We start from the raw sequence: 144,179 nt of genomic DNA, 5'->3' as shown, positions 1-144,179 counted from the left end.
ATAAAATTGCACTATTTGCAAGCGTTGTTCAGGCGTGAGTCTATTCATGATGAATTGCCAAACCAAACTGAGAATAAATCACTTGACAGCTGTTAAAGCGGTCGCCATCTTGAACAGTAATGCCAACTCAAAGTTATATACCTCGAAAAAAAAACACCCGTTAGCTTCAAAGACTGCATTATATATAATACTTTATGGAAAATTGATTCAGTACCACAATAACGAATATCCGATCCAAAATTGAACAAAATCTATCGAACAATTTCATATTATATTTTCTGATTTGCTTCGGACCGAATTTTCCACATTAAAATATTCGCGCTGACTATTTTAGAGGTGATAAGATAACTTCGTGTGCATTATAGTATCACTTTTGGTACATTTTTGACAAATTTCGTGCGTTATTACTTTTCAAACGATAATGTAAATTCGTGAATATAATTCACCACAAACTATAAGTATATTCCTCAAAAACGTACATATTTCGGACCCTCATTATACCTATATTTATAATCAAATAAAAAAAATCATTCAATTCATCTAGTACCTACCACATCTATGCGACAACCACTCATATATCATTCCCCTAATCGTGACAGACTGCAGGTATGAATACAAACCGTCAAATTACAACTAATGAACACAACAATATCGAATCAATTGTATAAAAAAAAATCGGACTAGGCGCCCGGATATCTGCTTTTATGGGAAAAAATCTGGAGATGCGGGAAGCGAACGCAATTCTAGCGTCCTGTAGTCACATCTGTGACGGTTGACATTCGTTAATAGAGGCACAAAAAGTCACGTCGATTGGAAATGTCGAATATTAAAACAAATTCCGAAAGAAATTTCTTTTGTCGTCAACGTTACATTGATTCCGGGCCTATTGTCCGCTTTTATTCTACCAATTAAGAACAAATGGCATTGCAGGAGAAGAATTCTGTCCCCAGAGATATGAGATATTTTGAATCTGGACTTTACTCTATAAAATGAAAAAAAAATACTAAAATAAAGGCATTCCGCACTTGTTCAACTCCATATTTTGTAATTTATCAAAACCTTCAAACAGTTATTTCAGAACCGGGTTGTTACGGGTGTTTTTTTTAGAGGTATATAACTTTAAGTTGGCATTACTGTTCGAGATGGCGTGGCGACAGATTTAACAGCTGTCAAGTGATTTATTCTCCGTTTGGTTTGGCAATTCATCATGAATAGACTCACGCCTGAACAACGCTTGCAAATAGTGCAATTTTATTTCGAAAATAATGGTTCTTTGCGGAATATGTATCGCGCACTACGTCCATTTTATTTTGTTTAGCGATGAAGCGCACTTCTGGTTGAATGGCTACGTCAACAAACAAAACTGCCGCATTTGGAGTGAAGCTAATCCTCCAGCGTATGTCGAAACACCGTTACATCCAGAAAAACTGACTGTTTGGTGCGCTTTATGGGCTGGTGGAATCATTGGTCCGTACTTCTTCAAAAACGATGATGGCCAGAACGTTACAGTCAATGTTGATCGGTATAGAGCCATGATTACTAACTTTGAACAATCATGATGTCCAGGAGCTGTGGTTTCAACAAGACGGCGCAACATGTCACACAGCTCGTGCCACAATCGATTTATTGAAAGACACGTTTGGTGACCGCCTAATTTCACGTTTTGGACCTGTGAATTGGCCTCAAAAATCTTGTGATTTAACACCGCTGGACTACTTTCTGTGGGGCTATGTAAAGTCATTGGTCTATGCGGATAAGTCACAAACCCTTGACCATTTGGAAGACAACATTCGCCGTGTTATTGCCGATATACGGCCACAAATGTTGGTAAGAGTCATCGAAAATTGGACGTCCAGATTGGACTACATCCGAGCCAGCCGTGGCGGTCATATGCCAGAAATCATATTCAAAATGTAATGCCACAAGATTATCTTGCGGATCAATAAAATTCATGTCAATCGAATAATCCATCGTTGTTTTATTGCAATTTAAAGTTCTATAGTTCTAAAAAAACACCCTTTTTTATATTTTCTATGTTGTCTACCCCACAGAATCGAGTTCTGTGTTTTTTCAAATTTCATCGACTAAATCCATGCAGAATGCGATTCTAAAGGGTTCTCCAACAAGAGATTTCACCTTGATGTTGAAGAAGAACGAGCACATTTTGAGAGGAATCAATAGATGTTTATTTCATTGTTAAGAGAAAGGTAAAGCATTAACGATGGAAAATATATTAGCCAAAATGACCGCAACGGTTACACTTGGAGCATCATATCCTCTTCATAAAATTTTCCATGACCAAATGCATATTTGCAGCTGTTTTCCCCCGATAACACTACGAATTCCATCTTTAAGGTCTTGAATCGATTGTGGAACATTGGCATAGATGTCATCATTCACATGATCCTAAAGAAAAAAGTCTAAATGTATTAAATCACACGATCTAGGTGGCCAATTGTGTTCCACTACGACCCAAAAGTACTTTAGTTATGCGAACTGTGACGACATTTTTCTAGTGAGATTTGACAATACCAATGAGTTGTAGAAGCGTGCACCGTTCCATTTTACGTAATGGTGGACTTTCAACTTGTCAAATGTCAAAATTGACAATTGTCCAGATAGCGGGCTATTCAAAATGAATCATCTTATTGGAAAATCCGGTATAATATTGTGAGGTTCACTTGTAGCAAAAATTGCTTCAATTCAAGATGAACATTGACTCTTCAGCAGAACCAGTCCGAACCTGAGGAACTCAACGGTTAATTCCAGAGTAGCAAACCAGAGCATCCGATATCTCGTCTTGCCGTTATCCAGGACATGTGGGAAAATTGAAAATAGACCAGCTCGTGTATGTCGAGTCCTTTTGATATGCTACTGCGAGCAGTAACTGGAAAATGGATTGATGTCTGTCTGCACGAATAAAGGGAAATGTCTACCTGTAATGTGGCGACATTTCAACATTGCCATAATATTGAAGCTTTTCTATTAGCTCTCCAGTTGAGTGCACAGGTTCGAAGGAGAGGATGCATTAGGCTAATTAGAAAGAAGGATTGTCAGGATTGCGTCCTGGGATTTTAGTCGGCAGATATTGCGAGCTCGTCAGACGCTGGGAAAGTAAAATTTGGAATTTTTCAATTAGTTGGCGAGGCACTCGAGAAAAGGAGACGTTCGGATTTTGCAGTTCTCCTACGGAATTGGGCTATGTTGAACGTTGTGGAAATGAACGTGGGAGGGAGACGTCTTCTAATCGATTCTTTCAGGGAGTTAATATTCAAAAATAAGATTCAATGTTCAGTGAAGTTAACGTTATGGAAGGTGATTCAATTAGTAATTTTCAAGTGAAGTAAAACATAAGGATACGATGTATTCTTGGGCTTTACGTCTTTATTACGTTCGTGATTCCAGTGAGCCCCCTTCAAAATAAAGATTTCACACATTTAAGGCAGACACATACTACAGTCGATGCGACCAAACGCTGGTTAGAACAGATCAACGCGTCGATTGGCCTTGTGTGCATATTTGTAATGCCTCACTCGACGCGTCAATTCACTTTTGGTACCATAAGAGTAATTGTGTGACCAATCTGAAAGAGTCGATTTTGAATTTGTTTTTCATTTTTGAGCTTTTAGTTGTTGGGACATATTAGCAGTGTGAAGAATCAAAACCGAAACTGCTCAAGAACAACTGAGAATATTGCTGATGCACCCCATAATGTAGACGAAAACCCAGGTTTGTCGATTGCTTGTCGATCTTTAGAATTAGGCATTACAAAAACGATATTGAGGCTGTTGAAGTTCGATAGACAAAATAACTCAAGCCAGTTGATCACCAGTTACATCGTATCTTCGCTGATTGTGTATACCCGAAATTAGGGATTCATCACGCCAAGTAGCTTGACATTCTAAGCAACTACTTGACTTGAAAATCGAGCTCGTGAAAAATTACATACTTAAGCTTGACTTGATTTGATTTCAGATATTTATTGGTGGACTTGATATTACTTGAGCTTGATATGCACGCGTCGCACGGCATATATTTCTGCAATCTCGTGCGCGCTTAGACTAAATAAGGAGATTCCTCGAGCGCCGAGAGAGTGAAGCATTCGCCAGTGTGACTTTATTAGAAGTTTTCTCACCTTTCTATGAAATTCATTGTTAGATTTTGGTAGTTCCAGAAATATCTTTCCAAACTGGGCCAAAATGGCCAAGGATTTTTTATCAACGCCAGCATCTTCAGCCCCTGTTGAAAGACAATTTTCCAGAGATGCTCTTACAGTTACAAATACCCGCAATAAGTTATGCGACAAATCTAGAGGATGACTTATGTGTCTTAGATCCTGGATGGAAAATTATGAAATCAACAAAGTCTGGAGATTTCTCAATATTAGGAAACTTTATTTTTGTATTATTTCTTATTCTGTTATGATTTATAGTGATTCAATTTATGTTTCTATTTCAAAAAAGTTGATATTTTCAGTTCTTTTATACAACAAGTAGGTGTAATAAATAAAAGTGTTCTTTGCAAGGTTCTTTCTCATTTCATCATTTTTGTTATTGATGTGACACTACACAATAAAACTGCTAAAAATCAATTTGAAATTGAAAAACTAGTACTTGACTTGAGCTTGACTTGAAATCAAGTCAAGACTACGATAATAAGCAGAATTGGGGCTCAGAAAATGCAGGATGGATTGTTGAAAAGCCTCTCCAACACTGTCCAGTGTGGTTTCAGGACTGGTAGTGTGATTGAACCGTTCGATTCCAAAATGAGGCTGATGCAAATGTTGAGATGAATGGATTGTGCTGCCGAGCTTTGATTAAAGATTTTCATAGCCGGAATTGGTATGGATAGGTATTGATGTGAACGACGTTTATTTTCAACAAGACGGCGCTGTGTGATACTCAAGCAACTAAAAAATCGCAATTTTTCAACCAAGGTTTCTGGGCCGTGATAGAACAAATAATCACAATTGGCCAACGAGATCTTGTGATTTAACACCTTTAGCCTTTTTTCTTTGAGGCCACGTGTAATATCAGTCTATGCGAATGCTCCACAATCGATTCAAGACCTTAAAGACAAAATTCGTTATCGAGAACATACAGCCGCAAAGGTGCTAATTGGTCTTGGAAAATTTCATGAGTTTATGGTCCTGCAAACATAGCCATCGCGGTCATTTGGCTGATACTGTTTTTCATCCCTTTTCCTTTGATTTCCCTCAAAACATATCCCTTTTTTTAGATCCTTCATGGAAAATTTTTTGAATTAGGAATATTTTCTAGAAGCATAAACCTTCATTTAAATGTAAAAATATTAATATTAATGAGAACTGTATTCCATTGTATTCCTCGACTTTACTATATCCTACCTGTTCTAAATTTCAGAAGGAGAAAATATCAAGAAAACAAGAAATTTTCCTCCATTTCTTGGACTAATAACTTAAAAATTCGACATAATAAGTTCCGGTCAACATAATCCTGATCCCTTCCACGAAATAATGAGCGAAGCATCCTTCCTGAATCAATTTCCCGGAAAATCATAAATCACGAAATATAAAAAATCTCCAAGCATCAAGATAAAAATATCGTTTCACTGTTATTGCGCCTTTGTTTGCTGATCGAATAAAGTAGCTATCAGCAAGCACGACACTTATTATTGTAGACCGGGTCTCCACTATCCAATTGAAAGTTCCCAGTCGAAAGGCAATAATATAATGTCCAAACATATTAGGTCTTTTGTGATCCTATTGTGGGAGCTCCTACGAACGGCTGTTGTCAATGGACAATAATTATTATACCAGATATGCTATAAATAATGACCGATAACAAGATACGAGGATGGATCCAGATAGAGGAACGTTAATTTGTATGGACTGGAAATGTATGTAGGTACGGTGTTTAGTTAGACAATACCTAGTTAAGGTATGATGGGCAACGGTCGTTGTGGAAAACAAATTAGAGGTAATGTAGACAGTGATTTATAAGAGGTATAAAAAACTTGGGCGATTCAGTTTGAAGTTTTCATTTCATTTAAGAATCATTTTGATATTTCCATATTTTTTTGCATGATTTTTCTTCGGTTTCAGTTCATCATCATTATGCAGCTCTGAAATCGCAATAGATAAATCTATTACAATTATAACAATAACATTTAGTTTAAATAAGAAGCTTTTAGGCTATTAGTAAACTAGTTGTTAAAATTTTAAACCTATAAAAAAAATTTTAAATCTCTAAGTGCATACAGATAGCTATTCAAATAATTGATGAAAAACACTGTTTTTTTCAATATTTCTGAAGAAATGGAAAATTAAAGTGTTAAACAAACTCGACCTATTTGACAGTCACATGATAGCAGTTTCAGAGAATTATCCTATTGAAAAAAAATAATTTTTGTGCTCTCCTTTGTGGATGTTATTTTTATTTACGCGAACAATATCTGCAGGGTTTGTTGGTTAATGATGTGTATATCAGGAATAACTTTATATTTAGTTTCAATAACGCTTGCTTTACTCTATATAAGGTAATTATTTCCATTTAAAATATATTTCGAAATCTTGAGTATTGATAATCGATTTCGAATTTTGTCACAGAGTCGAATAACTCTAATTTCTGCAATTTTCTATTCAAAAATTAACATATTTGGCCAAACCTACTGTAGCATCAAGTATACTGTACATTTTAACTCATTTTGGATGAAATACGAATACACTTCAGTTCAGTAACTCAAGTTGTTAAATGAAAAAATTATTAGTTGTTGTTCAAATTACAGGGTAAGAACCATTGGACCAATTTTAACTAAGTCAACGTTTCGTCTATATATGTAGACTTCAACAAGGCTACAAAGAAAATAAAACAAAAAGGGTATAAGTTGAAGTAATAAATAGAGAAAGAATACAGTAAGCTTTGAAAACTATACGAATTCTACTGAATATTCATTCAGTTTTCAAGACAATACGAGAGTCAATGTTGGTATCAAAGTCGGTATCTGTCATTTGATCTATGGTCCAAGGCTTTTTCTACATTATATCATCAACCTGCTTTGCAAAACGGTCATTTTATATTTGGTAGGGATTCATAGAATCAGAAGTTACCAAAAATTTGGTTTTTGGTTTTAATAATGCCTATATGAAGTATTAATCACTTGAAAAACTGAAGAGATTCACAGGGTGTTTTTAAATTGGGGATACAAAGGAAAATGAGATATTCCTTGGATATTTCTAAGAAAAGAGTCGCCGATATAGGGTGTTTCTTGTAAGCCTAAATTATTGTAATGATTAAACCAGTTTATCGAATCTTTATTAATCTTCGCTACAAATTGGACAAATGAGTAGCGATAAAACTACAGAAAACCAAAGAGTGTAGTACTGGATCCATAGAGTAATAAACATAGATAGAGGATGTATATACGCAATTTTTACATGTCCCCAACATGGTTAGATTACGTTGCTGGATTGTGATATATGTATTTTGAAATCCATAATTTTACTATATCATTATAAATATTGAATGAAATATACTTATTTGAGTGATTCCCGATTAAATATGCAAATTCGAATATTTGGAATCAGATATTTTTCCTTATTGTCGAATTTATAATAAGCAGAATATTTATTATTTTCTGTATCTTCCTGCTGAAATCCAAGGTTTGGCTACTTTTGCTCTCCTAGTGTCATCGGTTGTTTCAAGTCGATTGGCGCGTTTGAAGTTAGTTGTCCGAATTTCTGATATATCAGGTATTTATTTCAATATATTTTGAGTTAATATGAAACGTTGATTCACTATGGGACATAAGAAGTGGGTTCTTTATGGGGAAACTCGCGAATTGAGTGAAATATCCTATCAATGATATGTTTTCATTTTCGCGCGCTTCATGTCTAATTTGATAGTTCATGTTAGGGGCAAAATTCGCTTACTGAAAATGACATATGCTCCCTGTATCTATGTTTATTACTTTGAGTCTGGACCTAAGTTTGTTTTCTTCTATTTTTCTAAACTACCAGTGGTAGTGTTTTGGAGGAAAGAAGCGGACACTTTTCTAAAAAATATCTATCTGTAGATTTGCATTGAAAATTAAAATATCACATGATATAAACTTCAAATTGAAATATCTATGCCAAATTTACGTTGAATATATTGTTGGGAGAAGGTGCTGTGCGAAAAAACATCCTGTTGCTCGGAAACAAAACGTTTGTAGGCGCATGTTTATAGGAATTTTTTTTCATAAAATTATCCAGGAAGCTCTCATGTTTATTTGAACTCCAAGTTAGGAACACCCTTTATTTTTTTCAAATTAGTGTGTGATCTAAACAAATAAATATCAAAGTTGATATCAATAGTTTGGAGTTCAACAAAGATAATGAAATATTTGAAATAGTCATTTTGCAATTCGTAGCTCGAGCCACAATTCCTGTGAATTTACCGCGTAACATCCCAATCTCCCATCTTCGCGAAGCGCGCTCTTCCTACCGGCATGCCCATTGTTTCAGACGACGCCGGGCGTCGTTGTCGAAATGGGAACTATCGATCTCGAATCTCGCGACTACATACACTATTTATCTGCAACCAGTTGAACGCCGCCATGAGGCCTTTGTTCGAATTATTAGTTTCGCGAGGGAAAGTGTGCCGTGCAGAATTTCCTGAATTTCCTCCATTTAGATCGCTTTATCTTATGCGAGGCGCTCGACGCCACTTCCTGGCAAGTACCGGCGCTTTTTGCCGAAGGGAACGGCGTCGATAATGCCATCTGAGAAACGCCAATAATGGAGGAGAAGCTGCCTACTACCGGCCTATTATGTCTGCACACTACAACTTTTCACGTGATTTCAGAATGAATTTCGTTTGCGTTTGTTTGTCTTTCCATTTGAGGAGGCGTTTTGGAGGTCAGGGGCTGCCGGTTACGTCAACAAAAATCAGCATTGAATAACGATTGTTTAGATTATTATTTCGCTAATTTTGGGGCAATTCGGTTCTTTCTGCCATACTTTGTAGAATTAAATCTTGCGGGAATAACTTAGATTCACAATGATTTCATGGTTTCATAATATAGTGCCCAGGTTTGTCGATTATGGAAATTAATATGAATTGATATTGATGTGGACGAAGCTTATTTCTAATAAGACGGTAGGTACTACGTTCCGCAAAAGCAACGAAACGATCGCAATTTTGCAAGAGAAATTAACTGGCCGTGTTATTTTTCGAAGTTGGCCATCGATATGATGTGATTTATCATCTTTGGATTCTTTTTTTCTATGCTGATGCATCACAATCAAGTTCTTAGTGGAAAGGATTGTAGCACTGCAACCTCAACCATAGCGGGCATTTGGCTATTACCGTTTTCCATCGTTTTTACCTTCCTCTATAGAATGAAATAAACATCGATTGATTCCTTTGATTGATTTACTTTTTTTCAATATCGCAATTAGTCTCCATTTAACTTATTGGAAACCTCTTTACTTCACACTATAAAAACAGAAATTTGCCGAAATATTGAAAATAATTATTATTCTTAAAATTGTTTTTTTTCTGTGAGTCTTCATTGAGATTTGCAATCTACTTTTTACAGTATTGAGTAAATGTTATGTATGCATAGGCTAGGTACGTGTAGCTATTAAACATTAATACTTCATCACTATGATATCAAATTCTTTCACTTGGCCAGGTCCGTTTTAACTTAAAACTTCCTTAGTTTAATGGATCACTTGGTTGGCATGTCTTTTTATCTTCTGCTGGTATTTTCTCGAGTAGTTTTCTATTTCATATGGGACTCTTAAATCATCATGGATGGTGAGTTTGGAGACGTAACAAGGTGCATTAACCAATGAGAGTAATATTTCAGATTGAAGTCTTAGTATGATTTAAATTTCTGATACTTTGGCTCAACCCAGAATTGGATGACCCCATTGGCTTGATAATCGTTTTGTAAATTAGTTACTCATTTTGAAGGTTAAATTTAAAATTCCTGCCTATGAGCAAAGGCTACTTCACCTTCAAAAGATTCTATGGTGGTGTTCTCATTTTTCGGTATGTCTGAAGTGTAGTTGACATATAGAACTATAGAAGTGGTCCCAATATACTTCCTTGTGGGAATCCGAATTTAACTTTGCAAGGCGTTTATATTTCTTCTCCATATTTCACGGCAAAATAACGTGAACCATGTAATATGGTTGTAGCAGGAGTTGCTTAAGTTTGTATTGTAGTTCGTTGTGCTAAACCTTGTCGAATGTTCAGGATGAGTCCAGAAATACTGCTGAGCAGATTTGTTTTTCTTCGACTCTTGTTGAGATGGTGTTTACGGTCCGGTGGATTTGATGTGCTGTCGAGTGTTCCTCACGGAAACCTAGTTGATGGTCCGGTACTAGTTGGTGCATTTCCATGTCTTCTTTCAGCCGTTTTAGAAGCAGTTCTTCAAATAATTCACCCAGGATTGGTAACAGACTTAGAGGCTTATATGATTCAACTTGGAATAGACTCCCCGGTGACGTCGTGAATGCACCTTCCGTAAATACCTTCAAGAACAGACTTGATGCCTGGTTTGAAAATGGGTTTCGCATCTGAACAATCTGTTTATGCTCTTAATTTTGTGTTTGCTACTGGTTCTTGGTTCTATTACTGTTGTCTGTATATATAGTATGTTCAACTGTTCAACTATTTTTTCACCTTTCTTTGAGTTCATAGGCTTTTGCCTCTACTCTGTAATTTCTTTAATAATAATAATAATAACTTTGTATTCAGGTTTACCTGATCTAGATATAATTGTAGCCTCAGCATACTTCCATATGATGGAGAAATATGATATGCTCATCATTCTATTAAAAACTGTTGGTAGAAAAACGGAGAGCAAGATGGAAATGGCAGAGATCACGGAATCCACTAGACAAGACCATATTCAATCAGCTCAGCAGTTAACAACGTGAAACCTTTCTGCATTTTACAAATTCCCGAATCCAAAGGTATTTTGAGAATATAAATAAACAAAAATGAACACAGCCTCTGGCAGACTAAAAAGAGATTAAAAAACCATCTTTGAGAAAATCTCCAATTAAAATGGCCACTAGAGACAGAGAGTGGCTTGTCTCTGACGAGGAAAAATACATTTGCCGCATATCTGGCACATGTCTTCACTCTGAACAACCCCTATCCTGGCATCAGCGATGCGGAAGTTGAATCTTATCTTGATGCTCCATGTCAGATATCTCCTAAAATTGTTCCATTTTTTTAATGAAGAACAAAAAGAAATGATTGAATTTTGATGAAACAAGCAAACAAACCATATGTCAGGAAATAGAAACCTAAATGTATATCAACTGAAAAAATTTTGCCATGTTTTTTACTGCTTATCTATTTTCCAAGTTCCTGAAAAATGTTTCGGGAATAACAATAATTTCTACGATACTCCATAAAGAGTACTTCAGACCTAACTCTCCTCCATCCCAAAACCCAAACCTCAATCAAGAATTCCGAAGACAGAACCCAGCAGCAGCACATTCAATCACGGAAACATGCGGCGCATATTTTACCCCGTCGCCGACCGTGAATAAAAAATAAAAGATCGATTTTCACCCCTCATAAACCCCGCGTAGGGTAAACAACGAACGAAAAATCGTTTGTTCGCCAGCCCGTTCCTGGACTACGTCCCCAAGGACCACGGTATTCGGCTCGCACATAGAGCAGCGCGCGACGTGTTTACAGTCGCATAGAATATTTATATGATCGTCAGTTGATGAACGTACGTAGCAATATGGTTGGGCTATTTGGCAGGGCCGGCAAACCCACGCCATGTTTACCAGCGTCTCGGGACCTATACGCGGAAGCACAGCCAGCGTATTGATTTAATTAGGATTAATATTTGCGAGGGTAATCTTGCGAGTAATTTGAAACGCAAATTTGATCAGGAACAAACCTTGTCGCGGGCAAATGTTTTCCTATGCCGATTGGTTTAGTGGAAATGGAGGTTGTGAGAATGACAATCCTATTGGCGTTTTATATTTCCATCATTGCGAATGTCACTTCGAGATAGAAGCTGCTTATGACAGACGGATAAAAAGGTTTTATGTTTGTTTTCTATGAGAAGTGTATACGCAACGCGATTTGCGTAATGTTGGCAATAAGCACGTGGCTGTATTGATTCGCTGAGAGGGGTTTCTTGGTATCCAGGTATACTACTGGATATTCCTTGAATTTTGTTTGTTTCTAGAAGGTGAAATATCCAGATTGCAAAAAAAACTTTCAGCTATGCCAGAAACAAATGGTTGATTCTTCTTCTCATAGTGCTTTCTCTTCTAATGACTGGTAGATCTTTTTTTTGCTGCTCATATTAGATCCTCAACATTCAGTCCACTCCAATTTCCTAAGATTAAAAGATTCCTTTTGCAAATTGAACACCTGTTACTTTTCATTTTTAGAATTTCTAATGATAATCGAGTTGCTTCATGTATTTGTTTTATTGTACAAACCGATACACTAGCTGTCTACAATTTCTTTCGGTAGTTTCTTAAAAGGAACCTCAAAGTGGCGCATATCTATCGATAATACTTAGGATAGCCAGGCCAAGCTGAGGTGCCTGAAATCATATAGCCAGTGGTCTCTGCTCACGTGAGAATATAGTGATGCCATAAAGCAACTAGCCAGATGCAATAAAGTAAATCTACTATGGTAGTCAGGGGTCTCTGCTTACATGGGAATATATACCATAAAACAACTGGCCAGAGACAATAAAGTAACCTTACTAAGGGTACCGAAGCTTTGTGGTATTGAAGGTAATGAAATATCTGATGAACTTGTGAAAAGAGCATCAAGGTTAACGTCTGTTGACCCTGAGCCTCTATGTGGACCTGGAAAAGACCAATATAAGGCAGTGGTCCAACAATGAGAGTTGAACGGTAGGATCAAGCCTCTGGAGAGCATTCCTGGTTTTGCTAGGGCAAGGAAATTTATGGTTATTTCACTGACCTATACCAGGAATCTCTTGAAGCTGCAACTTGCAGAGTATCAGATGATGATGAGACTGCTGACAAGTGACAAGACACTGTCGGTGCGAATAAGATATTTGTCAGCAAAGTCAGCGAATGAGATTTGTAGGATCTGTAGAACGAAGGTAGCAACAGAAGAGCACATGGTGTGCAAATGTCCGGGGTTGACTGGACTAAGAAACGCTCATATTAACATCCAAGTAACATCCAAGAATCCTAAGGATGTTTTCGAAGGCCTACTTGGATTTGTATGAATGGGTAGACTCAAATGAAAATAATAAAAGATATCTGTTACATCTTGTGGCCTTAAATTGCAGTACAAATTCATAGCAAATAGGGATGGATATGTCTTTACGAAACTTCTACTCAAATTTATTACAATACGTCACTGTCCTACAAAATATAGAGAAAGAGGTAATCACAAATTTTCAAATGCATTCCGAAGTACATTTTTCATTCCTGTTGAGTGAAACCTCTAAGCAGAGTACCAAGACAAATGATGTAAGGAAATTTATTCTTAATATATCAGCAATCTCATCTAAATCTATTGATAGTTGAATATTAATACTGAAAAAACTTAAATCGTAAGGAAGTAAGAATAACGTGCTCAAAAAGTAGGATTTTTTCGAATTTGCGCTGGCAATTTTAGTGCATGCTATTTCATATCTCTTGCACCAGACCGAGAAAATATTCTGATTCGAGAAATCCTCCAAGGAGTCGCTGTTGGTTAGACGATAGGACAAAATAAAGGGAAAGTAACTGGGTACAAGCTTTAGGCTAATAGAGGTTTTGGAGATTCAGGATGAAAATATCAAACATCCAATCAGTATAGTTGATATATTATCAGCGGATCATGAAAAAAAAAGAACTAAATATTTTTTCCACCGGTAAGGAGATGAATTTTTTGCTCCACATTTTAGTCTGACGAATATTTAAATTATCGAACTCCAAGTAAGAAATAAAAATTGTTATGCTTCCTCTAAAAGAGTGTAATCATTTTATAATTTTTAAAAGTTAGAAATTACGGACCTTCTCCCTTAGACTCTCTGAACTAATATGATAGAACATTCGAAATGTGAAAAGACACCAAAGAAATCCGAATTACTTCTTTCTTACATCCAATCCAGGAGAGCGGAATAACTGTTGATTCAATTTTAATAGCAAACTGACAGACCAATTTCGGAGGTTATTTCCACACAGTCAGAAAACTCTTAATCACTCTCACTTGATCCCTCCCAGATGGAATTTATATTGAATTTTCAAAAGTGTCAAAACCACCACAATGGTATGACCCAACCCTGGTGTCAAACCAACCCCAAATATCTCAGTGTGCGCTAGGAACGCGCAATCCTGCCTACACGAGGGGTCGTATATAGTCGATTGCGAAAACTCCCCCACTCACACCATTTGATTCCGGGGAGATTTGAGGTCACTACTGTCGAATCACATCAGCGAGTCACTCGTCGTGATTCTCGCATTTAATTCTCGACTATTAAGTCTGCATTTATTAAGGGCTGATGACGAAGAATCGCAGAGGGTCTTCGGTTAGGGGTTGAATTGTGAACTTTAGTGACGCCAATTACCATGATTTCATTTCTGTTCTCCTCCGAGGCTTGTTTCGGGCTGTGAAACTATCGATTTGTAGGAAGTGGGTTGAAGATGTCGTTTCCACCTCTTTTCTGAAGTGAAAATATGAATAACCAATGTTTATTTTAAAGATCTTCGGAGTTTACTAGATTTACTAGTAGTAGTCTAAGAGCTCATGGACATCAGAGTTACCTCTCAATTACTCCCCAATGGAACCAGGAGGAATAGCCACTAAAAAATTTGAATCATCGTTATTTTGGCAGGCGATGAAAGTGCATAAGATGATCCAAATACATCATAAGTATAAAAGCTGAAATTAATATGTGTCAGATGTTTTCCCAAATAACAGACAATTGGCATAGTGGAAACCCTCGGCCAGACAGTCCCAAACTTGGCAGATTTTAGGGCCAATTCACATCGTAAATATAATAAATAAAATTGACATATGCTATTTGGGCAACTATCAAAAGATGTTTTCTCAATTGACACATACTCATAGTGCTCCAAGAAAGACATCTTCCAAAAATTTTCTGGCCTACTTACATCATAAGTATTGAAGCAGAATAGTTATTTATAATAAAAGTGCAGAAGGCATTGATATTCTTCCACGAGTTCAAAATTCAAAAACGAGCCACGAAGTGGCGAGTTTTGGAATGAACGAGTGGTAGAATGAGCCTTCTGTACGAGTATTATACATTATTTTCTCTAATTCATTGCATTTTCATTGAAATTAATGAAATATTTCCATAAATATATTTTAGTGATTTTTGCATTGAAAAATGTTGGTTGGCAGAACTGATTTCTTTAAGGAAAATTGATGAATTGACAGATAAAGCCGTGGCGGAAAGTTCGGAGTACCAACATAGAATAATAAAATATAACCATGAAAACTGTGCGTTTCTGATATATTCTCGCACGATTTTGTTCTACAAGATGTGGAAGAATGACCGGAATAACCACAGAATTAGAGAAATTCATTTATTACAACTATTCATCTTGTCAGTTTCAGTTCATTTCTGCTTATTATACAGGGTGGCCACTTTTTCAATGGGATTGTATTGGTAACTTTTAAACCATAAGAGTTAGAAGGTCGGTCAAATGAAGAAAAAGTTACATGCATAGAAGCATTATCAATCAGTACAAACAAATCGAGATTATCAGGGCCGGATTTCGAGATATCATAAGAAAAGTAAATTATGTCATTTTGATTTTTCTTTTTTTCCCACTTTATTTCAAATATTATCAAAAAATGTTACAGGAACTTTTTATTCGACAGTAAATTATCCTTAATTTGACGTAATCAGATTTCGTATCCAACGTTTCGTACTCTCTGGGCCACCCTCAACCTCATTTTTTTCAATACGGACCTGCATATTTTATGACATTTTTCGAAATAACTTTTAACGTTGAATTCAACGATATATCATACAATGTCATTCAAAGTAGATTTTCAGGTGATTTTGACCCTTATCCAATTTTCTTCGGGTCGGATCTGTATTACCTTAATTTAGTTTAATTAATAATATGCAATATGCAATAAATTTCGATCAGAAAATCAACTTACCCATCTTGAACTAAATGGAACATATTAGAATCAAAGCAAGAAACCAGTATACTGGTTTCTTGGTTCTTCTTTTATAATAATCATTTGAATATTTCAATTCATAATAATTAAACGAAAGTATCATTTAATGAAAGAAAAATCAAATAATTATTCGAAAGTAAATGAAAATTAATGAAGTAAGTGTTCGAAAAGTCCACCATTTTGTAAAATGCACTTTACGGTTCTGGAACCCATACTTCTTATACATTTGCTTGTTTGGTCTCCTTGAATACCTTCCAAAACATTCTCAATTTTCTCGCGAGGTATCACTATTGTTGTATTTGTCATTTGAATCGTTGAAACAAATTACAAATTCGAACTTTATTTTGAGATCATTACGATATAATTTTTGCAAGGCTTGGTATTAAAATTTAAAATCATTGTATTCGCGTCTCTTGACTATTTTATTACCAGCAGTTTTTGAAAAATTCCACTGGCCACAGTTCTCGATTTTTTTCTGGGTTCGATTGAATTTGGGTAGAACATTGATATCGTTAATAGACTTGTTTTTTCTTACATAAACACCATTAAATTTGGATGAGGGTCAAAATCACCTGAAAATCAACTTTGAATGACATTGTATGATATATCGTTGAATTCAACGTTAAAAGTTATTTCGAAAAATGTCATAAAATATGCAGGTCCGTATTGAAAAAAATGAGGTTGAGGGTGGCCCAGAGAGTACGAAACGTTGGATACGAAATCTGATTACGTCAAATTGAGGATAATTTACTGTCGAATAAAAAGTTCCTGTAACATTTTTTGATAATATTCGAAATAAAGTGGGAAAAAAAGAAAAATCAAAATGACATAATTTACTTTTCTTATGATATCTCGAAATCCGGCCCTGATAATCTCGATTTGTTTGAACTGCTTGATAATACTTCTATGCATGCAACTTTTTCTCCATTTGACCGACCTTCTAACTCTTATGATTTAAAAGTTACCAATACAATCCCATTGAAAAAGTGGCCACCCTGTATAACGTAAATGGCACACTTGGTTGATCTTGCAGTACAGAGCATTGTCTTCAAATATAGAAAAGTTGGACATGAAGACATACATGTTGAATCTTCTATCACGTGATCATGAAGGAGATGCTAATCTTGTTAACCTGCCAAAACCAAAATGATCCAAATTTTTGTGTGGCCATTGTGTGTGTAAACATTAAATCCATATGATTTTTAGTTAGTACCAACCTTCAAACGATACGTGTCAAAATTTGACAGCAGTCCGACCATTAGTTTGTGAGATATTGCGTTGTGAGTGTAGCTACTTTTATTATTTGAAAAAGTTGAAAAAAAAGAATTTCATGTGCTGATAACATACTGATTTTTGAAGGGAACTAATACAGTTGAAGCAAAATCTAGGCTTGATGAAGAGCCGGGGTTTGCACCAAAAAAATCAACCGTTATTGATTGGTATGCTGAGTTTAAACGTGGTGAAATGAACACCGAAAACGGCGAAAGTAGTGGACGTCCAAAAGACGCTGTTACCGACGAAAAAATCAAAAAAGTTCACAAAATAATGTTGAATGACCGTAAAGTGAAGTTGATCGAGATAGTAGACATTGCGAAGATATCATCTGAACGTATCATCATATCATTCACGAATATTTGTACATGAGAAAGCACTGTGCAAAATGGGTGCCGCGCCAGCTCACAATCGATCAAAAGCAACAACGTTTTAATGATTCTGAGCAGTGTTTTAAGCTGTTTAAGTGCAATAAACCGAATTTTTGCATCGATATGTGACAATGGAGAAACATGGCTCCATCATTTCACTCCGAAGTCCACCACAGTCAGCTGAGTGGACTGCACACGATGAACCGAATCCAAAGCGAGGAACAACACAACAGTCAGCTGGCAAAAATTAGGCATCAGTATTCTGGGATGCGCAAGGTATAATACTCATTGACCACCTCTAAAAATGCCAGATCATCAACAGCGATTAATATACGTTAGCGTTATTGGATCGTTTAAAGGATGAAATCGTTAAAAAACGGCCCCATTAGAAGAAAAAAAGGGCTGTTTCATCAAGATAATGCGTCGTGTGATAAATCAATGAAAACAATGGCAAAATTGCATGAATTGAGTTTCGAATTGCTTCTATATCCACCGTATTCGCCAAATCTGGCACCCAGCGACTTTTTCCTGTTCTCAGACCTCAAAAGAATGCTCGCTGGAAAGAAATTTAGCCCCAATGAAAAAGTAATCAGCGAAACTGAGGCCTATTTTGAAGCGTAAGATAAATCGTACAACGAAAATGGCATCGAAAAGTTGTAAGATTGCAATAATCGTTGTATCGCCCTCGGAGGCAACTATGTTGAATAATACCATGATTGTACATTTTTGAAGTTTGTGTTTTCATACATTCGAATCTTGATAAACTCTTAGCAAATAATCAAGTTCACAGTGTCAATACAAGACAGAATAGAAACCTCCATGTACCCTTTTCTAAGGGTAACACACTTTACAACTCACTTCCATAGTTGGACAAAGAATGTACAATAAGCTGCCTCATTCAATTAAAAGTTGTGAAAAAATGAGTTCGTTCAAGTCGGCCCTAAATAATTTCTTGTTAGCTCAAAGATTTTATTCGGTACAGGAATATTTAATGAGTTGAAATATCCGGTATTTTTTTGTTGATTTTGCTTTATATTTAATTTTAAAATAAGTTTTGTATTTTTTGTGTATTGACAAATTTTAAACATAATTTTGTTTGTCTTAGAGGAAATAAAATAAAACAAATAAAATCTCTCTCAACCGTGTTAAAAGAGTCGAATTTAAACTTGTACTCACCTTGAGGACGAATATCCATAAATGCCTTTCTCCGCCGAACGATTCCAGCAACTATGCTCAAACCTGAAATCAAACGAACCCATCAATTAAACTGAATTTACGACAACCAGCAACTTATCGAACAACCCTATACCAGTATATCCATGAAAATAACCGGACGGCGTAAACTCATCAATCTAGCTCGATGGAAATACCGTCGAAAATCATTTTGTTTGCACACATTTTTAATTTATTAGGGTGCCAAGACCCGCTCTACTACATCACTCAACGACATTATATATCGGCCAATTCATAATCGTCCGTAAAACGCGAAGGGTTAGTCGACCCGACAATAATTTTGTGTGACCATGACGATGACAATGAAATGGATTAATTAACCCTTCTTTTACCCTCCCCCCAGCCTACGCCGATGCGTTGCAGCGGCTACAACGGTTATTATAAGTTACACGCAAATGAATATGATTCATTGAGGTTTGGTGGAGTGTTCCATATTATGAATTTCATAACTGTTTCCAAGAGGGTCGAGAGCCATGGGGGAGGCTGTTGATGAGTTTTCGAGTTTGATGTCGCTTGACAGTCGATAAGAGGATATTGCTGCCCCTATGGAGTTTGTTCTTTGCATTAAAAGGTTTGAAATATTGGATGAAAATTATTATGAATTGTAATTGACTCCACCAATGGACTAGTTTTCATTTTTTTGTTAAGGATTATTCAAAAAATTTAAGTGAAATGAAACAAAAATGTGGAAGAATCATTGAAATATCTCTAGAAATGAAAAAGTTATGGGACTTCGAAGTTGCGCTTGGAAGAATAATTTCATAGTACGCAGCGTCTAGTGTGTGACGTCACGCCACTTACACGAGGCGACTGGTATTCGCAGAGTGCTTACGAATTCATTGGTGTACAATCACTTGTGCCGTTCGTGTCGTGTTTTGTTCGTTACACGATGGCTGAAATAAAAAAAAATCCTACAAATATTGTATTGTGCCTATGTGTGCAAGCACGACAATTAAAAACCCCAATAAATTGTTTTTTCATGTACCAAATGACATGAGTCAAAGGAAGAAGTGGTGCAAATTAATGAGGCGTGACTTAATTGGACCTAAAACTACTTCATATGTGTGTATACGGGCAGTAAACATTACTTTTTTCTCTTTTTACTTTTTACTCCTCACATAAATATGTTTTGCCATTGATAATGGATAGACTTCAACAACCAGTACTCAACTACAAACCGTTTATGAAACGTTTTTTAATAAATCATCGTTATAAGTTGAACCATGATGAGGCAAACTCAAAAGTATAACTCCTTTTATTTCAGCACTGACATAAGATGGATTTGAAGAAAAAAACTCCATCATTGCGAATATATCTATTTTAGGCAAATTGTCACTTTGTCCTTTCACGAAGCCTTCTTCCATTATGGTGACATAAAAACAAAACTCGAGTAAAACTACACTGTACAACTACAAACGGCGCGAGAGCCTTGGCGCGGCTAAGTATTTAAACGTAATTTATGGTGTAGCGATCACAGGCAAGTGGCGTGACGTCACAGACGAGTCGGAGACCAAAGACGTTCCCCGCTAAAATATGTAAATTTAAATAATCTATTTCTCAGTCATTTATTGATGGATTTTCAAAATTTTCTCACTGATTTATCAGTTTTGCTCTATATTTTAATTCTATCGTGTCGAATATAGTATTATCAACATCACTTAACTAGTCCATTGAAGTAACAATATACTTTCTCATAGCAAAGAAAAAGAATATTGGACATGCCCTCAGGAGAAGCGCTAACCGTAGACATGAGTTTCGGGCTTTCGGCCCTCATCAGTACGGTGAAAAAATGTTAGGTGAGCAACACTTGAAGAAAAACAACAAACAAACGGAGTCCACAACAGAAGCCAGCCGTCCATTTGTGGTTTCCGCAGGAAGACCCAATGGGTTTTCGGGTAACAACCAACATCACCACGTGGAAAGCAATAGCTACCTGCGTGAAAACCTAGTCCTGGTAAAGATATGTGGAGTAAGACCAGAAGGTTTTACTATCGTCCATTTCCCATTTTTGAACCGCTGCCACTCATCGGTTTTCTCCAATACCCCCAGAAAGGCTCAGGGTCAACAGATGCCTTTTTCCAAGTTCATCAACCTCTTCAATACCACAAAGCCTCTGTATCGGTAGTAGAGTTACTGTATAACCTCTGGCCAGTTGCTTTATGGTATTAGGGCACTCCAATATCAGCAGAGAACCCTGGCGCATGAGTAAGTCACCGACCATATGTCCAAAAGATTTCAGATTTCCTTGAAACCAGTTACTAGTCGAAAAAAATCAGCACCAGTTTCATTAATATTAGTCAAGTAAAACGGGAGGTATACAGGGTGTTTCATTGGGAAACGGAAATACTTCACAGGTGCATAGGTGGCACCAAGGCGGTTCTGGAGATTTATTGGGTCTTACTGTCTTCGTAGCCAAGATACAGGGTGTTTTATGAATTTTGCCCGTTTCTTTCTGAGGCCATGTCAAACGAACCACCCGGTATATTTCCTTCATATTTAGCAAATATGTTCTTAATTGAGAGCCCAAACGTATCATGCAATAACCGCCTTGAAAATCCAGGTTCGGGTTAACAAAAAATTATGAATCGTTTGAATCCTCGTAACAACACCCTGTACATCGGAATTTTGAAAATCTGTTTCAATATTCGGAAACACCACTGAAAACTAAACAGAGACGTATACTTCAAATTTTCGCGCAGACAGTTTTACTGCACAAATTTTAAGGTAAAAGTGAAGTTTTTAAGAACTTGAATACCTGAAAGCGGTTTGAAGTGACTTTTAACAATGAATTATCAAAAATATTGTATCCATAATTATTCAAGATTACTTTGTAATTCATTTTTACATTGGTTTACCCTTTTATAGCTGTATACTACTTAAGTTCGTGTCTCACATGGTACCATACGAATTTCAAGTAGGCACCCATTCATTTTTCGACAAGTTTGCAAAATAATTATTCAATTTTGCAACCATAGAATTTTTTCCGATAATTACTTCAATGAAAAACAAACAATACCTTCATAAAAAGGGAAAATAAGAATTTATATTAGATGTGAATTTCTAGCCCTGCTTCCTCAACATCTCCAAGTACAAGCGAGAACAGTCATCTCGCAATATTCTCCTAGAGATAAAGAGCAGAGGTCATATAATAAAAGAAATCGGGGCACGGCGAGAGATAAGAAATTACCCGAAAAAAGTGGGGGTGAAACGACGGGGCGACATAAAAATATAAAATTGCAGGAATAAAATTTTAAGTGGCAGATCGTAAAAGTAAAATTGCAACCGTGAAAAAGTCTTATATCACATCCTGGCCCTCGTGTTGTACAATATTTCCCCCCTGGCTTCCCCCAGGAAAGCCGTAATGAAAATATCGTTGTGTTTTGCTGAGAATGAAACCATGGGCGGATCTCACATTGGGTAAAAGGTTTTTGAGATATTGCGCAAGGATCATAAAAATATGATGAGAAGTATGTTGTAAACAATATCCCTAGCTTGATTGAAGTAAATTTTAATAAATTAGATATCAAATCTATTGTGAACTATTAAATGAGTTGTAACAAAGCATTTCAGAAATTGAAGGTATTTTTGCGTATTTGGCAATAGAAAAATCCTTGCAGAAGAATTTGTCACACGTTTTCACCTATCGGTATTTTACGAATTACATCTGTAATATTGTTTTTTCCAAATCATAAAGAGTTTCATTGTAATTAAGAACACTTTACAAAAGGAATCAACTCAGACAGGAGAATTTGTAGGTGTATCCTTGAAGTGGCATTCAAAAACGCTACGCTTTCTTTGGTAATATGACACGGAGCACAATCATGTTTGCAACCTAATATTTTAATGTTTATTAGTTCATATATCTACCGATACCCCTAGTACTCTATGAGGCCTCAGAAGTTTAGAGCTTGTTTGTGTTAGGAGAACTGGAAGCATTATGTATAGCCCACTTCAGACACAAATAATTGTTTAAAACTGTCTGTTTACGCTTTTTATTAACTTATATAGGGTCCAAATTCTAACTAAAGCCGTAAACGCAAAAATGAGCTTCATGAACATGGAAGGAGTCAAGTATTACAATATTCTTTCATCATTAATATCAGTGCAAACTTTCATTTCTGTGATAAATCATTTTATGACATACATGTCATAATCCTTCAGAGCCTAACTTGCGTTTACATTGCGAAACTCCCTCGCGAAAGTCACACAAAATGTTATTAGCGAAACACTTTGACTCATGGATAAAATCGACTGAACTCCGACTCGAAGCGAGAGCATACTCGCCGCAATTACTAAGGCTCAAGGCAGCGTGTACACTAGGCGCAATTATCTCGCGAAATAATTTCGCGAGGGAATTGAGCTGAGGCTGCTCAACATTCAGATTTGTATTTCTGCAGTTATAAAAAACACATAGGTCATAGGTCATAGGGTCAGAAACGAAGACATCAGGCGGCGTATGGGAGTGGATGGATCATTGACAACAGATATTGAAAGAAAACAGCTAGTGTGGTATGGACATGTACAGAGGATGAATGTGGACAGACTGCCAAGGATGACCATGCACTGGATACCACCAAACCGCAGGAAGCGAGGAAGACCCAAGAAATCATGGAAGGAAGGAATAACCAAGGCTATGAGTGATAGGAATCTAAGAGAGGACCAATGGAACGATAGGAACGAGTGGAAGTTAGGCATCGGACAACGTCGCCGGACGTTCTAAAACCGATTATATATATATAAAAAACACATTACATACTATTCTGGAAATGTGCTACTATAGAGTTTTTTTTTCAATTATCATGAACATCGATGTGTACGCATTTTCGGACGATTCTGCATTGATTGGCAATTAATTAATTTGAGAATTGTACAATTGAGTGCTACACTCAATGCACTGTCCTTATTATTCTCAAACTTTTTCTTGCATTTTTATATTGTTCCCTATATGTAATCAACTTGGACTTTTGCAAGAAACTTTGACTTGTTATTTTATACCTGAACTCCGTCAGTTTGTTGGTCACACAAATACAGTGTATTTTTTTCTTGAATCTTCTCTGGCTCTTCAACGCAATCAAAATTAATTCTGCATAATGCTTGAAATCGTTATTTCATAATTTCTTTGTGATCGAGCTGCTTGATATTACTTGAGCTTGATATGCACCACATTTATTTCTGCAACCTCGTGCGCGCTTAGACTAAATAAGGGGATTCCTCGAGCACCGACAGACTGAAGCATTCGCCAGTGTGACTTCAGAAATATCTTTCCAAACTTGGCCAAAATGGCCAAGGATTTTTCATCAACGTCAGCATCTTCAGCTCCTGCTGAAAGAAAATTTTTCAGAGCTGCTCTTACAGTTACTTAACCCCCAATAGGTTAGGCGACAAATGTATAAGATGCCTCATGTGTCTTAGATCCTGGATGAAAAATTATTAAATTATCCAAAGCCTGGAGGATTCTCAATATTTAGAAACTATAATTTTTCATTATTTTTTATTCTGTTATGATTTATAGTGTCTTAATTTATGTTCCTATTTCAAAAGAGTTGATATTTTCGGTTCTTTCATACAATAAAATCAATAAATAAAAGTGTTTTTTGCAAGGTTCCTTCTCATTTCATCATTTTTTTTTATTGATTTGACACTACACAATAAAACTGCTAAAATCAAGAAGCTTAATATGATTTAAGTACTTGATAAATACTTGACTTGACATTGATGAACTACTACTTGACTTGAGCTAGACTTGAAATCAAGTCAAGCTCAAGCCAAGTAGCTTGAAAATCAAGCCAAGCCGTGAATCCCCATGCACTACACATCCACTGAATGAATAACAAAAATTCAACCTCGGTCAAAGATATGATCAGTTTGTCATTCACTTAGGCACTGTGTGAAATTTGTTGATAGTAAAGATTTTGAAAGATTTTGGTGCTACACTCAATGCACTATCCTTATTTTTCTCAACATTTATTTCAATATTCTTCTTGAATTTTTCAATGGTTCTGTATATGTAATCAGCTTGGAATTTCGCAAGAAACTTAGATTTGTTATTTTACATCTGAACTCAGCCGGTTTTGTGGTCACACAAATACTCATTATTTTTTCTTGAATCTTCTCTGGTTCTTACAACGCAAACAAAATGATTTCTGCATAAAGCTTGAAATTATTATTTCACATATAGATGCATAATTTCATTATTATCGAATTGACGGATTTTAAATAATCAGAAAGGCCACATTTAGAACAGCCCTATTTATGGAACCCTTACGTGGGTTCATCCCATTAACGAACTCAACAATGCCATTCGAGATCTGAATCTTCTTAAACAGATGGACAGTTATCAGCGACTCGAGCTTCATCGTTTGAGACCATTCCCAGCTCAAAAATCGTCTCGCCTTGAATCTCTAAACTTTTTTCAACGAGTCACCTCTGAATCTCACCCGAAGACAAAGTATCAGTATCAAACCGCCGTTGCGACTGGAAATCGTCCGTTTTTCCACAACAAATCTCCAGATCTGCGTCTGGCGCTCGAACTAGGAAGAGCGGAGGGGCGAAATAGGAGGACCCTGTTTTATTAAAGCAATTCGGTCCTGATTTATCGGGCTAAAAATGAAACCGACATTCCACTTTGACATTGTTCGCATACCTAAAGAACTCACGCCGGTGCGGGGAGACAAGTTCCCGCCGGTTTACGGGAGACGGAAGCGCCCTCTTCTGGACAAATATCGTTCTTATTTGACTGCGGCAACGTGGAGTTATGTGACCGGAGCTATCAAATCGAAATTTAATTAAATGCGTCTGAGAATTCTGGGAATACCTTTGCCTACGATTTTTTGGGATTGCAAGAATTTATGTTGTTTGCTTATTGAAGTTATGGGAAAGTTCAAGGATAAAATAATGAGAAACTTCATATACAGAGTATAGAACGCTTTTAATATCTCGGAAACGGATCGCATGATTTTTATAGATTTTGGTGTGCAAGGATATTGCGATGTGGCTGATATTATTGTGGTATTCACAATATTATTAGATCTTTCCTTTTTTCAGGGCCGGAGTTAGGGTAGAACAGATGAAGCGACCGTAGCAGGCGCCTCTATTTGAGGGGCGGCAATTGGGCCCAGTCTCTCGCGCGAGAGATGGCAGGTGAAAACTGGTTGAGTCAAGCCGGACACAATTGTGGAAGAATATGGAAGAAGCTTCCATTCAGGAGTGGATAGCTGAGGAAGAGAAAGTAATAGATGGTCTCCAAGGATGCAATTGACGCAAGCATGATCGAGCTCTTAGAGATACTGTTCTCATGGCAGTGTTTTCCTCAATGTTTTTCGATATTTTCTTTGGTTTTGACGAGCCTAGAACCACGAAATTTCACACCAAACTTGGAAATATTGGGTGTTTCGTTTTTTATATTCTTTTTTTATTTTCTTGGCTTCTGATGATGTGATGATATTGAAATATTCCAAATTGAAATTGTTTATTCAATATCAAAACCTAAAATCTCAACTAAGTCTGTGTTGTAGGTAGTCATAGAAATGTGAGGTAGGTAATTTTTTTTTCAATATTCTTCTTGAATTTTCTATGATTATGGTTCAGCGATCAATATAAAATTTTGCACGAAGCCTGAAATTATCATTTTACATCTATAAAAGTAAATTCTCATTCTGATCGAATACGCAGTTTTTAAATTGACAGGAAAACAATTTTGAACAATTTTGAACACACATATGTACGGAACCTCTAATCTTATTATGCCCATTAACGATCAATTACGCATTTGATGGAGATTTATAAGTGAAATAACAATTTCGAGCTTCATACCAAAGGACACTTTCATAGCTTCACAGGAACCAGACAAAATTCGAGAATAATATCGTACAAACAATAAGATTCGTTTCACACTTCACTGTTCGATTCGGTTAGGTGCGTATTCGATTCGTTTTCGGTAGCGCCTAAAACGAATGAAAACTCACACTCGGTTAGTATAAGGTTTGATTTTACTGATGTTTGATTGGATTGATGTAATCAGCCACTCAATATCAATGTCAAGTGGATCAGACATTGCCAAATGTAAATTAAAAATTCAAAATGAGAAAATGAAAATGAAATAATATTTTCCCTTGACGAAAACGTGACCGAACCGAACCGAAACTAAACCGTATGTGTGTACACGACCAATAGCTTTTGTGAACTCTGGACCCGAATGGAAACCGAACGAAACCAATTCGTGTCGAGGGGGCTTTCGATTCTATCAGTTATCTATTAGGTACCGAGCACACACCGTATCACCGTTTCACACTTTTCCGGCTGCTACCGAAAACGAATCGAATACGCACCGAACCGAATCGAACCGTATAAGTGTGAAACGAGTCTAACAAGCAGCATATTCATTGACGACAGTCGCTCTCATTAAATTACCCATATCCATGTGTTATTTTTTTTTATTAAAATTTGAATTATCGAAATTTATCATTAAAATAAATTTCCCAAATAAAGACAGAATCAATTAAATACATCCTAGAACGTCTAACAAACGGAAAAAGCACTCGTATCTAAAACATCGATTCACAAAACCGCACCAAGAGTTTCCTACCAGTTTTTCAGCACAGACGAAAGCGAAAGCTGCAGCGCAACATCCACAATATCGAACAAGAAAACTTCTCTACGATATCCCCCACCCCAACCGTTCGCGTATCAGAGACCCCGTACGGAGGCGAAAGCATCGTGAGGGTGAGAGAGATTATATTGGAAAGTTGTACGTATCTTTTGACCCGGACTGTATCCTTTTGTTCTAGTCGTTGATTGGCTCGCAACCGCGGCTCCGATATTTACCCGATGCGATCGGATATTCCAGCCAGGGATGTTGACGAGGCGTCCGTCGTATGAAGAATGGAGGGGGGATTCTAGTCGATTTGAGTTAGGGCAAGTTTGAACTTGACGGTTGTGAGGTTAGTTTTCGAATTTCTAAAATCTTCTGTATCAAGTTTCTGTAGACGTTAATCGAATATGTTCAGTTTAAAATATTCACTTGGTTTTCAGTGCACAATTTGGCAACAGCGACTGATAAAATGATGAATCCAAAGATGTCACACTTGAAAAAATGTTCTAGTATGTAGCCAGTTACTATTTTACTACTACGCAAAGTATGTATGATTCATCCAAATTCATTTTATTTTTTTTTAACGGAATTTCGTATGATTTGTTATATTACAAACAAATATAGATGTCTGATTGATAATATCTATAATTGTCAATGAAAATATAAAATGCGATGTTTCAGAATGTTATGAACCACTTTTTTGAGTAATTTACTTCGTAAGTAATAAATGCATACTTGAAATGTTCAATTTTTCCCCTTTCCAAATATGCCTTCAATTATTTGCACCAAATTATGGAGGACGAAAATTATCTACTGAAAATCTTGATATTTGTTCGACCATTTCGTACTGGGGACGTATTTCTGGACATGGCAAAGAAAAAAAAATTGATTTATATAACGGAAGAACTCGAATTCCTAATCAAGCAAACGCAAATAGGAATTTCCGAGTCAAGTTTCAAGGAACAAGATCGACAACAAGGAATCAGATGTTGTGCAAGGTTCGGTAATAGGCCCCCTACTTTTCAGTATCTTTGGTTCAGATATCCTGAAGAAAAATAGTAAGATCGCTCAGCACACTGCAATCTATGATTCCTGCCCAAAAAGTATGACAACACAACTCCAAAAGGTCGTAGAGATAGTAGTGAACTACTTCGAACGATGAAGAACGAAGATCAACTGAAAGAAACTGAAGCCATCACAAATTTTCTGCACTATACAGGATGAGTCCTTCAACAGGAGATTCCTGGGTTGAAACATTAACATTTTTTTCCTTTACCATTTTGTCCGATGGTCTGAAAGATACAGACTTTTGTATATCCATAAAAAAATTCCGTTTCAGTTATATCTTGCAAATGTTTTTCAGAATATAGTTTTTCATTTCTGTGATGAATCTTCTCCGAACAACAAATTCCATATCTTCCAGTTTTTTCATTAAGAGCATTACATTCCATAAAAATAACAGAAATTCCAAGAACCCAACTCTTACAAGTGAGTTCGCATCAATGAACATTTGACCATTTTGAAAAATAAAAGTATTCCTCTTATTGGTACTTTGGCAAAATGCAACTCTGTTAGAACAAATTCAAAAAATGAATATTTCATATGTTGTAACGTCCCAAATTTCAGAATTGAATGCACCAGCCGACTTTGTTTGAAATAGAAGTTATTTAAATAAGCTCACCTCAACTCCTTCAATTTGATCACAAATTACTGAGCTTTGGCACAGCTCTATTATTATGAAGATACTTAAAATCAGCATTTTGTTCTGAAAATTTAGACAAATTTCGAAACCAATGTTTTGAAGAATTTGAAAAAAGTTTCGGCGATTACTTTTTCATTGGTACTAAATTTCTTTCCAGCGAGCATTCTTTCGAGGTGTGAGAGCAGGAAAAAAATGCTGGTGGCCAGATCCGGCGAATACGGTATATGCAGAAGCAATTCGAAGCCCAATTCATGCAATTTTGCCATTGTTTTCATTGATTTATGACACGGCGCATTTTCTTGATGAAACAGCACCTTTTTTTTTTTTCTTCAAATGGAACCGTTTTTTAACGATTTCATCCTTTAAACGATCCAAGAACGCTATATAATAATCACTGTTGATGGTCTGGCCCTTTTGGTGGTAATCAGTGAATATTATACCTTGCGCATCCCAAAATACTGATGCCATAACCTTCCCAGCTGACTGTTGTGTTATTCCTCGCTTTGGATTCGGTTCTTCGTGTGCAGTCCACTTAGCTGACTGTCGATTGGACTCCGGAGTGAAATGATGGAGCCTTGTTTCATCCATTGTCACATATCGAACCAAAAATTCAGATTTATTGCACTCAAACAGCTCAGAATCATTAACCCGTTGTTGCTTTTGATCGATTGTGAAATCGCGCGGCACCCATTTTTCTTACAGCTTTCTCATGTACAAATATTCGAGAATGATATGATGTACGCGTTCAGATGATATCTTCACAATGTCTGCTATCTCGATCAACTTCACTTGACACGTGGCAGCCTCTTTTGGGCGTCCACTGCGTTCGCCGTCTTCGGTGCTCATTTCACCACGTTTGAACTTAGCATTCCAATCAATGATGACTGATTTTCCTGGTGCAGACCCCGGAAACTCTTCATCAAGCCAATATTTTGCTTCAACTGTATTTTTGCCCTTCAAAAAGCAATATTTCATGAGCACACGAAATTCGTTATTTCCCATCTTTTTTCAAATAACAAAAGTAGCTACACTCACAACGCAATATCTCACAAACTCAAGGTCGGACTGCTGTCAGATTTTGATACGTATCGTTTGAAAGTTGGTACTAACTAAAAATCATATTCATTACTAGCAGCGCCATCTGTGCATCAGACCGGGGACTTTTCAATTGGCCTAATATATAACACGGTTATTAGTTTTATCTCCACCCTGTCTAAATATTAATTCTTAATTTAACATGAACGAAAAAAATATAATACTGAAGTTTCGTTCAAATATACACCACTTTCGCTTCACCAACACTTCCCAGATTAATCATCTCAAAGACTACTTTAGTTTGAAGACGTATCCCAATATTTCCCCGAAAAATTCCCAATTCCCTTTATCATCCCCCCAAGCCAACACTAATCCCGTATCTGATAAAAAGGAAACGCGAAAGGAGTCGGATAAGAATAATAAAACTGTTGTTTCATTTAGGTTCTCGTCTTGTTCTACGGGAAAACGTCCTCCTTAAATGCATGCAAATACGGGGCGTGATTTGCACTTTACAACCCCCTTTTCCATCTTCTCTCCGCTTCTCTCCGGCACGGTTCCCATCTCGCCAGAAACGACTGCTGAATATGAATGGACTTTTTCTCCGGGAAATTTGTTTAGGACGCGATGCGATGCAAGGTTCAATTATTCCACGGGGGGACACTTGATTTATTAATGTGGAAACTGATGTTGGAAATTAAAAGCGGAATTGGATCTTTCATCGGGGATATGACGGGGATGATGATGAGAATGGAGGACAATGTGGATTTTTTTGTTTATTTCTTCTTCTTGTTCTTCTGGTTTTATTCATTTCTGGTTATCTGTTTCTCGGGGAACGAACGATTTGATTCGAGCGTTTAACTTTAATGGTTGAAAATATAAGCAGGATATCTAAATTTTAAGGATCACGAAATTTCACAATTTCTATAAAAGAATCGTGGAATGTTAAATGTAGGTTCACTTGTTTCGAAATTTAAAATTAACGCACATTATGGAAATCTCAAATTTATTCTACAACTGAAGGTGTTCTCAATGATAATTATTTTTATCAGAATTATATATGCATATGTTATCTACTTTCAACGTTTTTCTTCAATACAGATGTTTTTTCCCAGCAGGAATAAAAAAAGATGAGATTATCAGATTTTGAATGTATTGGCGCCATTCTGAAATCAGTTGTTCTCGATCAATTCTAGTGATCAATAGTTTTTCTTTCGTTTGATTATCTACAATCGATCGCTATGCAACGCGAAACACGCAATTTGACCCAAGAGGAATGTGCCCAAGCGGTAGTTTTGCGAGAAGAAGGGTGGACATACACATTAATTGCAGAAAGGTTTGGAGTTTCCCATACAAGTGTGTCCAGAATGTTGCTGCGATTCAGGGAGACAGGTATGAATGTCCGAAGACCAGGACAGGGTAGACCACGGGTAACAACTGCCATTCAAGAACGTTACTTGAGAGTTTCTTCGTTGAGACAACGGTTTGCAACCGCTCGCCTCCTTCAAAATCAGCTTGAGCAGACTCATGGGGTGCAAATTAGCACTCAGACAAAAAGAAATCGCCTCAGAGAATATGATTTAAGGCCTCGTGTCGCGGCAAGAGCCCCAGCTCTTACCCCAGCCCATCGAAGGGCGCGTTTGGATTTTGCGAGAGAGCATATCCATTGGGAAGAGGCTGATTGGTAAAGAGTTCTCTTCACAGATGAGTCTAGATTCTGCCTCTACCATTGTGATCGACGTTCTCTTGTATACAGACGTCCATATGAAAGATATGCTTAGTGCAATTTCCTGAATACTACTGATTTCGGGGGAGGATCGATTATGGTATGGGGTGGAATATCTTTGACTGCTCGCACAGACCTAGTGGTCGTTGATAATGGAGCTATGAATGCTGATAGGTATATAAGGAATATTCTTGAAGAGCATGTAGTGCCATTTGCCCCATACATTGGTGAAAATTTCATTTTTATGGACGATAATGCCAGACCCCATCGTGCGCGCATCGTTCAGGAGTACCTTGAAGAGGTTGAAGTCTCTCGAATGGAATGGCCAGCAAGAAGTCCAGATCTCAATCCGATTGAGTAGGTTTGGGACAACCTCAATAGAAAGCTGAGAAGTTCAGAAAATCATCCAGCTGCTCTTAATGACTTAGGAATCCAACTCAGAGAAATCTGGATTAGATTAGGATTAGATCAGAATATTTTAAGATCACTCATTTTGAGTATGAATCGTCGTTGCCGAGCTGTAATTAACGCAAAGGGTGGAAATACCAAGTATTAAATCACTTATCAGCATTCCAGTATTTTTAAAATTGTTTATTTCTTTTCTTTCACATAAGATTCGGTGAAATCCTGAATTTTTCTTCCATTTAATGTGCCTTGTTTCGTTCAAAACCTTCCCGAGAGAACATAAAAAATAAGTTATAAAGTCAATGTGTTAACTTTCATTAAAATTGAGATTTTCAGAATGTGCGTTAATTTTTTTGCGCAGTGTATTCATATCAGATATGTCAATCGAAATGTAACCTGAAGAAGCTACTCTATTGGCGAAATAATAAGCATTAACATTTTTTATGGAAATATTATTTCTATTATCTTCATTTCAACCCATAAAAATTTATTTATGAACCTAGTTTTTCATATTATTTTCACAGACCTTTCATTCCAATAATATTTTTATTTTATTCAAATAATAAATAAATAATCCCACATTCCAACACTTCCAATCCAAGCATCGACAGAAATCCCGAACCGAAACTTAAAAAAAAGCTCTCAAAATCTCGCCCATTAAAAACTATCCGGCTGCGAAGGACCAGCGAACGGATGCAGAGGCAGGCGAGGGAGTCAGGCCGAGACGTGAGTTGGCCGAACTTTTGGCTCATACTGTATTCTTTTGTTCTACATGGTGATTGGACGACAAGTTCAGGTCGGAGGGTTGGCTCCAAGATCCCGTTCTAGTAGGCTGCAGTCGCCAACTTCTGCGAAAGAGGAGGGAAGCGGGTCCTGCCACCGAAGGGACCCCTTCCTGCCGTCTCTCCCACTCGATCACGTGTCCCTCGAGAATATCTCGAGGAATTCGCAAACTTCCTGCTTTTTCAATTTCTCTGAGCGTGCTTTTTCTGGCCTGAGACGACGCGACGTCGATTAGACGAAACTTTCGCGTTGCCGAGCCGATCTCGAGTATCTAATCTCGGGAAAATCAAGCCGGCGGATGGCCAGGAAAAATGATTTGTCTTCGGTTCGGATGAAAATATCAAACTGTTGGATTTTGGTTCCGTGGAATTAATGATGGAAGGTTTCTAAGGAAGTAGGGTAGAGACTGGGTGGCTTGAAATTTCTAGAATAATATGATGATCCGCAGGAGATTACACATCTATCGATTTTTGTGATTGGAATAGTTAGGCAAGAATAAATATAACAATTTTTTATTTTATTATATGTTGTACCATTTGAAAATTTGAAAATTGATCTCGAGTAGTATTCGATATAACTATTTCACGAGAAAATTAAACAAAAACTATAAAAATAATAATAATAATAATAAGATAATGTTTGAGAAATCCAAGAATGTAGCAATTCTAGGGAAAACCAAGAGTTGAAACATTAAATTTGAACAGTTTTTCATTCAATTTTCGTAGTAAGAATCACAATTTTTGTAGTTAATTATTTTTTGATTATTCCTTTCGATTACAGCAGATGGAATCCGATCTGAGGAACGGTATGACCCAGATTCTATATTTTCTGACCATTTCTAATGGCAGCCGATTATCATTACATTGTGTTTTCTAAGATTGTTGTAAGTTTTGAATGTTCTAGTTTGAATTATGGTTTCAGAGAGTGTTAATTTGAGTTACCCGTAATATCAATCAACACTCGTTTATTAATTTCTATTCTTTGATCATTGCTGAAAATATTGATACTCTTTGGCAATGGTTCGTTATTTCACATTTTTTCGTGCTTATTCCAATATTTTCCACAGAAGTTATTGAATGTATCCCTAGAGACATATTTTCGTTGCAAATGTTTCTTTCCAAATGTGGATGTGTAGTCAAGAAAGTCTGTCAGCTATTGTTACATTTTATCGATCTCAAAAGAAGGGTTATATGTAAAACTCGATTAGAAAAAATTAGCGGTTGGTTGATAACATATTTACTGATAATGAAAATGAACTGTTTAGGAATTCATTTCTTGAAATATGTCCATTCAATTTCCAAGACATTTCATGGCGAATATTTTATTTTAACTGGACCGGGAAAGTTGGTTTACAAACGCAAACTTTAGATTAAACCAGGATGTCACCTCTCCTTGAGTTTAATTTGCATTGAAAAATTTCTTCGTGACTATTCTCCTACATAAAAGAGACTAGAGATCAACTCAAATCTAAATTTTGTTGCAGAAAAGATAAAATTGGAAATTGAAATCAAATATCTAGGTGTAAAACTAGATAATAGACTTACATGGAAAAACCATATAAATAGGAAGTGGATAAAACAAACTCAGCAATGAGCAAACTCAAAGGAAGAACGAGCCAACTCAATCAAAATACAAAACTGAGTATAATCAATTCAATTGCAAGACCTCTACTAACATATGAATCGGCAGTTAATGGCTTTTATCTCTATGGCCATATGCTGCCGATACAGTTTATTCAACTGGAGCTGCAATGGATATGCAGGGCTTCGTGAGAAACTGTAAAATTTACACAGACTTAGAATGAGAAACTCTTACAAATTTCCTGGAGTGAAACTACAAGAAAATTTATGAAAAAGCAGGTCAACAAGTAAATGCTAAGCTGAAAAGAATAGTTGGCTACAATCATGTTGAAGATGTGATTAGGATGCCAACTAAGTATAACGAAAGACTAAGAGATCAACTACTAAGGAACATAAATTGAGTAAATTCAATTTCAAATATCAAAAATTATTGACTCTCTTATGAAAGACATAGGTATACATCAAAACCACACGACACAAATCGTGAAAGATGTACAAATCAAAAGGTTAATAGGAAAATAGATGCCCGGGTAGTTTGTCCTCCCCCCTTGTTCAACATCAGAATTGGATTTTTAGCAACCCGCAGAACAAGACTCAGAAAAAATTATATTTAGTACAATTGACCATCTTTAAACAGTTGGTACCTTTTCTGATTGGAAAGTGTATAGAATGCAACATACCACTACAGGTTGTCTTTATCGATTTCCAATAACAGCTTCACAAAATTCCAGGGTTGATTCAAGATAATCGAGAACGAGAGCAACGATAAAGATTAAAATCGATGAATCTGCTGCAATTGGTCGGATAACTTTGGCAAAAGGGAGCTTCAGGAAGATGTTACTTCTTTGTAGTAGTTTACCTTGATTCTGGAAGGTTTCAATATCGATTGCATCAGACTCAGCCACTTCGGATTGTCCAATGATATAGTTGTCATAGTGTCACAGAACTGATAGAAATTTCAAACGAATTGAACCAGACAGCAACCAATGTGGGATTTGAAATGAATTTGAATGAAACAAAGATTTTTGAGACTGGAGAGTGGAGAACAATAATGTATGCGTTCAAAATATTGAAGTATGTTGATCTTGGTCATACCATAAAGCTTGGAAAGGACAAACAACATGTGATGATATCAAGACGGATAACGTTGCCATGGGCGGCTTTTGATAGGTTGGGAAACATCCTGAATAACAACTGAAGTCCAATGAATTTTAAAAGACGTATGGTCTAGAAAATATAAGAAAGCAGACTAAGATTAGGGAGGTGATTCAGGAGGTGGCTGAGATGAACTGGAATTGGATTGTTCATGTGGCGAAAATGACTGGAAACAACCATATGGATACCATACAAACAAAAAGAATCGTAGGGAGTCCACAGAAACGATGAGTTGACGGTATAAGGAAGGTAGCTGGAAAAAATTTGGTGATGGAGGCATAAGATAGAGAGGTGTGGAAAGGTATGAGAGGGTTTTATGTCCAGGAGTGGTTTGATACGGGTTGAGAAAGGAGAAAGGATTAGTTTGTTCCAGTGAGGATTTCCCCTACTCAAAAAAAAGAGTAAGAATCTATGACCTAAACACCTCTGAAGATGTCTGCCGCAACATCAGGTGAGAAACAGACCAGATCAAGAAAAAAACCTGGAATGTTTTAATTCTGTTGAACAATTCGGGCGTGATGGTTTTTCGAAAGCCATTCGACCTTTCTGCCACACCCTACATTCACCAAAGCATGCCTCGCTCTCAAATCGGACACCCCGCAATGATTAGAAAACGCATCAGCAAATTAAGCTCGTCGTCCTGTGCACAGAGAGAAAGAGAGATACATACAATTAATTCCGAGTCTGGCCGTAAAAAGCGCGGGAATCAATCAGTGTCCCGCCAATAATGGGGTCGGGGCTGTGAACTCGAGCCCAAGTAATGCCAGCGGCGGAGGAGAAACAGAAGCCGCCGATCCCCCCCGTCTAATCCCCCTCATATCCCGGGAGTAATTTCGAGTCTTTTGAAACGGACCCCGGGTCCGGGACTCAATCCGACGCCGAGGGACGGTATCTCGCGCGTACAGCGCCGCGACGCCGGATAAATAGTTAGGACGCCCGGAACGGCTCAACACTAATGTGATTCATCGCGGATTACTCCGGTGCAGGAGGACACCACGGAAAAAAAGTTTCCTCTAAATTCGACTGGCTGATGGAGAGCTGGGGATGAGCCGGCTCCACGTTTTAGGCTAGTTTTGAGTGCCGAACAAATCGCTCTATCGTTTCGTCGCAATGCCAGCAGCTTTGAGGCAGGGATGATCTCAATCGATAACGCTATACTCGATGATGATAAATCCGTGGATGAATTAAAAAATTAGTTATTTTATTTATTTCAAACTGATCAATCATGTGTTCACAATAAGATGATAAAATTCATTTTAAAACATAGCAAAAAAACTCCTCATCAATTGGCTTTTTCTCGAGCGAGCCACAACAATTAATATTTTGTCTTTTATACAAAGGGCTTTGGAGATCAATCTGATGGAGCATTTGTTTTATCAATCACTAGCCTTTGATGTCGATAGGACACTGGATAAGCTCTTGGCCCCCATATTTAAAGGGGAATTTCAAGAATGGCTTGCTTCTTTCCTTAAGGGGAAAAATGATCATTGCATATGATGAAGTGAAACTCGATCTGTGTGAAGTAGATTACGAAGTTCCGCAAGGGTCAATCCTTGGGCCTTTAAATTGTCTTCTTTTTATCTCAGGTCTTCTTTTTGTATGAGGACTGAAATTTTATTCAGTACGCCTCTGCTATAATTTCTCCAATTGCCTACTGTTCTCTAATTCGAGAACTTGTCTCCTTTCTGCATGTCACTTTTTTCTTCTATTTGGTTCCTTGACAGAGGTATCTACTCTTATTTAATTCCTTATTCTCATGCTCTTTCAGCACTCTATTATCGTCTTTCCTTGTTTGTTAATTATTTCTTCAATAGTTTCAATTTTCAATTCTTCTATAATTTATTGGTTGCTTATAGACCAAGGGGCGCCAACTGCTGTTATGAATACTGTATTTGGTTTACTTTGCAAATGATCTTTCTTATTGTCTTTCGTATTATATCAGGCTACTCCTTCATACGTAATGCCTTGGTATTGAAACTATTTTCATTATCTTCAGCTTGTTTTTTTAAGGAAAGTTTACTTCTTGGGTTGAGCATCAGGTATAGTCTGCCGTGCGAATACCTTGCCTTTTATCTGTTTTCTTCTATCTGTTTGTTGAAGTTCATTCTCTCATCTAGAATTACTCCCAGATATTTTGCTTCCTTTTTCCATCGTATTCACTTTGAATCTGCATTTCTTGAAGTATTCCATCAGTTTATCTAGGTCTATTCGTAACTGCCTAGCAATTGTTTTCCGCATTGTACTGTAATAATAAATAGCAGTGTCATCTGCAAACTGGACCATCTTTCATCTATTCATTTTCTGGATGTCTGCCATGTATAAGTCTGCATGCTTCAATTTTTTTAATCGTCGACCTGATACTATCGATATTCACTCTAATTTTTTATTTGCTAGGTACGATAGTATTAATCTTGTAAGTTTGGTTGGAAATTTTATCAACTTCATTTTATATATTTATTTTATCAATGATGTGGATGCCTATATTGTTGACTCTAAGTGCACGGTTTTGTATGTCAATGACTAATAGATCTCTATTAGTGCTGAAACTCAGGAAGAATTAGAACTAAAATTAGGTATTAAATAATTTCGAAAACATTTTCATATGCCTCGGTGACCATGTATTTCTTTCTTAATAAAATATCATGGACGAAAGACAGAATAATACGAAACTTTATGAAAGTTGTCCACTGTTTGCTGGGATGAGATTCTTCAACTCTCTGCCTGTATTTGTAAAAAGTGTATGTTGTCTAAGAAGCTTCACAAACAAATTAAAAGTGAGAAATATCAAATTGAAAAATGCGTAGCGTAACTTGTTTTTTAAAGTAAAAATCTTCGGGTGTAAGGATTTTCCTTAATAATTCATCGTGCGAAAATTATAGACTTGTTGCTTTATTGTTTTGGTACGTTGTATCACCAACGGACAACAATGGCATATTGATAAATCATATTATCTCAGGTATACAGGTCTGTGCGATCCAAAGGCGTAATAATGATTGAGCACTCAAAACTTCTGACATTAAGTTTTTTTTTGGATTTTTTGGAATAGTTTCGACTGTAATTCAATTAATTCAGCCCTTTTCTTCATTGGTGTCAAAATCTGTCGTCAATTTGATCTTTGAATCTATGGACAATGAAGGTTTGTCGTTTAAAAGTATAGGTCCCCTCCCTCTAAAGTCTTTTGTATTAACCAGACCCCACATTAGAAAATTTCCATATTAAATTTCTCGAACGAAACGAATGTCAGAAAATAGGTTAAACAACGGTTGAGGTCTGTAATATCAGTAATACAAGAATGAGAGCACCCTTAGACAAGGCTACTCCAATTGCCAGATCTCGAATTACAACCTTACAATACCAGAACCCCTTCAAGAACAATTCTTGAAAAGAACGTACTTTCACTGCGTTATTTCAAGGCCCCCGTTCTCTTCTGAAATATTGATTATAGGTAATTTCGGTTCTTCTGACCTAGTTTCCGAGAAAAATCGTGGGAACGTAGTATGTAAATAATGTAGAATCACCCACCTGGCAGCGTTCACCGTGCTTTTGTGTAGTTGACGAGCTCTTATAAAGGGTAAATACACGTATCGAAAATGGTATGTTGAAAAGGATCGAACAAGGGTAATTTGCCTGAGACCTGGGATTTGTGTGAGTCGATTTTCACTAGAAGGCGTGTTAACAGGAAGAGGAAAGTTTCATTTCAATTGGGGATGTTGATGTACCAGGAATCATTCGGATTTTATGTCTTACCTATTGAAATTATCTACTAATGCCTCATCTACCTTCCAATATGCAGCTTAGAATGCTCATCAATATCTATAATAATATTTATTAATTATAATAATGATGTTCATTCACCTATAAATGCAATGATGTCAAACCTAATTACAATTCTTGTTCAATTTCCACCATTAAAACCATTTGTCTTTCTTTTCATCTACCTTTTTTATTTTCAAAACTTCAGCCTCCGGTTCACAAAGTCTTGGGACATCACCCTTTCCTGTTTAACTTTCTTTTTTAATAATTAGATACCTTTTACATATAATTGTGTAATAAACCGTTAATACCAGTTATGCTTTTAACAATTGCCATAATATCGATTCATAAAATACCACAGTATCATGAAAGAGGAGAGAAAAAAGATTATCGGACCATATTATTTTTTCTCCCCTTTTTCATGATGAGTAAGGGTCACCCACATTTATCGATCTTCCAGTTCATAACACAGTATCGACTGCAAAGCTTATAATATTGTCTTTAATATTAAGTACTAAAAGGCTTTTTATGTATAGTATAAAAATAATTGGGCCTAGTACTCTTCCTTGTGGTACTCCTAAATTCAAGAACATAGGATCGCTGAGTTCATTTCCAATACTTACGTTCTTGAAATCATTAGAAATTCCCTTTTCAGATTTCATAAGTTCACTGCTGATAGAGAGTTAATTTTATTTATTTTTATTTCAGGTCTGGACTGCTCACATATTCCACTCACCTCAAAAAGCATTGAACTTATCAACATTGTTCTCGATCTTATTTTATACGAACCGCTTTCTCCAACAATTTTATGAGTTTATTTAATTTATTTCTATAATTCCTGGAATAAAAAGCTGAAGATTTTGTGAATGAATATGATAATTTCAATATATGTTCTCTCCAATTCAGTGGCAAATTTTGCCACATTGTGCTTTCATAACAAAATCATGCGGGAATATATCAGATTTCATGGTTATGTTTCATTAATATATGTTGATACTCGAATCTCTTCTGTCACGAATCTATTATCTGTCATATTCTTTAGGTATATAGCAATACAAAAAGTTATAAACTTCAAACAAAATCATCTCCATAATTTCTCATCACCAACGGTTGACGACTTTATAATTAAATGCTAAAACAAAAAAAGAAGAACCAGAAAGGAGTACTAAATATTAGTTTTCATTATATTGATTAGAAGTTAGCGACCCATTTTGAAAAAGAATCTGAAACGGGATGGATAGCTTGGAAACCACCATGAAATTTATAAATTGGGCAAGTATTCATCAAGTGGTCAATGGTTTCTTATACACCACACTCACATTGGCTATCAATAGAATGTCATTTGAAGATCCTCCTAAGTGATTTAAAATACACCAAATTTTCCTAGGAAAATTGAAATCTAGAACTTTCTCTGAAGGATCAACGATAAGACTTTTGTTAAAGACATTACAAGAACCCCATTCCAAACGCCAAATTTCCTTGTCACTTTCATTAGATTGAAGGAAGGTATTAATCCATAGGTAAAGGTTTGAATTATAAAATACTATTACAAATTGAACTACGCACCAGCTGCACGATATGAATTAGGAAATTATAAAAACGTATATTTACAGCTAATTATAACGATGTTTCAGAACTTTTTTCCCTATTGTAGGAACTCATACAAAAATTGTTAGGGAAGGAGCTCATACGAAATGTAACAGGTTTACACAAGGGGAATTCCATGTGCCTAGTTCAATACCTTCATTATTATATTATTATCTTTTGAAATTTTGGGAACCTTTTGTTTTCATGTAAAAATAAGAACAATATTTTTTTTTCCATCTCGAAACACCAATAAAATTTCACGCCAACTTTCAAGATGGAATCTTTTCATCGTACACATTTTTCTATCGCACAAACGTAGATGTTGCCATGAATAGCATCGATAAATTTTAAAAAAAGCATTTTTTATTTCTAAATTAGGAGCTAACGAATTCAGTTCATACGATGGTAATAATGGAGAATGGACAATGGTAAATCTCAAGAAACTCATTTCAGCAGCGATTCCAAACACTCAACAATATCACCAGATATATAAAAAAAAAGAGAAAAAAGAAGTAGAATCACATCAAAACAGAAAATCCTTTTCTTGGCAACCTCTGTCCGCTCAACCCGCATCTTCTGGACCGCTATGAAAAACAGATTTATCCCCCAAAATTCCCCATCGGAATGACAGTGTCCCCTTGGTCCGGACACCCAAATTAATAAAACACACAGAGATCTAGGGATTCCACGACTTCGGGGCCAAAGATAGATGCATCTAGACAGGAAACGATTAGACCAAATGACCCGGACATGGGGTTTCCCCGGAGCTGACCCATCGGTATCTTCGATCGGCCATAAAAATATTAGCGGCCTAGCGCATCCGGGGGCAGTTTATGGCCGTTGTTAGTGTCGCTGGGGGATGTTTAGTAGCAGATTGATTGCCTTGATTTTTCGCCGGCTAGATGTTAAGTAAATAATAAATACGGCCGGCCGGAGGGAAGTCGTGTCTCGGATATGTTGACCAGAAGAAGGGAGCTGCGGGTTTTTTTTTTTAATGCGTCGGCTATATATCTCGCCAAGAACAATGTTGGAAGAGATTCGCTGAATTTTCGGGGTAGTTTGGCATCAATGGTATATCGACTTTTCTAAGCAAAGAACGAAATGTTTTTTAAACGGTATTAGTGCTTTTCAAGGAAAAACTATTGGTCCGTATACTGGCCGTTCCTAAATTGGAGGTACAAATGAAAATGTGAAATTTTTCGGATAATTTCAGAAATAAAAAGTCTTATAAATATGGGACCGGAAATCTGTTATCGAACTACCTACAGGGCGTTAAAGTTCAACTTTTTTTTTCAAGTTTCTCTTCCCATAACATCTGCATAAGATATTCAACTGAAATTTTGCATAGATATTCCATATCAGGGTGTGAATCAAGTTATATGCCAATTTTGATTGCAAATCTACAAGGTGATATTTTTTCTGGAACAGTGCCCGCGCTCTTTACCTCCAGAACTTTTTGTAGTTGATCATTGGTAGTTGTAAAGGAAAACTTTAATCTAATAAAGAGTGTTTTTTTTAGAGCTTTAGAACTAGAGCTAAATTGCAATAAAACAACGATGGATTATTCGATTGACATGAATTTTATTTATCCGCAAGATAATCTTGTGGCATTACATTTTAAATATGATTTCTGTCTGGCATATGACCGCCACGGCTGGCTCGGATGTAGTTCAATCTGGACGTCCAATTTTCGATGACTTTTTCCAACATTTGTGGCCTATATCGGCAATAACACAGCTAATGTTGTCTTCCAAATAATGGTCAAGGGTTTGTGGCTTATCCGCATAGACCAATGACTTTACATAGGCCCACAGAAATTAGTCTAGCGGTGTTAAATCACAAGATCTTGGAGGCCAATTCACAGGTCCAAAACGTGGAATTAGGCGGTCACCAAACGTGTCTTTCAATAAATCGATTGTGGCACGAGCTGTGACATGTTGCGCCGTCTTGTTGAAACCACAGCTCCTGGACATCATAGTTGTTCAATTCAGGAATGAAAAAGTTAGTGATCATGGCTCTATACCGATCACCATTGACTGTAACGTTCTGGCCATCATCATTTTTGAAGAAGTACCAATGATTCCACCAGCCCATAAAGCGCATCAAAAATTCAGTTTTTCTGGATGTAACGGTGTTTCGACCTACACTTGAGGATTAGCTTCACTTCAAATGCGGCAGTTGTTTTGTTTGTTGACGTAGCCATTCAACCAGAAGTGCGCTTCATCGTTAAACAAAATAAAATGGACGTAGTGCGCGATACGTATTCCGCACAGAACCATTATTTTCGAAATAAAATTGCACTATTTGCAAGCGTTGTTCAGCTCTTAAATTGGTCGCCATCTTGAACAGAAATGCCAACTTAAAGTTATATACCTCGAAAAAAACACCCGTTATAATCGAGAATAACTTTAGGATGCAGACACAAATCGACTAATATTTCGATGGCGTTATGTTCACAAATACCTAACCTTATTGTTTGATATCTACGATCTATTTATTTCGACAAATACTTACCGATACAGCCATCTATTGCAAAACGGTGGATGCAAAGTTGTACACCTAATATAAATGGAGATATTATACGTTCATTTATACAATCATAACTTCTACGTACACGAAGGACAATTCAATAAAAAGCCATAAATCTTGACCAGACGTGCCCACCGAATTAAAAACAACGAATATAGTCCCCTCACATCAAAGAGAGCAGCAGCCTCCAAAAAACGGGGCAATAAACCTCGCATTGTAAGAGGATAATTGAGCAATTAGTTAATCACGACGCTCGGCTGTCGCATCGAGCACCCACACAATGAAAAGAGTTGGAAAAGATATCTGGAACGACTTGAATGAGAGCGAAAGTCCATTCAAAATTATTCCGATACATAACACAAAACGCATCAATTCAAAAAGGCAAGAGCGGAGTCAACAAAGAGGCCCTCTGGTGGCGCTAGTGAACAAGAGAGCCGAGCCGAAACAAAAATCGCATCCCGAGGTTCCTTTGTGACCAATTTTTGTTGTCTGTCCCGCAAAACGATTCCGATTGAAAGAGAACGAGAAGAGAGACCAACAGGTTCGTCCATTGTTGCCGCATTGTTGGCGGAATACCCGCTTAATAGAATTTACATAATAATAATGGGTTAAACATACTACTTTTTCATTGAATGATAATGGACTACTACGGATTTGATTGTTTGTGAAATTGGCCACAAAGCACCTCCCATTGTTGCTGTTGAATCGTTGACATCAACGAGGGAAAAAAAGGAAAATACTGCAGTGTTAGCCGTCATTCATTATTTCTTTTAGCGTTCCCGAAAAAAATATTTATATACAGTGAGCTTCCTTGACTTTTGCTTCTATCGGAATACTAGGTTAGAACAAATAGCTGATATTTTTTGAAAAAATACTAAATTTTCTCTTCGATAAGAAGTAAACTGATTCAACTGAATGAAATTTTAGAAGAATTTAAACAAGTCTGCTCAATTGATAAAGGTAATAGGAGTCCTGCAAACATTTACAATATCATATATTATCATCTTTATATATTTTTCTTTGTATAGAAATGTTATGTCTCACAATGAGAAATTTTATCGAATATGTTTTCAATCGAAAGAAAAAAATCAATTCCCAAAACTACAAAATTCAAGAAAATAATAGCAGAGAATTTTAAATATCTGAATGAATATGAAGACTAACGTACACTTCGGAAAAATCCACCCAATATATGTATAAATTGAAATTGGAACTTTGGGTGAGTTTTCTGCACAGAATGAAAAAAATTCTCAAATTTATCGGATTGAGTCAACCTGAAGTAGAGAGTGCAATTTTATGTCGAAAATAATAGTTCTGTGCGGAATACGTATCGCGCACTACGTCCATTTTATTTTGTTTAGCGATGAAGCGCACTTCTGGTTGAATGGCTACGTCAATAAACAAAACTGCCGCATTTGGAGTGAAGCTAATCCTCGAATGTATGTCGAAACACCGTTACATCCAGAAAAACTGACTGTTTAGTGCGCTTTATGGGTAGTGGAATCATTGGTCCGTACTTCTTCAAAAACGATGATGGCCAGAACGTTACAGTCAATGGTGATCGGTATAGAGCCTGTATTACTAACATTTTCATTCCTGAATTGAACAACCATGATGTCCGGGAGCTTTGGTTCCAACAAGACGGCGCAACATGTCACACAGCTCGTGCCACAATTGATTTATTGGAGGACACGTTTGCTGACCGCCTAATTCCACGTTTTGGACCTGTGAATTGGCCTCCAAGATCTTGAGATTTAACACCGCTAGGCTACTTTCTGTGGGGCTACGTAAAGTCATTGGTCTATGCGGATAAGCCACAAACCCTTGACCATTTGGAAGACAACATTCGCCGTGTTATTGCCGATATACGGCCACAAATGTTGGAAAAAGTCATCGAAAATTGGACGTCCAGATTGGACTACATCCGAGCCAGCCGTGGCGGTCATATGCAAGAAGTCATATTTAAAATGTAATGCCACAAGATTATCTTGCGGATAAATAAAATTCATGTCAATCGAATAATCCATCGTTGTTTTATTGCAATTTAAAGTTCTATAGCTCTAAAAAAACACCCTTTAGTTGCTACTTATTTAAGGAATAAGTGTTTGTTTTCAAGGCTCTGTTTTGCCCAAATATTTCGTTTTCATTTGGAAACCCGCTTGGTGCCATTCAGTTCACGCAAAACGTTACAATAATAGACTCTCTCAGAAATTATGATACAACAAATAGCCACAATAATACAACAAACTCGACACATAGACCTCCTGTAATTACATTTAATACGTGAAAAAAAAAGTAAAAAACGTATACATCAATCTGGATGGAAGTTCCAGCAGCCGTCAATATCTCCCAACGTTCTCTGCACGTCGTCATAAAGAGATGAAAAATCGACCAACGTCCGTTCGGCTTCGCGCCACAATGGCAGAGGCGGCATAAAATATCGGAATGTGTGAAATAGATTAATTGAAGTGGTTAATGACATAGTTCGAGTGACAGAGCAAGATCTCTCCGTTTGCCACATAATAATGACCGTGATTAGGACGAGGGAAAATAAACAGGTAGACGCTGCTGCAACTTCCACGAGGGATGGCCACGTCCTCCGTCACGAACTCTGTCATTACCAAACTTGGTCGTTAGTGGCCTCTGCATTAATCATTTTGGTGTAACCAGTGGGGACTCGTCTATCTAAATTATAGTTTTCGAAAAATACGCCGAATGGAATGGTTCCTCTTCAAATCCCATGATTATGTGGTATTATGAGGGTGTTTAACCCTGTTTGGGAGACTGAATGAGGTGACTATTTCTAACCATCAGTGGGGGAAGTTGGCACGTTTTTTTTAAATCGTTTATTTACACGAAGGCTGCAAAATAAGTAGTTGAGAGATCTTTCATCAAAAAATATGAAAAAGCTTTGAATTTCTCGAAGAAAGTTACACTTCTTGTAACTAAAGCAGTTAGCGTGTTATTCGCTTCTAAATAGTGAGATGAATTTCAATTTTATAAGGAATTTAATTGTCCTTAAATGGGAACCTAAAAAAAATAAATTGTAGAGCAAATAAAAACGTTGAAAAAAGTATTCACAATGCCTAGATAACATTTATTTCAATACACGTCATGATCTGCTTTCACAAATATCTATTGATATCGAATAAGCCTTGTCCATTATTTGTAATCACATTTGCGGTTTCTTGTATATTTTCGTCATAATTCTGGAAGAGAGTAAATTTTTCATTTGGGAACTAATATCTCCATTCGCAACCAAATGAAAAAATCCGAAAGACTGAAATCAGGATTTCTTGGTGGCCAAGCAAACTTACTTCCACAAGAGATCCATCGACGCAGGAATATACTGCTCCACAAGAGTTAGGAATATCGTATTCAATCGTTTTGAAAAGTATGTAATCTTCGGGAATATCGCTGTAAAATCATTTAAAACTCAATAACAACTTGAATCGATCCAATAAAAATCAGTATGAGACTTTTCTTCAATCTGGTCGCCTTTTTTCTGAAATTTGGTTCTTTGCATTTGCTTCATGAATGTTCTTATTTTGAAATGGAGTCAGTTTATCAATGGCTTTGATTTGAAACGAGTTTTCTGAAAATGTCAAGACGTAATTTAACAAACGCTGAGCCTACTAGGGTTATTGGAATGCTACAGGGTGGCCTAATTCAGGTTGTTGTAGCGAAAAGGCTCCAAGTCAGCCAAAGTGTGATATCTCGACTTTGGAATAGGTTCAGGGAGACAGGTTCCGTGTTGGAAAGTCTGAGTCTTGGTGGGCGACGAAAACCAACACCTGCTCAGGATCGTTTCATCACCGTTTCGGCGAGAAGAAACCCTACATCTACGTATAGAATGCTACGAAGTACTCTTCAAAATGCAGATGGGGTCCAAGTTTCCATCGAAACCATCAGACGACATTCGAGAGAGGTGAATCTAGGTTCTAGACGTCCATTAAAAGGAGTTCCATTAACACGTGACCATAAGCGTCAAATACTGGAATGGGCAAGGCAACATATCAATTGGAACAATCATTAGCGTAGTGTCCTTTTCACTGATGAATCCAGATATGGACGATTTTCAGATTCTCGAAGAATAAGGGTATGGACAATCCTACGCATACCCCGCTATGTCCAAGAAGTCCATCAATTCCGAGGGGGTAGTGTTATGGTATGGGCCGGGATATGTTTCAACGGACGCACAGATCTACACATTTTTCCTGGGAATATGACCGACTAACACTATAGGGAGAATGTCATTGACAATGTTGTGCCAAATTTTCACGCTGCTATTGGTGAAACTTCTCAATTTCTAGGCGATAATGCTAGACCGCATCGTGCAGCCATAGTTGAGAATGCGCACGAGGAGCTTAGTATTACACATTTACCAATACCTCCGCACTCACCAGATTTGAATTGCATAGAACATAAATGGGATATGCTCCAAAGAAGTTTAGATAATCATCAACCTACCTCAGAATCTTTAAATGACCTGAGAGAGCTTCTCTGCCCCGTTTATGGAACCAAATTCCTCAAGAAATGTTCAACAACCTCGTGTGTAGTATGCAAAGAAGATGTCAAGCTGTTATTAACGCCGTGGAGGCCATACATTGTATTGATAGTCTTAAAATACTTGAATTCGCTGAGAATATAATTTAGTTATTTTACTCGAGTTTTCTTGACCATCCTGTGTACGCTGCAGACCTACAGGCTAAAATTAATTTTATTTCCCGCAACTTGAAATCATATTAATATGAATTTTCATCACAAAAATCTCATTAAAACTTTATTTTTTGCAATTTAGGTCAATATCCCTAACTCATGTGGAGCAGTTTAGTTCATTCAAGTATTAGCGGATAACATTTTCTATAATATTGGAATTCATTGAACTTCTCAGAAGCAAATAACTCGAAAACCTCGCGTTACCCGAATCAAACCAAAGTAACTTTTTTGTGTAGAATGTAATGGTTTATATTGTCTATTATTTTATTTATAGTTCAGCCGAAAAAATATCGACATTGTACACAATGACTGTAACAAATGCCCTCTATTTCCAATGTTGAATTAGAGTCCGCTTTGAGAATCCTCGCGCAAAACAACATAAAATTGCCGGTTTTTAAATAAAATAACAAAATCATGAAACATTATTGCGAAATCGAAATCCATATTTAACTAAACAACTGGTAAATTAACTGGACATCGATATCGACTTGTTTTGTCTTACTAAATGTATAATATTTCAGCTCGCTGAAGATGGTCACAATGATGACCGAAAGCTAGGATGATGAATAAATGAGATAGATCTTATAGAGCTTGATGACTACCACACCCGATATCCCCGAATTATAAACAACTTGTATGTTGTAGCAATATTTGTAGGCATGTTGGACAGAATCATCACATTTTGAGGTATAGTATCTACAATTCGGATATTGGTCATTCTTAATGAATCTCCTGTATAATTCTCCTATTTTTACACAATGAAACTATATTCAGGTAAGGAATTTATGGACTCTTTGTTGAATATTCTCATTCATTATAAGAATTGTAGAATTGACGCAAGATGAACCGATAGAATGGAACATTATAAACAATGAAAAGTTTCACTCTTCCCCGAAAATACGATAATATAATATAGATAGGTACTACTAATTCGAATACAGACATGCATAACCTGATTGAAAGTGATCTAGAGTATCCCATTCTCCTCCAAATTCAGTAAGGTTTCCAAGGCCAGGTGATAAAAATACCTATATTGAAGTTTTGATTTTCTGAAGAAGAGCCTAAGTATAAAGTGTACCTTCAGAAAAAGATTAAAACAATTTGAGTAATATTGAAACAGGATCTCGTTTCCCATCATTTTCAATTCGAATTGCAAGCAAATTTTATTCTGCATTCATACTGAATCCGTTCTGGTGAAAACGATTCCACCCAACCATGTTATTTCATTTAGCATTAGCATTGTAACGCCACTGGCGAGACCACGTGATTATAGAGTCACGTTACAGTTCTGACGCATTGATTATCGATGATGCGTAACACATTTTTTTCTCTGTACGCTGTGTTGGCATGTAACTAACAAACTCCTTATTTGCTTGATATACTTCTATGCGAAGAAGTTCTATGAAATCTTGCCTTTTGATGGGGAGGAAAAAACTATTAGATCGCTTCTTAGAAGTAAAGAATGACCTAAAATTTCATTTTCGGAAAGATGGATTCTTGTGAAGCTATGTTTTCGAAGAGAAGAGTTTTGAACATACCTGAAGTCAAGATTTTCTGGAGAAGAGACTGATTATTAAGGGCACCTTCAGAAAAAAGCAACATCATCTGAGCTTTTGTATTCGTTTTTTTCATTAGAATTTCATGATCTTTTAACAAGAATTCGAAATGTTTCCAAAGCAAATTTATTATGGATTCAAACCGAATGCGCCCTTTTAAAAGGACTCCAATCAACCTATATTGACGCCACTGTGCGCTATCATGAGCTGTAGTACGAATCATTTGCTATCATCCCATTTCAGGATATTTATTTTGTTGGGGTAGACCAGTTGCTTTCCAAATGACAACCAAGTGGACCAAGTGATTGATGGCTGGAAATATGAATGGTTGTGTAAAGCCACCCGAAGTCGTTAAAATTATTGTGATGATCATCCGGTGACTTGCATTTAAGAGACGAAATCCTTCGGAGATGGGTGCTGAACACTAAAGGTCTTTCAGCTAGAATGTTGGATAAGCAAGTTAGTGTAAAGGAGTTCGCATGAAATCAAAGGATTATAAACGGTGTAAGAATTTATGATATTATAATATTAATTAAAATAATATTCATTCTTTCCTCAACGAGTTAAATCCACGCAAACTGCGAAATTTTTATGGTTGATGAAACATTCGAAATTGATCTGAATTTTTACAATTGCCCAACATAATGAAGGGTTTTCCAATGAGAGGTTTTATTTTGATATAAAAAAAGAGTACATATATTGTTTCAAAAGAAATCAATGGATGTTCATTTTATTGTGAAGATAAAAGTAAGCAATTAACGATGAAAACCGATATCTTCCAATGACTGCCACGGTTGCAGTAACATATTCTTTCCATGACCAATTCGCACATTTGTGGTTGTAGGTCCTCGATAACTTCACGAATTCGATCTTCAAGCTCTTGGATCGATTATGGAGCATTGTCTTAGACCTTATCTTTCAAGTGAATATAAAGAAAAAAGTCTGAAGGAGTTGAATCACAAGGTCTCGGTTAGGGATTCACGGCTTGGCTTGATTTTCTAGCTACTTGGCTTGAGCTTGACTTGATTTCAAGTTCAAGTCAAGCTCAAGTCAAGAAGTAGTTTTTCAATCTCGAGTCAAGTATTCACTTATCTAGAAACATATCAGGCTAATTGATTTCGGGCAGTTTTATTGTGTAGTGTCACATCATTAAAAAAATGATGAAATGAAATGAGAAGGAACCTTGCAAAAAACACTCTCATTCATTGAACTTATTATATAAAAGAACCGAAAATATCAACGTTTTTGGAATAGAAACATAAATTAAATCACTATAAATCATAACAATAAATAAAAAAACTAAGTTTTTTAATATTGAGAAACCTCCAGGCTTTGTTTGATTTCATAATTTTCCATCCAGGATCTGAGACACATGAGACAGGTCTCGGTTAGGAATTCAAGGCTTGGCTTGATTTTCTAGCTACTTAGCTTGAGCTTGACTTAATTTCAGGTTCAAGTTAAGCTCAAGTCAAGAAGATATATGCCGTGCGACGCGTGCATATCAGGCTCAAGAAATATCAAGTAGCTTGATATCAAGTCAAGCAATAAATATCTAAAATCAAGTAAAGTCAAGCACAAGGATGTAATTTTTCACGAGCTTGATTTTCAAGTAAAGAAGTTGGTTAAAATGTCAAGCTACTTGGCTTGATGAATTCCTACTCTAAAGTAAAAAGATTTCCAGATTTATCTTAAGTATTTTATTCAATACATTTTTCTACTTGGAAAATACATTAGAATGTTCATCAAAGTTCAAGAGACTCCCAACGAAACCAAAATTTCGCAGGACGTTTTACATTTCTGCGTCGTATCCTGGAAACAGAAGTGGGTCCGACTACGTGATCTGTTTGGAAAACTGTGCACGTCCTCAATATTCCACGGCGTAGAGCTGTCGGACCTCCGATTGCTCCGTGTTCAAAAGAAGAAGGAAATGTTGAGGCAATTTATGAGATTTTCCCTGGGAGTGAACCGCCATGTCTTGGTTATTGGTTCCACGGTATGCATACCCGATTGGAGGTATTTGCTCTAATTGATCTGTGAGCAAACATTATTGGGGATGGTGTAATATGAAACACTGCATTTCATAGTCCCTGCTCACTATACAATTGTAAAATTACTTATGCCAGGTGAGTTTTTTAAGTGGAATTATGAAAAATCTCGAAAAAGGAAAAAGATTCGGAAGATTGTTTCGAATAAAAGGTTGATAGTTTTGAAAAGGAATTCCACTTATGCCAGAATATCTTCCATTTAATTCCTCCTAGGGGCTACGGAGGACAACTTAAGCGCACTTCTGGTTGAATGGCTACGTCAACAAACAAAACTGCCGCATTTGGAGTGAAGCTAATCCGCAAGTGTATGTCGAAACACCGTTACATCCAGAAAAACTGACTGTTTGGTGCGCTTTATGGGCTGGTGGAATCATTGGTCCGTACTTCTTCAAAAACGATGATGGCCAGAACGTTACAGTCAATGGTGATCGGTATAGAACCATGATTACTAACTTTTTCTTTCCTGAATTGAACAACCATGATGTCCAGGAGCTGTTGTTCCAACAAGACGGCGTAACATGTCACACAGCTCGTGCCACAATCGATTCATTGAAAGACACGTTTGGTGACCGCCTAATTTCACGTTTTGGACCTGTGAATTGGCCTCCAAGATCTTGTGATTTAAAACCGCTAGACTACTTTATGTGGGGCTATGTAAAGTCATTGGTCTATGCGGATAAGCCACAAACCCTTGACCATTTGGAAGACAACATTCGCCGTGTTATTGCCGATATACGGCCACAAATGTTGAAAAAAAGTCACCGAAAATTGGACGTCCAGATTGGACTACATCCGAGCCAGCCGTGGCGGTCAAATTCCAGAAATCATATTTAAAATGTGATGTCACAAGATTATCTTGCGGATAAATAAAATTCATGTCAATCGAATAATCCATCGTTGTTTTATTGCAATTTAAAGTTCTATAGCTCTAAAAAAAACACCCTTTACAAACCACTGCCTCGAGTCGAGATTTTTGAAGAGGAATTCACCGAATTTGCACCAACAACACTATGTGGCAACCCATTCCATCCACCGAAAACTCTTTTGGAAAGAAACGTTTAACGCTGTGTGCTTCTGAATATCTCTCTCGCCAATTGGAAGGTATTTCTTTCTTGGTGCAATATTTAAGAGAGTAATTGGCCTCAATTCTCAACTCATTTTTTGTAGATGCACCCATTCCACTGCTCACTTCGATCACTCCCATCCCTCTGTGTTCTGTCACAGCCAACTCGTTCCGATGGAACGGATTCAGCAATAATGAGCAGAGTATGAAATTAGGACATGATCGCCGGCCTTCTACTTCATAATAACCGATAATTATTGCGCTTCGGCTGATCGACAATGGCGGACATAGAAGTAGATGCCGAAAATTACGATCCATTAGCATGGACGACGGGGGACGTTCGATAAGTTCCGTGTAATTATCGAAATTAACCCTGGGGCTGTTCGCGTAGCAATCGTTGGAAAAAGTTCGAACCGGTCCATTTCGATGATTTTCTGCAATGGAGCCATTTGACTGATTACGATTCGTGATGGGGTCAAAGCCTCTTCGACTGTTGACCATCAGGTTGACTGAATCAACGTAGATCCGATTGTTGTGCACGGTGAAGGAGAGAGCGGAAAGGGGAAGTTCAATTTCGCCACTCTCATCAGTTGACTGTTGGATCCCCTATACTGAGTGTCGAAAACTTGACCCCCCCCTTCAGAACTCAGAAACGAAAAAAATTTCGAAGATTTAAAAAAAACATCAGGTCAACTTCTGTTCTGAGGGGGACGAGTTTCGATCATGAGATTATTCCGAATAAACCAACCCATGAAAGTGGCATGAACTCCCAAAATTTTTTGAATAGGGAAGAGATGCACAGGGTTGTTCTGTACAAAAAATTATTTTGCCGTATGTTTCCAAGAGATCCAAGAAAGTAACATCTTCATCTTCATGGTCTTATTACTCGTATCTCAGGAAAATGTTGACTGAGAAAGAAAATAATATAAATATAAGCAGATTTTACCCTGCTTTTTTGAAGCGACATTCCAGGGTATGCAGAGCAGAGAAGTGAAAGATATTCATAAAAAAAGAGTTGAAATGCTTTTTATAAATCGCTTCAGGTTGTAGTTACTAATTCTCAGTGCTATTTAGGGATACATATTCCAATTCACTAGTGCATTAAGAGATTTTAAATTCACTGATTGGATAAACATCAACTTACCCTTGTTGCTATATTGGTGATTAATGTACTTTTGAAACGTTAAAATGTGATGAAAACAAAAACCCATTTGATAGAGTATAAATTTCAAATTACGACAAAGGTATTACCTATTAGAGGTAGGGATTCATCAAGCCAATCAGGTTGACATTTAACCAATTACTTGGCTTGAAAATCAAGCTCCTGAAGAAATCAAGTCAAGTCAAGTCATTGACTTGAGGAGATTCCTCGAGCGCCGAAAGACTGAAGCATTCGGCAGTGTGAGTTTATAAGTAGTTTTCTCACATTTCTATGAAATCTATTGGTAGATTTTGGTAGTTTCAGAAATATCATTCCAAACTTGGCCAAAATGCCCAAGGATTTATATCAACGACAGCATCTTTAGCTCCTATTGAAAGATAATTTTCCAAAGCTGCTCTTATAGTTCCAAAAACCCACAATAGGTTAGGCAACCAATCTATAAAATGCCTCATGTGTTTCAGATTCTGGATGGAAAACTATGAAATCAAACAAAGCCTGAAGATTTCTCAATACTAAGAATATTAATTTTTTATTTTGTTATGATTTATAATTATTCAATTTATGTTTCTATTTCAAAAAAGTTTAAATTTTCGGTTCTTTTATATCATAAGTCTAAAAAATGAAAAAAAAATGTTTTTTGCAAATCTCCTTCTCATTTCATAATTTTTTTTATGTGACACTACACAATTAAACTGCTAAAAATCAAGTAGCTTGATATGATTCAAGTACTTGATAAATAAATACTTGATTTGAGATTGACTTGAAATCAAGTCAAGCTCAAACCAAGTAGCTTGAAAATCAAGCCAAGCCGTGAATCCTGAATTAGAGGGAACACTACCACGTGGCTGTTCAGTTCAAAAATGAAATCAGAGATATTTCTTCTTACAATTCACCGATTTTTATGGAGCTTTCACATAATTTCCTTAAACAATAATCTTCATCGTAGAAAGTAAATTTTTTATTAATTTGCAAATGAAAAAAGAAATCTGTATCTTTTCGTTTTCGCAAAAGAATTGATAATATATACGATGTACAAAGCAATCTGATAAATCTTTAATATAGTAATGAAGAAACCTACCAAAAATCATTACTAAAGGAAAAAAGGTAAAACTTAAATTTTGTGAAAATAATATTCGACCGTCGTACAGTGCCTCTCTCTACTCATTTGCTTCGAAAAGAGAAAAAAGATAAGGTGAATGTACAACTTCTTACACCGATAAAAAGTTTGGTCATCGCAGGAGCGCCAGAGGGGAAATCAATAGCTATCAAAGCTTGACTGTCACGCGGAAAACCACGTGGAGGTAATCCCTCTCAAGTTTAATTAGACATACCGAGATTTAATTCCATTTAACTTGATTTCGTTCAAGTTAATCGTTACTCAAGGTGAACCAATAAGAATCGACGAGGCCACAAGAAAATAATCATCCAATCGACAAGGCGTCTATAGATACCCATCGAACAAACTTTCCATTGTGCGGCAATCCGATTGTACGGAATCGAAAAAGAGCGAGAAAAGAGAGAAGAGACCAACAGGTTGCACTATTATATTCTCCGACGAAATACACTTAATAGAATTACCATAATAATATTGTCATTCTTGCATTTACCACCGTGACAGAAGAAGTCGGGGGACGTATACACCCAGATATCTATAGGTGTATTGCGACGACCCGCGGAGCGAGCGCCATCTACGAGCGTAAGGGGTATTTTGCCTTTGACGTATTTATTGAATCTAACAATACGATTCATGTCGGCCCGATTGTACAAAGACGTGCATTATGGTTAAGGAAATAAGGTTGGCACGAGCCGAAGTATCGAGATTTCTGTTTATTTCCTTCGCTTCATTTCAATGAGGAGGTGATTTTGGTTGTTGTACTCGGTTTACGGTTCGATGGAACCTCTTTTATGCCATTAGGTCGTCGATCAGAGGATGTTTGGTGGTTCATTGGAGAAGAACGGCACTGGAAAAGAATAATGGATTGGTTTGCATTGACTATTAATTGGTCAGTGGTGGGGAAACTTGTTTTCGTGAATAGGATAGGAATCAAAACTTACTAGGGTACAATCCTAGAGTAATAAACATAGATAGGGAAAGTAGGTATACGCAATTTTTATATGTCCCCAATATGGTTAGATTATATTTTTGTGATATATTTTCAAATCATTAATTCTACTATATCTTTTTGAATGTATATTATATTGAATGAAATATTTATTTGAGTGATTCCCAATTAAATATGAAGATTTGAATATTTGGAATCCGATATTCTTTCTGATTGTCGAATTTATAATGAGCAGAATATATATCATATTCTGTATCTACCTGCTGAAATCCAAGGTTTGGCAACTTTTGCTCTCCTAGTGTCATCGTCCATCGGTGGTTTCACGTTGTTTGGCGCGCTTAAAGTTTGTTTTCTGAATTTCTGATATATTTAGCTATTTATTTCAATATATTTTCGTTAATATGAAACGTTGATTCACTATGGTACATAATGTGTTCTTTCTGGAGAAACTTGCGAATTGAGTGAAATATGCTTTCACTGATGTGTTTTCATTTCCGCGAGCTTCATGAAAAAATTTGATAGTTCTTTTGCTAGCTGAAAATGACATGTTATGGTCCTTTTATCTCTATCTATGTTTATTGGGACTCTTAGGGTAATATGCGTTTGCATCTTCTATAAGGTTTGTTCTTATAACATTAAAAAACTTTCTCTAATTATATGGCAAATACGTTCATTCAGGCATACCTCGTAGAACAAAATTGTATAGGGAAATATCTCAGTTCCCAACAGATTTTATGGTTATATTCCATTATTTCAATTTATTCGTTGGTATTCGGAACTCTCCTGTCAGGGATTCTATTTATTAGATATCTGTTGAATTTGTGATACAGAGAACATTTATGCCAACCTCATTTTTCAATGCGAAAACACTCAATAATATTTATAGAAATATTCCATTTGATGAAAATTCATTGAATAAATTATTTGACACTATTTTAGTAAGGTTATAACCAAAAACACAATGAAATTATCTTTGAATATATACCTAGTCCATTCAGGAATTATTGACATCGAAGTTGTTCTTGAAAGTCCAGTCGCGTCTTTATTCCTTATTACAAAATATCACTAAAAATTGTGATTTCATCATACAGATAAAATATATAAATATAACCTATAAATGTATTTAGTGATTTTTCAAAATATGTATCTTCTGTCAATGGAATTTCTTATACCAACTTGAATTATGCAAATCAAAATATTACTGAATAAGTCAGTACTAACTTAACTGCAATTTTCAACTTAACAGATCAATGTCATCTATAAAGGTAAGTAGGTATGTAACAAAATACCTATTTCAAAATAGCTAAAACTCTGCATTCCGTAGGTACTCTAAATAAACTAATTGCAATATAAGCGAGAGCGATCTGAAGAAAAGGAACATTTTAATTTTTTCATCTTTTACCGAAACTATACCATTCAGTTTTAAACAGAAGGCGGTCCTCATAGGTATGTAGAGAGTAAGTTCAGCTTGGTGAGCTTGGAGCAACATAATATAGTCTTTGTTTTATTTAATTTTGATGAATACTTGGGTGAGAAGTAAAAAAAAATAATGTTACATCAAAAGAAATATTTTCATCTGCAAATTATGTTTTCAAAATATAAATAGGTAAATTTCAAAAATACGATCCTGAGCGCGTGCGGACCAAGTGTTTACGGATAGTTTTATGATAGGGCCTCAATAATCTCATTGAAACGGCAAAGCTGTAAAAAGTCGTATAACTTCAGTATATATTTGGGGAGCCTATAGGTATATAACTTTTTTGAGAAGGAATCAGATTCTGCTTTCTGCTCAGTTCATTCTTGGCAATGTCACTTTCAACCTTTTCTTCTTCTACATTCTAATGGTACTTCTCCCCAAAATAGGCGCTATCACAAGGTCACAAGCGTGGAAATCATAGAATCGAAACTGTGAGCAGACTCGTGCCATAATATTGATAATCAAATAAAGCCGGAAAGTTAATATTCATTACTTCCTCAAACTTCCACGTTCTAAACGCGTTTTAGTTCGCTTAACTCCGAAATTGATATTAATGAACTTTTTCCATTTTCCGAGCACTTATCAAGTTCAAAGTTGATATCGCTAGGCGACAAAATAAACCTGAAAAACCGGTTAGTTCTGAAGCCGGCCGCTGCGGCGCTGCACGCAGAGGTGGGTCGAACGTTCGACCGCCCTTGTGGGGTGGGAGTGGTCGATACTCCCCTACTCTGCTCGTTCCCCGATGGAGTCAGAGACAGCTGTACGTTTGGTAGTGTTTGGTGTTGATGCTGCAAGCACGTCATCTCAGTTTCAGGAAGTTATAAATCAAGGCATTAAATTGGCAGTGTTGAGTCGAATTAATTCCAGTTTATGAATCGTTGTTGATCGCTCTATCACTTAAGCACTTCTAAATTTCGCAGGTGTCGAGCAATGCTCTGTTCATTCTCAAAATAAGACGAAATTTTAGAATTCATTACCAACATCAGGCGACATCTGACTTCTGAAGGTTATTCGTAGACTTAGATACACTTTTGAATGTTTGATATCACAACGAAATGAAAGATGGTTTCTGAACTTGAACATTTTGATAGAACTGTAGCTAAAAGATTAAAATAGGTAGGATTTTCGTTTCTAATCATCAGACAATATTCGAGAACTACTCTTAGGGCTAATTTGTCTGAATAGCTTAGTGAAAGAAAGTCAGAAGTCAGAGCAAAAATTGGAATATCTTCAATTAATTTATTAATTTTCTTACGATATACCGATTACCTAGTAAATCTTGATTAAAGTTGATGAAATCTAAATATTTTCTGGTTATTCCTTAGGTCAACTATTTCACGTTTTGGACCTGTGATTTGGCCTCCAAGATCTTGTGATTTAGCACCGCTAGACTACTTTCTGTGGGGCTATGTAAAGTCATTGGTCTATGCGGATAAGCTACAAACCCTTGTACTTGTACTTGACCATTTGGAAGACAACATTCGCCGTGTAATTGCCGATATACGGCCACAAATGTTGGAAAAAGTCATCGAAAATTGGACGTCCAGATTGGACTACATCCGAGCCAGCCATGGCGGTCATATGTCAGAAATCATATTTAAAATGTAATGCCACAAGATTATCTTGCGGATAAATAAAATTCATGTCAATCGAATAATTCATCGTTTTTTATTGCAAATTAAAGTTATATAGCTCTAAAAAAAACACCCTTCACAACGTTAAATAATGGGTTCTTTTTATCTTGGAAGAGTTCAATGTTGGGAGAATCAAATGTGAAAGATGGATCCTACCTTTTAACTGAATACCTGAAGCTTCAATTGTTCAATTGAATCACCTTTATTTGTGCTAGAAATTCTTTAAAAATATCGATCATAAAATGTCAATAAACAATTTTCGAATTCAGTAATAGCTCATCTCTAAACTATAGTGAAGTTGATGAAATATTTAATTTGAAAGTAATTTCCTCATCTTCAAATTGTTCTATTTTTGGATAAATCTTATCCGTATGGGTATACCCTATATTTTGTTCCAGTAGGTAGGTGAATTAATTTATAGGCCTTCATTCCACCCATAGGTATCTATAAATAGAGCAGAGAGCTAAGGGCAATATTGCAGAGTGGATAATGTTATTAATTGCTCATATTGAATCGGACATATGAATATGATCAATGTAGGGTAATGCAATATCTCTGTAAAGGATCTCAGTTGGCGTAAAGTGCATTGTTATTAGTTTGTCCCCAAATAGGGCGTTTAACTGAACACGCTCTGAGTAGAACTTGAACCGACCTCATTATCGATTTTACCGGTTGGTAGTTTCGACTTAACCGCTTATAGTTGAATATTTGAATGTAGGTATGGAGTGGGGGAATTATGAATTCCTTGGAGAGATATATCAACACTTTGGTTTTGAATGAATGAGAAAATTCGGCGCATTTCAATGTATTCGACCTTATAATAGTTATTTATAATACAAGTGCAGAAGGCATTGATATTCTTCCACGAGTTCCAAATTCAAAAACGAGCCACGAAGTGGCGAGTTTTGGAATGAACGAGTGGTAGAATGAGCCTTCTGTACGAGTATTATACATTATTTTCTCTAATTCATTGCATTTTCATTGAAATTAATGAAATATTTCCATAAATATATTTTAGTGATTTTTGCATTGAAAAATGTTGGTTGGCAGAACTGATTTCTTTAAGGCAAATTGATGAATTGACAGATAAAGCCGTGGCGGAAAGTTCGGAGTACCAACATAGAATAATAAAATATAACCATGAAAACTGTGCGTTTCTGATATATTCTCGCACGATTTTGTTCTACAAGATGTGGAAGAATGAACGGAATAACCACAGAATTAGAGAAAATAAATATAACTATTATTTGATCGGTAAATTATATTATGAATATTTCCCAAAAAATCTATGTATATGGAGAACAATTATCGAAAATTACAGCGATAATTGCATTGTAGGAAGCGAAACTGCACTGCGATAATTGTTCTGTTCATAGATGCATAGTTTCTATGCATCTTACACAGTTCGAATCTATGGCAATTCCATTCTACACCAGTTTGACAAGTGATGTAACAGTTTATTCGGGAAATATTCCCCCGAATTACACTCGTGCATCAAAATGACCGGATAATTTCGCATTCCAGCGTGTTTTCTTCGAAAAACTGCATTCGGTCATTTTCATTTTTGGAGAAAGTGCCCTCCACCTTCGGTGTCGGGCTCTTTCTCCAAAAATGAAAATGAACTCATGCAGTTTTTATGACAACACGCTGTCATGCAAAATTATCGGTAATTTTGATGCACCTACTTATGAATATAGCAATCGAATTGAAATTGTTAGTTTATATCTACGAGCAAATCTGCACCCTGTTTTACGTCACAAATCACTCAAAAATTACCTGGCCTTGCTAGTCAAAACACTTTTCTTTTCTAAAAATTCGATATTATTCGTCAACAAAGTCACATTCGAAAATGATACATGTATTCCAATGCTCCTTCAAATCATCAATAGCTTTTCAGTAGGAAAACTTTCAACCTCGGCTATCACTTCTTCATTACAGCCAAATTTCTTTCCCTGGAGCATTCTTTTGAGGTCTTCAAAAGCCAGTATTCACTGGGAATTAGATCTAGAGAATAAGATACGTGGTCATGCAGTTGGAAGGGTAATTCTATGGTTTGTATCGATTTTTGACAAAGACCATTGTCTTGGTGGAAATGATTTATTTTGCATTTGAAGACATTTTTCCCAACCAATCGATCCTATAAAGATAGTCAATAATCAATATACCATGCACGTCCCAAAATACGGATGCCATAACCTTGTCAGCTGATATTCGAGATTTTGGTTGATTTGGACGGCTTTCACTGATTGCTTCACATTCTTCTAACTCTCTTTTTGATTCGGGAGTGTAGTGATGAATCCATGTTCTATCTACTATCACGTTCATTTCGATAAAATATCTCGAAAGAGCGTTCAAAATCGACGATTGCTTTTGATCAGCGGTGAGCAAGCGCGGCACCCATTTCCACCAAAATTCTCCCATGAATAAAAAATGTTCACGCAAAATAGTGAATACACTGACATCTTCATTTTACTTCTTCCTCAAGCAATTTCAATTTACGATCACTTAAAATCCTCTCATGGTCCTTTTTGATGTTTCCTAAACCAACTACCGAAATCGACCATGTGTAAATTCAGCATACACTTTTTAAGCGTTTTTGCCGATGGGATAAGTTTGCAATAACAATTATCAAGTCATTGCTCAGCTCGCACAAAATTTTTTTTCCACGAAAAAACACTTTTTTAGCCATAACCTTCAAGATTCTAGTTTCTTATCGATTGAGATTATGTATTTCCGACAAGAAATTCGAAAAATATAGACATTGTAACGACATTTGGCGAACGAGTGCCCAAAACAAACTAAATTGAAAATTTTGACGGTTTATCTATATAAATTAATATTACAATATGATACCAAATACCTATTGAACTCTATCAGCCGTTTCTAATTGGTAGTTGATCATGATAAAAACTCGTTTAAATTATGATAACGAATATTTCTTTTACTTAGCTATCAACACAACAATAAGTGACCCAATTATTCAGAGCCTATTCAAATTTGACTCGAAAGATGGCCTAATTTGCTCTTGAAGAGAACAATAAAAGACTAATATTATCAAAAATTTGGAATAATCTGCCAATTCAATCGCGGTACTTATTTCTTAAAATATTGAATTGTATGTTATGTATAATAGATCTCAGATCAGATAATTATTCATATCACGTAGCCGAAATATAAAATTACAGGGAAGTTTGAACACAATCACTTATCTTGATTCTGTGTTATCTACGTCAATCTTTCTACAAGTTTGCCTATACTTTATTTCTTCTTCTTATTTCTTGCATTATTAGAATATAGCCTGTTTCAAACTTCGATTTATATTCATGACCAAAAAGAGAGTTTCCTCCAAATCAGTTTCCATCATACGTACAGTACCAGAAATGCAGATGATAAAGGGTTTTTTTTTTTCGAGGTATTTAACTTTAAGTTGGCATTACTGTTCAAGATGGCGACCGATTTAACAGCTGTCAAGTGATTTATTCTCAGTTTGGTTTGGCAATTCATCATGAATAGACTCACGCCTTAATAACGCTTGCAAATAGTGCAATTTTATTTCGAAAATAATGGTTCTGTGCGGAATACGTATCGCGCACTACGTCCAATTTATTTTGTTCAGCGATGAAGCGCACTTCTTGTTGAATGGCTAAGTCAATAAACAAACCTATCGCATTTGGAGTGAAGCTAATTCTCAAGTGTATGTCGAAACACCGTTACATCCAGAAAAACTGACTGTTTGGTGCGCTTTATGGGCTGATGGAATGATTGGTCCGTACTTCTTCAAAAACGATAATGGCCAGAACGTTACAGTCAATGGTGATCGGTATAGAGCCATGATTACTAACTTTTTCATTCCTGAATAGAACAACCATGATGTCCAGGATAGGGCTGGGAGTCATGAATGAATGATTTGAATATTCGAATAATCATTGAATAATTATTCGAATAATTGCATTTTGCATTATTCGATTAATCATGAATATTCACTGAATAGTTGAATAATCAATGACTACTTTTCTGTTCATGAATAATCAGTGAATAGTCGAGTATTCACTGAATAGTTGAATAATCAATGACTACTTTTCTATTCATGAATAATCAGTGAATAGTTGAGTATTCACTGATTATTCAGTGAATAGTTTTCTATTCAGTGAGTAGTTGGATATTTATGAAGTTACGAATGAAAGTTTGAATGATTACTTGACTCACTATTCAGGAATGATTAAAACAAGGTTTTGTGATTCACTATGGACAATTTTTTTTTTAATATTAAAATTACTGGAAATTACATAATATTGAAATTGATAGATACAATTGAAATAAAATTATAAATAAACTCCTGTCAGTGTTCGGAATCCAAACAAACAAATTGTCATTCAAATTAGTACGTTGTTGTTGAAGAAATTGGCTTATTTTGATAAATAAGATTATTTGAGGAACGATTTTAGTATTAATTTATAGACAGAAGGAACGAGATTAATGCCGTAAGTTCGAACTTGAGGTTCAACTAATAATCACGGCTTTTTACAAAATCTGGGGAATGATACAGGATTCAAAGTTACTGGTATTAACCTCGTTCCTTCTGTCTATCAATTAATAACGAAATCGTTCTTCAAATACTCTTATTTATGAAAATAAGCCAATTCCTTCAACGAGACCGTACTAATTTGAATGACAATTTATTTGTTTGGATTCCGAACACTGAAAGGAGAACCAACTAGGTGTGTGACGTCACACTAATAGAGCGTATATGGCGAGAGGAAAGGCAAAACACCAAAACGATCATACCACGTCGCAAAAGGTATATTCACTCATCAAAACGCTCGGACTTTATTGGTTCATTAAAACATGAGTTTAATCACTGAATATTGACTGAATATTCATTGAATAATCACTGAATTATCATTGAATAATCACTGAATAATCATTGAATAATCATTGAATAATCATTGAATAATCAGTGAATAATCAACGAATAGTTGAATATTCATGACTACTCATGAATAATCAAGCATAAATATTTGTTTGAATGAATTATTCGAATAATCGAATAAATTTATGCATGAATATTCGAATACAAAAAGGCGAAAAAGTCCCAGCCCTAGTCCAGGAGCTGTGGTTCCAACAAGACGGCGCAACATGTCACACAGCTCGTGCCACAATCGATTTATTGAAAGACACGTTTGGTGACCGCCTAATTCCACGTTTTGGACCTGTGACTTGGACTCCAAGATGTTGTGATTTAACACCGCTAGACTACTTTCTGTGGGGCTATGTAAAGTCATTAGTCTATGCGGATAAGCCACAAACTCTTGACCATTTGGAGGACAACATTCGCCGTGTTATTGCCGATATACGGCCACAAATGTTGGAAAAAGTAATCGAAAATTGGACGTTCAGATTGGACTATATCCGAGCCAGCCGTGGCGGTCATATGCCAGAAATCATATTTAAAATGTAATGCCACAAGATTATCTTGCGGATAAATAAAATTCATGTCAATCGAATAATCCATCATTGTTTTATTGCAATTTAAAGTTATTTACTTGACTTTAGTGCTTGTTCCTCCCACTGGCGACTATAACGATTCTTTTTTCACTCATGCCACCGATTTATTTGTGTTTGCAAAATAATCGAAGGAATCGAGTTCCAATCATAATTGATATCCACCCGAAAGAATTCCACCCCCATCCACCCTATATATATTGATGACTTTTCTGAATGAAACTATCAGAATGCAGGATTAGGAGGCCGCTTGTTTTGAAAGGACCCCCACGGTTAGGCCCATGATGATGCTCTTCACTAGATGTATATCTAACTGGCCCTTTTTGATGTGCCGACAACGTGTCCGAAGGGAGGCCTCGGCTCATTCATTGTTTTCGGATTTTCGTTCATTCTTCTTGCTTTTTGTTCGTTTTTGGTTCGGGCTGTCGCTCAGGATTTCGCAAGAAACGTACCGGAACTGGTGTAGGTAGAGGCACACCTGAAGGATTTCAATTTCGCGCGCTCTCCGATATTTTTCTTCCAGACCGACGGGTTTCGTCAGACTTGTCGGCGACTTTGTTTTGTTCGGGGAAGACTTTCGGTCGTCCGGCCTACCTGACTTAATTATATGGGATCTGGCGTGTTCACCTGCTAGGCGAAATTTCAGCAATTTGGATTAAAGAGCATCTTATGTGAGGTACAAGGTAGGTACTTCAAGGAGCTGAAGAGATATGCACTGGTTATACGACTCGTAGGGGTTTCTGGACAAAAAACGATAACTATCTGTATTTTCATTACATAGGTTTCGAAAGACTGGATTTTTTTTTTTTTTGGAGTACTCGATCCTCAAAAAGAGAAGTAGGTATGTACCGGATATGAAAAACAGAGTTTTAATATTTTAGGAGCTGATTGCAGACCCCGAAATATATAAATGAAGAATTTTCATACAGGGTGTTTCAAATTAAGTCGGCACCATTGCTAACTCCGTTATTATTGAGCATTTTTAGTGGTCTTCTCGATGCCGAAAACAAAACAAAAGTTGACAGTCGCATTGTCAAAATATTTCATAAAACTATATTTTTTTCAATGGAACACCCTATATTTTTTCATGCATTTCGATTCGTAATAACATTATCAACAACAAAGCTCATATCACCTTTCTTCCTAAAGTGGAAAATGAGCGACTTATTTTGAAATATTTATTTCTTTCACTAGTACAAAAAATTTATTAGTTTTGGCGAATAACACCTCATGATTGTCCAAACAACCATTTTTTGTACTTATACGAATGACAATATTTTGTTACTAATAGCAAAATGAGACATTAAAAAAAAAAGTGCGCTTGGATGTGAACTCGTGAAACCTGTGATCATCATGTAGCACCACTCAATCGACACCACTAAGCTATTGATATTAATAGACAAAACGATAATTTCCATCTTAAAGCCATTCCGTTAGCCGCATTTATTTTGTGAATCAATAGTGTCAATAGAAGGGCACAAATATGTGTTAAACAAGAAGGCGGTGTTTTTGACTATTTACTCGATATTTTATAGCGCTTTAACAAATCCGTTTGTTATAAATGTTTCCTATTAATACAACTGTTTTATTTTCACCTTCACAAAAAAAAGTCGAATGAGCTTTGTTGTTGAGAATGTTATTACGAATCGAAATGCATGAAAAAATATAGGGTGTTCCATTGAAAAAAATATCATTTTATGAAATATTTTGACAACGCGACTGTCAATTTTTTTTTTTCGGCATCGAGAAGACCACTAAAAATACTACTAGTTTGCCCATTCAACCGACATCGTAGCATCAATAATAACGGAGTTAGCAATGGTTCCGATTTAATTTGAAACACCCTGTATAAACATGGGTCTGCAAATGAATCTTGTTGGAGATATAAGCGATTTTCGGTTTTCAAATTAACTATTTAGGTATAGCAGAACCTCAGAGTGATAAATATAGATAGAGGGAGCATATGTCATTTTCAGTAAGCAAATTTTGTCCCCAACATGAACTATCAAATTTGACATGAAGCACGCGGAAATGAAAACATTTCAGTGATACGATATTTCACTCAATTCGCGAGTTTCTCCACAAAGAACGCACTTCTTATGTCCCATAGTAAATCAATGTTTCATATCTATAAATCAATAACTCAAAATATGTTGAAATAAATACCTAAATATATCAGGAATTCAGAAAACAAACTTCCAGCGCGCCAAACGACGTGAAACAACAGATGACACTAGAAGAGCAAAAGTTGCCAAATCTTGGATTTCGGCAGGTAGATGCTGAAAATAATAAATACTCTGCTCATTATGAATTCCACAATTAGGAAAAATATCAATTTCCAAATATTCGAATTTGCATATTTAATCGGGAATCACTCAAATAAATATATTTCATTCAATATATTATATATTCGTAATGATATAGTAAAATTGTGAATTTGAAAATATATCACAATCCGACAACTCAATCTAACCATGTTGAGGACATGTAAAAATTGCGTAGGTATACTTCCTCTATCTATGTTTATTACTCTATGAACGGAACCAAATACGATATTCCATTTATTTTCATCTTTCAGAGTCTTGTTTACTGAACTTATATTAAAATGTTTTTCAGTAGGTTCAACGAAAAAAACACAGCTGGCATCAGACATCTGGTTTTCGTATGATATTTACGATATCCGATTCGAGTTGTTTACTTTCTTTAACTTTGTTATCATTCCTTTATTCGAAATACCTCATTCTAATATTGAAATGAGTGATATCTCCTGTTAAATACTAAAAGTCAAAAATTAATCGAATATCTTCTGTAATTTATCGTATTTGGTTGCGCTGATAGTTGTTGATATTTTGAAAACCGAAAATCGCTAATATCTCCAGCCAGAATATCTAAAAAAAAAACTGATAGATATTTCATTAACAATGGATCCGACCGAATTGTAATATTACATGTAGATGTATATTATTCCTGTTACAGCAGATTCTGCTATTTAGCACTTTACTTTTTACCTATACATATAGGCACAAACAAATTGAAAAGTGGTATATTTCATCACTCATATTCTTTTTACGCGTTAAGCACTTTGTTTGGCATTTTTGTTGTTCCCAGAGCGAGCCATATCGATTAGAGTGAACTCACTCGAGAAAAAATTTCTTGAACCGTACATTCTTCATCCGCAATCCATCAGTTATAGAACTTCGATCTAGAATGCAATTCATATACCTATTATGAGCTAGCTGCTTTCAGTGTTTTCATATACGGTCATATTTCAATATTTACTGTTCCAACAATTTATTAGCAAATTTTATGGAAAATATATATGAAAAAGTAATCCACTATCAATGAATATTCAAAAAATATTTAAGGCAGTGTAAGAAAAACTTCGCGAACTATTTTAGTTACTGGATATCATTAGTGACATCCTTCAAAAAATCATCTACTGAGGAGATTTATTGAAAAAGGAGTTTCTATTATAAAAAGTGCAATAACTAGGAATACAGTTATAAGCGTCGTTCAAGAAGATCATCGCTTTATAACATAGAATATAGAATTAAGCCCTACAGTTATTTTTTATGATTCATGATGAATCAGCACTTAGATATACAATTGGTCAAAACAATACTACTTGTGGGATTTAGATAAGAGGTAAGTATGAAATCAAATACCTTACTTTTACCATTTGAAAATCAAATTACCAAAAAAACCGGATTTATATATCATACTTCCATGTATATTCTCCAGTTTCAATTTCATCATCATAATTGATCGATATGTCCTATACTCATCATCAATATCAAGTAATATCATATGACTGTCAATTAGACATGGATTGAAAAAAAATTGTCTAACGTATACGAAATTCGATATGTTGACCATTTCTGGTAGATAGGTACAGTAGATCTTTTTGCAAAATCAGCGGCTCATCCTAGTGTTGTATTTCGATGGTATCTCGAATGTACTACTCCAAAAGCTTGGATTTCTCTGTACCAACCAAGGCTGGTGGATCCTATTATGCGAAAGTGAAACTCAACACTGTGTTACGTTTAGTCCACAAACTATGACAAATTGGATTGATTTGGAATGACTGATAAGACGACCAGGTATTTCATTTCAATATAAGCATTAGATAGGTATTGTTATATGAAGGTTGGGATAATACTTACATGTGGTGAACCGATGAGACTCGAGTGAACATATCTGAAAAGAGAATGAATATTAAAATTTTTTTCTTCACTAATCAATTAATTATGTCTTCCACTGATAAGTTATTGTTTGTGAGTATTTTTTCTAATCCGCCTGTATTTTTTGAATTTTGAACAAAGATTGGTCTCGGTGGTAACTAATCCGTTTTCAAATTCGATTCTGTCTGTCTGGCCGTCCGTAAACTCGACAATTCTCGAACAGAAGGTCTCAGAAACTTGGAATTTTCAGGGTAGGTTCGGATTTCTACCAGAGGTTTCGCAAATACATATAGTCGTTCGAAATGTTGTTTTCTTCAAAATTTCAGACCTTTCAATTCGATCACAATAAAATGTTGCGTATAAATGTGAATGACCAATTTCAAGCTGCAAGTAAAATCTGATTCTGGTGACGTCACCAAAACTAGAGAAAATTCGAGAATACCAACAAAAAAAATAAAACGAGACCGCCGAAATTGAGATAGTGGGTGTAGATTTAGAATTTACTTACAAAATTGCAATTGTTTCGAAGTTTGTGTGACACGTTTGTTTCAACTGAACTTTAAAAGCCTTATGACCTAATTCTTACAGCAAAATACGGTGTTATGTTGTTTGTGCAATGTCTCATTCCTAAAATTGTAGAGGAATCGACCAACCTGAGGTTTCGTCAACACTACGGGTTACAAAAGCAGTATTCTCTAGTTCTTGAGTGACGCAAAAGGTGTCGATTCTCACTAAATTGTCCCAAAATTCAAATTTTTCTGTCAGTTTCAATATTGACAACCGAGAAGGTGCTCCACGACGATCCAAATGTGCTTTTGTTTTGCGAATTGTTACTACAAACGACATAGTTTTTATCAAATGTATCAAATATCAAAAGATGACAGCTCCAAAAGTGAAAAATGCCTAGATAGCGTGCTATTCAAAATAGATCTTATTAGAAAACGCTTCAGAAATTTAAATAGAATACAGGATTGTTCCTCAATTGGAGCACGAATGAAATAAGGGGAATTCTTTGTATAATTTTGAGAAAAAAATTCCTATAAAAATGGGTCCGAACACGCTCTGTTTTCGAGATACAGGGTGTTTCTTCAGTTCTACTGTTTTATGATTATACCAGTTCAACAAATTTTTAGTAACCTTCGCTATGAATTGAATTAACATGTAGATAACAAGTATCCAAACTTCCAATTAATTCATTGAAAAAACATAGTAACTGGATTTTTATAATAATTCAGATTTTTCTGAAGACCACTAGGAAATTGTTTAAAATGTTTTCCTCGAAATCGGTAGTAGATACGATAAATCTGAAAGAAACCAAAATTTATGTTTTTACATTTTTATAAACTAGCAGTGGTGCACCAAAAAAAAGTTCTGGAGGAGAGAAGCGGGCACAGTTACAAAAAATAAATAAATAAACCTATAGATTCACTTTCACGGTGAAATTTTTGAATTGGAATATTTATGCCAAATTTACCTAAGTTTAATATCTACTGAAAGGAAGTTGGTATGAGAAAACAATCAAACTTTAACAGCCTCTATCTGGAAAACAAAGCGCTTGCTAGTTATCTGACTTTTTTATCTTAAAATGGTCCGAGGATATTTTTGTTTGTATCTCCAATCAAGGATCATCCTATACATACCACAGCAGTGTTTCTTTATGAATTGAGATATTCCTGAAGACAAAGAAATCAATGAACCCTTTCCCAAATCCAGCAGTCCCGATATAGACATAAGGCACATCGAAACCAACCCATCCGAGACTTGGCCGTCATTAGAAATTTTCCGGTTGACAATCAAATATTGGATCCGGTTTGGCGTCATCTCAGCCACCCTATGCATCCATATACCCGCAATATAATTCGATTTGCTCTCTCCTCCACCCAGAAACATACGTTCGAAATTCATGATCCCCAAATAACGATCAGCATTCGATTAGCGTCCGTAAAAACAAACTATCATCGTGATCCGACGTTTGAAAAGGGTCACCCCCGTCCCCTTCGCTGCCCCGCGCGCCGCTGGGTGCCCCCTTAAGTACCGACGGGGGATGCTATAACCTACAATCACACTCGGAGTTCTGAGTATTGCGTCCCTCTTTCGAAAGCAGGCCCAGGTGTGCGAAAATCACGGTTCCCTATTGCGGTGGTAGACCTGACGACTATACTACTGGTGGAATGTAACCCAGGATGTGTACTGGGTGATTCAATCTGGATCACTTTTGATCACCTCGAATCCCTGTGCAACAATGAACAGCGCAAATTATACACTCATTAATGTTTTATTATTTCCCCTTTCATTAAATTAATTAATTAATTAATGTTTTATTATTTCCCCTTTCATTAAATATTTCGCGAAATAAATACCTCTGTAATTTTTTTATGTTTAAAGTGAATAAACATTATATTATTATTACAACCTATCACATGAGAAACATCCAGAAGCACATGATGTTTATCAATAAAAATACATTTCAACGATCATACATAGTAAATTTTAAGTATTGGCCGCCACATTTATCTCGGAAACGGATGCCACAATTTTATTGAGTTTGGATATGCAAAGATCTTGTTATATGGCCGATATTGCGGTCTTATTTACATTACATGAATATATTATTATATTTCCTTTTTCCGGGATAATAATAAAGTTTCTTATTACAAATGGATCACCCTGTATCTTTTTCGCCTTTTTAAATCCTTGAGAAACAATAAATATTCTTCATGTATTATTCCCTATACCTAAATGGTCTAAATGATATTTCGGAAGTATAATTACATTCACATTATCTTCACCGAAGTTAAAATATTACATTTAGATGGCTATGATTGAATGAAATCGTTTAATTTGAATAATCTTTCAATGTTTGTTTCATGTTGAAGGAATGTCCACATTTGAGGAGTGAAAAATTTGGAATAACAGATTACATACGGTAAAGGCTATTACTGCATCTGTTAAAGTTTTGGTATAGTATATCCAAAGTTACTTGGAGGAAGCCCGAATATTTCAATTAAACAATATACAAGGGTTGTCCATGTTTTCAGAAATTCCTTTGGAATTTATGAAAATATTGCTATCAATACTCTCAAATAGATAGATAGATAGATATATATTCATCTCAAGTATTTACAGATGCTGTCAAAATAAATGTATATAATAAATATAAATACATGTTCACACGTTACAAATTTCACAGTACGATATAATCAACGGCAAAATACACAATTTTTCATAGGAATGACTAGAATTTATGGGACAGAAACTCATCCATCGAGTAGAATACATTTTCTTTAAGCAAGCTCTTTATTTTTTTCTTGAAGGCATTATAATGTAGTGATGTCAGGCTATCCGGTAGTTTGTTATAGAGTTTTAGGCTGTTATATATGTGCATGTTTCTCGTTTTCTCCAGTCTATGTAAAGAAGGTACATATTTGTCCTTGAAACGCGTGTTGTGACCGTGAACGCTCAAGTGTTTCTGGAACCTGTTTCCGCTCCCATGCACATATAAGAGGCACTCCATGATGTAACAGCACGGAACAGTAAGTATACCATATTTTTTAAAAAGTGGTCTACAGCTTGTCATCCGACCTTCCCCTGCTACTATTCTGATAGCCTTTTTCTGTTTCAGGAATATCCTTCCCGCTTCCGAGGACGCCCCCCAAAGAATGATGCCATAGGTCATCCGTCCGTGGAATTGAGCATGGTACACAATCAGGGCTTCTTTTTCTGTGAGAAAGTTCTTTATATTTCTAATTGCGAAGAGTGCTGTCGAAAGTTTACCAGACAATTCATTCACATGCTGATCCCAACCTAGGTTTCCGCTGATTGATAATCCAAGAAGGGATATACTATCTTTGTTCCATCGTTTGGTTGTAATTACGAGCTCCTTCGTTTTATCAGCATTCACACTCATACTGTTGTTTATGAACCACCCAACAGCATCATCTATGGACTTTTTAGATTTTGCCTGAAGTAAACCTTCCACTTTATCTCTATTTAGAAAGGAGACATCATCCGCAAAGAGCACTACGTCATCCACCACAACATTATGCACCAAGTCATCGATGTAAAGGGCAAATAAAATTGGTCCAAGCACCGATCCCTGGGGAACTCCTTGGGTGACTCTGCATTTTGAAGATGTTTTTCCATCAAGGTCCACTATTTGGTAACGATCGTGCAAGTAGGATTTTATCAGACCAAGAGCTGGCCCTCGGACCCCAACATACTCCAACTTGGATAAGAGTTTTTGGTGTTCCACGCAATCGAATGCCTTACTCAAATCCATGCAGGTTAACATCACTTCATCTGTGCTGTCTAGTGCGTCCATAATGAACTCTGTCATCTGGATCATGGCCGTTATCGTAGATCTTCCCTTCCTAAAGCCATGTTGCTGACCTGAAAGCAACATGCTCCCCTCCAAGAACGAGAGCAATCTTGTTTTGATTAGGGACTCGAGAACCTTTGAAATGGCTGGCAGTATAGATATGGGCCTATAATTTTCATATAGATTTTTTTCTCCCTTCTTATGCACAGGTAATACCCTTGCCAGTTTCCATTCATCCGGGAAATATCCTTGCTCAAGACAAGCATTCATCAGATGTGTGAGTGGGTCCACCAGATAGTCAATCGTCTCCTTGAGTAATCTCACCGAAAAGCCATAAATATCTTTTGAGGGTTTGTTCTTAAACTCCGAAACCGTTCTCATAACTTCATCTTTCGTTGTTGGCAACAGGAAACAGGATTTCATACTATTCACCTTTTTGTTCTTCAAAAGGGTGTCACAACTTCCTGGATCGGTTTTCTGCGTATTTAGTCTCTCTGCAATAGTGGCAAAGTAGCAGTTAAATTTTTCCTCAGACAGGCCAATGGTGTTTGGTAACCTGGTAGTGTTTTTTATTCTATTATTTATGACTTTCCATATAGCCCGACTCTTGTTTTCTGACTGGTTTAGGAATTCCATATCCCTGTTCTTGATGGTATCCGTTACTAGTTGCTTCAGCTTTAATTTCATCTCCTTGTAGAGCTTAAACGAATCTTCATCCCTTCTGACCTGAAATATCGTGTGGGTAGCATCTACCTTATTTTTCAGATCAATAATTTCATTATTTTCCCAAATTTTTTTGCTGCGATCATTCTTCTTCTTTATAATTTTTTTTTCAGGAAAACACCGGTGGAATAAATTCAAAACAGTGTCGTGAAAACTCTTACACTGCCTACGAACACAGTTCCCATTCATAAAACTCCAATCAACATCTTTCAATCCTTCTCGAAACAGGTGAGTATTATCTGTATTCATAATGCGGATTGTCTTATATTCTCTTTTTTCAGGAGGATTTTCCGTGGGAATCTCCAACTTCTGTCCCTTATGGTCCGAAATGTGGTAGTCAATTGTTTGCGCTACATAACTCGCACTGTCCATATTAGTAAATATGTTGTCTATGCAATTCGCAGATGTAAGCGTTACACGGGATGGCTCGCTAAATATTATATGCAGACCATATGACAGTAGTATTTCTTGAATTTTTATTTTATCGCCTGTTTCCTCACAGAATCGCACATTAAAATCTCCCGCTATAATAATATTTCGATGAGACAGGCTTGAAATGTAACTGAGAGCTTCATCTAATTTTTGCAGAAATAAATCGAAATCGCCCCTTGGAGGCCTATACACGCAAATGTAGTAAGTATTCGTGGATCTCTCCAACACTGAACACATTTCAACATGCTCTTCTATCGTCATTTGGTTTATTTCAGATATTTGGGTTGTCTCAGCATCATCTCTAGTTAGTATAAGAGTGCCACCATGTTGGACATTTTTTCGAGAGTAAGCACTCGCTACCTTATAATTTTTTATATTCAGAAATTTCAATTCATCGTCTGACATCCAGTGCTCAGTTATGCAAATCAGTTTGTAGTCCACAGAACATAGTACAAAATCCAATAAATCTAATTTGTTCCTAAGGCACTGAATGTTTAAGTTCAATATCCCCGGTATTTAGCAAATCGTCTTGGAAACAAGAATGTCCCGATTAGATTGATCTTATTGGCTGAATATTTCCCCTCGTATTCCCCTTTCCACTTTGAGAGCGTTTTTGGTTACACTCATTGGCTGCATCTATCACTTCTTAATTACTTTCTAATAATTCGCATAGACCAGTGTGGTCCATAGGGGTATTATTGAAATGCATTTTTACGTAGTTTTAGTTCGTTGTGTGACTGATGCTTTTAATGATTTCGACTATGGCTTATATAAAAAAAGATGAATATTTCGCAATCAAATCTATTCCTCCATTTACTTTCAAAGTCAGAATTGATATATGACGGGTTCTGAAGAAAATGATTTCGCATCCTAAATATCTTGATTCCACTGGGAGAATTGATTGAAATGAGATTAACCAACAAAATTTTCATTACATTTTCTGATTTTAGCCATGTTATTACTGGTTTGAGAAATCATGTAGAATAGGCATATGATGTTGAGGCTCTTAGTACGTCAAATTCGTCAAATTAGCAGCTACGTAGCCAGATCGAAAAATCAATCAACTATTTCATAGAGAATATAAATATTTCACCATTTCCTGCCATCAGTTAGGACAGTTTTAATAATGAGTTACATATATCTTTGAATATTTATTCTGATTTTGAATACGAAAAATTTAAGAGTTATCGAGGAAAAACTTGAACTGAGGAAATACTAAAATTTCTAACTGAGTGGAGTAGTCTATGACTCGGTCTATGACTTCTGGAAAACATAGAAACTAAAATCGAAATTTGAATAACAAAATGAAATTTGACATTTCATAAAATGTCATTAATTATTCGTAATTGAAAATTTTATTGGTTTATGGATTTTCAACCATCTTAACGAATAATTTATTACAATTCATGAAATTTCGACTTTTTAGTTTCTTTTTATGTTTTCTGGAAGTCATAGACTACTCTATGCAATGAGAAATTGCAGTTTTCCTTAGTTCAAGTTTTTCCTCGATAACTCTTTAAGTATAGGATTTAATTGAGACCCCTCTCTCTTTATACCTATGTAAAATTGACTGAATGAATAAAAAATATAGGTTTTTTCCAAAAAACTTTTTATGTGACTTGATGTCACTGAATCGACATCTGAGTCCCATACATACGCAAAAATATTATTTTCAACTCAAGAGTTTGAAAAGTGTGCGCCTATGGTTTATGACTGTTTTGCAATTATCTTTGGCCAAGCGTTTTTATAGACTAGTTCAAGTGACTTTCGATATACTATACGTTCAATTCAATACAACATGACATGCGATTTTTAAAACTTTGCAACACATTTTGCGAATTAAACGAATACATTCAATAAAAGTCATCTGAATGTATAATTTATAAATTAAATTTATGGCATTTAGGTAAAGGATTACTTTGATTACAACGAAAATTGGTTATTCTTGTGAAAATGATTATTGAGAAAAATCCTCACAATTTTCCGTCGATTCCAATTTTCAAAATTAAGTAAATCCATGCATTTTTGAAGTTGGAGGTTCTTACCTCCTACCGCCTACTCCATAATTTTTTTTTCATTGAAAAATATTGATTTATGATGAAAGCCCACTTGATGCCTTCCATACGATATATCGCAATCAATATTTTTCTAATAAAAAAAAATGGTGGTGGTAGAGGGTATAAACACTATAAACCTCCAACATCAAGAATGCATGGATTTACTCAATTTTGGAAATAGAGAATGACGGGTTAGAGGATTTTCCTCAATAATTATTTGTACAAAATAAGCATCTGATTACATTACCTACTTTTTTTTTCCAATCAAAAATTGTTGATATTTTCCTAATTCTTCAATAAAAAACGGTAAAACCAGTCACACCGCTAAATAGGTAATCGAATGGCCTTTCATTTGATATATCAAATATATTTATCGATTTGAAACGAATTGTGGAGGTTTGGCAGTGGGCGGTGAGAAATATAGAATCAAAAAATGAATAGCATATGTATATTTATATTGACAATTCTTCGGACTAAAATTATGGGACAATTGCGTTACATTTTTGGCACGCTATATGCTTAAAAGAATTTGATTGAATGAGAGAAATATTAGTAGAGGTTGTACACCACCTTTCTGAACAGATTCTGTGCGAAAATTGCTTGATCGATTCTTTCAATTTTTAGAAGAAATCTTGTATGGCAGTTAAGAATAAACTCACTGATTTTTTTTCAAAGACAATTATAATTTTTATTCATATCTCTTTGAGAAATGTGAATTTCATTTGTAAATTGTTAAGATTTCCATTTATTCATATATTCTGAATTTTCAATACGAAATAGATGAGAAAGTATAATTTTTTTTTTGAAAAACTCTCAAAAGTTTATAGTGTACCTACACCTTCAATGTAAGTAAGTAATTTCGATATCGAACGAATCAATCAAAACACAGTACTGCAATGACGATTCACCTCCAAGTATTAAGTATCTAACAAATTCAACGAAAGGGTAGTTTGTCTCTCTCCAAAAAACAAAAAATATCGTTTCGCAAGTCTCTAACTGTGACCTGATTTAATTGATGAAGCTCTCTTGTTTCAATTAAAAAATCTGTGCTATTCCTTTTGGTGTCTTTATTATAGTTCCAGTTGTCATCAACCAAAGTATAAATGTACAAAAATTAATTTTTTCGGCAACCGTCCGGGAAGTGCTCACTTTCTGGACGCTTCTTCTCTGAGAAAGTAGCATTTCCCGGCCTAGTCCGGAAAGTACGTACTTCCCGGACTAGGCCGGAAAAGGATCATAGAATCCATAGCAACCGAGATAACGGCTGACAGTTCATATGAAATTAGTTGTCAAAAATTTGCATGTTTTTTGATCGCAATCGCAATAAAATATGGAAAGCAGCAGCGATAGTGTTATTTTACATGGTTGCCGAAAAAATATTGTACGCAACACGCCCGAAAATGGTTTTTTTGGACTCACAGACTTCCAGGACTCGCTTACGCTCGTCCTGGAATTTTGTCTATTCGTCCAAAAAAACCTTATTTTCCGGACTTGTTACGTAAATTACTATTTTCGACAACCGTCCGGGAAGTGCTCACTTTCCAGACGCTTTTTCTATGAGAAAGTAACATTTCCCGGTCTAGTCCCGAAAGTACGTACTTCCCGGACTAGGCCGGAAAAGAATCACGTCGTTTGTGTCATTGTGAATATAAAAATCTCGGTAGGATTATTTTAAATAAATGCAGTTATAGTTATAGCAATCGAGAAAACGGCTGACAGTTCATATGAAATTAGTTGTCAACAATTTTCATATTTCTGTTAATATGTGGTATTTTCTGTTCTGTTTAATTAAAATAAGCATTAAATGATTATAAAAGAAATGTGTCGTCTCATTGATTTGTTATTCTACACGCCCGAAAATGGTTTTTTGGAAACACAGACTTCCAGGACTCGCAATTTTGTCTATTCGTCCAAAAAAAACATAGTCTCCGGACTTGTTACGTAAATTACTATAGTTTTGCATGTACTGTTCAAAAAAGGCATAAGTGAATGAATTAATACAATCGAATTAAGGATGAATTTAGTATCAGCATAGGTAGGTATAGTATTATAAGTGCAACATTGTATTATAGAACCTGTGTACCTTTTCCATTCAAAAATTTCACATAATGGGAAGTCATCGCACAAATAGGTACCACACTGGGAAGAAAATACGCAGATCTTTTGAATGATTCCAGAAAGCTTTGTCTCTAGAACCTTGCGAGATGATATTATGCTTAATTTTTTTTTTAATTTTGGATATCCAGTGAAATAATATTCGAAACCAACTCGGATCAAAATTCGCAAGAGGGTAAAATTTCATTTTACACTGAGCCATCCAGCTTACAATTTAAGACGCTAACTTCCTCTGACATGAACCCAGCAAACTTGTCGAAAAAAATTACACCGTTTTCCCATCCAACATTTTCCCAAAACCTCCACCAAACCCAAATATTCCCATTCAAAAAATCCGGCGTTCCCATTTTTCAAGTCGTATCGTATTTCATGCGAAAACCAGATACATCTCTCCGTTATATAAAAACCATTTTCACACAGATTCCACTCTGTATATTCGGCCTGGCTTCCCGTCATCATCAAGACCGAACTGGTCCGTCACGTTCCATTGTTCGGTGTCGTAGACCCTACAGTGGTTCACGTGGGCCCTTCTGAAAGTAGTCGAGGGGATGAAATTTTCCTGCCGGATCTTTCGTGTGACGTAGCGGTCCGTCGTTCTCCATAGCCAACCTCGTTTCGTATCGGGAATAAATCGTGTTTTAATTCCCAACCCCTAAGGACTCGAAAGATTCGATTTGCAAGCATCTGTTTTGACGTTATGACGTTATTTCGAGAGAACTATTCGGGTGGTGATTTATTTGGTTATCTTGAATCAACACTATGGCAAGAAAGCAGTATGAAAAATTATTATACTTACAATTGACTCTCGTTAACTCGAACCTCATTAACTCGAAATCCTTGATAACACGAATTATTTTCAAATCCCTTGAAAAACCTGCTAAAGTCGAAATTAACCATGCATAACTCAAAATTGTTACCGTATTATTTTTCCATTTGTACCCCTATAATTCGAAGATCCATATAACTCGATAAAAATATCGGGTGGTTTTTTTTGAGGTATATAACTGTAAGTTGGCATTACTGTTTGAGATGGCGACCGATTTAACAGCAGTTGAGTGATTTATTCTCAGTTTGGTTTGGCAATTCATCATGAATAGACTCACGCCTGAACAACGCTTGCAAATAGTGCAATGTTAGTTCGAAAATAATGGTTCTGTGCGGAATACGTATCGCGCACTACGTCCATTTTATTTTGTTTAGCGATGAAGCGCACTTCCGGTTGAATGGCTACGTCAACAAACAAAACTGCCGCATTTGGAGTGAAGCTAATCCTCAAGTGTATGTCGAAACACCGTTACATCCAGAAAAGCTGACTGTGTGGTGCGCTTTATGGGCTGGTGGAATCATTGGTCCGTACTTCTTCAAAAACGATGATGGCCAGAACGTTAAAGTCAATGGTGATCGGTATTGAGCCATGATTACTAACTTTTTCATTCCTGAATTGAACAATCATGATGTCCTGGAGCTGTGGTTCCAACAAGACGGCGCAACATGTCACACAGCTCGTGCCACAATCGATTTATTGAAAAACACGTTTGGTGACTGCCTAATTTCACGTTTTGGACCTGTGAATTGGCCTCCAAGATCTTGTGATTTAACACCGCTAGACTACTTTCTGTGAGGCTATGTGATCTATGCGGATAAGCCACAAACCCTTGACCATTTGGAAGACAACATTCGCCGTGTAATTGCCGATATACGGCCACAAATGTTGAAAAAAGTCATGGAAAATTGGACGTCCAGGTTGGACTACATCCGAGCCAGCCGTGGCGGTCATATGCCAGAAATCATATTTAAAATGTAATGCCACAAGATTATCTTGCGGATAAATAAAATTCATGTCAATCGAATAATCCATTGTTGTTTTATTGCAATTTAAAGTTCTACAGCTCTAAAAAAAACACCCTTTACAAATACCTAGTATTATAAGACTGTCTGCGGTTGGGCCCAAAAATGGACAGGGTGTTCATAGGAAGGTCATACACTTGGAAAACTCAAATTCATCAAAACCCAAGATTTTCAAATAAGAACCTATATTTTTTATTATTTCTGTCGATTCTACGTACAAAAATAGTGGGGGTTACTTAAGCAAACCCTATACCCAAAATGAATACTTCCATTTGAATTGAAGTTGATCCCTGCATCCCTCAAAAGGGACTTCCCCTTCAAAACCATGAAGCTTTTATTCCATTTTTCTTTTTCGAGATTTTTTACTGATTCAACTTGAGAAAATCACCCGGTATACATCATTCTTTGGGGCTTCAGACGAAATTCCAAACATATTTTAGAGGAGGCAAAAGTGATTGTAGGTTAATAAATATACCATTCAACCACAGACAACGTAAATTTAATGAAATGATGTTCTAAATTTTTTTTTCGAAAAATGAAACTGAAACACATCTTATCTATTTTCCAGGGAAATCTTTCCTCATTCACTCATAACCTTTTATTGAATAATGAAAAATTATTGGAAATTTCAATCAATTAGTTCAATTTTATTATTATATGAACAAATTTCTGAATTATGTTCAGGAGTAATTTTAAAAACTATGCTTCACGTCACACTTCAATTAACTGTAACAACCCCGCTGCGATGGTTGTAAATAATGAATTTTCAGGGACAATGTAGGGACAAGATTGTTAAAGTATCGTCACGCTATTCAACAAGAGAAACTTGACTGTTAGTTGAAAACTGATTTTTAGTTTCGGTAATTTCTTCAAGGACTGTATGGTCTTCACGAAGATTAATGCTTGTAGATACTAAGAACTGATTGCACAGTCGAAAAAATTGTTTAACTTTGAAAGCGAAATTAATTATAATTGCAGGAGAAAACTGTAGATAAAATGACAAAATGTTATTCAATTTAATAGAATAAATAAAAGTATTCACTAAAAAATATATTCAAATTGATGTAGAATAATACGGTGAGATAATTATTCATGATAGTTGAAAACGAATTTTATAGGTTTCGAGTTGCCTCAAAACTATTATATAAAGAATACAAATACAAAATTTCATCTGCTCGATCGATTGCTATTGAAAATAATGATCCGAATTTTTTCATAAATAATTACATATTGTGAACATGCTTTTTGGTATACATAAGAAAATTGTCCAAAAAAAGTGATCAATGATATTGTGTTAGAGTTTTACGTCATTCTTTGTTTTCATGGCATGTTACAGCCACGAAGTTTTGAGAGCAGAATTGTCACAAAATCTATGCATGCGATATTTCGTGGAAAATTGAAGACTACAAATTACCATAGTGTATTTCTAATTCTTCCTTCAAAAACCAAAACGCTTAATCGTAGAAATCTTCCATGTACGGATCTGAATTCATATGAATTAGCTTTTGAAGTTTGTATGTACATATTTGGACTTTAACAACATTAGGTATAGGTATTAAAATTTTGTCCATCGAAATCTTTGTTCCATCGATATATCAATTGAAAATGCTAACGACTACTCATAGAATCGACCTCACCCACAACATGAATATTAATTCGCCGAATGAGCTATGGGTGCTTATACAAAAAATATTACCGTCGTCATTTTGAAATATATTTCCTGATCCTAATACGTTAAAGGTGTGGACAGACACGGTTCTTCTCCGAACCATCCAGACATAATATTTAACACGCATTTAGGCTGTGGAAGCATGCACCAGTCGCTGCTTTTTTTCACTTCACATCGAGGATTTCTTCAGTCGTCATTTTAATGTATTCAAGGAATGATCCGGCTTTTTTGTGTCATCGACGTGTGGTAGACGTCGCGGCTGGGCTTAACACTAATTTTGGTTCCTATCAGAGTAATTCTTGACAACTAACTTCAAGTGAGAATGAAATTGACTGATTCAGAATACTGCAATGGTGTTTTAATTGATTGAAAAGATTATCATTTTCGACATTCTCCCCTTATATTATACTGGGTGTTCCAGAAGTCGATATCATGCCGAAATCGGGTAACGGGATAAAGCATACGAGTTATAAGAAAAGGAATAAAAAATCCAAGTTTTGTATTTCCAAAGTTAAAGACTTTTGGAGAAAACTAGAAAATCTGCAACCTGTTACGTTCTTTTCAATTCTGTTACTAACAGGACAATTGAAAAGTCCCCGATCTACAATTGTTAAACAAATTTTTTTAGTGAAATTTGATTTTATTATTTAACATAGTTGTCTTCGAGGGTGATTATAGCAATCTTCCAACTTTTTTTGTGATACGATTTGTCTTTCGCTTCAAAATAGGCCTTAGTTTCAGCGATTACTTCTTCATTGGCGCCAAATTTCTTTCCAGCGAGCATTCTTTTGAGAACAGAAAAAAAGTCACTGAGGCCAGATCTGGCGAATACGGTGGATGCAGAAGCAAATCACAATTCTTGCAATTTTGCCATTTTCACACACTTGTCTTGATGAAACAGCACCTTTTTTTCTTCAAATGGGGCCGTGTTTTAACGATTTCATCCTCTAAACTATCCAATAACGCTATTTAATAATTTGCTGATGGTCTGGACCTCTGGAGGTAATCAATGAATATTAACCATGCGTATCCCAGAATACTGATGCCATAACCTTGCCAGCTGACTGATGTGTTTTTCCTCGCTTTGGATTCGATTCATCGTGTGCAGTCCACTCAGCTGACTGTCGATTGGACTCCGGAGTTAAATGATGGAGCCATGTTTCATCCATTGTCACATATCGACACAAAAATTCAAGTTTATTGCACTTAATAATAATAATACTTAATACTTATGATGTATACGTTCTGATGATATCTTCACAATGTCTGCTATCTCGATCAACTTCACCTTATGGTCATTCAAGATTATTTTGTGAACTTTTTGATTTTTTCGTTGGTGACAGGGTCTGTTGGGCGTCCACTGCTTTCGACGTCTTCTATGCTCAGTTCATCACGTTCAAACTTAGCATAACAATCAATGATGGTTGATTTGCCTGGTACAGACCCCGAAAGCTCTCCATCAAACCAAGATTTTGCTTCAACTGTATTTTTTCCCTTGAAAAAGCAATATTTTTTCAGCACACGAAATTCTTTTTTTCCATTTTTTTCAAATAACAAAAGTAGCTACACTCACAATGCAATATCTCACAAACAAATGGTCGGACTAGCACCGCCATCTGTGCATCAGACCGGGGACTTTTCAATTGGCCGAATGCAGATATTTATTTTAGGTTTTTTAATGAAATCAAAAATACTACTTTTTCAAACCCTGACCTGAAGAACTTCACACTCCTGTGCTGCCAATTATTTAAAAAGAAACGATGCAATTTCCAAGAACCTCCCTCAAAATTCACTCAATGTTGTTTCAAATCAGGATGAAACATACGGAAACATACATACAGCTTTATTTATTTCAATGGTCTAATTGATTCCTATTCAAATTAATTCAGAGACAAGAATAAGATAATATTGAAATATTCATGTAAATGTGAAAGAATTTCTGTGTCTTCGAATATTCTTTAAACTTCAAATCGAATGAGGAAATTTTTTTTTTTCGAACTACATCTTATCTATTTTTCAAGGAAATCTTTCCTCATTCATTCATAACCTATTATTGAATGAGGAGATATGACAAGAATTTCCAATCACTTAGTTCCGATTCTTTATGTCAAAAACATCCAGTATACAACCATTTCATCAATAAAACTTTAAATTTACTCGATATATTCAAGTATCGACATTCCCATTGTATAACACCAGCCATAATTTTTTTCACAAAAACAAAATTTGCATAACATCAAAGCAAACCACCATTCCAATTATGTTATCAGTCAATCTTTACACCTCAAAGTGATATATGGACTGTACCAAGCTCTCAATTGCAGATTAACTCAATTCTGTAGAACTTGTCGAAGTTCCTATTCTTATCTATCACAAATGAAAAGGGGAAAAGTCGGGAGACCTTTTCAAAACATAATAATGGAGATGTGTGAATGAGCCTATGAAAAATTCAGAGCTTATTCATACTAGTACAATGTAAGGTGCTAGTTATTGTTTGGAATATGTTTTGGTTACCTTGAATACTTCCTATCGTGATTTCTTTTGCTCATTGTATGGACAGATAATAGCCCCTGTTAATCTTTTGAATGGAGAGTGAGAGTGGAAGAATATCAATTGTAGGATGTTAAGAGAGTAGAGGGGAATATTGATAAGATCGGTGGACAAAGCAGATATTAGAGGAATCCAATAATATGAAGGATTAATTAGTTTGCTCCAGAAATTGATTCGTGCTTTTTATATTCATAAGGGTCTATCATTTCCTAATCAATAAAATTCTAATTAACATTCTTAACTTCGAAATTGTAGTATTTCTTCATAGTGAATCATTTTCAATTCAATGTTCGATACAATTATTTAAAATTTCAATCGTTTACTTGTTTGTTTATTTTGATTTCTTTATTGAACTCAATCGTCAAATAATCTGGTAAATCTTTGAATCAATTTTTTTTCAGTTGTTCATTTATTTCTAATCCTTAAACAGCAAAAAGCTGCTATCAGAGCCTATATTCACGTAATATCTCACATAAACAAAATATTTCTGAAATATAATTCATACAGGGTGAATTACTTTCGAGTAATGACGTCACCGTAATTTTTTTTGAATGGAACACCCCCATTTTGTCTCAATTTTCCGATTACTTCAGCTGAGCTGGACAAAAATACAATAGTTTTGTGTGTGCTCATAAAGTAACGCGTAACATTCTTTATTAGTTAAATTAACAATATTATCAAAAATACTTATTGTCTAGCGGCAATTGGTTTGAATGTAACACCCTGTAGTTTGTTACGTTTTTAGATTAATAGAAATGAGCTGTTTCCAAACATGTTTGGTACTTATGGTCCAGCAGACAGAATATGAAAGAAATTATTTCTTATTTTATACATTTTTATCAATCTAAAAATGTAACAAAATACAGGGTGTTACATTCAAACCAATTGCCGCTAGACAATAAGTATTTTTGATAATATTGTTAATTTAACTAATAAAGAATGTTATGCGTTACTTTATAAGCACACTCAAAACTATTGTATTTTTGTCCACCCTGTACCAATTGGAATCAACATGTGATACAATTTTGGAATCAGCTCAGCTAGAGTAATGCGAAAATTGAGACAAAATGGGGCTGTTCCATTCAAAAAATGACGGTGACATCATTACCCGAAAGTATCTAATTCACCCTGTGTATCAGATTATTATTTTAAAATACGGTAGATGGAAATCAAAAATCGACGTGTTTCAGGATTATTTTTTAAAAATGGTCTGTTTAGTTAAAAATGAATTTGTTCCATACTTTACGCACATAGTGTATATTATGTTGTTCAGACGCATGATTTCTATAGGTTGAAATCAATAACTTTGAAATCTGGTCGAACATTATCCAATGCCAGAAAAACCTAATGAAATCACGAATAGGCAAAGCAACTAAATATGGACGCTGATAGTGATTAAGACTTCAAACAATCCAAAGCATGGTTATTTTCTAGAAGGTTTATACAGTACCTTTATTGATAAAACAAAAATAAAGTCATTTCCGCCTACATTTCATTGTCTGCGAAAATTCTTTCGTCACAGTGTGGCTACATTTTTTGATCAGTCAAAAAATGTAGCCACACTGTGACGAAAACATTTCGCTACTGTGGCTTCATCATGTGACTACATTTTTTGACTGATCAAAAAAAGTAGGCACTGTGGCTTTAAGGTAAAAAAAATGTAGCCACACTGTGGCTTCATCATGTGGTTACATTTTTTGACTGATAAAAAATTTTAGCCACATGAAGCTTACTTTCAATTCTAACATGAAAATAAATTATTTCAAATTCTTGTAATAGTTATAAACGAAAAGAATCGGAAATATGTTCATACGAAAAAATGTTGATCTATCATCTGTCAAAGTTCGACATAGAGCTTTTGGAGCATATATGTATGGAAGAAAAATGTCTGCGTAGGGAACTTATCTAGCAAAGTCAAGATTTTTTCGCATGATCCATATTGCCAAGTTGCCAAGACGGTAAGTCTTGTTTACCGATTGCAAGGTCGAGACATCGGTTGAGTATTTTACCAACGCAAAACTTAAAGACGTCTTTGCATAAAAAAAAATCAACATGCAAGGTAAATTGGCCAATCACTCTTCACAAAGACGTAAATCCAGACAGCTATCAGGCAGATCTTAATGGTCCTATAAAAATTGGCTGACACAAAACGCACAAGCCATTTTACAAGAACAAAGCCAACCCCATTTCCATATATCACCTTCGGTGTCCGTACAAGAATAAAACGAACGGAACGAGAGATGTGAGAAGGGAGAAAAAAAATAATCCCGACATGGAGGATATACGCGAGTGGTGCTGCAGAGCGAGCAGCAGCATCGCTACGGGGCTGGCAACCCCACCTCTGGGCGACCTGAACACCTGGGGGCGAATTTGCATCACAATCGGTCCGAACAGTCGAACCACCTGGACTCTGTGTCGACGCGCCACCCGAATTGTGCTCTATGCGATGGGACCCGGCCAGCGGTCCTCAAACAGTTGCGCGTTTCAACCCCTTCTCATCGTTAGTAGGATGGGGCGAACCGAGGTTGTTTTAGGTTTGACACTACAAGGGCACATTGGGGGATTTTTAGAGGTTGAATTCATTTGTTAATGAATATTCAATTATAACAACACTGAACGAAAAATAATGAGGCTAATAAGTTCTAGGAATGAAAACAACCAAATATCACAATGTTTGATGTAGTAGATAAAGTGAGTAGTATGGAACGCCTCATTCATCTTGTTGCAATTCTGAAGGTAATATAATTATGCCCTCGAACCTATTTTGTAGTACGAAATTTCATCTTTCTAACGCCATCTAGTGGAACCCAGTCGGACTTATACAATGCGAGGTACTACAGTGATTTCTTTATTTATCAAATCACTGTAGGAGATAGTGATACAGATAACTAAAGTCATGTATTGGAAAAATAATAGATTTCTTTTACTACTTCTAATACATGAAGTATTAAACATAGAAATTTAAATTCATATACATAAACGATGCTCTTTGTACGTACATCAATTATTCAATTCAAATGTTTTTAGAGATAGTAATATCAGTGTCGACGCTAGGTGGGCAAGGGAAGGCCCGACCCCCCTTTAAAGTTTGACATACTAAGGCTAAAATATTAGCAGAACCATAGTTCCGCTTTACTTTGATCCCCCCAAAATAAATTGGGCCCCCTCTTGGCCACCCCTGTTTTTGCTGGCGTCGCCACTGAGTAATATAGATAGAATATAACATACTCTGGAAATTTCTAAGAGCAAATAACAAGGAAACAACATATTATGCTTTCGTTGTTATATTTCAAGTGAATCCTCGTTATAGTTCTGTATTGGATATAATCGAATAATAATGGGATAATAATCTGAGAATGAAGATGAAACATGTGTTTTTCCATCTGAATTCTTCAAAATTATATGAATACCTACATACATACGAATATTTCCCTCCTGTCAAAAATTCTATGTTTGTGGAGAACAATTATCGAAAATTACAGCGAATATTTCCCTCCTGTCAAAAATTCCATGTATATGGAAAACAATTATCGAAAATTACAGCGAATATTTCCCTCCTGTCAAAAATTCTATGTATATGGAGAACAATTATCGAAAATTACAGCGATAATTGCATTGTAGGAAGCGAAACTGCACTGCGATAATTGTTCTGTTCATAGATGCATAGTTTCTATGCATCTTACACAGATCGAATCTATGGCAATTCCATTCTACATCAGTTTGACAAGTGATGTAACAGTTTATTCGGGAAATATTCCCCTGAATTACACTCGTGCATCAAAATGCCCGGATAATTTCGCATTCCAGCGTGTTTTCTTTGAAAAACTGCATTCGGTCATTTTCATTTTTTTTTTTTTTTTTTCTCCAAAAATGAAAATGAACTCATGCAGTTTTTATGACAACACGCTGTCATGCAAAATTATCGGTAATTTTGATGCACTTGTGCAATTACTTACGATAATTGCATTGTAGGAAGCGAAACTGCACTGCGATAATTGTTCAGTTCATAGATGCATAGTTTCTATGCATCTTACACAGTTCGAATCTATGGCAATTCCATTCTACATCAGTTTGACAAGTGATGTAATGGTTTATTCGGGAAATATTCCCCCGAATTACACTCGTGCATCAAAATGACCGGATAATTTCGCATTCCAGCGTGTTTTCTTTGAAAAATTGCATTCGGTCATTTTCATTTTTGGAGACAACACGCTGTCATGCAAAATTATCGGTAATTTTGATGCACTTGTGCAATTACTTAAGATAATTGCATTGTAGGAAGCGAAACAGTACTGCGATAATTGTTCTGTTCATAGATGCATAGTTTCTATGAATCTTACACAGTTCGAATCTATGGCATCTATGAAATCTATGTCCCTTTGACAAGTTAACAGTTTATTCGGGAAATATTCCCCCGAATTACAGTAGTGCATCAAAATGACCGGATAATTTCGCATTCGGTCATGTTCATTTTTGGAGAAAGAGCCCTTCACCTTCGGTGTCGGATTTTTCTCCAAAAATGAAAATGAACTCATGCAGTTTTCATGACAACACGCTGTCATGCAAAATTATCGGTAATTATTATGCACTTGTGCAATTACTTACGATAATTGAAATGGTTGTTTCTTCAGAATTTTAGTCGTTGTAGTATTCTGAAGGTAGTGCTGTGGTCTCCAATAGATGCATGCTAAGCGCCCAAAAGCTTCTGACCAGAAATCAGTGTTTCGCTCAGGGTAATAAACATAGATAGGATCATTTGTCAATTTCAGTAAGCAAATTTTGTCCTCAACCTTAATTATCAAATTTGACATGAAGCGCGCGGAAATGAAAACTTATCAGTGATACGATATTTCACTCAATTCACGAGTTTCTCCACAAAAGATGCACTTTTTATGTCCCATAGTGAATCAACATTTCATATCAACTCAAATAATCTTGAGATAAATACCTAAAGATATCGAAAATTCTGAATACAAACTTCAAGCGCGCCAAACGACGTGAAATAACAGATGACACTAGGAAAGCAATAGGTGCCAAACTTTGGATTTCAGTAGTTACATGCAGAAAATAATAAATAGTCTGCTAATTATAAATTCGACAATTAGGAGAAATATTGGATTTCAAATACTCAAATTTGCATATTCAATCAGAAATCACTCAAATAAATATATTTCATTCAATATAATATACATTCATAACGATAAAACGGTAAAATTGTGGATTTGAAAATATATCACCATGCGAAAACGTAATCTAATCATGTTGAGAACATGTAAAAATTGCTTTAATTCCCTTTATCTATGTTTATTACCCTATGATGTTTCGCTAGAATATTCCTATAATCATATTTCCGAAAATCTCGAATATCAATGGCATAGTTTTGGTACCACTGGCAACTACTTGGTCCCGGATTTATATGTAGATCGTCATTCGGACAATTCCGTTTATTGTGTCTGATGATCGGAACTCATCGCATATAAACAGAGCAAACAGGCACAAAAACATTATGGTAAACACAGATAAAACTGAACGAGTCCATAGAAAAACACGGCGTATCTTTGATCAACTGTCCTCTATCTATCGCTTAATTTGCTCCACTATTCAAGACCCTCCTATGGTAATGAGCTATGACTGCTTTAAATTTGTGGGAAGAGAATGACGGCTTCTGATGTGTTTATTGTGTTTGGAAATGTCATGAGAGATATTCATGAAGATGACTTTGATGTGAATCTAGGTCGTCTCACGCATGTAACTGAAGATCCTCTATAGGGTTTTCCAATAAGATGTTTCATTTTGAATAGCTCGCTATCTGGGTAGTTGTCACTTTTTTAGCTGTCTTATTTTGACATGTGACAAGTAAAAACTACGCCATTACTTAAAATGGAACGATACACGCTTCAACGATGCACTGACATTGTTAAAATTTACTAAAGAAATGGTGGAAATTTTGCAGTAATAATTCGCAAAACTAAAGCACATTTGGGTCATCTTTTCCGCCTATAATGGTCAAAATTTCAACTGTTAGTGATGTGGAAAATCGAAACCGTGTACGTCACTCAAGAACAACTGAAAATATTGCTGCTGCAGCCCGTTATATTGACGAAAACCCACAAACGACAACACACAGTATTTTGAATAGATGAAGAGTGTTTTTTTTTTAGAGCTATAGAACTTTAAATTGCAATAAAACAACGATGGATTATTCGATTGACATGAATTTCATTTATCCGCAAGAAAATCTTGTGGCATTACATTTTAAATATGATTTCTGGTATATGACCGCCACGGCTGGCTCGGATGTAGTCCAATCTGGACGTCCAATTTTCGATGACTTTTTCCAACATTTGTGGCCGTATATCGGCAATAACACGGCGAATGTTGTCTTCCGAATGGTCAAGGGTTTGTGGCTTATCCGCATAGACCAATGACTTTACATAGCCCCACAGAAAGTAGTCTAGCGGTGTTAAATCACAAGATCTTGAAGGCCAATTCACAGGTCCAAAAAGTGAAATTAGGCGATCACCAAACGTGTCTTTCAATAAATCGATTGTGGCACGAGCTGTGTGACATGGTGCGCCGTCTTGTTCGAACCACTGTTCCTGGACAACATGGTTGTTCAATTCAGGAATGAAAAAGTTAGTAATCATGGCTCTATACCGATCACCATTGACTGTAACGTTCTGGCCATCATCGTTTTTGAAGAAGTACGGACCAATGATTCCACCAGCCCATAAAGCGCACCAAAAAGTCAGTTTTTCTGGATGTAACACTATTTCGACATACACTTGAGGATTAGCTTCACTCCAAATGCGGCAGTTTTGTTTGTTGACGTAGCCATTCAACCAGAAGTGCGCTTCATCGCTGAACAAAATAAAATGGACGTAGTGCGCGATACGTATTCCGCACAGAACCATTATTTTCGAAATGAAATTGCACTATTTGCAAGCGTTGTTCAGGCGTGAGTCTATTCATGATGAATTGCCAAACCAAACTGAGAATAAATCACTTGACAGCTGTTAAATCGGTCGCCGTCTTGAACAGTAATGCCAACTTAAAGTTGTATACCTCGAAAAAAAAACACCCTATTCTTAGAGCTTTTAAAGTTCAGTTGAGACAAGGACTCAAGCCAGCCGATTACCAGTAAAATCGTATTTTTGCTGATTGAGTTCTTGAAAGGTATCAAAATTATCCAGATTTTCATCGAAAAATCGTCATCAGTGATAAGGTCCTTATTCAGCTCGAAAGCTACTTCAAAAGCAGAATTGAAGCATTTGGGTCTGAGAAAATACGATTGTTGAAAAGCCTCTCAATCCTCAAGGTGTCACTGTTTGGTGAGGTTTTTGTACTGGTGGTGTGATTGAACCGTTCGATTTGAAAATGAGTCTGCTCCAACTATACAATGAATGGATTGCGCTAGCAAGCTATGATTAATGATATTTTATGGCCGAAGTTTGAAGATTTGAATGACGATTCTTTTTTCTAAGATAACTCTTTGTGCCACACAAGCAACGAAACAATAGCAATTTGGCAAGGACTTCGTGCCCTTGAAGGTTATCACAATTGGTCACCGAGATCTTGTGATTTAAGATCTTTTGAACAATTTCTTTGAGGCTACGTCTGAGCCAATGCTCCACAATCGATTCAAGATCTTAAAGATGTTCAGAATGCTATGAAAATCATTTTTCGATCGGAAATATCAAAACGAAGGCCAAATATCCTGAAGAACATTTCAAAGTTTTTTTTTTATTTTCGGAAGATTTAGAAGTGCTATTGAAGGTTGAGGATTTGCAGAAATAGACCGATAAACAATCAAGAAACAAAAAAGAATTTCGAATTAGAAGATCTAGAGTCTTATTTATCATCCCAAAAGAGAACATCAAGCTTCTCTTTGGCTTCGCCAGAAACGAAACTAACCTATTTACCGAATTCACAGTGTTTCTTATTCGATTCAGATTCTGAGCATTATGGCCGGAAAAAATAAACCGAAAAGTTCTCCGTTACATAAATCACTGTTCTTACGGTGACAGTGACATCATAGCACCACTCCCCCTTTTCCACCTCAGATGTTTCGCATCGATACATCATCGAAAACGATGAATTTTACGATGCAGAGATCGTTTATTTATTACCGTAACACCCTTCCCTTCCTGAATATGATATGATAACAAACGAGAATTGTTCTCTACCACATCTCCCATTTGGTCTTCTTCCAGTCGCATCCCTCCTATAAACTGCCAGGGATGATATTACGACCTTAAGGTTCTTTCACACTTTACGATACTAAAAAATAAAATATATGCATTATCAAATATGATATAATTCGAATAGTGGTATGTTAATGGTTTATCTTCTATTGGGAATTAGTAGACCACTATATTCTATTAAAAAATTGGTCCTCTTTACTCACGAGAAATTTTAGCATCACCTGTCATTTAGTTTGTTGTCAGTGCTCCATTCCATCTCTTCATTTCGAGTGTACTTTGAGATTATGCTTCAAAGTTTGCATTAAAAATGGAAATTGGTGCATGGAGGTGACCGAGGCCTTAAAAGAATCACATAATTGGCCGAAATAGCACAAATTTGAAAAGAAAAGTCATGGATTGGTTGAAAACTGAATAGATGACTAAATTTCTCCAATCTCGATCACGTCAGCAAACTCGCAATAATCTCAAATTGAACGTTGAACTTCAATCTCATTTGCAGTTAGGCTACTATCCTCTTGCGGCTTTATCTCAGTGTTATTCACCTCTGGACTCTGGTGCATTGATGAGTTCTAAAAGGTATTTTTTTGTAGAGCTATAGAACTTTAAATTGCAATAAAACAACGATGGATTATTCGATTGACATGAATTTTATTTATCCGCAAGATGATCTTGTGGCATTACATTTTAAATATGATTTCTGGCATATGATCGCCACGGCTGGCTCGGATGTAGTCCAATCTGGACGTCCAATTTTCTATGACTTTTTCCAACATTTATGGCCGTATATCGGCAATAACACGGCGAATGTTGTCTTTCAAATGGTCACGGGTTTGTGGCTTATCCGCATAGACCAATGACTTTACATAGCCCCACAGAAAGTAGTCTAGCGGTGTTGAATCACAAGATCTTGGAGGCCAAATCACAGGTTCAAAACGTGAAATTAGGCGGTCACCAAACGTGTCTTTCAATAAATCGATTGTGGCACGAGCTGTGTGACATGTTGCGCCGTCTTGTTGAAACCACAGCTCCTGGACATCATGATTGTTCAATTCAGAAATGAAAAAGTTAGTAATCACGGCTCTTTACCGATCACCATTAACTGGAACGTTCTGGCCATCATCGTTTTTGAAGAAGTACGGAGCAATGATTCCACTAGCCCATAAAGCGCACCAAACAGTCAGTTTTTCTGGATGTAACGGTGTTTCGACATACACTTGAGGCTAAGCTTCACTCCAAATGGGGCAATTTTGTTTGTTGACGTAGCCATTCAACCAGAAGTGCGTTTCATCGCTAAACGAAATAAAATGGACGTAGTGCGCGATACGTATTCCGCACAGAACCATTATTTTCGAAATAATATTGCACTATTTGCAAGCGTTGTTCAGGCGTGAGTCTATTCATGATAAATTGCCAAACCAAACTGAGAATAAATCACTTGACAGCTGTTAAATCGGTCGCCATCTTGAACAGTAATGCCAACTTAAAGTTATATACCTCGAAAAAAACACCCGTTACAAATCTCACGCTGCATGTCAAAAACCAAAAATGTTTCTATACTCCTGGAGCCATCTACATGGCTAAATAGGTTTGTTCAGTCTACAGTAAAACACCCTGTACAGGCCAGAAATGAAAATTTTATTGCACTGTGCTATAAATAACTTCTCCCCAATTGAAATCAACAATATATCATGCAGATTTTTACTATCATCAAATAATTAAAGTAGTCGAAATGAGCGATTTTTGATATCTGACTGGAGCAGTCGGCGTGTGGCCCCTTTAGACACACACGATCAAATAAAGCTAACAAGGCCTGACAATTATTCCGGGTAATTAAGTCCGGGGGAACTTTTCTCCCGGAATCGCTTTCTGGGGAGCCGGGGGTATGTTCGGAGGAGGTAATTAGAGAAGTTCGGGACCCTGTCGGCACCAGGATCGGGGCACGTCCCACGATGTGCCCGGAATGTATGCCTACGATGAATTTGATTAGCCCTTTTGTCTTTAGGGGTCAGATCCAGATCTTGTTTGGAAGCGGGGGATGGCTCGGGAATAAGCAAAATGTCCGTAGTTGGCCCTGCAGAAGAGCGACTAAGCAGATTCCGGTCCTACGGGCTGATTCCGGAGGAAATGAGGGTTAATAAATACATATTATTCTGAACGAAAGTAATGCGACTGTTCTGAATATGCATTTTGGCAATTCGTATATCTATGTTGATTTTAACGGCTCACGTCCTGGTGATGTAAAAAATATGTCCACAAACCCTAAACTAATCAGTTCAAACAAAAACAGGGTGCGGCAGAGCCGATTGACGAGTTTTAACAGGTCATGGCTCGGGATGTGATGGGTGCATGAAAACAACTGTTTTTCTCTAACTCTGTCCATTTTTTTTGAATAGCCCTTCGAAATTCGTCAGTCGGCTCTGCCGCACCCTGTATCTCGAAAATTGCACTCATTTAAGCAAAATTAAATTAATATTAGTAACATAGAATTAAACATTGTGTCAGGCAGACGAATCAAGCACTTTCACAACACAATGAGTGTATTCCATACGACCATCAGACAATTTCAGAAAAAATGCTTGGAAGACATTTCGAAGAAATGAATCCAGGATCATTTCGATAATGCAACGTCTAACTATTGCCTCACATCAGGTGGAATGTATCATGAAACAGAAGCCTTTCTTTCAGCCACCCAAAATGAAGTCATCTCAGAAAGACACAACTGTGAATATAACATAAGGAATTCAACATATAAATGGTTTGCAGAAAACGAATATACAGTTGTTAAGTTTTGAGCTGTATAGAATAATACAACTAAACTAATTTTTGGTTTTGATGGAGTTTCCTCAGAAAAGAATGTTGTCATTAATAAATAGAAGAATTCTCAAAAAATAAGTGTGAGGTATCCAGTATTAACGACCTCCTAATCCTAAGGCGAGGACCGGTTTTCTGGTTACCTTCGCATCAATAAAATTTGGAACTATGAACGCTATTATTCCAAACATTCAGCAATTGCCTTCTAATCTGGAACCTTGTGGGATCACTTTTCTTGTTTGTGATATTTGCTCATTAAATTTCGTAATCAATAAAAGACATAAGAAGCAAAAGATTAATATTAGTCTTTTGCTCCTAAGTGTCTGCCTAGGACTCATATTTAAGATAGAAGGTAGACTCAAACATATCTCCAGTACCGAATTACCAAGAAGGAAGCAGACTCGTTGGATGACCAAGGTTGAACATCATTATTCATTAGTAGCAGTAATATTGCATTTTAGGCGTCAGAAACTACAGAATAAACGAAAATGATGCTAGGTTGACACCAATCATATTATTGATTGGTCGGAAGCTTATCTCCCAGTTGAAATTAGGATTGAACTTAAATACAGAGTAGCTGTCGTCATACATAGGATGATAGGGACCATAAGGAATGCGAGTAACCCAACGTGAAACTTCCTTCAACTGCTTCATATCACCTTATAGTATTGAGCACCAGTAAGAACCAGCAAAATTGAGTATTGGACTAGTATAAGTATATATTAGACAGTGGGAGAACAAGCACAGAAAAAAGATTTGAATCCATAAAGATGAGTTTCCTTGCCTTGGATGTTACCTTTTTCATATGAAGAGACCAGTTCAAATCAGGTGATTAAACCTAGATCCTTCTGTGACTCTTTTTTAGCTAGCTGATGTTCATCGAGAAAGCAGTGATGCTTCGAATTCTGCTTGCCAATGTGAAGAACTACGCACTTTTCAAGGTTCAGTGGAAGCCACCAATTTTGGACCAGTAGGAGAGAAAATTCAGGTTCGCCTGGAGCAGTTCATAATCACAGATAGGGTTGTAAAAAAGCTTCGTGTCGTCCACAAATTTCAAACACGGTGACTTCCACTTCCAAGATGAATCGGCGGTGTAGAACAAGAAGAGGAGAAGACTCAGAGCTGTTCCTTAGGACACATCGCTGGTTGCAGGTATAAGTGAAGAGGAACAGTTTGACACTTTTACAGTGGAGCTCCTTCCTTGAAGAAAAACAGAGGTAGATGATATCAGTGGGAATACCACTATCGAAAGCTTTGGTTCATTTACTAGCTAGCAGATGGTGATGACAGAGTGACCAGGCAGAAATCGCTGCTGAGTGTCTGGAAGAATATTTTTCTCTAGTAAGAACTTATTATGATTATTATTATTCACTGAATAACGGGGGTAGCGGCTTTGTTAGCCTTCCAAGGAACTGCGAATGAACTGATCTTTTGTTCTTAAACCCACCCTACCTATTCAAAAAAACCAAGGGAGGCCGTCGACACGGTTATTGAACCGATGACATCCTTAGGAGCTTTGGCTATTACTTCGTGAATATCCAGAACTCAATTTCCTCTATAATAGGTTCTTTGGCCAGTCAGTTCTGGACTACTACTTCCTTTCCACAAGCCTGCAGATATCATCTGCTGACTTACCCATAAGATACAAAAGTTTTTTGCACCAACAGTGTTTCTGCCAGCAGTCTCACCATTACCCGAAGGTCATCTCATGGTCTTGTAAGAACTTGATCAATCAATTTACTATGGAAGTCAAGATTATGGGACGGTAGTTATAAGGGCACAGTTTGTCACCTCTCTTGTAGACAGGAGAAACCAACGCTTGTCAAGAAGGAGGCAACTTCCCAGATCCAAGGGAGGCAGTGAAAATCGCAGCCAATGGTTCACATAATGGGATTGCACAACTATTCAAAATTCCAGCAGTAATAAATGCCGTCTATACCAGATATGATTCAATCCTTACAGCAAGAAGTTGGTTCATCACAGATCCAGGAGAGAATGGAATCAAATTCAAATCGAACGGGTAACGCTTACACGCTGTGACTTTCTATCGATTCCTTTGATAATGCTGATAACATTTTGGTTGTTATCCTAAGTTAATGCCTGTCCTGAACTGTTTATACAGTATTCATATATTTATAATTGGGAGGTATATTTGAATTTTTGTTAATGGTGACACCAAAATATCCATTTATGGTATTAAGTTGTAATATTGTAACACTAATGCGACAGAAGAAGAATAAAGAAATAAAGACAAGAAACACTGCCATAAGGATGAGCGAGTGAAACTCATAACAACCTTATCTTCTTTCCTACTCACCGCTCCCAATTCATCTCCCAATAGCGAAGACGGAGAAAATCACGAGACGAGCAAGAGTATTTCCCTCCGAAAGTTATACGTCGCAGACCGGATACTTTCCCTCGCAAAAAATCCCTTCCCGTCCCGCCGGTAAAACAGGTCGCTGTAGAGTTGCACCCTTTGGCGGCATCCGTCATTAGCACGCACGCGCTCACTTCCGGTTCCGGTTCCGCGAGCCGCGTTCCCCCACGTCTTAAAACCCCCGTCCCTGCCCCCCTCCTGTTCGGAAACTGTTACATTGACTAACTTCGTCATCTTTCACTGCCACCGTCTCTAATGCACTTTAAAATTTCAATTTGATTTATAACGGGCTACTAGTGTTCTAATTGGATATCCTTGTCCGGGAACTTATTTGTTTATGGGCGTTTATTTTGGGTGGGGTATTCCTAGGGTTTTTTCGAGAGGACGACTAATGAGGAAACAGAAGTAACTCTCATTGCACTAGAAAACATAACAAAATCTTCAAAAAAAAAATGTTGAAGAAATGTTGTAGATTTAATTACCATTACAAGCGATAAATACGGGTATCCATATTGATTTTATAAAAATCGAAAAAGACTTTCCGCATTCTTAAGTTTTTCAAATAAATGTGTGAGATTGAACGATTGAAAAAGCTGCTACTAAAATAATGATGGATTGCTTTCAAATTCTCGGAAAATTTACGAAATTTCCATTAGGGATATTGTGATTGGTGTCTGAAAAAACAAATAAATGAAATTCATAGCAAGTGTGTATTATTCTTATATTTTTCCGAAAACGCGAACAATTATAGGGCTTTTACGCTTTTGAGTCCCATTTAAAAAACACCAATTCTCCTCGATTTTTTTTCGAAAATTTCTATGGGGAAGAGGAAGAAACTCCAGATCACCTGGTGACGAAATGACTTTCAAGGCTAGCCAACGCAAAATCTGCTCTGGACAAGAAACTTGTAGAAATGAGGAAGTAGCTACCTTGAAATCATCCCAGATACTGAAGTCCAAGAGAACTCTGGAACCGGAGGACGAGCTGTCGACTTCAACGACTAATGGCGGGAATAGCTTTGATAGAAGGCACAGCCTCCATTGAGGAGACGGCACTTGAAGAAGGAAAACCCTATCAATATCGAAGCCTCTTGAATTGTATTATGAATAACTTTTTCCTTACGATTTTTCTGCCATTGGAACGATGATATCTTGTATTTCCCTGGTCAGTAAAACATATTCTTCTGTTAGATGATGTCAACATTTTGTATCGACTAAATATTCACAAAAGCGATTCATGCAGCCTACTTTTTGATGAATAGACCCCTAGATTGCTTAAGGACGAGCCCACCTTTCTCCTCATAAGTAGTTAAGAGTTCCTTCCCTTGTCCTGATGGTTGCAGAAAATGGTTTATCCATTCGCTGTTGGGTAATCAACTGAAGTGGAGAGAGGACGAGTTTTTTTTTAGGTATGTTTCTAGGGTGGCAGTGTCCCTCAGGGGGAAAATTAGCTTAAGTTAAGGCGTTCTACTTCGAACAAAAAAACCTTTTTCTTCTTCAAGTACCTATCTGATTCGAATGTTGGCAATCATATTAGCAATCATAATTTTGTTGGTAGCAGCTCGAAACAGTTCTGCTGAGCTTTTCCCAAACCATCTGGATCTCAGGTTCTGCAACCATGATATTCTTCTTCTTACGGGTCCCTTTAACCTACCACTTTCCTTTGAATTATGATTTGTAGTAGAGAGTATCACTCTTTATTTCTCATAATATGCCCCAAGTGTTCGAGCTTTCTTCTCTTAACTGTATAAACAATTTCCAGGTCTTTTCTTATTCTCTCTGGTCCTTCTTTATTTGTTAGGTGAGCAAAAATCGCTTATGTAAGGTGACAAATGAGAAAGAACTTTATTCAGGTTGATATTTTTCTAAAGCGTTCGGATATTTTCCCCCCGGAACTTCGAATTGCCCCCTTGGAGAAAATTTTCGAAAGATATACTGAACAGGACAGGACTACGAATCACTGACACAAAAAACAATATGTACAAGCTCTTACCAAAGATATCTCACAGAGTCCTGAGAGAGTCAGGATCGAAAACATTGAAACATCGTACAGATACTTGTAGAGAAGGCCTCCAGTTTGTCTCCCTGGAAGATTGCTCTTTTGATTTTTACTTTTATTTTTGAAATAATATTTTTGCAAAGCGTTCAGTAATACTTCTCCTCCGAAACTATGAATTGCCCCTCGGGGAAAATTTCTGAAAGTAATACTGAACAGGACAGGATAACAAAACGCCTACACAGAAAACAACTCGTACAAGCTCTCAGCTTCTGAGAGGTCTCACAGGGGCCAGATAGAGTCAACATTGAAACATCGTACAGATACTCGTACAGAAGGCGTCCACCCAAATTCTTCAATTACCTGATTTTCATTCTTTGACACCACTCCAGGCACCACATCATCAATTGTTCCCCCAACAAATCCCTCCCAGATCCATTGCGATGTGTATGAACGTCATAAGCCTCGCGTCTACCGTTCACTCCATCGGAAAAGAAATCAATTAGCGGCAAACGTAAAACCCTTCCGCCACTATCGATTCGCCGCCGGCCCCGGCTTTGTTTGGCCCGCCAACTTACGGCAATACGTCGCGTTGACAGCTAACTAAGTGCGTGTTTGTCAGAGACAGACGACCACGACGAGCCCGGACCCGTATCGCTGCGGTTCCGGGCCATTACTCCGGCCCCATTGTCTTTCTGATGGACCGTCCGCCCTCGTCGCGTTCCTTTTTGACGATAAGATGTGTCGACTGTCGACACCACTGCCCCCCCGCAGCAGCAGCAACGAAGGAGAGGACGTCAGGAGGAGCTGTCACCCAAGGCACGTGCACACCAGATAATGTTTCGCCATGTGGGGAATCGATGCCTCATCAGGATGATACGTGTGGAGAGGTGGCTGATGGGGTTCCGGTTGGTGTTTTGCTAGATCTGCCGGATTTTCGATATGTGTTGATTTTTTACGTGGTGAACTTCTCGATGAGCGATATAAAAACATTCAATTCTAAAAAATTATTTAAGTAAAGAAATGGCTATAATTGATAATTGAAATAGAACAATTGTATTTGGGGAGTGTGTTTTACTTAAGGCTGCTACATACAGACAAGCAAGTCGACTAACTTGGTATTTCAAGCAAAGTCTGAATTCTGCTGTTCGCTGTCATCTCTACATGTACCAAATTATTCAGCGACCACTAAAATGACAGTCTGTACTTCGCTGTATACAGCATACAGGAATGACATCTGATGAGTTATTGCTACAGCTGTTGCATTATGTATATGTAGGTAAATGGACATACAAAAAACGGTCACGGTAGATTTGCATTACGATAAGACTGTACGCAATCGGATTTGTCCGAATTTCCACAAGCTCAACACAAGCTCTAACTTCCGCTACACACTCTCATGTAAGTCCCTCAACTTAGTCTGTTCAAGCCAAGTTCACCGACTTGCATGCGTGTATGTAGCAGGTTTTATACATGTAGAACAATAAATGACAAACCATTTTTTATGCTGTACCGTTGCGTTTATCTGCACAATGGTTATGAAAAATTTTGAATTCATATTGTTTGAGAAGTATTAGTAGAATCGTAACGTGACTTAGAGTTCCTGAAACTGGACACCGTTGTCGAAATGGTATTGAACACAACTCTAGAGAAAGGAATGAAGACAGAAACATACTACAGTCGATGCGACGGAACGCTGGGTAGGCCCGATCGACGCGTCGATTTGCCATGTGTACATACTTGTAGGCCCACTCGACGCGTCAATTCATTTTGTGAGCTCACCATAATGTAGATTATTCAAATTATAACGAGTACAGTAGTTGTTTTTATGAGGAGTTAAAAGAAGCAGCAGACGCTTTGTTACTTCAATGCCCCAACAGAAAATATTCTGTAGATGAAATATTTCGGAATAGGAAAGAATACACTTGTCAAATTATTACAGAAACCAGAAAATGCCGATAGGTTTTTCATGTATTTCAAGTTCATGCTTTGATTTCAAGGCATGAATGAACAAAAATCTGGATCTTCCCGATCGATAGCTTTCACGGTGGAAAAAACCCGGTCACTGTCAACCAGCGTCAAGTGGTGCTAGTAAGTTCGCATATAGGGAAACTAGTTCTCCGGATAACGTCGGTCTGCTCAGTGTCGACTAAGTAAGGGGTCTTCGAGCTTGGTACGCAATTACAATTGCAATTTTATACATATATAGGGCAGTAAACATGGATGTTAGGATCTAGATGAATTGTACGAAGCTTTCCTTTTGATAGGTTCTTAAAACATATTCAAGTTTTCCTTATATCAAGTTCGCAGCTTCGAAATTCTTCCAAAAGAACCTAAAAATTCTAAGACTTGTTTCAGTTTTGATGCCATTACTTGTGCAAAGTTGGTTTTGTACGAAAACTCGTATCTTTTGAATGAACACGAATGTGATGCAGGTAGAAACCTACCAAAATAGCGTTTAAAAATCAAGAGCTCGTCTGGTTTTTTTCGTGGGGTCAGGCTCAATCAAGTCTTCTTATTGGGGCATTAGGTTCAGTAGAGGTGGGTCATCGAAATGTGCCATGTAGACAAGCGAGGTGTTGTGGCTTGTCTTCTCCAGGAAAAATCTACAAATTCCATAGCACCATCATACTCTTTCTCATAATTACAATAGATCATCTTGAGAATTGCATTTTGTTGAAGAAAAGATGATTTTGCAAGCTTCTTTTCCAGTTGATGAGGTTAATAAGGGGTAGTATGTTCGTTATGAGTGCTGCATCTTAGCTTCTCGGTTTGGAGCAATTGATATAATCTGCTTTTTCTCTTTCTTTATAAGACTGAAAATCGGCTTGGTCAATTTATTGAAAATACTAGATATATATTTCTCCACAAGAGAAGTGTAGTCCTTCGACTACATGGAAAATTAGGTATTTAAGTTTCCATGTAGTCGAAGGATAAAAGTGAACGAGTTTTTGAAAACAAAAACGTGTCGTATCGGCGTCTTTTTCAACATTTCGCACTACATCATTTTTTTTGATATGCACTCTTCTTTTTCTTGTTGATGGTTTTGAAAGGAGAATAGTAAAATTATTGCTGAAACGATCAATAACTGCACGAATTGCTTGATCACTAAGCCGATTATGTTGACCGTAAAATGAACCAAGTGCTTTATGAATTTCGAGAACATATTTATTTTTCAAAGTGAATTTCCACGATGTGAGATCGTTTTTCTGGCGTTAAACGATTCACGATGACTTGCCAAACCTTGCTGAACAGAAATGTCAATAAAGTTTGAGATTCTCAACTGCCAAACCATAGACAACAACCGTCGAAACTGTTCATACAGTAGAAATAACATCCATTATTTGATGTAAGTAGAACATCCCCTGTGATGATCCCACCCAAAATATTTTCAATCAACCAACCTTAAAAAAAACCCAACTCCTAAAGTCCTACACATGTCCCGTCGCCTCGAATCAATATCAGCCACATCCTAATGAATATCGCAACCCTCCTCTCTGCACCCCCTTCATAACTACCCCTGCAGAAAAAATCGGACGAACATGCACCAATTACCTCCGCGTTTGAAGCGTCCTGGCCGAGCGTCCGAAGAGTCTCTCACCGGACCCGTTTTTTTCGTGCTTCTCGAGTGGAAACCCGGGAAAACCGTCTGCAGGCTCGCACACCACGATACCTGCACAAGATTGGCGTTTTCCATCACCTCGCCTCTCAATCCGCTCTTCACTTTTTCGATTTGTGTATCGTCCACGGCCCGATGCCTCCACGGCACCGACGAGTAATTGCGTTGAAAATTGAAAACACTGAAGTTTCAGGAATCCCCTCGCGTCAGGGAGAACCGGCATCGGGGAACGTTCCGAGGAGAGGAAGCGTTGATTAACGTTTTTTTTTTCGTTATTTTCGTTCCGTTCGTTGACGGTTAGAAGGTGCGGGTTTTGTTCAATCTATTGTCTTATTGTCGAGTGGATATTATATCGGGAGCTTCGAGAGGTGTAGTTGTTCGTTTGAAGCATTATTTGATTGATGACTGAAAAAGAATTTAAGAATAAAATAAATAAATATAAATAATAATATAAATAAATAAAATGTAAATAGGAGAAAATGAAAGAAAGTAACAATAACTGAATATTATTGTAGAGTGGATATTAAATGTAAGAATAAAATAATAACAAAATGTGAGAATAATGACAAAATGTAAGATGACAAATAATGACAAAATATAAAATGTAAGATGACAAATAATGACAAAATCTAAGAATAAAATAATGACAAAATGAAAGAATGTAAATAGGCGAAAATCAAAGGAAGTAAGAATAACCGAATATTATTGTCGAGTGGATTTTTTATGTAAGAATAAAATAATGCCAAATGTGAAAATAATGACAAAATATAAGATGACAAATAATGACAAAATCTAAGAATAAACTAATGACAAAATGAAAGAATGGAAATAGGAGAAAATCGAAGGAAGTAAGAATAACCGAATATTATTGTCGAGTGGATTTTATATGTAAGAATAAAATAATGCCAAATGTGAAAATAATGACAAAATATAAGATGACAAATAAGGACAAAATCTGAGAATAAACTAATGACAAAATGAAAGAATGCAAATAGGATAGAATAAAAGAAAGTAAGAATAACCGAATATTATTGTCGAGTGGATTTTATAGGTAAGAATAAAATAATAACAAAATGTAAGATGACAAATAATGACAAAATGTAAGATGACAAATAATGACAAAATCTAACAATAAACTGATGACAAAATGAAAGAATGGAAATAGGATAAAATGAAAGTAAGTAAGAATAACCGAAGAATTGCATTGAAAATTGAAAACACTGGAGTTTCAGGAATCCCCTCGCGTCAGGGAAAACCGGCATCGGGGAACGTTCCAGGGAGAGGAAGCGTTGATTAACGTTTTTTTTTTTTGCGGGTTCGTTATTTTCGTTCCGTTCAATGACGGCTTAGAGGTGCAGGGTTTGTTCAATCGATTGTCTTATTGTCGGAAGCTTAGAGAGGTTGATCAAAAACAGGTTGTTTGAAGTATAATTTGATTAATGACTAAGAAAAATGCTAGAATGAAAAAATGACAAAATGGAAGATTTTAAACAGGAGAAAATGAAAGATGATAAAACTAACAGAATGTAAGAAAAACAGAAAAGATAATAATAGAGTAATATAGTAGCAAAATGAAACAATGTTACAATAACAGCATCGGAAAACGAAAAAAAATTAATGAATTACGGTCTTGGAGATCACAATACTGTGTACAGTCTTTGTATGAGAAATTATTTATGCTATGATACAGTATTGGCAAAGATACGTCTCAATTGAGTACAGTAAAACAATGGGATATTTGTTTTTGCCTAGTGTGAAATTGACTTTTTTCCTCCATTATGCTGTATGATTCTTCTCAATCTACTGGTCATCGATCTAACGGGTGTTTTTTTTCGAGGTATATAACTTTAAGTTGGCATTACTGTTTGAGATGGCGACCGATTTAACAGCATCAAGTGATTTATTCTCAGTTTGGTTTGTAAATTCATCATGAATAGACTCACGCCTGAACAACGCTTACAAATAGTGCAATTTCATTTCGAAAATAATGGTTCTGTGCGGAATACGTATCGCGCACTACGTCCATTTTATTTTGTTTAGCGATGAAGCGCACTTCTGGTTGAATGGCTACGTCAACAAACAAAACTGCTGCATTAGGAGTGAAGCTAATCCTCAAGTGTATGTCGAAACACCGTTACATCCAGAAAAACTGACTGTTTGGTGCGCTTTATGGGCTGGTGAAATCATTGGTCCGTACTTCTTCAAAAACGATGATGACCAGAACGTTATGATCAATGGTGATCGGTATAGAGCCATGATTACTAACTCTTTCATTCTTAAATTGAACAACCATGATGTCCAGGAGCTGTGGTTCCAACAAGACGGCGCAACATGTCACATAGATCGTGACACAATCGATTTATTGGAAGACACGTTTGGTGACCGCCTAATTTCACGTTTTGGACCTGTGAATTGGCTTCTAAGATGTTGTGATTTAACACCGCTAGACTACTTTCTGTGGGGCTGTGTAAAGTCATTGGTCTATGCGGATAAGCCACAAACCCTTGACCATTTGGAAGACAACATTCGCCGTGTTATTGCCGATATACGGCCACAAATGTTGGAAAAAGTAATCGAAAATTGGACGTCCAGATTGGACTACATCCGAGCCAGCCGTGGCGGTCATATGCCAGAAATCATATTTAAAATGTAATGCGACAAGATTATCTTGCGGATAAATAAAATTCATGTCAATCGAATAATCCATCGTTGTTTTATAGCAATCTGAAGTTCTAAATTAATTCTTGATGGGTCAAATTTTTGTACGTTCACTGTAACGAAACACTCAACAATAAAGATTAATTCTTGTCGACAAATTGAACCTCGCTTTTTGATGATTTTTGATGCTGAGATAATCATATTCCCCAAAATATGAAAATATATTGCAATGGAGAGTGGAGCATGCAGGTTGAGCCGAGGCCTCCCCATCAAACAACCAAATGTCCTTTCCAGAGTTCATTTGAGGGCAGAAACACATCGCAAGCAGCGACCCTGGTCGATAAACAAGCCATCTAGCATGAGAATTTCCCCTTAAAACATCGTTTCGGTCCTCGCTGGTCGAGTCTCCCGTCTGGACAAACAAGTTTAAAAACTGCCCCGAGTTAAAATGACATTTTGATTTAGTGGGGAACTTTCGCAATAACATGCCTGTATATACGCGCATTCTAAAGGGTCCGGAATTAATTTCGAACTGACCAACAAACAACATGCAGATCCGGAAGAACTCTGAGCCTGTGCTTTAGACGGTTCGAATGGGGTGGAACGCACAGGATCTGCTCCAAAGCGATCCTTCTAGTTAGGAAATAGTCAGCAGAAAGTTGAGCAAATTATACAGGGTGATTTAAAATTCAGTATCAAGATTTCAGGTGCGTATTTCTCCGGTAAAAATGAGACATTACTAAAAATAATGATTCACATTCATATGATACTAGAGGAGGTAACATGTACAGGGTGGGCAAATTTCGATGTTTTAGCACTACAACTTTTTGAGCAGAGGAGATAGACAAAATCTGATACCCTATTCTCGGTCTTTTTTCCTGAGAAACTAACAGGCGTAGTATTCATTTTTGGCCACCTTCTTTAGTTTTCGAATTATAAGCGAAAATTGGAAAAATGGCGATATCGAAAAACATTTATATCTCCAAATTTATATCTCCGCTAATACTGATGATAATGCTCTGAAATTAAAATATTATACAGACACTTTTTCACGTAGAATCCAGTGGCGTGCTCGTCTTTTCAAAAGGGTTCTTAATTACGAAGCTATGACCCAAAGTTATATTTTTTAAAATGGGAACACTTGATTTATGTGCCATTTTTTGAAAGCTTAATTTTTCCTGATTTCAAAAATATATAACATCCTATAGTTTGTATCCATATAAATAATAGAAAATGGTCAAAAACCTTTTTTCTTCTAAGAGTCTCAATATTTCTATGGTGTCAACTGTTGATGAACACAGAAAAATTGAACCTCCTATAACAAAAGTAGAGTCCTTACATCAATCTGATTATTTCTATGCTTTTTACTAATTTCTATAAAATTTGAATCTAGGTATATTTTATAAATTTTTCATCTAAAAATGGGTTTGGAAATAACGAAAAGATCCACAGGATCGGACCTTTAAATCGAAAGAGCTGTAATGAGATGGATGCATCAGAAGATTATTTTCATAGGTCTCCATTTCAAATAGCATATGAAACAACGTATATATGATTGAATCCAACAATTTAATCACGAAGGAACAAACAAGAAATAATATTTAACCTAATAATGACAACAATTGCAAAATGCACAGTCGACACATCTTCTCGATATTTCGCACCGCATTCAATAGATGAATATTTGAAACTGTGTTCAAGCAACCTAGGAAATTTTCTCCGAGTTCATTTATATTTTCGAAACTATTTTTATAGAATTTATCTAGATTCGAATTTAGTAGAAATGAGTGGAGAGCATAGAAATAATTAGATTGACGAAAGGACACTGCTCTTGTTATAGAAAACTCAATTTTGAACAGTTGAAACCATAGAAATATTGAGACTCTTAGGTAAAAAAAGGTTTTCGACCATTTTCTGTTATTTATTTTGATACGAACCATACGATGTTATATATTTTTGAAATCAGGAAAAATTTAGCTTTTAAAAAATGGCACAGAAATTTAGTGTTCCTATTCGAAAAAACATAACTTCGAGTCATAGCTTCGTAAATAAAAACCCTTTTGAAAATACGAGCACGCCACTGGATTCTACGTGAAAAAGTGCCTGTATAATGTTTTAATTTCGGAGCTTTAGCATCAGTATAAGCAGAGATATAAGAGTTTTTCGATATCGCCATTTTTCCAATTTTCTCTTATAACTCGAAAACAAAAGAAGGTGGCCAAAAATGAATACTACCCTTGTTAGTTTCTCAGAAAAAGAGACCGAGAAGGGGGTATCAGATTTTGTCAATCTCCTCTGGTTTAAAAGTTGTAGTGCTAAAACATTGAAATTTGCCCACCCTGTACAAGTTTCATTATGTTCGGAATTTTTTTCCAGGTAAAATGTATTTATCTACTGGACTATATCCCTCAAGGGCACTGATTGAGCACCGAATCCAGGACATCCTGTATATCTAATCCAAGCCTCCGCCTCCTTCGACATCAAGTATAGCCTTCCATCCAGCCTCTCCAACTATAAACAGCTGTTGCAAAATACCCTAACCGAGTTTACACACAATCAAATAGGCACATACGCACTACGGAACCCGACCCCGTCCACTCATTACCGCTCGGGCCCGATCTCGAGTGCCCCCTCTCGCACATCGTCCCCCTCAAAAAAAGCGGCAGACAAGGCGCGTCCCCCCTGACCACGACGCAATAGATTACAGTAGCGACGCCCGTCCGCGTGTCTGACACGCTCCCGTAATCGCGACGCTGATTAAAAAGCGTCGTTTCGAAAAAATGTAGCAAGCGTCGTCGATAAGGGTACGAAAATTGGGTGGGAGTTGAGAGGTTTCATATGTTCGTGAAATCCTTGCTGGATGCGGTACAGATTTCGAAAGGGGGTGTTTCGGATGCTGGGACGGCGTACTTCCGATACAATTATTGTGGGAATTATTTTAGAAATATTTTATCGATTCGATCCTTAAACCATATTGGGATGTAGGCCAAGCTACAATATTCATGTCAGTTTCGATATCACCCCAAAGAAGGAAGACGATTGAAATTAATTGTTGATATACCAATAGCATTTGTTTTTACTTTAGCTAAATCATTTACTTCAGCATGCTTCAACTTTTGCTTAAGCATACGCTTCAACTTTTGCTTCAGCTAATGCTTCAAATTTTGCTTTAGCATTTGCTTCAAATTTTGCTTTAGCATTTGCTTCAAATTTTGCTTTAGCATTTACTTCAACTTTTACCTAAGCATTCACTTCAACTTTAGCTAAAGCATTTGCTTCAAATTTTGTTTCAGCATTTGCTTTAGCCTTCACTGTAACTTTTGCAAAAGCATTTGTTTTAACTTTCGCTAATGCGTTCGCTTTAACTTTTGCTTTAGCATTTGTAGTATTTTCTTTAGCAATTTTCCAACCATTTACTTCAGCATTTGCCTCAGCTGGCTCTAGTTCTTGTGTCAACCGAACCTTATAAAATGGTGCCTGAATATTGTGTGTGCAGACGAATTGATAGATTGGTCTTCAACACTTAAAGACTGACCTTAGAGACTATTATTAGTGTTTTTATGATTTAATTACTATAATTTCAGGAATCACTTACACATACAGGATATACGCCTCATATTCTGTGAGTATAAATGCCTTTAAGGCATTTTTTCCATGACACGAAAAATAAAAATGAAGCTACTCTCAACCTACCATTCCAAAGTAACAAACAAGATAGAAAATTGACAAGAGAGGATTAGAGAATCTGGTGAGGAAGCAATTGGAAGTTTAACTTTTGCTTCTGATTATTTTTCTGTGGAAATCTATCCAGTTTTCATAAAAGAAACGAAAAGACGCAAAAGCAGAAAGCTTAGAAAATTACACTAAAAAAAATTATCAATACCCAAACCCTAACGATAGGAGGAACAGATGAGTCAGATTTTTCTGACTCTCACATATGTATGCGTGGAATGTTTCGAGGATTTTGAGAAGACAACTTTACTAATGTACAGAGTGTTCTCAAATTAGAGGACAAACGAAAGTGAAAGATTCCCCTCGATAATTTCAAGAAGAAAAAGTACTATACATGGACTAGACTGAAAATCCAATCAGTAAGCTGTGATGAATGAATTAATGATTAGTTTTGGAGCTTATTTTCCCAATATGTTGTGATGAGTCATAAAGATTTGATAATTTCGTTCAAGCTTTACAAAAAAGTAGGACCAATTTAATTTCGAAAGAAAATCGTTTTTAGGCCCATGTTTCTTTTCATTCTTGAAATTTTCCAAGGAATCTCTCATTTCAATTGAGGAACCTCCTGGTACTTTAACTAGCACTTCTTAATTATATAATGTTTTACGAATGCAATTGACTCTAAGTCTATACTCTATAGCAGTTTATTTACAATTTTTCTAGAGTTTTGAAAATTTTGATGCAAAATGGCGAAAGTATAATTGATTTAGTAAAATTTGGTAATATTGTTTATTGCTGATTTTAGAAAAAATATAATCTAATCTGATATAATGAAAATCACTATAGCATTAATAATTAATATTTCATTGAATTCACACCAATATTTTCTAATATGCCATTCACGTAAGATGTTGACTCGAATGTTATCCAAATGTAAATATTTTATTGTTTCAATATAAAAATAATTTGATCGCTACACCAGCAACTCTGAAATCTTATTGATTATGTTATGAAACACGATAAATAAGAAGGAAATACAAGTAGTTCTCACATCTCTCTGTGATCTCGACGATCAATCATAGTTCCCCTCAAATGTGGCAGATATCCTGTACCTAAATGCTGCCTAACGAACCATTGAAGTATATTCGATATCCACAATTAACCATAACGACGTCCTTACGGAAAATGTTATCGAAGGTGATATAGACAGTGGAGTACGCAAAGAATATTGGAAAAGGATTCTCTCGCGGACAATTCACTATGTGGAGGTATTATAACACCACTAAGTAACATTAAAAGAGATTGGAGTATTTGAAGAATTATCCGTTGGTAAGTACATGTCCTATTTGTTAAGATCTCTGTTTAAATAATAAAAGTAAACAAAACTTCAAATCTGGACCCATGATATAGACGCAGTGAGATCTACTAGTGACAGAAACATGATGGTGATTATAATGAGGTCCATTGATTAAAAAAATTATTCAAAATATTCATTAATGCTTCAACTCAGAAAAATAGATAATTTGTGAATAAAAGATATACTGCGTCTTCCAATAAGGTCGTGCCTAGTGCACAAATGGCATCACTAGTGCCAGACAATTTTCTCTCGATAATACCAAATTATGGATGAAAAATAATATTTACTCCTTCAGTTGAGTATCCAGTATTACTAACCTGATGAAGTCATGGTATGATGAAACAATTGTCGTAGAAATATTATTATTACTGAATCGGGGTCGTTTCTGCTCTTAGCCCTGTTATCAACCAAATTCAATCTTTTATTCTTACCCTACCTATTCATATAACCCAAGGAGGCCGTAGATACTATTGACGAAGCCAAAGACATCCTTAGAAGCCTTGGCTGTTAACTTGTGAGTATCCAGGACTGATTTTCCCATATGAGTGGTTCATAGGCCAGTCAACCCCAAACATTTACACACCATGTGCTCAGCTATTTCTACCTCCGTTCCATAGAGCTTGCAAATTTTAGCAGCTGACTTTTACATGCAGTACAAAAGATATTAGCACCGACAGTAGCCTGTCACCAGTATCACCATTACCCGGAGCTCAGCTCGTGAAAGCTTCTGGTATAGATGAGTGGAAGCACTGTCGTAGAAATAAAAATGTTTATTGTCCAAAGCTTTTTTAGCGGTGGCTAGCGATGGTGAGGCCTTCCATCACCATGTGATCCAGGTTTCTTTCTTCCTGTATTTTATCTGAATTCGTCGTTTTGTGCTTGACTAATTCTCATGAGGTGCTTCCTGAGGCGCCAATGCCATGTAAAGAATCCAAAGGGGGGGTATAGCATATTTTTGCTCAAAAACAGATACTCGCAGTTTCAAAATTTCGAAGACACTTTTTGGATGGATCGAACACAGGAAGATTCCCTCAGAGTTTTCCTCTTTCGGTGTTCTCCTCTTCCTGAGACTCTCTCTCTTGCAGGTACATGTAGGACAATGAAAGGCGTTTGTGTTCCTCTTCTGGAAAGTGGTCAAGGATCCAGACTAAACAGACCTTGCCTATATTTCATTGAGTGTTATTCGGCAATACAACACCATTCTAGAATGGATGATATGTAAGATCAATGCTTTGATTGCAGATTGTGACTGTCAGAATGTATTGATCTATCACATAACTCATACTTTCTTACTTGGTTCATTTCCTCACATCTTTCGATTGCAATAAGACCAATCAATTCATTTTCCTCTCGCGCCTACGCCACTGTTCATCGCGGTGCCGACAATTCCTTTCCCAGCAACTCCCGGAAGCCCTAGCATGTAATGATGCATGGCAGGGTCTTCGCTACATCACCTCATAAGCCTCCCTAATCCATTGGGATCCCAAAGCCCACAAGAGAGAGGAACTATTCGCGCGTCACTTTAGCGTGATAATTCTTCGTAACGACGACTGACGTCCGAGGCGTCGCGTGCCGGACGGCAAGCCCTGCACGACTCGAAACCGTGTTGATTCAACACTGCTCAAATTCAATTAAACTATTCTGTTGTCACGCACGTCTATGGGGGGAGAGAGAGCTTTATGTGTGATCTCAGACGAAATAATGAATTTTCGACATGAAAAAATAAACGACAAAAGTCGAAATAAAAAGGGGTTATGAATTTGAATATAACAAATCATCAAATTGCTCGAATAATAACTTTATGTTGAAGAAAACATCCATTAGCTCAATTTCATATTTCTGTTTTCCAAGGAATTCAACTATTTCTTCCATGAAATTTATCTGATGGGAGAAATTAACCTTGGAATGATGAGATGTAGCATATGTTATATCAGAAAACTGAAAATCATACGAATACAGCACCTATGGGAAGTAACTTGACAAAGATGACAAATGATAGAATATACTGTTTAATTCTGAGTTATAAATCATACAGAAATGAGAAATGCGTTTTTGAAGGCTTGTGGCTAAAAAACTTGTAGGACAATAGTATATTTTATTATCAGTCCTGGTAATGAGCTTTTCCTATGCGTAATTGACAAATTTCAGTTAGAGGCCAAGCTGAACACAGATCGAGCAAGCAAAAAGAAAGCCTCTCTAAACGTGTAATGAACGATATTTTTCATTATATGTATATCACAAAAATAATTATACTTCCATAGGGATAATTTATTAACCAAGGAAAATCAGTCATAATCATTTAAAATCTTCAAATCATTTTTCAAGAGTTATATTAATTGAACAGTTGGTATTATCATATGTGCTTATAGCTTTCAATAATTCATCTATAGAAACGGTCGAATCGGAGCAACTGGTAAATTGATAGACATTTGTTCAGTTCTGGAAGTTTCTGGACAGTTTTCGAAGGTTGATGAACCAAATAGCTTATGAGAGTATCCCATTTTCCTGTTAATGAATTGTTCAACTCTACCTTCAGCCACAGTTGAAGAATGCTATCCTCCATCTAAATATCATCTTAAGTGTGAGCAAATCTCCATTTTCTACCAACTTGGTTGCTGAGTCGTTTTCCAGTTTCAAATATTCTGCAATTCTTTTCGATGTACCACCTATGGTATTGCATTCATGTTGGGGAAAATGCATTTTTCATTGCGAAACGCAACCAACAACCTTCGACTCTTCAGATTTTGAGATGTTGGGGCTATGTATTCGCGATAAATGTCATATTTTCTGAAGTTACAACCTTCCTCTGTTTCAGTAAAATACCTTGATATGTGATTTTTTTCACCACGAAGAAATATTTACATAACCCTGCCATCATTACATCATTGATGTTTAGACGAATTGAGTTGACTCGTCTGTATGTACCAAAAATTCCAATAATTAAAATTAGCTTCGCTAGCGACCACTTGTAATCTGGATTTTCAATGGCAAATTTTATTCTTGTTCTGCAGTTGAAATTCAAGATTTATTTGGCACGAACCAACCAATTATCGTTTCAAAAACGATGATTTTTCGAAAATCAAGTAGGTACGTTTATATTCTTTCACAGCTAGAAAACTTTTGATCATTGAGAATCTCTGCACCCTAGTTGAAGGTTTCTTACAGCCAGCTTTTTTAGATAGGTTTACAAGAAAAATGAAGTTGTATGCCTTGTAAACGTTTTTTGCTACTGTTGATACTCACATTCATATCGAAATTTAGACTTTTTTGGTAATAATTCAATACTTACTTTTACCGATGCTGTTAAAATTTCTTCAGGTATATTAAATGATTGTTATTTGTATTCGTCTATTGAACGTTGTTATGGTTTCCCTTCGATGTAACATAGAACATGATTTTAAGAACATATAAGAAGTCAATATTTCCGGAATGCTAATGTCAAAATCTAATTAAAATTAGTTACTGAACTTCTTGTTATTATTTGCAATAACGATGATATAAATGTTGAAAGAACGTCGTATTAATTGTCATGTTGCAATTTGGCATATATTTCTTGTATTTATGCCAAATTAAGCAATTTTTGAGGTAATAGAATAAGTTATCTGGAAAATTTTCCACTTTCTGTGCTCTTAATATCTTCAATGTATGTACTTTCTAAGATGCTGTATTGAAAATAAGACACTCAGAACGAAAAAAGATCAAGTATATTTTTGGGTTATATGAAGATTGCTCTGTCAATCCTCAAGGATGAATAGAATAAAAAAACATCCATCTAATGACCCACAACAAGTATTTTTTGTTTCTTAGGATCTATCTCCGAGAATTACACGGTTATATCTGACCTTGATAAAGTGAAACCGAAATCAATGCCTTTATCCGTTGGAAGAATCAAGCATCCATGAAAGAAAATCCATTGTAAAACCCAGTTTAATAGCTATAATCTTGCAGGAGTGCGGCGGTTGTACACTGTTACCAGGGTGACCACCCCCAGCAGCCAGTATTTGCCAACACGAGGATTGTCACCCCGTCAATATTCGGTCAGACCCCGATCAGAGGATTCGGAGAGGGGTTTGTTTCGAATCAACCGCTGCTTTCCACAGTTCCTCCACTGTCAATATGCTCAGTAGTTGATGTGGAAGAGTTAATATTTACGTCAGTGTATTGGGGAGACTTTGGTCCCACAGGATAATCGAAGGAGAACTAGTCTGATTTATTTCATGAATATAATTATTCGCTTGATACGATTTTTTGCCGATATTCAGTCAAATGGATTTATTCAGAAAAAAACCTACAACAAATTTCATACTATGGTTCACCATTATTTCATATTTCATCACAGTATCAAGTATCTCTTGAAGCAAAATATGCAAAACTCAGAATGAAACATTCAAGAGTTCATAACTTTTTCATTAAAATTCATAGATTGTGTTAAACTGAAAATTTCAAGTGTCCTAAAGTTTTCATTTACAAATGTGGATGAATTATTTTCATGTTTTTTATTGCATCGTATTCCGTTTTTGATTAGTTATTTTGAATAAAGAATCTTCGTAATAGTTTATAGAAAAAATTGTTCTAACAACCTAATATCTTTCAAATTAAAGTTGAAACTTTATTCAAAAAAACAATTATGTCGTCAACTACATGTTGATTCAAACTCAAGAGGTTATAAGGAATTGCATAATGAATAAATTATAAGAATTCTCGATTTGAATATACAAGAAAACTAAAAATTCTTTGATATTACTGATATCATTAAAATGCTTATTTTAATACGTAGAAATGTTATAAAATTCGAGCAAAACCAATTTTTCCAAATGATTAATTTTCTACATTTTTAATTTTTCAGATATTCTATGAGATTGGAGGAAATAAAAACTGTAGTGTAGAATTTGGAGTGTTTTAATTTTTGAAATCTATCTAGCCGTTTAGAAAATAAACAATTTTGAAATAATCACAATTCAAAGATAGTTCTCAGAAGCATCCATTGCAATATAAATATCTTTACTGCTCTATGTAGATATTAAAAAGCCACACTGTTTTATATTTCTATCTTTTGATTTTAGGTTTATCTCGAATCATAACAAAGTGACTTATACGTTTAGGTTTTAAAGGTTCTGGAATTATTCGACATATAAATAAATAAAAAATCGTGCTGTTAAACATAATTTATTTTTTTTTACTTTGAATGAAGGCATCTACTGCTATGGTCATTAGCCTGTGTTAAAGTAAAAATATACAAAAAGGAAATAAGTTATTTATTATATATATTTTCCCAACCTTCCTTGTTCTTTTTCAATTCAAGCACTGCTCATTCTTCAGAATGATTTGTTATTTTTTTTTCGTTTTATTGAATATCACAAATTTCATTAGTTTTCGAGTATTTCTTTGATATTTCTTGATTTCAACCTTCAGAAATAACCATCAAGTTAATCAACTAGGACGGTATTTCAATGAGTTTTTAAATTTATAGAGTCTACACATTTCGAAAATATTAAGTTCGGAGCATATAATTCCATTTTTATGAAAAAAAAAGGAAGAATGTATTTGAGTATTTTTTTTCCACATAACCTAGATCACATTATACCCTTGATATTGGAAAGATGATAATGACTTTGAAAGTTATTACAGCAAATTTAAAATTGTGAATTTTTTCAGTATTATGTTAGGATTATGGAAATCAGGAGTATCTTTGAAAAGCTATGTATTAGTTCGAAGATGAGATAAAGTTCGGTTATATTATGCAATACAAAAAAGTTATTCGAAATACAAGTGCAGAAGAGATTGATATTCTACCACGAGTTCGAAATTTAAAAATGAACCACTAACACCCAGTTGCAGAAACGTTATCATTTATCATTAAGTTAAGTTTTAAATTTAATGCCTTCATGAAAATTTTAAATTCTCCAATATGAAAAGCCTATTGGCTACCTGAGCCGTTTATTGAGGGATTAAATTTTAATGAACGTTCCTGCAACAGAGTGTTAGTAGCCAGTTTTAATAAACGAGTGTTCGAATGAGCGTTCTGTGCTAATATTATACATTATTGTTTCTAATTCATTGAATTTTCATAGAAATATATGGAATATTATCATAAATATCGTTCAGTGATTTTTAAATCGGAAAATATCTACTGGTTGGCAGAAATGTTTTATGTATCACAAATATGACAGGAGTGTTCCCAATACCATCATACGAGCATAATTATGAAATAAAACCATGAAATATATGTGAATTTGAGATATTCCCGCGTTATTTTCAGTTCATAATTGTAGGTGAATATATAGCAGGTCAGAATGTTTATGAATTTGATTCATTACTTGATTTCAAGTACTCATAATTCATAAATCGGAAAAAAGTTTCGAATCTCGTGTGAAGCGCTTTTATTTCAAATTTCTATCATTTCAATTCTTCAAAAACACAAACTGCGAAAAAAATTTTCAACACGAACGAAGCAAAAAATATCAGAATCCCCCATCTGCACGAGTACGACATACCACGAGGTATTAAAAACTCATCAAGGATCAGGAACAGATCTCCTCTTCATCCCACAAAGGAACAGACGAAGCCTCCTACATCCCAGTCAATTTTTCCACCCCCGGGGGGTGTTAATAACGTATTATTGGCATTATGGTGCAATATTAACACCCCCGAGGTTACGGTGCGGCAAAAACGAGGCGCATATGGCGTGTTTGCATTGCAGTGTCTTGATTAGTGCGGGAGGGATCACGTGGACCCTGATAACCGCCATCCGATTAGAAAGAGCTGGCCATGATCCGGTCTAAGCGGCTCAGTTCCCTCCCGGATTCTCCGCTCCACTCCTGTGTAATATATATTTAGGCTTTAATCCTCCGCTCTCCGCAATGAGCGTATTGCCTTCCCCTCCGCTGAACCACTATATTAAATGAAGCTGTTGAGGCCTCGATAGGAAAGAGACCGCCAACAGGACTAGAGACGTTGAGATTGAGATATTTCAGGTGTTTTCCTAAAAATAAATGTTTTAGTTATGAAGGGTGTTTTTTTAGAGCTATAGAACTTTAAATTGCAATAAAACAACGATGGATTATTCGATTGACATGAATTTTATTTATCCGCAAGATAATCTTGTGGTATTACATTTTGAATATGATTTCTGGCATAAGACCGCCACGGCTGGCTCGGATGTAGTCCAATCTGGACGTCCAATTTTCGATGACTTTTTCCAACATTTGTGGCCGTATATCGGCAATAACACGGCGAATGTTGTCTTCCAAATGGTCAAGGGTTTGTGGCTTATCCGCATATAGACCAATGACTTTACATAGCCCCACAGAAAGTAGTCTAGCGGTGTTAAATCACAAGATCTTGGAGGCCAATTCACAGGTCCAAAAACGTGTCTTTCAATAAATCGATTGTGGAACGAGCTGTGTGACATGTTGCGCCGTCTTGTTGGAACCACAGCTCCTGGACATCATGGTTGTTCAATTCAGGAATGAAAAAGTTAGTAATCATGGCTCTATACCGATCACCATTGACTGTAACGTTCTGGCCATCATCGTTTTTGAAGAAGTACGGACCAATGATTCCACCAGCCCATAAAGTGCACCAAACAGTCAGTTTTTCTGGATGTAATGGTGCTTCGACATACACTTGAGGATTAGTTTCACGCCAAATGCGGCAGTTTTGTTTGTTGACGTAGCCAACAGTTTTTAGAAGTGTAATGAACTAATTAGGGTACTGAAATAGAGAAACACTATTTGATGCCCTGACTTAAAATTGTCTTTTCGAGAAAATATTCGAATACACTGAATGCTCATTGAAGAGATATCTAGTTTCAATATTTAACAACATATTATTTTTCTTCAAATTGTCAGTTAAGTGGAAAAGCTACTCGCTTGACTGCGTTGAGGTTAAAATAAAGACGAATGAAGAATTTTTAGTAGCATAGACGTAGTAAATTCGAAATGAAGAGGTGAGGAGACGAACCGGATTCAGAAATGTTATGGAGGATCTGGCCGGCCTCAAGTGATGAATAGCCAGACGGAACCAAGAGAAATGGACAGTACGGAGGCTCTGGCAGGATCTTCTTGGGTTGGGTCATTCCAGAAAGTTTGATACTGCAAAATCTTAGACGTATCTGAATGTCAGCAAGAATATACTCATTGGATTCCCTGCAAGGCATTGCCGCCTCAAGAAACTGCCCATGAGAATGAATGTAGCAAAAAACGACAAGTGCAGATTTTGCGAGTAGGCGGAGCTCTGATGGGAGGCACAAAAGACCATAAGGTCAAGGTGCAATGAAACCTCATTGAGTATACAATCTACCATAAAAAGAGGATCCGAAAGCTATGCCCTGAGCCACTCTAAGAATGATTTAGATGAAGAAACACTATTTGATGCTCGGACAGTTTGTCTGTCTGTTCGAGAAAATATTTGTGTACACTGAATGCTCATTGATGAAATATATTGATGGATCCTATCCAATAACGATTTATTTTTTTTTTTAAATTGTCAGCTATTTCTGTTTCATTTAAAAAATAATTAATTTTGTGTTGCTTAGACGTAGTAAGGATATAATTAAAATGAAAAAATGATGGAACGATCCTGATTTAGAGGTGATGGAGGATATCTAGTGATCGATAGCCAGACAGAATCCAGAGAAATGGACAGTACGGAGGATAGAAACTGGGAACAAGCCAGAGGCAGAGAGATATAAAAACTATGGAAGATCTAGGAGTGGATGTAGAAAAGCTGAAATTAGAACCATAAGGTTGCGGTGCAATGAAACCACGCGCTAGTCTACAATTTAGCAGAAAAAGGGAAATGCAGAGCTAGAGAGATAGTTCTAGATAAAAAAAAAACACAAGAGAGATAGAGAAACGATGGGTAGAGGAAAAATAGCAGGTAGAAAGTAGGAACAACAAGCCAGAGGCAGGCAGAGATGAAAGACTATGGAAGATGCTTACATCCAGGAATGGATGGTGGAAATCTGAAACAAAGAGAGACGTAGTAGGTTGAATAAATTATGGCACAATTTGTCCAATATCTGTCTATTGCGCTTTCGCACACTATCCCTGTCACCATCCAAGTTATTTTTATCGAAAAATTCTCTTCCACCGAAGGGCTGAAGTTGCTTCATCCGGATACAGAAACGGAAAGCTTTTCAAGTCCGAACCAGAGGCCTTAATCATCGTCGCAGATTCGCAATCAGGAGCGTGAAACGGTTTTGCAGGGTGTCTCGCGCCAGGCAAGAACTCTCCTTTCTTCCAACGACCGGTGCCTGAGGGGGTGGCGCGCGAGGGGGGGGTGAGTCGAACGTCGAATGGAAACTTTATAAATGCCTACCTTTGACTAAATTTTAATTAATTAAAATGGCACGAACTCTAATGTAGACTTCGGATCGTAATTTATGTAATTTCCAGGGGGGAGGGGGGGGTGCGCGCAGAGGGTGTAAACGGCAACGTCAATCCGGGACGAGGTTGCCCGGAGTTACATTATTCCGGGTTTGGGAGTTTCGCGCCGCTTTTTCGGCCTGTGAAAATTGGATATTCGACGTTAGAGGTGGGAAATTATTAAAATTGGTGAAGCCTTACTGGCTGCTGGTTCGTGATTCAAGCGGGGAAATAATTGCTCAACATTTTGTTTCATTGCCAATTATAAATCTTTGTAATGGTTCGAAAAATGAGAATTTCAACCTTTCATTTTTTTGTATCAGATATAACAAATCTTTCGAAAGATTCATACTGGTTACTCTACCTTATATTTCACATTACCAATAATTTTATCTGAAATTTCATACTTTTTAACTACGACAATTCTGAAATTGAGGAAAGCGTTGACGTTAACTCAACTTTTGCTTCTGGTAGATTTTTGCTTTGATATACTGATACTGATATACTGATAATTCAGTCTTGTGCTGGTTTTTGTCTGAAGAACAAAATTCCTTGTTGTTGAGGCTTGAGTCTAACTAAAAAACACATTTTTTGCTCAAAAATTTGTCAACAAAGTCACCATCAGAAGTTATATATACACTCTAACTTGTCAATAAATTTTTTGTAGAAGAATTCCTCTTTGCTTTTAAAATAAGATTAATCCTTGTCAATCACTTCTACATTGAAGTCAAATTTTCTCCTGGAGCATTTTTCTGGAGTCTACAAAAAGCCACCAATCATCGGAGGCCATAACTAGAGAAAAAGTTGGGTGATCAAGCAGTTGCACATGAAATCCATTCAATTTGATCATGGATTGACAATTTGACCCATCGAATTGTGATGAGTAGCAATCAATTGGTGAAAGAGATTTTTTTCTTGTGCACTTGAGGATGTTTCTTCTTATTTCTGCATTCAATCGATCCAATAACATTAGGTTATATTCACTGTTAATAGTTTTATCTTTGTCAAGGTAGCAATGAACCATATATTATGCACATACCAGACAATCAATGCCACAACCTTATTAGCTGATGCTTGAGAATTTCGTCTCTTTCGACGTTCTGTACAGACTGCTTTTCACTCAGCTGACACTGTCTTTGATTTGAGACGCATTTTGTGAAGCTAAACGGGAAAAAAGGGTAGAAACAGCCGAACACACAGTTTGCAACTCACATGGGAAAGTCAGTTCTGGATACTCCCGAAATAATAACCAAGTCTGCTAAGAATGTCGTAGGTTTCGTTATCAGCATCGACGGCCTCCCTGGGTTTGTATGAATAGATAGGGTTAAGAACAAAAGAACAATTTGGTAGAAGTTCCTGGAGAGCTCACAAAGCCGCAACGACCCCGATTCAGTGAATAATAGTAATAACGAGAAAAAAAATTTTCGAATATTCTTCAGCGACGAAGCATATTTATCACTTTGTGGTTATGTAAACAATCAAAATTAAGACAGAGAAAATTCTCATATAATATAGCATTACATCCACAAAAAACCTCTGTTTGTTATGGCACTTGGTCTGGTGGAGTGATTGGCACGTAATTTTTTGAGAATGAAAAAGGTATATATCACTCAATCCGTCAATTATCATCGCTATAGCTGAATAATTACCAATTTTTTGGCTCTGAAATTAATGGCCACCATTTATCATTTATCATGCGAAGGATCTTGTGTATTATAAAAATTAGTTAATGTCTGAAATCAAGTATAATATATAATAGCATAATATATGATGGCCCACATACAATTTTTAATTCCAGAAAAAGTACCTACTCGAGCGGCACTTGAACCCGCAACCTCCGAATCACCAGTCCAGTGCCCTCACCAACTGAGCTACCGAGGAAGTCCACTTCTCCCGGAATCAAATGTTAGAGCTAGTATCCCTTACAAACTATGTATTTCGCAAGGGTTAGGGAAAGTGATGTTGAAAGGGAACTCATTAACTAACTGTGATCATCACAATTCTCTTCATCTTTTCTGTAACGTCGTCGATATTTTATCGACTCTTGTTTATGCCGGTAATAATCCTCATGCTATTGACGATATGAAAAACAACATTTGTCGAGTTATTGGTGAGATATCGCTCGAAATGAGCCAGCGAGTCATAGAAAACTACCTCAAAACGCTCGAGTCTTGTAAGAGATCACGAGAAGGACATTTGAATGATGTTGTACTCCACACATGATAACAAGGTCCAAGCATTATGTTGGAATATAAATTTGATCGAATATTTCCCTCCTGTCAAAAATTCTATGTCTATGGAGAATAATTATCGAAAATTACAGCGATAATTGCATTGTAGGAAGCGAAACAGCCCTGCAATAATTGCACTGTTCATAGATGAATAGTTTCTATGCATCTTACACCGTTCGAATCTATGGTAATTCCATTCTACATCAGTTTGACAAGTAATGTAGCAGTTTATTCGGGAAATATTCCCTCGAATTGAACTCGTGCATCAAAATGACCGGATAATTTCGCATTCCAGCGTGTTTTCTTTGAAAAACTGCATTCGGTCATTTTCATTTTTGGAGAATGAGCCCGACACCGAAGGTGGAGGGCTCTTTCTCCAAAAATGAAAATGAACTCATGCAGTTTTTATGACAACACGCTGTCATGCAAAATTATCGGTAATTTTGATGAACTTGTGCAATTACTGACGATTATCTACCTCTCTAACTCTTTAGTTATCAACAACACCGTCTACAGAGAACCATACCTTCGCCGAAAACAGTAAAAACTCAACCCTTCTTCCAAATAGTTAATAAAGACTTGATCAGATATCGGCCGCCGCATCTGTCCCTATAAAAAAGAATTAAGCACCTCGAGATTATTCCGAATGGTTGCTACCGATCCCGTCTGTCCTAATTCGCTTGGCAACGGTTCAATTTCGTTATTTGGAAGGCGTCCTTCTGCGAATCTTCGAACGACGACGACGCAAATGACGGGTTTTTACCCCCATTCCCGGCTGGCAATTCGGGCCGACATTAAGATATTTCCAACGGTTGAAATGAAGGAGGAAAAACAGGCGGCTCGGGTCTTCAGGAAACACGAATAATCCCTAATGACGGGGAATTTCGGAGTTTTGTATGCGTTTTATCTGAACGGTCTGCTTGATTCAGCCCCCAGGCCAGATAGGGAGTCGTAGTTTTCGGGGAGATGCCACTGGGTAGATAGGTAGAACGTTTGATTATTTTTAGGGATGTAAAATATAGGGTCATTCACTTGATTTGGTAACCAAATTTTTTTAATCAGTCGGTGCTGTCTATTATTTTCCCCAGGAACATTTCATTTTCATTAAACCATCCGAAAGATAGAATACAAATTGTACACCTCAATGGAAAATATAGTTAAAATTATCAACTAAATTTCGGGGTACCACAGGGTACAGTTCTTGGGCCTCTCCTGTTTATATTGTATATAAACAGTCACTTCAGGGTTAACAACAAAGGTGAAATTATCGGTTTCGCGGACGATACCATGATACTTTTTCATGATGTTACATGGAAGAATCTGAAAAAACAAGTATGTCAAGAATTTGAGACTCTGACAAAATGGTTTAGATTGAATGAACTAATGATAAATATCAGTCAGACCTGATATATAAGCTTCGCCTCAAATAAAAAGGGAATTCCAGATTTAGGAGACTTGAATTTAGATGACCAGTTGTATATTGCAAAAACACATTCAACATGGCGTCGTCATCGATGAACATTTGAAATTGGATGAACACATAACGTATGTTTCGAGAAAACTCAGAGGTATCCTATATAGTTTTAAGTATATAATGAATTATATAAATTCTCCAAAACATCTACAGATGTTCTATGAGTCGCTGGTGAAGCCACAGCTTTCGTATGGTTTATTAGGATGGGGAGGTGTTTTTGACACATACAAGAGAATCATAGATGTTCTTCAAAAAAATATCCTCAATTAATGTACAAAAAAAAATGCATTCTATAGTGACAGTATATACAGTTTAGCTGAAGTATTAGATATAAGATATAAGGATTATCTTGCATATCAAACAAAATAAAATTTCCATCACACAAAAAAAAAACACAAATACCCATACGAGAGCTGGAGACGATAACGAAAATTGTGAGAGACCCAGAGCAGAAAAAAGAATAGAACAGAGTTGTAGTGAATATACAGCTGCAGGTTTATACCCGATCGTACCGAAAGAAATAAAAGAAATTAATAATAAAAATAAATTCAACAAAGAACTGAAGAGATGGCTTATTAAACAAGACCGAACTGTGATACATAAAATTATAAATTCCACTTAAAAAGAGAACAAAATAAGGGAGAAACGATGAAGAGGAAAAACACACCGCTAAAAACGACAGGGCGGGAAAGATCCGAGAAAGAAGAGTCACCAATGAAGACGAAGTAAAACTGATGAAGAGACGTACCTATACCGACTGAAACAGGGATCACTTAGAGTTGGAACTTATTTATCATTTATCATGTATCATGTTGGATTATACTGATAACACTATTCATCGATAATACCTTTTTTACATTGAAACGTCAAAATTCTATTTTGAACCGAATTTAGATGAAATCACTCGTCTTAATGGAATCGTAATTTTATCTATCGGTTTGTTTTTATATTTTTTTCAAATAAACAAGTTTTCGTGGAAAAAAAATTATCGTAAGTAAGTGCATCCAAATTACCGATAATTTTGCATGACAGCGTGTTGTCATGAAAACTGCATGAGTTCATTTTCATTTTTGGAGAAAGAGCCCGACACCGAAGGTGGGTGGGTACTTCCATCTCCATCTGGCTTCAGTTCTTGAGTCCACTGAACCTTGTAAGGATAAATATGCAATTCCAGATGCAAAATTCGTCATAGAGTGTCGTCAGCGAGACCCAAATGTTGTTTGCGCCGAAGAATGAATGAATTTTTCTTTCACAGTAGCAATATTTTTAATCGAACCTTCATTTCGGGTATGTATGGGCCTTAAGATATCAGTAATAGATCCCGTTTTGTTCGAATTTTTTACTGTGTTACCAATTGTTCACTCAGATGGACTATTATATCGACCATAATCTGCCTGAAATGCATAAAACATAGTAACTGCAGAATAATTTTCACACGTACAGCAGTATGGGTAAACGATGCATATTGTTAAATGGCTAATCTTCAACTGAACATAAAACTCATCGTATGACAATCCTATTTGACATATTTCATTGAAACAAGACTGTGAAATCCTAACCACGACATGGATATCCCAGTACATCTCCCTAACCTTGATCTCAACGAGTCGAACCTACCGTCATCAAATAAAGCCAGATTAACACCACACAAACCGGTAAGGGTATTCATATGAATATGTAAACGTCGTTTACTGTACTTTATCTCGAGATAGTCAGCAGCCATGGACATTAGGACACATTATGGATGACATATTGGATAACACAATGTCCAATATTTCGTTGTATTAACAATCGGACGGTAGACAAGATCGGTGCTGGGCATAATTGTTAAGCTCCCTTACCACGCGCATCTGAAGGTGGCCGACACGGTCGTTGTGAATGGATTTAGATTGCGAATTATGAACGCACCATCCCAGTAGGAGATATATGGAAGGTGGGCTTGTGTGTCTATGAAAAATCAAGAGATGCTGAATAGGTGCGAAAATAAAAATCTGAGGAAACCACCGACTTGGTGTCGTCAGTAGCTTCTGCACCGGCGAACATTATTATTTGTGGAATGGCATTCTTTTAGTGATTGCTAATAAAGGGTGTTTTTTTAGAGTTATAGAACTTTAAATTGCAATAAAACAACGATGGATCATTCGATTGACATGAATTTTATTTATCCGCAAGATAATCTTGTGGCATTATATTTTAAATATGATTTCTGGCATATGACCGCCACGGCTGGCTCGGATGTAGTCCAATCTGGACGTCCAATTTTCGATTACTTTTTCCAACATTTGTGGCCGTATATCGGCAATAACACGGCAAATGTTGTCTTCCAAATGGTCAAGGGTTTGTGGCTTATCCGCATAGACCAATGACTTTACGTAGCCCCACAGAAAGTAGTCTAGCGGTGTTAAATCACAAGATCTTGGCGGTCACCAAACTTGTCTGTCAATGAATCGATTGTGGCACGAGCTGTGTGACATGTTGCGCCGTCTTGTTGGAACCACAGCTCCTGGACATCATGGTTGTTCGATTCAGGAATGAAAAAGTTAGTAATCATGGCTCTATACCGATCACCATTGACTGTAACGTTCTGGCCATCATCGTTTTTGAAGAAGTACGGACCAATGATTCCACCAGCCCATAAAGCGCACCAAACAGTCAGTTTTTCTGGATGTAACGGTGTTTCGATATACACTTGAGGATTAGATTCACTCCAAATGCGGCAATTTTGTTTGTTGACGTAGCCATTCAACCAGAAGTGCGCTTCATCGCTAAACAAAATAAAATGGACGTAGTGCGCGATACGTATTCCGCACAGAACCATTATTTTCGAAATGAAATTGCACTATTTTCAAGTGTTGTTCAGGCGTAGTCTATTCATGATGAATTGCCAAACCAAACTGAGAATAAATCACTTGACAGCTGTTAAATCGGTCGCCATCTCGAACAGTAATGCCAACTTAAAGTTATATACCTCGAAAAAAAAACACCCGTTATAACTGAATATAAAATATAACAGCAAATATCCTAACTGACAAATAAACTACAACACCCAGAAGGAGCTGTTTAAATTTCAATTTTTTTTGTTTTTAAGACATAGATAGTATAGCAAGGAGTAAATGATTGAATTTGGAGAAAAAATCATGAAGGTTTTTTCATATAAACAATTTTTGTTACTTGAATATTCTACTTCTTCTCAAATATTTTAGTCGTTTTTTGCAAGATTTTTTAAATATACAACAAACCAGCTGTTGGAGGAGATATCATACACAGTCGATATTTAGTTGTTGTTAAAATGCCTAGAGCTTCGTATACAAAGAATTTAACGCCAGCTTAGTGAATTTGAAAGAGGTCAAATTATTGGTCCACGGGATGAGGGGTTGTCATTTCGAAAAATCGCTAACTGTACGAACAGAAATCCAACTACTTCTATGAGATGTTGTAAGGCCTATTTTGACAATGCCCAAAATCGACGAAGAGTAGGTACCGGACGTCGAAGGGGCACAAATAAAGTTCAAGATCGACGTCTAGGACTTATGACCATTTGAGACCGATTTGCGACCACTCGTTCTTTGGCTGATGAGTGGTTAGGTTTAGAAGAACAAGGCCATCCTTCAACTGTTCGAACGGTTCACCGCCGGATAAGGTCTTTTCGACTGCATCATTATCGACCCCATCTTGTGTTACCTCTGACGGTTGAGCATCGCCGGTAACGATTATAGTGGTGCAGAGAACGTCAACTTTGGAATGTAGAATGGCATCAGGTCGTTTCTGGTGAATCTCGATTCTTCTTGGGAGCACATGACGGCCGAAGAAGGATTAGACGACGTCGGGGAGAAAGACGTGAACCTCAGTTTGATGTTGAGCGTCATATACACTGGACAGTAGGCGTTATGGTATGAGGTGCTATTGCACATGCAGGTAGGTCACCTTAAGTCTTTATTCGAGGTAACATCACTGCGCTGCGTTACCTTCAAGGAATAGTTGAACCATATGTTTTTCATTACCTAAACCAGCTCGAGAATCTAATATTTCATAAAGATAATACTCGACTTCATGTTGCCAGAGTTAGTTTGAACTTTTTCGAAGAGACCCATTTGAATCTTTTGCCATGGCCGTCCAGATCTTTCGATCTTTAGTCCATAGAGCATCTTTGGGTTATCATGGGTAGAAGGATTGGAAATTTACTCGAGCCCCCACGGACTTTAGCGGCTCTCTGACATAAAGTACAGGTAGCTTTGGATAGTAGCCCTCAAGAAGAAATAGACCATCTTATTGCATCAATGCCAATGCCGAGACGTGTTGGGGAATGTATAGATAATCGCGGTGGACAAATATATTATCAACAAATTTATTTGAAAACATTGTAAATCCTTCGCTTTTTTCTCAAAATGTTGATCATTGTCTCCTTGCTATACTACCTATGTTTTACCAAAGAAGTTTGAAATTTAAACAGCTTCTTCTGGGTGTTGCAGTTTCTTTGTCAGTTAGTCAAAATTAGAAATTGATCATATGTTTAAATAAAATATGAACATTTCGTCAGTTCTTTCTTGAAACAGTTATGATATTTCCATATTCCTTAAAAATTTTCAGTATTCTCCTGAAGTTTATTCCGTTTCTAACTCTACCCAATCGTAAGAAATGTGAGGATACATCTTCAGCAGAGCCTGCCTGATTTCATTTCAACAAATAAAATTACAACAGCAGCGCAAACGATTGAATTAATTCTCAACCCTCTTTACTAATGTTTCTTCGAACTAAGGGCCTAAATGTGTTTTTCAATTCGATTATAGTGCGCCAAGAATTTTAACGGGGGTTGTCTATAGTGCCACTCAGATAAGGGTTGCGCCGCAGACTTGAGATTGGAGGGTTGGTATGTGAGTTGGATTGGTACATTACGAGCGACGCGCTCAGAATCTCATCTGAAAAATGCTGCAAATCTTTTACGAGGGGTCATTACTTCTCTTACCTCATTGATACAAATTAAAAGTAAAACTAATTTTACACTGTGGGTAAGGTTTTCCTTTTTCATTGTGAGTCATCACGTCACTCGCCAATGTATGAAAATTTTAATATTCAATTTTAAAAGGGAATGGAATGACCATATCAGTAGAGCCGTAGAAGAAACACTCGTAAGAATAGCCCGAGATAGAAAACCAATCGGAAATAGATACGTGGGAGGATCATGAAAAAGAGGAAAGGTAGGAAAGCTGGGTCTCCAGTTCAACAGAGATGCCGTGAAGAAAAACAGATAACAACCTAAATAATAGAGGAAGAAGACAAATTTCAAAAAGATTTGAAATTCCAAGACATTAGCGAATTTGTACAACGAAGTTTGTGATTTTCTCTTGAAGTTCTTCAAGGGGTAAATTTTGGAAATTTTTTGTGTAGTAAAGGGTGTTTTTTTTAGAACTATAGAACTTTAAATTGCAATAAAACAACGATGGATTATTCGATTGACATGAATTTTATTTCTCCGCAAGATGATCTTGTGGCATTACATTTTAAACATGATTTCTGGCATATGACCGCCATGGCTGGCTCGGATGTAGTCCAATCTGGACGTCCAATTTTCGATGACTTTTTCCAACATTTGTGGCCGTATATCGGCAATAACACGGCGAATGTTGTCTTCAAAATGGTCAAGGATTTGTGGCTTATCCGCATAGACCAATGACTTTACATACCCCCACAGAAAGTAGTCTAGCGGTGCTGAATAACAAGATCTTGGAGGCCAATTCACAGGTCCAAAACGTGAAATTAGGCGGTCACCAAACGTGTCTTTCAATGAATCGATTGTGGCACGAGCTGTGTGACATGTTGCGCCGTCTTGTTGGAACCACTGCTCCTGGACATCATGGTTCTTCAATTCAGGAATGAAAAAGTTAGTAATCATGTCTCTATACCGATCACCATTGACTGTAACGTTCTGGCCATCATCGTTTTTGAAGAAGTACGGACCAATGATTCCACCAGCCCATTATAACGCACCAAACAGTCAGTTTTTCTCGATGCAACAGTGTTTTGACATACACTTGAGGATTAGCTTCACTCCAAATGCGGCAGTTTTGTTTGTTGACGTAGCCATTCAACCAGAAGTGCACTTCATCGCTAAACAAAATAAAATGGACGTAGTGCGAGATACGTATTCCGCACAGAATCATTATTTTCGAAATGAAATTGCACTATTTGCAAGCGTTGTTCAGGCGTGAGTCAATTCATGATAAATTGCCCAACCAAACTGAGAATAAATCCCTTGACAGCTGTTAAATCGGTCGCCATCATGAACAGTAATGCCAACTTAAAGTTATATACCTCGAAAAAAAAACACCCATTATATGTGTATACTCTTATCGTGCGTGTTTCATCAAACCAAACTAGTATATTTATCCAAAGTACTAAATATTCGAAAATCGTTTATCAGCATTCCTTAATAAAATCTGGGAGTTGGATTAAAAATGCTATAATTCATTCCCAAAAATATTTATCGTGATCCCAAAACCGATCTACCTCCCAAGATGGACCGGCCTCCGAAATGTCGCTTAATATATTCAAATTGCAACAGGAAGCCCGATCGGACGTTGGTAACACGCGGCGAATTTGAATAAATAAGATATATCCCGTCATGCCGGCATGGGTGGGTCTTCGGGGGTGGTTGTTAGACACCTCGGGGTCCAATATTATCATATAAAGTTCATAAAGCACCCACGCGGCCGCTGAGATTACGTCGTTTCGTGATAGCAGCCAGGATGATGAATTATCGACTTAAACGATGAAGACATCATTTGGAACCATCGAATGGCCATTGTTGTGGTTTCCTGTGGTTCGAATGGTTTCAATTTGGTGTTGGTTATTGCGATTACATCTACTACAATGATTTGGGTACTTCAGAACCCTTTTTGTAGTGAGAGGAACAAATAATAGAAAAAACAACAAAAAATAGACTCTGGCAAAATCAGGGGAAACGAAATTTGTAGTTCATTTCCTTTTGATCAATTTTCACAATAATATTTTTGAATTGTAGGAAACATAACTGTTTATATTCCGTCATTCCTTTCCTTTTTCATTAAATACAGGAGAGAACAAAAAGAATGGAAAGTAAACTTTTATTCAGAACACCCTGTGGTGGGAATAGTTGACTGAAGATAATGTTTAGGAACTGATTAAATTCATTGTCAATTATGTTTTAATAGTCTGCAGTTATTAAATCGACTTTGACTACCCAATAATAGGAGTACTGATGAGTTCTTACCATAGACATAGAATAAACATAGATAGAGGGACTATACACAAGTTTTACATGTCCCCAACATGGTTGGATTACGTTGTAGAATTGTGATATATGTTCGAATCCACTATTTTACTTTATCATTATGAATGTATAGTCCATTCAGGAATTATTGGATAAATACGATTTTATGGTGAATACAGAGAATATTTGCAACAACATGTGAAATTAATTTATCTGGAGGAAACTTGGTTATTTGAAAATGGCAGTCTTATTCAACTGTGGACTCTATAAAGAAAACAAAAAGTTTTAAAGTATATCGAAGGGTAAAGGTAGAAGGAGCACTATTTTGAATGCTGGATTGATGGATGTTTACCTGGATGTTTTGTTTTGACAGTGGTGATCATGAGGATTATATAAATCTATGAAGGGAGAATCATTTCATAATTGGGTTGCTGAATTTATACTTTTTCTGCAGATAATTGGAATAATGTGTTCACAGCTCAAATGATGAATTTCAGAAATCCATGGACCATGACCGAACATATATATTATATCAAGCTATATGAAAAAGATCTGTAAACAAAGTCTTGGCATTGCATCTATAGTTTATTTATATTCTATTTTTGAATTAAGTATTGTTATATCGGTTTTTGCTCTTCAATGAATAATCCAGAAATCTAATGAATTCCAATTGCTTTATAGAATTTTTATTGAGTATTTAAACGAAAAATATATTGAGAAGAGTAAATTTGAGAATTTCTTCACCTCTGAAATAAATATATCATAAATTCATATTTATTTCAATATATTGTGAGTTTATAATAATAATAATAATAATCCTTTATTGATCTCATAAGACATACAATTATGTGTGAGATAAGTCACAAAAAAAAGAAAAAGTTAACATAAATAATTATCAAATGTATCGTTTAAAAATTCACCAACAGTATAATAACAATTTCTTAACAATAAAGCTTTCACACTGGCCTTGAATTCTCTAAGATTCAGAGACGTAATATGGGAAGGTAAATGATTGAACAATTTTATGCCCTGATATGTGGGCGACATTTCAAATTTTGTTGTTCTGTGTTTTGGCACAAACAGCACTCCCCCACTTCTTGTATGGTAATTATGAAAGCTTGATAATTTTGTGATGCTATTCTCTTTCTCCTTAATATATAATAAGGTTTTAAGAATGAAAATACAAGACAGCGTGAGAATACTATTTTGTGAAAAAACTGGTCTACAAGACGTCCTTGGTGTTATATCAAATATCATGCGCAGAATCCGTTTTTGAATAATAAAGACCCTACTAACCTCTGAAGAATTTCCCCAAAGTAGGATGTTGTAAGATATATGGCTATATACTAAGCTGTAATAAATATTGATCAACGATGACATGGGAAACAAGTGTCTTACTCTACTTATAGCGAAAAATGAACTTTTCAATTTACCGCAGACCAAATCAATGTGACTGAACCATCTTAAACCTTCATCCAGAAAAATTCCAAGAAATTTAACACATTCTTTAGATGTGGTTACAGTATCTAGATGGTGAAGAACGAGTTTCTTACTATATTTACCCAATGAAAAATGAATACATTCAGTCTTCCCGATATTAATTACAAGATTATTTGTACGGCACCATTTTACAAAACAATCAAGTAGAAACTCGCACAACATTTGGAGCTCTTCGAAAGAAGAAGCCCTAACAGCAAACGATGTGTCGTCAGCAAACAAAATAATTAAACACATCTTCGAGAATGATGGTAACTCGTTTTGGGAACAAAAACTGAACAATTCATCTTTCAAACTTGCAGGAAGGTCATTGATAAAAATAAGGAACAACAGAGGTCCAAGGACGGATCCCTGCGGTACTCCTAATTTAAAAGTGTACTCAGATGATAGAGTATCCCCGACTTTGACATTTGCTGGCCTTCCCGCGAGATAGCTCCTCAACCACTCCAGAAATATACCCCTGAAACCCAAGTTATAACATTTTTCTATTATAAAGTCAAAAGAGAAACTGTCAAAGGCTCTTGAAAGGTCAAAAAACAATCCAGCAACATGAAACCCGTTATCAAGACATTCGTATATGTATTCAGTGAATTGAACAGCTGCCGTTTGCCAGATCTGAAGCCATGCTGGGAATTATTCAGAATATATGAAACGTTGATTCACTATGGGACATAAGAAGTGCGTTAGTTGTGGAGAAACTCGCGAATTGAGTGAAATATCGTGTTTTTTCGACTTTTTCACAGGAAATAGTCATTTGTTTAACTAGGCAGCAAAGTAGTAGATTGACTTCCACGGCTGATAGTTCATAGCCTCGCTACGCTCGGTGAAAAATTCAGTTAAGGTAGTCAATTTACTTTGCTGCCAAGTAGGAAATTTTTTTTCTTCGATGGTTTATAATGATAAATGTATCATATTGTATATATAAATTGTTACAATTCTCACAGTCTTTCTATTTTTCCTGTAGTAATAAATTAAAACGGAATTTGATAGAAATGGCAATTGTTGGAATGGTTGGTTGCTACAGAAATGTATATGTCAATGATAGATATAGTTTGACAACTTATGAAATATCTGACAGTTTTTTGCAAAAATATAGGATATATTTATGTTATGGATAGCGACTTAGAAGTACTTACTTGTCCAGAAATAAGGGAGGTGGCGAAAAATATCGATTGTCAGAAAACGTCGAATGTTTTATTCGCATTGAGAATAATCACTTTGCTGCCTAGGACAGAAAAGTACTTTGCTGATTGATATGTGTCGGCAAAATCAATGTTTGCTGTCAATCGGAGAAGAAATTAAATACCCAAATGGTATTTGACAAGACTATTTCTTGAGACCATCATAGCTACTTGTCATCAAAGTTATTTTAATTTTTGGTGACAACAACTGTGATGTTTTTCCGCGGGTAAACTCGAAAAAACTGTTGACAGGTGCTGTCATACAATTTTTCCAGCAGAAATCATTTGTAGGTAATTGAAAATTGAGCGTTTGCAATTGGTTGAAATTGAAACGGGGGAAATAGTCAGTTTTGAATAAAAGTCTAATTATCCGAACAAAATTCAGTATGCCCGACTTGCTCATTAACTTCGTTAATGAAACGACATATTTTCATTTAATTTATGCGCGGCCGAATTTCCAAACTCGACACCGAAAATAAATTATATCTACACGTCGAGAGATCCGATCAATTTCCGAAAACCAAACACTTTATCAATTTATAGTTTCGTTCTGACTTCATTAACAAAACTATGAATTTGTTCGAACGGTCCCGAGCGCCCTCTGGAACAATGCCGAAACCCAGTCGAAACATGTTTAATTCAGAAACTCCATTTCACTGTTCGAACCGTTTTGGTTTCTATATTTATCATTCTATTGGAACGGAAATAATTGAAATTCGGCCTGCAATTCGTTCCTGTCGGTCTCGAATATTACATTACAAATCGGGATAACACATATTTCGATTTATTTCCATTCAGTTGTTATACTGGAGTTGCCAAATCTGCGAGGGGAAAATTCGAAAATTGTTTTTTTTTAAGTTCGAATTACAGGGTTGGGACCTTCGAGATCGGGCGATCAATTTCGACTAAGGCATAGAGTAATAAACATAGATAGAGGGAGTATACGCAATTTTTACATGTCCCCTTCAAATCCGCAATTATGAATGAAATATATTTATTTCAGTTTTTCCCGATAAAATATGCAAATTTGAATATTTGAAATCCGATATTTTTCCTAATTGTCGGATTTATGATAAGCAGAATATTTATTATTTTCTATATCTACCTGCTGAAATCCAAGTTGCCAACTTTTGCTCTCCTAGTGTCATCGGTTGTTTCAAGTCGTTTGGCGCACTTGAAATTTGTTTTCTGAATTTCCCATATATTTAGGTGTTTATTGAAATATATTTTTACTCAATATGAAATGTTGATTTACTATGGAACATAAGTGGATATGGTGGACAAACTCGCGAATTGAGTGAAAAATCTTATCACTAATATGTTTTCATTTCCGCGCGCTTCATGTCAAATTTGATAGTTCATGTTGGGGACAAAATTTGCTTACTGAAAATGACATATGCTCCCTCTATCTATATATTACTCTGAGATCAACACTATTACTAACGGGAAAGCCTAGAACCCTAAAATTTTTATTTTTCAGGCAAGGTTCTGATTTCTATTGCTTCGGTTAAAAGAAAAATCCGACGGAGGATAATTAATAATAATCTTTTTTTGGGCTTTTTCAGACATATAAATATTGTATGAGACAAGTCAACCAACAGTGTTAATATCATTTCAATAAAACAATATACATTTCAACTCTTCGATATAATTGTGAGCTCCAGACAACAGAAGAGTTTGAATTTTGGATTTGACGTTTTTATCATTAGATAATATTGAAGCAATCGTGATGCTGATCAAATGTTTTTATTGCGTCACCACTCTAAATTCAATCATCGAAAACATTTTTTGAAGACTACATTATGAGAAAAAGAGGTTTGATAAGGAAGTTTGAACCAAATTACTCGAAATAATAGCATTTTTTTCTGTAAATACTGAATATTTTTCATGTACCTATTGTTTCTTATACTTAAATGCCATAATTTCGGAGTTATAGCAACATTCACATAATCTTTTCCGGAGTTACAAAAATACATTTTTTTTTATTAGGCTATAATTGAATAAAATCATTTTATTTGAATGAATTCAAATTTTTGTGGCATTTTAATAGGTATGTTCATATTGGAATATGAGAAAAATTAGGAATTTAAAAAGTAAACCAGTTTATTCAATCATTGTTCATTGCTATCTGAATGTATCATTTTAACTCCAGTGAAGATAATATGAATGTATCTATACCTCCAAAATTATGGCATTTACGTTTAAGGAACATTACATGAAAAGTATTCAGTGTTTCTTAAAGATTCCAAAAAGCAAAGAAACAGGATAATCCATTCAAAATGACAAGGTTCATTCTGAAAGAAGTAAAGATCTAACAATAATATGAATGCTACCATAATATTGGCCATATCACAAAATCCTTGCACACCAAAATCTATAAAAATCGAGCGATACGTTTCCGAGATTGAGGCGTTCCATACTCAAAACTCACTAAATACCAAAGATAACAAAGTCCTAATGAAATATTTGCTTGCCAAGTTCATTTAGTCGGATTGAGATGATTTGTTTTGATACGATGACACTAGGAGAGCAAAAGTTGGATTTCAGGAGGTAGAAAATAGTAAATATGCTGGTTATTATAGGGTGTTTTTTTTTCGAGGTGTATAACTTTAAGTTGACTTTACTGTTCGAGATGGCGACCGATTTAACAGCTGTCAAGTGATTTATTCTCAGTTTAGTTTGGCAATTCATCATAGACTCACGCGTGAATAACGCTTGCAAATAGTGCAATTTTATTTCGAAAATAATGGTTCTGTGCGGAATACGTATCGCGTTTAGCGATGAAGGGCACTTCTGGTTGAATAGCTACGTCAACAAACAAAACTGCCGCATTTGAAGTGATGCTAATCCTCAAGTGTATGTCGAAACACCGTTACATCCAGAAAAACTGACTGTTTGGTGCGCTTTATGGGCTGGTGGAATCATTGCTCCATTCTTCTTCAAAAACGATGGTGGCCAGAACGTTACAGTCAATGGTGATCGGTATAGAGCCATGATTACTAACTTTTTCATTCCTGAATTGAACAACCATGATGTCCAGAAGCTGTGTCACATGTCACACAGCTCTTGCCACAATCGATTTATTGAAAGAGACGTTTGGTGACCGCCTAATTTCACGTTTTGGACCTGTGAATTGGCCTCCAAGATCTTGTGTTTTAACACCGCTAGACTACTTTCTGTGGGGCTATGTAAAGTCATCGGTCTATGCGGATAAGCCACAAACCCTTGACCATTTGGAAGACAATATTCGCCGTGTTATTGCCGAAATACGGCCACAAATATTGGAAAAAGTCATCGAAAATTGGACGTCCAGATTGGACTACATCCGAGCCAGCCGTGGCGGTCATATGCCAGAAATTATATTTAAAATGTAATGCCACAAGATTATCTTGCGGATAAATAAAATTCATGTCAATCGAATGATCCATCGTTGTTTTATTGCAATTTAAAGTTCTATAGCTCTAAAAAACACCCTTTACTTCCTCTATCTATGTTTATTACTCTATGGGGATTTTCAAAATGAAACTCCTCATTGGACGCACCTTATATCGAAAATCCATTAAATCGAATTGAATGTATGAATCCCACCATCATCAAGGTGGAATTAGAGACCGAAAATCCTGAGGAATTCCCATCGATTGCAATCAGGTGAATCCTGTAGTTTTTGCCGGCAAACCGCAATCCAGGCGGGTCCTTGTTGTTGTGATTAATGCCGAGCGAAATATTCCCATATATCCAGACGGCGGATTCCGGCCGGTCTCCCCGCTTAAAACACGCCCGGAATAACATTCCTCCCCGGGCAAAATCTACGAGTCGGATCTGGCGATAATAAAGTCTATAAATCGAATCAGTCGAACAATTACAATTGCATCCAGCAGATAACAGATGGCTGCGCCTACAACGCAATGTTGTGGAACTTGATTAGGCGCTAATGAATAGCGCCAGCGCGGCAGCACTGGCGATTGCGTTAATACTGGACTCTCTCCCTCACTCGAGTCATCGCGAACATTCACTTTTTTTATGTCATACAGTTTGTTATTTTGATTTTATTGCTTATAACGGGTGTTTTCTTCCGAGGTATATAACTTTAAGTTGCCATTACTGTTCAAGATGGCGACCGATTTAACAGCTGTCAAGTGATTTATTCTCAGTTTGGTTTGGCAATTCATCATTCATATTTCATATTTCGAAAATAATGGTTCTGTGCGGAATACGTATCGCGCACTACGTCCATTTTATTTTGTTTAGCGATGAAGCGCACTTCTGGTTGAATGGCTACGTCGACAAACAAAACTGCCGCATTTTGAGTGAAGCTAATCCTCAAGTGCATGTGTAAACACCGTTACATCCAGAAAAACTGACTGTTTGGTGCGCTTTATGGGCTGGTGGAATCATTGGTCCGTACTTCTTCAAAAACGATGATGGCCAGAACGTTACAGTCAATGGTGATCGGTAAAGAGCCATGATTACTAACTTTTTCATTCCTGAATTGAACAACCATGATGTCCAGGAGCTGTGGTTCCAACAAGACGGCGCAACATATCACACAGCTCGTGCCACAATCGATTCATTGAAAGACACGTTTGGTGACCGCCTAATTTCATGTTTTGGACCTGTGAATTGGCCTTCAAGATCTTGTGATTTAACACCGCTAGACTACTTTCTGTGGGGCTAAGCAAAGTCATTGGTCTATGCGGATAAGCCACAAACCCTTGACCATTTGGAAGACAACATTCGCCGTGTTATTGCCGATATACGTCCACAAATGTTGGAAAAAGTCATCGAAAATTGGACGTCCTGATTGGACTACATCCGAGCCAGCCGTGGCGGTCGTATGCCAGAAATCATATTTTAAATGTAATGCCACAAGATTATATTGCGGATAAATAAAATTCATGTCAATCGAATAATCCATCGTTGTTTAATTGCAATTTAAAGTTCTATAGCTCTAAAAAAAACACCCTTTATTATACTGGGTTGAAACTATACTATTTAGAGGAGCACTACAGGGATATCTAAAACCGTTAGAGATACAGGGAGGCCTGAATTACAAAAAAGTTGCGTTATTTAGAGATTAGTATGTTGGTGTTAACAGATCAAAAATATCTCCAATGGTTCCCGAGATATCTCGAAAAAACTAAAAATCGATATATTCTTTTTTTCTGCATAACTCTTTTGTATCTGGAGATAACTTCACGAAATTCGGTTTATAGCCATTATCGAATATAGAGATTCTTATTGTGTTGCCAGATTTTTTCTGTTTTCTATTGTTTCAGAGACACGACAGTCAATTTTTTTTCTTATGGACGCTATATTGGTTCCGCTTATGAGGTGATAAAGAAAAGAATTACGAATTCAACAATGTACACACTCTACAAAAATATCGAGTCTAGCTAGTCAAATTTGAACTTTTTTTTTTGTTTAAGATTAAGAAGTAGGCTGGTGTCAGAAGTGTCGAATAACTTTTTACTTTGTTCAGTTGTTATGTGAAACCATCTCTTAATTTTTGTAAAAACCTTTACCTGTTCGATAAGTAACGTCCTTTTAATTACATTAATCATGCTGATACCAACACTACATAGCGTACAACTGGCAATGTCTGTAGAAACTGTTCTACATAATTTAAAAAAAAAAACTTAAGTGATAGTTTCACATAACAACTGTCAACAGAGTTATATGACAATTTCGGCTCCAGCCAAAAGTTTCTAAATAAAATGAAAGATTCTCTCTATGATTTCAAGAAAAGAAAGTCCTATACTAAACTACCAGGGGTTCACGGGATGAAAGGTATGGATGAAAGAAGCACGCATTCTTCCAGAAAATATATCACTCTGTAGATTTGCATTCAAAATTAGCTACTCACATGATGGAAACTTCAAGTTGAATATCTATGACAAATTTGAGTTGAATATCTTGTGAAGGGAAGGTGCTATGAAAAAAAAAAATTTGAGAGAAAATCGAACTTATACTAACCAGTATCACGAAAACAAAACATTTGCGGGCGTATGTTCATGAACTTTTTTTCTTAAAATTTGAAATAAAACAAGGAATCTCTCATTTTTGTTTGTACCCCTAATTCTGGAACACCATGGATTTATTGTATATTACAATTTTTGAAATTGAAAATCCGAGCGGGGATAGTGAACTCTCTGGAACATGTTTGTCAGAAGATTAAACTATGTTTTTATGCATACTATTTGTGGTTGAGAGCTGGTTCAATACAAAGCTAGAGCTAGTTATTGAAAATATCAATATAATTCCTATATTCATCCGATTCTGCATTGAATTTTTAAAACTTACTAAACCAGGTCCAGTAGAATTTTTATTACATATCAAGTGATGGAATATTAACATGATGTGATCAAATTTGAAACAAGAAGGGTTATATTTTATAGCAGTAGTAGAAAAAAATCATTTCAAGCCTTAGGTGTTTTTTCTGAATAACGGACCACTTTGATTGAATTTGAGCATGCAGAAATCAAGCCAAAAATTTTATCTATATCAGAAGAAAAAAAACTGTGTGAAAAATATTCAATTCAGAATTTCAAGTTATATAAATTGCCATAATTTAATTCTCTTATTTTCAGCCCTTAGCTTTCATACATCAAATTATTAAAGTTGAAAAATAAAAACTTCGATTATTGATCGAATTATTATTGAGTAAGCCAATGATTTTCTAATAAAAATTTGCTCTTTCCTGTCAGCTATTAACTAACCTCTCAAGTTCAAGGTTGAAAATTCCATAGACAGCAAACTAGATACCGCCGATCAGATTACAGGGGTAACAACACAGTGGCTCGGATACTTTCAATTTCACCGGCATATCGTCCTTCCATAACTCAAAATTATCGGACGACCTATCCCATAAGCATGCATGGATATTTATTCAAGACCATATAGTTTATCCTGATTTACGACTACCTCAAGATAGATAGCGCGATCACTGCTAATAATGAGGTCCATTTACACAAAAAAGTGGAAATAAAAACGAAAAAACAATAGGTTTAGTAAATATTAGCAGAAGCGTGATCTAGACAAAAATGAGAAAAGCACTATTGTGACTTCAAGATCTTTTGCGTTATGGTGCAAAATCGTATTTTTGCAAATTCAATTAATTTAATTTTCTAAACATACCTACGTGTTATATCAAAATCTCCTGGTCTAAACCAAATTCTATCCGTCTTGACATTTTTTCAACATTCTCTGCAAATAACCGAAAATATTCAGCTATCAAAAGCTACTTACTTCACGTCAGCTATTTTCTCATTTTTTGAAGTGTAAAAATGACATAAGTGATTTTTTGTATAACTCACTTTCATTAATCGATAGTGTTTGTATGCTCACAAAATTACAATGAAATCTGAAATGATTCAAGTTCTCTAGATTTGGTACTGTACCTACTTGAAAGCTGAAATAATCACTCTCCAACAAATTTTGATTCCGAATGGAGCACGTTGCACAAACGCGAAATCCCTGGGATCTCAATAATTCGTTTTCTAGTAGACCATTTTTGTTGAAATTTTGTATGGATATTCATATTGAGACATTGAAGGTTCTATGAAATTTAAGCTCTTTTGTACATATATTCTGCGCGTTTCGCATGTGTGAATCAGAACTTTTCCCTCTAGATATTATAATATTGTTAAAAAAAAAAGTTTGAGAAGTACTGCTGTAGAATTAAGAGAACGCAAAGTGCCACAACAATTGACAGAGTATTTTAATTAGCGTTTGACGTATATTTCAACAACAATATTATCATCATCAGTCCAGAGTACCGAGAGTGACAGATTATTTGAATGAAAATTTTTTCACGAATTAAGAAAACAAAGTTTGATTACTATATAACTCCAAATCTATCGGAAAACAGGTTTTGCCCATTATTTAACATAAATCTACCCTTAAAATTTGTGGTCTTTAATACATTCCGTTCCAGAGTCGGCTGAACGGACAGACAGATCTGATTCTCATCGAAAACGGAATCAATGAGTGAAACCTAATCACATTAATAATTAAAATTCTGAAACTGGACATGCATAATGCAAATATGGACGAAAAAAAATGAATTCTAATCCTCTAGAATTTCGAACTCGGCAAATTCATATCAAGGCCAATTACGCCTAAATTGAAGTTTGATCCACATTATACAGGAGTTGCGGTTACATTCAAAACTTATGGAACTCTTTAGTTGTTCGAAAAATGCATCAGCCTCAAACTTAGACCATCAATTACAACAGTTGATTTATTATATGCATATCCCTGAACGCTGCCAGGTACGAGCTTTTTCCCTAATGATTCAACTTTCAGATCGTGTTGTTTTACTGCGTGAAACAGCAAGAAATTTAAAAGCGTTCATGTTTTCATTATCAGTTTTTGAAGGCAATGGCTCGACGTCGTAGCCATTACATAAGAATTGTAGTTTTTCTGTTTTGTCTAATGTCTAGTAGATCTTTTTGAGCGCTCATACTACGAACAGATAATTCCTTTTATTTCATTACAATTTCTATAATTTTCGGATTTTTAGCCAGGCCGGTCATCCCTAAATGAAAAGATCTAGAAACATAGTGTTTCACCATTGCACCTTCCTTTCATGAAATATTCAACTTAAATTTTTCATAGGAATTCCAATTTAAAGTTTTTATATTAACGTAAGACTCATAAATGAGAGACAATAGGTATATTCAATTCATATTCCCAAATCTCAGAATGTATAGGTATCAAAGTAGGAAATAAAATAATGCATCATCTACATCTACATTTCCAAGCAGGTTTCAATCAACTACCAAAAATAAAAGGGAAAGTAACCACAAATATCATAAACACAAAGTTCTTAATGACTCACATTTAAAGAATTAGTAATTCTTAAATTTTTGATCGAAAATCCTCTTCAACTCAGCACAAAAACATTATTCACTTCCCTTGGCACTAAAACATACATCACTCTACTCAAAATGGCTGAAATGCTGTATCCGCTAGGAACAAGGAAAGCACAGTTTTCTAAGATCGTAATATTTCAACTAATTCACGGAGTAAACAAACAGCTGCGCAATGATTCAAAAATGAATCGGATTCTTCCAACAGCACCCTGATAAACAGATGACAAATTCTTACATTATTTTCTTCAACATGTATCTCATTTCAGATAATTTTTCGTACGTGGATTACGTATAAATGATTGCAAATGATTACAATCAATTCCAGACGACAATAATTATTACGAGATTGAGCAATTTGTTGAATGAATTTTGTGTGCACTTACCTCGTGAGTTAAAAGAAATGGTGTCTGTGAATTCACCCTCTAATCTGGTGGCAGAAGGTGGTTAGGTGGATAGGTGAAAGGGATGATTAACCTCTTCTGCACCGGCTTCGTGGTTATCACTTAATTCGAGTATCACACAGTTCACTCGAAATTGCTTAATCAGTTTTTAACAGAAGAACAGGAATTGAAATATATAAAGATCATAGATGATTTTTTAAGTAAGCAATGAACTTAAGTTTGATAACTTTTCGAATAGATAAGCACA

The sequence above is a fragment of the Harmonia axyridis genome, chromosome 4, assembly GCF_914767665.1.
Source record: "Harmonia axyridis chromosome 4, icHarAxyr1.1, whole genome shotgun sequence".
Classification (NCBI taxonomy): Eukaryota; Metazoa; Arthropoda; class Insecta; order Coleoptera; family Coccinellidae; genus Harmonia; species Harmonia axyridis.
This window is presented reverse-complemented; position numbering follows the sequence as displayed.